This window comes from Castor canadensis, chromosome 6 (genome assembly GCF_047511655.1).
Source record: "Castor canadensis chromosome 6, mCasCan1.hap1v2, whole genome shotgun sequence".
NCBI lineage: Eukaryota > Metazoa > Chordata > Mammalia > Rodentia > Castoridae > Castor > Castor canadensis.
In genome coordinates, this window is record NC_133391.1 from 163,591,897 (window position 1) to 163,736,075 (window position 144,179).

The 144,179-nt window shown below is 39.5% G+C and overlaps 1 protein-coding gene across 1 annotated transcript; it reads left to right on the forward strand.

Moving 5' to 3' along the window:
- The first annotated feature begins 3,713 nt into the window (after window positions 1-3,713).
- Window positions 3,714-105,441, forward strand: Marchf11 (membrane associated ring-CH-type finger 11). The gene is made up of 4 exons (XM_074075354.1): window positions 3,714-4,380; window positions 5,525-5,680; window positions 90,272-90,464; window positions 104,993-105,441. Exons 1-4 carry the CDS (start codon window positions 3,880-3,882, stop codon window positions 105,313-105,315), a joined length of 1,173 nt encoding a protein of 390 aa, XP_073931455.1. The 5' UTR covers window positions 3,714-3,879; the 3' UTR covers window positions 105,316-105,441.
- The last annotated feature ends 38,738 nt before the right edge of the window (window positions 105,442-144,179 follow it).

Below are 144,179 nucleotides of genomic sequence, written 5' to 3' on the forward strand. Positions count from 1 at the left end.
TTTGAACCTGGTATGTTATAGATAGAGGTGAAAAGTGGTAGTGAAATTTGATGTATACTTTGAAAGTACATTTTTGAAAGAAGTTTTTATACACTGAATATATGATATGGAAAAAAGAAAAGCCAAGGATGACTTCAAGGGTCTTGGCTTGAACAGGGTGATGAACAACTGGTTTGCAGGTAAAATGGGGACTGGGAAAGGGTTGAGTGTGATGTTTACTTTTGGACTACTTAGTCAGAAATGGCTGTGAAGGGACAGTTGGGTATCTGAGTCTGGAGTGAATGGAGAGGAGAGGACAGCAGATCTAAAGCATGTCTGAGCATGTCACAATGTTGGCAATGTCAGTACTGACTACTTTGGTTCTGGTACCTAACAAATCTGTTATGCACCAGGTACTGGTAATGACGCAGATTGAACTTCACTGCCCTTTTTTAAAAGCTACCCTTTCACACACAGCACCATCTTGTTGCTCTATAATACACTTAGTTCTTTTTCAGTTGAAGGTAACTGAGAATTCTGAGTATTGCACTCCACGGCCATGTGGACAAATCAAGTGTATCCCAAAGGTGCCAAATGAACAATTTTGGAACATCCCAGAACAATTTAAGGCAGAGCCCAGTGGTTGAAGCTTGTGTAACCCTAGCTACTCAGGAGGTAGAGATCCAGAGTATCATAGTTTGAGGGCAACCCAAACGAAAAGTTCCTGAGACCCTATCTCAACCCATGGCTGGGCCCAGTGATGCGAATGTCCCTGTCATTACCAATTACACAAGAAAGCACAAATGGGAGACTCTTCCAGGCTGGCCCAGGCATAAAGGGAGACCCAATCTCAAAATTAACTAAAAACAAAAAGGACTGGGGCATAGTTCAAGTGGCAGTGCTGCTGCCTAGTAAGCACAAGACCCTGAGTTAAAAAAAATAATTCAAAAGCAATTGAAAGAGCTCTCTAAGATAACTTTCATTGTTTGGTGGGCATATCAAGGTCATCACATCTAGTCCAGCTTCAGGGTAATACTGAAAACACTCTGACCTGTGCTCTCCTGGATTGTTTCCTATCTAACCACTCTGAGTGATTCCAAGGTCCACCCCTAGAATGTACTCACTGAGCAAGTCCCAAACTTGAATGAATAACTATGAATATATCTTAATATCACTGAAGAATTTTTTAGGACACACTCTTACTTCTCCCCCATTCTTGGATTCAACTCAAGACACTCCTGGTATCTCAAGGGTTTGTACCATCATAATGAAACATCCCATCTGGCGAAGGGTATATTTACTGTATGTTACGGGGGAGGCATAAAAATGGATTTTCTGCATTCATTGTATATCTTTATTATTCTCTTTGTTTATATAGGTTGAGGAATGTTTGATTACCTTTCAGCACTTGCTCAAATGTGACAAAACTTCATTTCTCTCCATTCACTTTTTATCTGGTGGATGCCCATTGGCTACTGGTGGCTGTCAGTGCTGCAATGCCCTTCCCTAACCCTTCTTTATCTGACATCTTTGTCTCTATCATCCTTTCACCTGCTTATCAGCAACTGAGCAAGGGTCATCCTTTCAGTGCTCCCTGTGATTCCATATTTTTACAATAGAGGGGCAAAGTTTTTAAGGTGACTGATCCCTTGGAGACTAACTGGGTTACCTGAAGACCATGGACATGTCTCTCATTTTTTAGGGAAAGGTCTGCTTTGGAGGTTCCTACGGCTGGGAGATAATGTTTTTGTTCTGTTTTTATGTGGTTACCCATCATACCAAGAAAACTTAATTTTCTCTTATTGGAGTTGCTTTTCAGAATCAATCAACTGAAGGACACACCCAGCCTTGTGGCCTTTTCCTCCTTTACCAGTTGCTTTCCTATCTGAATTATTCTACAGGGTTTGTTCAGAACACAAAGCTTTTATTCTGTCCTTCAATAATATATTTTGTCATAACTTGCAGTAACTAGCTAGTCATAAAACTGAATTACTCAGGGGACTTTGTATAAATTTAGACCCCCATTTAAGAATTTATGATCAAAGCTTATGATGATATCAGATTGTGGTAACATACAAACTTGGGTGATGTGATTTGGGCAGGTGAAGACTGAAAATGAAAATGTATCTACAATCACATTTCTTCAATGTGGTAAGTTCCTAGGGCACACAAGGATTATTATTTTAAAAATGTGCTTGCTGCTGCCACTCTGTTACCAAAAATAAGCTAGTCTGAAAGCACTAAATGTGAGAGGACATTCCTTGAAACTATTTCAGCTGAGGCCTTTTGTGACACAGCATTCTTGAATTCTTTTTTGCTACCTTTGTTCCAGTCAAACCCATATCTGTCAAAAGAGCAGGATCTTTTCTTAAAAAACGAAATAAAATATATTTCTTACTGCCAAGATGTGTAATTGAAAAATCAACTTAAGTTGGTCTTTTATCTTAACCATTTCAAAACATCTGTTAATGGAAGTCAGTGCCACCAAACAAAACATGTTTTAGAATCAAGAAGGAAGGATTGGAAAAAAAAAAATCATTGGTGTTTGAGTCAGACCATCTGGATGTCAGGAAGGTAAGGGAGATAAAAAAAGTTGTTAACAGACTTCTAACCTTGAACAAGTTAGTTTGCCTATCTGGGTCTTCAGCTGTGAAGTGCAGCCTCAAAGACATCAGTGAAAATCATGACACATTGCAGTATATAAATCCAATGACTTGTGATTTCATACGGCACTAATTTGCAATCTACTGCAAGAGCACAGATTTTTGTCCCGTTCTCTGCAAATGAGTTTATTTCAGAAAGGACCTGGGCCATAGAGGACTCTAGGAGAGGTTTTGTGGGGTGGAGTTATAGAGAAACTGGGTTCAGAGTGAGTAAAATTTTCTAGGTTCCAGGTTGCAGTTAGTTTTCCCGTGTAATGGGGGTGTCCTTACAGGCAGGACGAAAGTCACCACAAGTAAGCATCAGGACTTATTAGGAATCATTCCAGGGAAAGCCCCTCAGACCTATGAGGCAGCTAGGTATTCAGAAATAACCTAGGGTAGATACTGCAAAACAAAGGGGAGGTGGAGGTCTCTTGAGGGTCAGGGGGGTGTTCGGGGCGGGGAACAGACAGTGGGAGGACAAATGTTCCAGACTTCTGTTTGAATGGGGTCAGGGAGAGTGCCCTTGAGGGAGCGAGGGCTCTGCGCCCAGTGAGCGAAGGGCAGTGGCTGTTACAGTACTGGGTCCCGCGCGTCTTTCCCGCGCCCCCATCAGCGGCCGTGGGGAGCAAGAAACCCAGCCCCGCCCCCTCGACCCTACGCGGGTCTCCGCTTGGATAACTGCGCTCCCGTCCGGCCGGTGTCGCCGCATCCCACTTAGCCTCCCAGTAACGGCTTCTGGCCACGCGGCCTCGACCCCTCCTCCTCTCGCCCCGCGCACCGGAGCCGCAGTGCCGCGCCGTTTGGAGAGGGGTAACCCGCCCCGGAACCGACGTGAGCGCCCTGGGGCGGGGTTGGTGGAGGCGGCCGAGGGCTCCCCCAATTCCGGCCCTGCCTCGGGGCACCTCGCTCGGGGTTCGCGCCCCCACTTCCCTCCCTCGATCTGCTCCCCCACGGGCCAAGCGCCACCCCGCCCCGCCCCCACTCCGCCGCGCGGCTCCTCCCCGCCCCGGCGCGCGGCTCTCACGCGCAGCCCAGTTCGGCGCCGCCTCCTTCAGAGCCGAGCCGGCGGCTCCGCCGAGCAGCCGCCTCCGCCGCCGCCGGGCCCGCCGCGTCCCCTCCGCGTCCCGCCCTGCCAGCCCCTGGCGCTCGCGTCCCCATTCCCCAGCATCCGCCCTTCCCACTCTTTCCGCCCTTCCCCTCCGCTGTCTCTCAGGCCCGCCAGCCGAGCAGGCAGGAGGGCGGCGGCGGTGTCACCATGAGCTTTGAGGGCGGCCACGGCAGCAGCCGAAGTCGCGGGGCGGAGAGCGGGGACACCGAGCCGCCGCCGCCCCCGCCGGGAGAGCCGGCCCCGGTCCCGGCGGCCCCGCGCTACCCGCCGCCGCTGCCCGTGTCCCCCGAGCACGCCGCGGGGTTGGTGGAGCCGCCCGGGGAGGTGGCACCGCGGCGCAGGGGCGCAGACGACCTGCCGCCGCCGCCGCTGGCCCTGCCACCCGCTGGCCAGGAGGTGTCGGCGGCTGGCGACTGCGGGGAAGGTCCGCGGTGCCTCCCCGAGGCGGCGGCCCCCGAGGCGGCGGCGGGGAAGCCTGAGGCCGTCGCGGGCGGGGAGGGCGAGCGGCGGGGCGCGGGCGACCAGCCCGAGACGCGCTCCGTCTGCAGCAGTCGCAGCAGCAGCAGCGGCAGCGGCGAGCCGCGCGTCGGCCACCAGCACCAGCACCACCAGCCCATCTGCAAGATCTGTTTCCAGGGTGCCGAGCAGGTGAGGCCCGGCGGGACCCGGGGCCGCGGACCTTTCAGCACCGCGGACAGCGCGCGCCTCGCAGCGTGTCTCGGGTTCGGTCGGTCAGATCCTGCCTTCTAAGCCATGGCTTCAGGCTGTCCCCTCTCCCTTCCTGTGAAGGCGGATACAAATGTCCCGGGGGCGAAAGCGGGGCTCACTTGATCTGTATTTCCCCCTCCTCCCTACCTGATTTTACAGTTAAGACACTCCTCAGGTGCTTTAATGATATTGTGATGTCGTATTTCCTGGGAATTAATTGAAAGGATTTTGGCATATACGTACAAGCAAAACAACAACAAAAACTATAGGATGTAAGGTGAGGTGTGTATTTCCTGAAACTGATACATTAGAATACAAACTGGAGGTGAAGTCATGTCACGATAAAAGAAGAGCAGAGTATTCACTTAGTAGATTTTAGTGATTGATTCTCACTAATGTGAAAAACATAGTTCTTACAAAAGAAAGTACTTTGAAAAAAAAAGCTGTTTAGCCAATAATGTACTTTAAATGTTGTTAGAAGCACAGTTCTAAATCGTAAACACCATTAGAGGTCCATGCAAACTTACATGAGAGTAATCACGTAGAGGAAAGGACAATGTATCTCTCTTACAATTGTGTGGTGTGAGAAAACATTAGGTTTAATATTTTTAAAAGTAAGGAAATTGCATAACAATATGCAGGCTTTCAGAAATATCGTGCCTCAAGTCAATATTTATGATGCTACATTTAGAAAAAATAAAAGCGTAATGCTATTGCAAGATTGCTGTGCACTTCTTCTTTAGCAATGATTAAGAATAACTGCAGAGGAAATGCATCTGACCATCCACTTAAAAGTTATTAAAGAGATTTAATAGTACAGCTTTCCCCCAGCGGTTTTGGGAGCTATATTTTGCAGACATTTTGTATGTTGGTAGAACATTTATGTCATAACTCTAAGTATCTTTGAAATAGTTTCAAGACTTTAGTTCCATTCCCATCAGAGGTATAAAACTTTAATTTGATTTTCTGGGATAGTGTCAGCTTGTATCCTTCTGGGTATGGCCTTGAAAGAAAAGAAAGCAAGCATGTGTTTTAAGATAGAGAAACAGACGCAAATATTCATTGTAAGCTCTTTTCTTTTCAGGGTGAGCTGTTAAACCCCTGCCGATGCGATGGGTCAGTTCGGTACACACATCAGCTGTGCCTGCTGAAGTGGATCAGTGAGAGGGGCTCCTGGACTTGTGAACTCTGCTGCTATAGATATCACGTTATAGCCATTAAAATGAAACAACCTTGCCAGGTACACATTTACCATGTTTGCTTCTCCAGAAATGATTTCATTAGCATGAGGGCACTTGAGTTTAGTTATTACTTAGGATATTTACTTTTAGTGCTTAAAAATATTTGATGCAAATTGCAGTTAAACCAAGATTTAGAATTTGTAGAGATGTGCTTTAAGAAAGCCATCACATTTTATCTGAGAAACTCAAAGGACATTTTAATAATCTGTTATTCACTGACAAAATTATACTCATTTTTGCTTCTAAAACAGCAAGTTGGTAGAGTATCATCTATCCATTTAAATCTGTTTTACTAATTAGAAATGTTGCACAATTTAGTAGAATTTCATTAATGTATTTAAGCCCTGATGAGCAGCACTTATAGGAAACGTATATGTAAAGCAGAACTTGGCTACTATGGAAACTTTGGTTGAATCCGTCAGCTCTAATCTGAACACCCTTTTCTCTTAACTAGGCTTTCTTTTTCATATGAAATTTTTTTAACAGTTAAATTTTGGCCACTTTCGTTGTTTACTGTGTTCAATTACATAGTAAATGCAGATGTACTCCCTGCAGTTATTCTCAGCAATACTACTGAAATTGTGTATCTTAAACATCACATGACCACACAATACTATAGACCTATGAATACCCTCTCTCTTTCTTTCTTTCTCTCTCTCTGTCTCTCTCTTTCTCTCTGGTGGAACTGGTTCTCCCTGGTGGAACTGGTTCAAGTTCTTGAGTTAGCTCATGGAATATAAAATACATAATATTAAGAGTGACACCTTAAAGAAAAGCAGAATAATATGTTACTGATGAGATTTGGTAGTGAGACAGGGCTGAAATTAAGCAGACATAAAAGAATTCAAAACAAAAGAGATAATGGAAGGAAAAGGAAGAATGAATAGGAAAATAGAGGAGGGGAAAAAGTAATAAAACCTAAGGTTCCCTGTTTCTATCTTAACTACCAAATTTGGTTTGCATTGAGCAAAATTGTAGTGTTTGCAGAAGGAACCTGGAAACTGAATTATTACTGTATTACAATTTAAATTACTGCATCATTCATATAGTTTGAAATTAATTTGCATCTTGGATAGTTGCTATTTAAGGCATGATTAGCAAGCATGAAATGAAAATGTGAATTTTCTCAAGTTGACCCAAGGCTTATAAGTTATAAAGAGGAAGGTAACTCATGTGGTCGAGTGGTACTGACACATTTCCGCAGCTCAAGTGGTTGAACTACTTGGGTACCAACTGATGGATCTATCAGAGTTGTCTTCAAAATAGATAGAACCATGTCCAAAATCAGGATCTGGCTGATATTATTGTGTCTATAATAATTTTGCAGATAGAAGTATGTGAGAAGATGAGAAATGGGAGAGCTTTGTTACTCTGTTGAAAAGTCCAATGAGAAGGACTACGGTCAGGTTCTCAAGAGCTGAAAGAGAATGCTAAGTATTTCAAAAACTTGTAACTTATGGCCATTGTATAGTAATTCACAGGAAATTGTTGATTTTGAAGTAAATTGAAATAGGTCTTTGATAAACATTTTAAAATAGACATAAAAAGGCTGGGGCAAAATTATTATTTACTAATTTTAATTCTATAGCAGAAAAGAGTTGATTGCTATTGTCTTTTGTTTCATTAAAGTAATTTAGTAATTATTTTATCAGAAACAACTCCCCAAACTGTATATGACATGATTCTCCTGTTTCCCCCAAAAGAACCCACACCCCAGAACTAATTCAATATTGCTAAGGCGTTTAGGATTAGTTTTATTACAGCACATGTAAATACTACTGTGAGCTGTAATATGATCTGATTATTGCATTCAACTGCAAGAGCAATAGTTAGAAACAAAGTTTATATGAATGTGATGCATAGCTCAAATCATGCCACAGATAAAATAACTTTCTAGGACTCCATTTTATAGATAGGTAGATAGATAGATAGCCTGGTAGTTTTGCTTTGTTTTGTTTTTTTGGTGAAGTTTGGGGGATTGAACCCAGGGCCTTACGTATGCTAGGCAAGTGCTCTACCATTGAGCTATACCACCAGCCCAAGCTTGGTACTCTCGGTGGACAGAAATCCGATATAAAGTTCCCAAAGACTGGATTCTTACATGTAGGAGTAGTTTAGGCTCAGATAAAGTTTGGCTTTTCTGTTATTGGTGATCTACAACCTGAGCATTCATTCAGATTCTTAGTTGCAGGTGAGGTCAATCAGAAGTAACAGTCATCACTTTCACGTCTCCATGGCCGGGTAGAAATCCACTTCCTCACAGTGTAGAATCAAAGAGGAAGAGTGTGGCCCTTCCCTTCCCTTCCCTTTCCTAAGTAGAAAACCATTCTAAAACTGTGAACAGGTGGTTCCTTGGCCATTAAATAGGAGAGAGAATAAGCAGTGCTATCCAGAGTGAATGTTTGCTAAACACTGACTATGTGCCAGGCACTGTTCTAAGTCCTTTAGTTATGTGTATACTTATATTTAATCTTCATAACATATGAGGAATATTATTATCTCTATTTTACACAAAAGGAAACTGAATGAAATTCAGAAAATTTCTATGAGAGATATACCTAATAAAAGGCAAAGCCAGGATTCAGTGCACTCAGTCTGGCTCCAGGGTCCTATCTGCCACATTGGAATGTTCTTCTCAGTCCTCTCCTAGCATCTTGATGTTTCTGGGTCTATCATGACTTGGCCTGTGCAAGCTCTAGACAAATAGGAACTGGTTTCTGCTTGGGTCTCTTAAAAGGATTGAGAAAGGTTTTTGACTCTCCTTTGCTGCATAACAAACCACTTCAGTGAGGAGTGGTTTAAACATCAGCTGTCAATTATTGTGTCTTCAGTCAGAGTATGTGTATTGACTGGGGTCAGCTGAAAGTTCTTTTCCACATGTGGCATCGTCTGGAGCAGTAATCCAGAGGTTTGGCTGGATGCGCACATACAGGACGGTTCACGGTTTGGCTTGTTCTTGATGCTGGCTGAGGGCTGGGAGCTCAGTTGGAACCACACCTGGTGCCTCAGTTCTTCTCCCGTGTGCTATGCTTCCTGCACTGTGATAGCTGGACTTCAGGAGTACGTGAGTGAAAGTTACAAATCTTATAAGGCCCAACCTTGGAAGTCAGGGTTTCACATCTGCTGCATTTTCATGTTTAAATCAAGTCATACGAACCACTGAGATTCTAGGGAAGAGAAAATAGATTCTACCTCTGGAGTCTAAGTCTTTCTTTTAAAGAGAATAGGTGTCTTTAACTCACTGTAGGAAATAGCTTCTAACTTGGCTCTGATCTCCTGATCCGGTCCTCATCAGGTCCAGATGGACTAATAGGCATCACCATAACTTTGCCCCTGGGCATCTGACCCAAAGGAGGTTAGAAATGTATGGGAGGTTCGCTCCACAGTGGTATATATATTCAGAATTGGGTTTTAGCATGAGGCATCTGTCCTGTAGTACTCACTGGGAGATGGGGTCAGTGAAGGGCAAGGAGCAGATAGGAAGCAGGAATGCATGAGAGTCTGAAAGTGTGTTTTACTTGTTTTCTCACTCAGATTAGAATTCTTTGAGAATTGTGGTTAAAATCTCTCCATCTCATTGGATTTCCATGAAGCTTAGCAATATGACACAATAGAAAGCCAGCAGATGCAGCCTCTTCAATACATTTGAAGCTTAATTGTTTCACCATTAGCAATAGGAGTTAGTTAAGACATTTGAGGTAATTGAAATGCACTTACTTGCCTACCTACTTGAATAATCTAGTTAATTCATTAATACATCCAAGATGATACATTTTGAATCACATAATATGGTTTAAAATTAGTTAGATGCAAGAACATAGAAGATTAAATTTATTTTGAGATGTTGGTGACATTATAAACTGATTATTCTGTCTTCCAGTTTATGTATGCGTTCAGTACTTTTCCATAGATATGGATCTATGAAGAGATAACATTTGCTGAAGTATTTATGGGAAATCTTAACCTTGCAGTAAGAGTCAGACTGTACTGAGTGCAGATAGAAAAGCACATGTAAGTGGAAAGTTGGAATGTTATCTTGGATAAGGTAAACTCTTTGTACTTCAGTTAACTTATTTTTTTTTAAATGAGATGAAGTGGGACTTCTGCTATATATTAATTTGAGCATTAGGCACATAAATATATGTGAAGTGCTGAGAGTGGTATCTGGCACAGAGTAGGTGTCATGTATCTCTAGTTCTCTGATCATTATTGCTTGCTCAATGTGTTAAGAGGTAGGCCTGGTCTATTGTCTCCTGCTAAATCCCTCTTGTTACCTTCCCTCTGTTGTCACTGAAGTGAGGTTAATTACCCTTCTTTCTGTATAACTCTTTATGTTTTAATTAACAAATAATAATTGTATAAATTTATGGGGTACAATGAGATGTTTCAATGCACTGTAGACATTCTGGAATGGTTCAACTGGGCTAATTCACATATCCGTCATCTCACATATTCATCATTTCTTTGTGGTAAGAACATCTAAAGTCTTCTCTTTCAGCCATTTTGAAATACACATGCAATACTGTTAACTGCGGCCATCACGCTGTGCAATAGATCACTAGAACTTACTCCTCCTATCTAACTGTAACTTACACCCATTGACCAACCTCCTCCCGTCTATCTGTAACTTACACCCATTGACCAGTGTCCTCCTTTTCCCATCCATCACCCTCCATTCCAGCCTCTGGTAGTCCCCATTATACCTCCTCCTTACATGAGTTCAACTTTTTGTAGATGCCACATATAAGTGAAGTTGTATGGTATTTGTGTGTCTGTGTTGGGTTTGTTGCACTTAACATGATGTCCTCTAGGCTCATCTGAATTGTCACAATACAGAATTTTCTGACATTTTTGTTTAGGGCTGAATAGTATTCTGTTGTGTATGCGTGCGTGGGCACGTGTGTGTGTATCTCATTTGAAAAAATCTGTTGTGCAGATCTAGGTTGTTCCTATATCTTGACTATTGCAAACCCAATATCATTCTTTATCTTTAGATTTTTACTCTTGGTTTTTTGGGAAGCCCATCTCAGTTTCTGCCCAGATCAGTTGATAAGTAATTAATGACTCGCTGTTTTTAAAGCAGGTGTTCTGAGATTTAATGATTGCAGTGCTTGTGAGCACATTTACTCTCCAGATGTCCCTCACTGTGGGTCTTATTTATGTCCTTTAGTCTAATCATAATTGGAGTTATGAGATGATTTTAAATGCGGCCAAGCACAGGACAGCATGATTCAAGGTCAAGCAGCCATGTTACTTTATACTTTGAAACAGCCCCTGTTGAGTGGGCTGGACATGTTGAGTGGAGATGGCAAGAAGGCAGAGATCAGGAGGATCATGGTTCAAAGCCAGCTTGAGGAAATAATTTTCGAGACCCTATCTCGAAAAAACCTACCACAAAAAGGACTGGTGGAGTGGCTCAAGATGAAGGCCCCGAGTTCAAGCCCAAGCACCACAAAAAGAAAATTAGGAAGCTTCAGAGATTCCTGGAGAGCTTGTGGCTGAGCTCACACAGCATCTCCCAGCTCCCTCTCCACCTGCTCGGGGAGTGTCAGAGGAAAGGACTAGTGATATCCTTGTGTTTTGTCTGTCTGTGGAAGGACTGAGACTTGAATGTTAGTCATGTACCTTTGCTGGTTTTAGGCTCATGGCTATTTTTACTAGCCTGTAATATTTTTATTGGTTTTCCCTTACTTTTCCTTTAAACACTTAGAGTGTGCTCTCTGCAGCAGGCCTTCTCATAGCTTTAAGAATGACTGAAAAGTCTACTCAAGGATAGTGACATCAGATTGTTTTTCATTTTTATCCATATTACTAAAACCCTGAGATTAATCAAAATAGATTTGAACTAGAGAGAAATTTGGCACTGACTGAGTTTGTTTTGGCTGTCTTTTTAAGGTACAGCTTCTGTACCTATTTGTAAGGCATTTATGGAACTTTTTAAGCTCCCTGCATTCATTACTTTCCTAAATAGGGCATGGAAGAGGTATTTCTGCTTTCACAGCAACTGATTGTCAGTATGATGTAGCTGATGCACTGGGAGGAGATAACAAATCATCATTGAAATTGGTTGAGATTTTAAAAAATTATTAACAAAACACTAGGGCTTAAACTGCATCAGTTTTTTATGCTGTCATCTGATTATTTGGGAAATGGGATCTTGTGAACTATTTGCCCAGGCTAACCTCAATTTTCCAATCTCAACCTCCCCTCGTAAATGTGGTTTGAAATATTTTCTAGCTTTTTAAAGCATTATTTCCCTGTTGACACCTTTTCTCTTCTTTGCTTTCTTTGCTCCCCCACTCAGCTGACTCTGGAAGAAAGAACCTCCTGAGCAGAAGTGGATAGACATTGGTCAAAGCGAGTTAGAGTGGCAGGAAAATTTGGTAATGGTTTGGTGAAGGAATGTCATCATGGTTCTACAATGTCTTCACTTGATAACAGTTATCTTGTTTAAATTAGGGGCCAGCAATCTTTTTCTCTGTATGGCCCGATGAACAACATTTTAGGCTATGGAGGGCATTGTAGCTTCTGTTGTAGTCAGGAAGCAGTCATCGACACTATACAAATGGGAAGCATAGCTGTGTTCCTGTTTGGCTTTACTTATTATCAACAGTGAAATTTGAATTTCATATAATCTTAATGTGTCAAGGAACATCATTCTTTAAAGAAAAAAAAACTCCATCACTTAAAAAGATAAAAACTCATAGGCTGTACTATACCAACCAAATCTGGTCATAAGTTGGATTTGGCCGAGCAGCATTTGGCCACAGTTTAAACAAATAGAGGATTGATGTGGATTTAGGAGTTTCTTCACCTCTTGGAACATTACATGGCTGAAATGGTTCTAATTTGTGTGTTTCTTTGTAATTTTTAGTGCGTTATTTGGAAAACAATGGCACTTTAGCTCTACAACAAAATGCTATTGACTTCTTAATATTAAGCTATTGCTTCTTCCAAGCAGTTTCTTGGTTCTATCAGACTCACACCCTGAATTTCTAGGAGTAGCTTTAGTTTGGTTAGAGGTGGGAGGCAAGGCCACTGCAGAATAAGCCCTCTCAGAACAAATCCTTGGAGGAAACCAACCTTTTCTTCTCAGCGAGTCCTGGATTATATTGTGAAAATGGGTCTTAGGCCCTTCCTTCCCTATCCAAATCTCCTGGCTTCTGCAGCTCAGCAGTTGTGCTTAGAATATCACCTTTTGAATGTCTTAATGTGAGATTATTTTAGCTTGCTTAGGGCTTCTAGGCTTGCTTTCTAAAACGGTAAGTGTAGCAATGAGTGGGACAAGTTTTAGAACAAATTGCTTAGCACAGCTTAATATTGCTTTGTGGGCATTCAGTGGATAATTGTGGTCTGAATGAATGAATGAATGGATGGATGCATAAATGAGTGCTTTAGCAAGGTGGCCAGAATCACAAAAGTCCTGCTATTCCTGCAGTATTACCTCTTAAGGAAGTCAAATTTCATTTATTACTCACATATTAACCGACTATTAACTGTTAACTTTCATTTTTTAGTTGATCTGAGGATAATCTATTCAGAATTTGCCTGGTCAAATACATTCAGCTTTCAGGCCATAGCAAAAAGCTTAAAAGTAATACAGAACTCTATTTTTTAAAATGTATATATTTTTTAAAGCTTCCAGCAAGACATATCTGCTCTTTTCAAAGCATAAAATGTCATGAAAAAAGACTCAGTGAATGTGGAATTATCCATGTGTGACATACTTGCTTTCTTGAGATTCTCACCGGTTGAAGGGTTTCATGTAGAATTTGCTCAGGGAATTTGAATAATTTGTTGGAAATTTCACTGTATGATCACGGGTATAGATGAGCTGTTAAGATTGTCTTCCGGATATAACTTTTTGGTGTGAAATCTGTCACGTGGCTGAAAACAAGGTGGTTTTTTGATGAGTGATTTGTAAAGTTGTAGCATAACTTCAAAAATGATTTTTGGCTAGTGAACATACACAACACAGGGAGATGCAATAAAGAGCTTGACGTTTCCTCCTTGCTCATTTCCTGCTCTTCCTTGGCATTGGCTTTGCTATGATGTGACTGATGTTTTGCTTAAGAGATTGGAACAAAGGAAACTCAGCTTCTTTCTATTATTTGACTTTCTAAGAGTGGAATGGATGACTTGGAGGGCAAACTGAGAGTGCATTGGACCCTTCAGAGTGGTAGGGAATGGGCTGATGAGTAGATAATCACCTACAATTACAAGTAAATGGATAGCAGACACTGAGGATTCAGCCAAGAAAAAGTGCATTGTGGCTGGTACTTTCTGTACCTTGGATATTTGACAGTGTGTTTCTTGTGAGCATAACTCATACTCTAACAGCTGTTCTATGCGATTTAGCCAAAAGAAGTTTGACACAAGTTGAGGTGGACTGGAAACTGTTGTGTGGGAGGATATGACAAAAACCTAGAAGCATTTCTACATAGGCAGAGTCAAAGAGTAATGTTATTAAAGAGACATTTCTTATTCCAGCCCTCCCTTAGGTATAAGATGCTATGAAAACTTCCATCTAATAACTTGTTCTTTTTCTGTTTTTATCTCTGAGTTAGTTTGTTTTGACTGATGGCCCTTGAGCAGAGTGTAATAGTATTAGATATCCATTGTCTTATTGTACCTTTTACGTTTGCTTTTCTTGTTGGTATGCTAATTATGTGCAAGTGGCCAAGAGTTTAATTTGGGCAAAAGCTCCCCATAAGCCTCTAGATCTTATTCCAGGAACCCTCTGGGCACTCCTTTGTTATATATGGTCTTGCAGTTGTGCCAAATGTCATGTTCCTATTCAATTAGTGTCATGATACCAAGCTACAAAATAGTTCAAATGTATAGGGAGCTATTTTGAGAAATTTACATAGGCTTTCCTTGGTTTGTTCAATCTGTTAAAAAAGATTTTTAGGAAGGATAGCATTTCTCACAAATAGTAGGGTACTTTATGTACTTATGAAAGAATATTTCAGAAGCCACAGGAAATACTTTTGCCCTGCTCCCTCCCCCAACTCCTTTGCTAGGAGTTGTAACCTCTATGTTACATTTGCGGAGTATTGTTTTTACATTAATATGTATGTAAGTGGTTTCACTATTAATTTTTTTTAAAATAAAAGACATAAAGATCTTTTAGTAGAGTAGAAAAGGGCACAGAATGTGCTAGGCATACAGTGCATACTTATTTAACAGATATTTGTCTTATCCTTGGTCCATCTCTTTCTTGCTTTTCTGAGAACATCATTTTACTCTCATCTTTCATATGGGGTTGAGTAGACGGGAGGCTTCCAATGAGTCCTCTAGTCCCCTGGAGAGAAGGACACAACAAACAGAAAGGGCAGTCTTTTCTTACATGGTATTCTGTAGGATCAAGGATGCCCAAACTCAGACCTGGAGTTGAAAGAAATTTTGAATGTTCAACCACCTTTCATTCCCTCCCACATAGTCTTCCTTTGTCTTTCATGGTGGCCTGTCAGTCATACTGCCATACTTTCTGTTAAGTTCATTTGTAGATCAGAAAATTTGAGTAGTTGAAAGAAGTGCAACAATGCTTGACTAACAAGCTATTAACTCTGCTGAAATTTGTTGGGTAGCTTTGAGACAAATGGTTCTTTGGCTGTGAAGTGAAATTACTCTTCTGAGTCATTTGGCGAAACACACAGTGAATGATGGGTCTCTCTGCCTCATGTCAGTCTTCTCTTTTGACCTGTCCTATTGAGACTAAAGGTGACATCTGTTATATAGAAGGACCTTTTGAAAAGAAATATGCTACCATTTTGGACATGATTAAGCTTTACCAAAGTAAACTTAAGGAGAAAAACATGATCCATCCCTTGAAGTGTCTATAGGGAAAATTTTGCTGTCAAGTCATGATGAATACATGGAGATTATTAATGTCATAGAGCACAGTAATAGATATGTGTTTATCATTGGCCTGGAAGATACTTTTACTCATGTTTCAGGGATAATCTCAAAATATCCCACCTTTTTATTTTTCTATTATGAACTATATAATCAATGCCATGTTACTGATATTTTTCATTCACTTAAATTAATGAAATAAAAGGTCTGACCCTCCCTTGAGTAAGGACTTCCACCTACCTGCCTACATTCAAGCTGGCTCATTAGTATTTTTCTTGACTTTTTGTGCTTGAACTTAAACACTGGCTCTTTCTGGGTCTTCAGCTATTGTTTTTCTTCACACAAGTAGACTTTCAAAACTATCCTATCAGCTTTCCTGGTTCACAGACCTTCAGGCTCGAACTGAGATTATGCCATCAACATTTCTAGAGTTCTGTCTTGTTGCTAATTGCAGATTTTGGAACTTGTCAGTCTCCATTGTCATGTGAGCCAATTTCTTATAATAAATTTCTTAACACACATGCACTCAAAAAGAGAGTACGAGAGAGAGACAGAGAGAGAGAGAGAGAGAGAGAGAGAGAGAGACATATGAATATCCCATTGGTACTTTTTCACACACACACAAAGAGGAAGAGAAAGAGAGAGAGAGAGAGAGAGAGAGAGAGAGAGAGAGAGAGAGAGAGAGATGGACATATGTATATCCTTGTTGGTACTGTTTCCCTGGAGAATACTGACTAATATGCTGGATGATTAAAAGGTAGTTAAAATGAACCATGTGGTACTTGACTGGTGATGGGCTCAACAGTATAAACTCCTGTTTTGCTTCACATAGGTGCAAATGGCTACATCTAGAAATACCTGTGGACATGTGTTTATGTATAGGCTAGTTTATATAGACATATCTCCAAAGATCTATTTGATGAAAGGACCTAGTAGTAGTGACATCCCAGTAACAATAAAATCACTTAGAACTATATCTAACTGAATAAGTTTCCAACTAAAAGCAATCGGTCACATACAAGATGAAACAGAATCATTTTGGAGTAATAGAAATGATAAAAGTGCTCAAAAAGAGTATGGGGGCATGACAAAGTACCTCCCATGACTAACAGTGTAATAATTTAAGCAACAATATTTATTATACTGTAGTATTGGATTGTAACCAAACCTATAATATAAACATCCATGAGTGGATACTAATATAAGTAAATGGCTGAACCAATAAATAAATGGAAGAGAAGAGACAAATCTCCCATGCAGAATGCTTCCAAATAATTTATGTATACAATCTCCTTTCCCAAGAGGCAGAACTCACTTCTCTCTAGCCCTTGAGTATGGGCTAGATACTCATCATCACTTGGTGACTTGTTTCCAAAGAGCAGAATGGTATTAGGGTGGAAAGGGGAGGGAGGAATAACTTTACAGTGCAGAAACTTAGCAAGCATTACTTCAGTCAGGTCATCAAGGTTAACATTATCAGTGTTTGTTTGTTTTTTTTTTTTGGTGGAACTAGGGTTTGAACTTGGGGCTTCACACTTGCAAAGCAGGCGCTCTACCCTATGAGCCACACTTCTAGTCCATTATTGATGATTGATAACATTATCTCAGTGATAAGTCATGTTGATAGCAAGTGCCCTTGATAGAATTAAGAGACTATTTTACCTCTGTGGTCTTTTTCTTCTAACCCTATAACCATAGTTCAATTATGAGAAAATCATCAGAGAAAGCAGGTTGGGGGGAACTTTAAAAATACCTGCCAGCTCTTCAAAACTGAAGAAAAAGGATGGAACATCTCAGAAAGTGTCACAGATCAGAGGAGACCAAGGAGACATGATGACTAAATGTCATGTGGTATCCTGGATAGGATCCCAGGAAAGAAAAGGGCATCAAGAAGATAGTGAAGCCCTCCTAATGTATAGAGAGCTTCATCAGTAGTAATTCATCAGTTCTGGTTTATTAGTTGTGATACATATACCATAGTAATGTAAGATGTTAACAATAAGGAAATAGGTGCATTACAACTTTTATGTAAGTAAAAAGCTACTCTAAGATTAAGTTTATTAAGATAAAAAGAACATGGAGAAGGCCAACCATAGCAAGATACACAGGGTAAGAAAAGTCTTTTTGAAGAGGTGATATCTGAGATTAGACCTAAAGGTGGATGAAAATTCTTTGAAGAGAATTCTACAAAGACTGGAAGACTGAGTGAGGAGGGGTAGGAGATGTCATGGAGAAGTAGGGATGCACCTTGCCATGAAGGCCATCATAAGGAATTTGCATTTTGTTTTGAGAGCAGTGGATAGGTTTTGGATGGTGGACTGATAACATTAGATACTGTTGATTGCTTTGGGGATACTGGACTGGAGAGAGGCAGGGATACCATTTGAATGCTACTTTGATGCATAGATGTAGTGGATTGTGCTAGGATGATGGAAGCAGTGATGAAGAAAAATACTCTTTTGAAATTACTTTGAAAATAGAAGCAATAGGTTTTTAATTTCATCTTTGTATTTTTAATTTATTTGATTACAAAATGTCTGATCTGACTTGAAGCAGTTTACAGTTTTTATTTAACTTTCATTGGAGGATGCTAACCAAGGACAGGCTGATGGTGGGAGTGATTCATAATGGACTGAAAATGCTCCATATTATAGTTTTAAAATCCAGACATTTTGAAGTTCTGAGTCATATTTGGCACAGTGTTTTGGGTAAGGCATTTTGGCCTAATAGATGTTATATCCTGGAGAATGTTCTGTGTCACTTGAGAATAATATATATATGTCTGTATCATCTATATCTATCTGTAACTATCTGTCTGTAGTCTGCTTTTGTTGTGTGGGGAGTTCTGAAGTTGCCTGTTTAGTGTAGTTGATTTATAGAGCTAGGTATAGTTGGTTGATAGTGTTGTAATAAAAGGCTTCTATTTCCTTTTTGATTTTCTGTCTAATTGAAAGTGGGTTATTGAAGTTTTTAACTATTATTATTGAGTTGTTTATTTCTCCATCCAGCTCTATTCATTTTTCTTCATGTATTATGGGGCTTTGTTCTTAGGTGCATATATGTTTACAAGTGTTATATATTCCCGATAGATTGGCCATTTTGCATTATATAATTTTTTTATCTCTACAACTTAGTCCATTTGTGCTGTTATAAAAAAATTAGATTGGATAGTTTATTTAAAAAACATTTTTTCTCATAATTCTAGAAGGTAGGAATCCAAGATCAAGGTCCTGACAGGTTTGAGGTCTGGTAAGGACATCCAAGGTGCTGTCTTGTTGCTGCATCCTCAGGAGGGGATGAGAGCTATTGCTGAACAACAGAGAGCAACTCTGCTCTATTGGGTTCTTATGCAGGGGCCCTAATCCCATACTCAGAGGTCCCACTCATGATTTAATCATCTCTTGAAGTCTGCACCCCTAAATAGTATTACATCGAAGATTAAATTTCAATGCATAGATTTTTTTTTGAGGAGGGGGACATCTACCATCATTCAAACAATAGTACTCTAACAAGTTTTGTCTTAATGTCTGCTTTGTTTGATGTTAGTGTATTCACTCCAACTTCGGTTATAGTGCATGGTATATTTTTTTGTTTTCATCTTATTGCTTTCAACCTGCATGGCCTTTGAATCTAAAGTGGGTCTCTTACCGAGAGTTTGTGGTTAGATTATTACTGGGGCCTATATAAAAGTATTCCTAGAATGGAGCCTTATGAAAATCAACAACCATTGAAGAGATTGCCTTCTCATTGTGAAATCATCAGTTTAAGAGAGTCTAAGATTCTACAATCATGGTGAATATATGCTGAGATTATGTTTTTTCAGTTCTTTATAGAATTGTTATGAATACTGTTAACCTATATATTTATGCACTCATCCTCACCCATAATTTGTGAAGGAACTATATGATTTTTTTTCTTATTTTCTCATCCTCCCAACACTTGGGAACTTGTTTCCAAAGTTCTCTCTGGTGTGAGAAATTAGGGAATTATATTATGGTTTTCTAGTAAATGTAAGATTGTCATCGTCATTCATAAATAGTCAATAACTTCTTCCCTATCGCTAGAGTCTCTCAAGGGTGAAGTCATGTTGACACAATTAGTATTTGTAACTTAAACCCTGGACTTTAAAAATTGCCATATATATTATGGATGGGGTGAAATTAGATGAAGATTAGTGTAGTATAATTCAAAGGGCATGAACTTTGATGATATGCAGAACAGGGTCCAAATTTCAGCTCATTTATTTACTAAGCTATGTGACCAACAGTAATACAACAGCATATATTAACGTTGTTGAGGTGATTAAGTCAAGTATATTTTCAAAGTGCATGTCATTTGATGGTCCCAGTGATTCCAGACAGTATATACAGATCTATCATTGTTTGAATTTGCTATTTAATCATTTATTTTTTTCAGGCACCCCTGTAGCTGGACACTGAGGATCAACAAGAATAAACTGAAAAGATAAAATCCTGGCCCTTTGTTTCATATATTCCAGAAAATCTGGTAATATATAAATATAAATTCCAGATGAACTAATTAGTGAGTTAATAAGTGATAGGTGCTTAGGAATAAAACACTGGGAAAAGAAGCGAGATACATTTGATGTATTGTAAGAACATTTATAAATGCCACAATGTTCCCCCATCCAGCACAACAATAAAGGAAAAGAAAAGACATGAATATGAAATGCTGAGATGACTTATTAAAATTGTAGACAGGGTGGTTAGTGAAGGCTACCAATCCTGTAAGTTTTCATATTTTTTCTGTCAATCAATCAAATGAAAGTTTTTGGAGTGGTAGCCTTCTAGAAATAGGGTAAGGTAGTGAGTATTTACCGTAATAAGTTTTCCTGCTTAAGTATATTTCATTCTGGGTTTTAGTTTTCTATCAGTGAACTGCAGAGGTCAATATTTACAGCCTATCATTTTATAATTTGTCAACATCAATATATCGACAATACCAATGTATTATAATGAAGACTTAAGACACTGGTTTCAGGAACAAGAATATAACCAGACAGATGTTAAGGGAAAAGGAATATTGAAAGCGTGTTTTGGACTCTTAAGAAACACAGATGCTCAGTTTGTTCCTTCTGAGTCACTTAAAATACTTACTTATTCACAGTTCAATCTACAGAATTGTCAAAAGATTAGAATCTTAGACAAAAGAATCCATATGTGATAAATTAGCTCTTTGTAGGATTCTAATTTAATATTGATTTTTATAAATATAGTGATAATAAAATAAGTGAAAAGCTATGTTTGAACCTAATTTCTCCTTGAACAAATATAATTTTTCTGGAAAACACAATTTGTGGGATGGATTGTTTTCAAGAGAAACTCCATCATTCTGATGCATGTCATCCAGAAATTTGGCTGTTTGGAGAGTGAATGTCTGAGGCTGTGATGTTCAGGATGATATAATTGGGAGATACTGAAGTGGCTCGTTCGTGAATTGGCCACTATGAGAGACATGCAATGACTTAAGAGGGGAAGTGGCTTTTTATGTTTCTCCTGGACCTACACGAATTGATTTTTGGGCTTCCAAAACCCAATTGGAAACAAATGGTTTCCATTTATCAGTGCAGTGGTGTACAGAGCAGCACATATTTTTTGAATCTCTGCCATTGACGGGTTGTGAAGACAAAGGAGTTTTGAAGGGTGAGATTCCTTCCTCTCCATCAGAAAACTAATAATACGGAGATATTTTGCTTGAGCTTATGATGCTTAGACAACAAAAAAATGGAATAATCACTTCCCCAAATTTAATGATAGATTTCATCTGTAACTTAAAACCTTCAGCTCTCAAGGGCCATAGTATAAGTGGGCTATTAAGAATATTTTATTCAGAAGAAAAGTGGTGAGCATTTCATGAGAAATAGATGTTGTATTTATGAATGCAAAGGAAGGAAGACAGTCATTCTTAGGAAAAGTATTCTTTCCTGTGTTTGGGTGATTGCTTTCCTAGTGGACTAGTTTAGATCATCTCCTAAAAGTTTAAAACCTTTCAAAATAAGACAGGAGGGTTTCTAGAGCAAGAACCGTAGTGTCCTGCATCCCTTTCTCTGATTAGGTGTCAGGAGAGCTTCACTATGCAACTCCGCCCTCTAGTGTTTCATATGAAGTACGGTTATGTTCTTGGAGTTGGACTCCTGGTGCAGAGTTCCACTGAGTTAAAGATACTTCAGTACTTGTTTTCTTCTTATTTGAAAAGTAATTTGATCCAAATTCCATTTATTTAATACAGTTTTGTCATCTGTTATTGCTTACCTAATTTGTTTGAACAAAGTTGTCAGCTTTTCTGTTTTATTAGGTTTTGATTTAACCAACCCTTTTCTGTTTTCTTTATTCCACTTTGCAGTTTTTTGGGGGGTGTTATCTTTACTCTGTTCAGAGAGTTTTGAAACAGCTACTTCTTAAGTTGTTTAAGAATATGATACATGTCAACTCAACAGATTGTTAAATTCATTTAATCTTATTTTAGGGAGTGTATTCAAATTTTGATTGTCCATTTTATTTTTGGGTGCAATGTGTTTAAATAGAAGATAATTATGCCATCTATTTCTCCCTGTCAAAATATTTGTAATATATTAATGATCAAATATTTTAGTTTTGTGAACCAAGGAAAACTTCTTTAAACAGCATCACTTACTTGGATTCATGAATGTAAAACAAATACTGAGCAATCATTAGTGGAGATTCTGATACTTGAAAGAGAAACAATAATAACATTTTTGATTCTTTGGTTTGGCATTAAATTTTCAAAGGGGTGTTTTATTTTGCTTAGGGCAACGTTTATAAAAGAGAATTAGATGAGAAGTCATTTCATTATGTAAAACTTATGAACTATGTTTGAAAATGAGGTTTTTAATTACTACTGATTGTTTTACTAATGGCAAACCATCTTGCTTGAGGGAGAAATATTTTCCAAGCAGCTTAAGTTCTTAGTTAACAAGAAGCAGAGCATTAATTAAGCTGTAGCCACTGAGGCACTGAGCACCTCCTGAGGCTCCTCCATCAGCGAGAGGGTATATGGAGAATGATTCTTTCTAACTGGGTGTGAATCCTGGGGATGGCTCTGTATCCTGTAAATAACAAAGAAATCAAAGGAGGAAATAGGGGGATATAGGAATACTTTTATTTTTCTAAATGGGAAATACAGTTTTATTTTAGAGCTGCAGTGCAATTCAAGAACATTAATATTTGGTATTAGGCAAGCCTTATTTGTCTGGAAACACACGCATACACTTTTCAGATCATTGAGGCCAAAAATCTCTCTGATGCACAGGAAATGTGACCTACAACTGGAAACGAATGATGTTCTTTAGTAGCTCTAAAGAACTTGTTTTGTAACACTGTCCTGCATTATTGGCCAACCAACTCATTTATCAAGTATATAAAAGCATAGCAAAAGGTGGAAGGGAAAACTGTTTTGGCTCTGTGGCTTTGAAAGGTGTACAGGTGGAGGTTGTTCATGGAGGGACAACTTTGGAAGTGCGAAGCTTCCATTCGATAATGGCTTGTCCTTGAAGTTCATCGAACTATTTTATTTATATAATTTTTAAAAGATAAGCCATTGGGTTTTAAATATTATTGGGAATTTTTTTGATACGTTTTTATCTAATCATTTAAAATTAATTATTTTGCATGGAGAAATAAGAATATATATTTATCCTGTACGACATGTTTCAAAATTTGTATATGTTGTGGGAAAGTTAAACCATGCTGACATATGTGTTACCTCACATAGTTATCATTTGCTGTGGTGAGAACACTAAAAATTTGCTTCTTTTTTGTTCATTGTAAAAGGCTGAATATAGAATGTCATTATGTATAGGCACTGTATTTTCTTTATCCATTCATCTGTTGGTGAACAGAGGTTGATCCCACACTTGGTTATTGTGAATAATACTGCAGTGAACCATAAGAGTGCTGATAATCCCTGGACATTCTGGTTCCATGTCCTCTGGATGCATGCCCAGTTGTGGGACTGCTGGATCGTATGGTAGTTTGATTTTTCATTTTTGGAGAGCCCTCCATGCTGGTTTGCATACTAGCTGTACCAATTTACATCCCCTGCAACAGTGTGCAAGGGTTACCTTTTATTCGCATCTTCGCAAATACTTACTATCTTTCATTTTTTTGATAATAGCCATTCTAACAAGTGTGAGTTAATATCTCGCTATGATTTATTTACATTCCCCTGGTGATTAGTAATATTGAGCATTTTTTCATATTCCTGTCGTACATTTGTATGTCTTCCTTTGAGAAATGTTTATTTTGATCCTGTGCCCCCCTTTTTTTTTCTTGCGGTGTGGCAGGATTGAATTCAGGCCCTTGCATATACTAGGTAAGTGCTCTACCACTGAGCTACATCCCCAACCCTTCCTGCCCCCATTTTTAAGTCGGGTTATTTGTTTCCTTGCTATTGAATTGTGTGAGGGCCCCATTTATCATGGATTAACTCTTTATCAGATGTGCGTTTGGGGTCATATTGAAAAAAATTATTGTCCAGATAAGGTAATGGATCTTTTTCCTTATTTCTTCTTTTTAATATACTAATTTTACAGTTTCTGATCTTAAGTCTTAATATGTTTTCAGCTGATTGTTATATATGGTATTAGATCAGTGTCTAATTGCATTCTTCTGCATGTGGATGCCTAGTTTTCCCAGCACCTTTTATTAAAGAGACTATCCTTTCCTTTTTGTGTGTTCTTGGCGCTTTTGTCAAAAGTCAATAAAGGAGAATGATAGAGGGAGTAAATTCAACTGTGACATATTATCAGAACTTTTGTAAATGTCACAATGCACCCCCAGTACAACAATAATATGATACTTTGTTTTTTTAAAGTTAAAGAACTACCAGATCCTGTGTTGGGAGGATCTTTTTCTTGGGGCTTTGGCTTTTGTTTATGACTGGAAAGAGGAGCCCTTTACTATATAAAACCAAGGTTGTAGTGCCTTTTGTTTGTCTTTGTAACATAAACACATTATATATGTTAGGATTTGAAGGAGAATAGACTCTCAAATGTTTTACTGTGATTTATCCATATAGTAATCTAAAGCCAGTGTTTTAGATTCCTAAAAATTATTTCAAGAATTTTGATTAAATAATAGACTGCTTCAAAAAAAATGAATTGACCATAAGTGCGTAGAATTACTTCTGGGTTTCTGTACTGTTGAATTGGTCAGTGTACCTGTTTCTGTGTGTGCAATGTTCTTTTGATTACTGTAGCTTTGTGGTGTATTTTGAAGTTAGCTAGTGTGATGCTTCTGCCTGTGCTCTTTTTGCTTAGAGGAAAAGCTTTCAACTTTTTATTATTGAGTATGATGCCAGCTGTGGGTTTGTCATATTTACCCCCTGAGAGACGTTCTTTTTATACACAGTTTGTTGAGTTTTTATCCTAAAGGGTCATTGAATTTTGTCAAATGCTTTTTCTGCATTTATTAAGATAATGATAATTCTTTTTTTCTTCATTCTGTCAGTGCAGCCAGCGTATCTCATTTATAGATTTCTACATGCTGCGTTATCCTCCAATTCCCAGGGTAAATACTACTTGATGCTGTGGAATTATCTTTTGATGCTCTGCTGAATTTGGTTTGTTAGTTTTTCTTGAGGATTTTTCTCTCTGTCTTCATCAGGGATATTGGTCCATAATTTTTTGCTTGTAGTATCCTTATCTTGTTTTGGTATCAGGGTAATGTTGGCAGTGAGCTTGGAAGTACTTCCTCTTCTTTAATTTTTTGGAAGAGTTTGAAAAGAATTGGTTTTCTTTACATTCTTGGTTCAGTTTGGCAGGGAAGTCATTAGGTCTTGGGCTTCTCTCTGGAGGAGATGTTTGTTGTTACAGATTCGATCTTCTTACTCACTGCTTTGTTCTATTTGTAAACAATAGAAATACTTTCTATTTTTTATTTATCATACATCAATGCTAGGAATCTCTCTGTGTAGCTGTGTTTATCCCAAACCAGCAAAAATGCTTTGTCTTTTTTATTATCTCTTATGTTTTCTCTTTAACAAAATCAGAGAAGAAGAGGCCTGGAAACGGGGGAGGGAAGGTGGCCCAAACAATGTACACACATGTGAGTAAATGTAAAAACGATAAAATAAAAGGAGGAAAAAATAAATTAACAAATGACAAAGTAGAAAAAATGAAGGGATTTCATTGTGATAATTCTGTGCATGAATACAGTGCACCTTGAACAAGTTCACCCTTCCATTGTATTCCCATTCCTCCTGTCCCTCGTCTGTCTTTCAAACAGCAGTGAGTTTCTTTGTGCTGTCTTCATACGTATATATGAAACGTGCTTCCACCCTCTTCACCCCTCAGTTTTGGCAGGTTGCGTGTGTCTAGGATTTTATTTACTTCTAGGTTATCTAATTTTTGTTATGTATAGTTGCTAATAGTAGACCCTAAGGATCTTTTGTATGTTTGTGACTTCAGTTGTAATATCTCCTCTTTGATTTCTGGTTTTCTTTCTTTTTCTTAGTCTAGCTAAAGGATTGTTGACTTAGTTTATCTTTTCAAAAAACTATCTTTAGTTTTTTAAATCTTTTCTATTGTTTGTCTTATAATTAATTTCTGATCTGATATTTATTATTTCCTTTCTTCTACCACCATGGGCTCAGTTTGTTCTTTTTCTAGTTTCTTAAATATAACTTGATGTGGGCGTTTATGGCTATAAACTTCTCAGAACTGCTTTTGTTATATCCCCTAAATTTTAGTGTATGTCTGCTCCTTTTCTTTTGTCTCAAGGTGTTTTAAAATTTTTTCTATTAATTTCCTTCTTAACCCATTAGTTATTCTTGTATGTTGTTTAATTTCCACATGTTTTTGAATTTTCTGAAATTTGGCAGCACTGGATTTTGAATTGAGGGCTTTGAGCTTGCTGGGCAGGCACTCTACCACTTGACCACACCCCCAGCCCCCTTTGCTTTGGTTATTTATGAGATAGGGTCTACATTTATGCCTGGGCTGCCCTGGACTGTGATCTTCCTATTTACACTTCCCATATAGCTGGGATGACAGGCACATGCCCCACACTCAACTTTTATTGGTTGAGATGGGGTCTTGAAAATGTTTCGCCTGTGCTAGACTCCAACCATGAATCCTTCTGATCTTGCCTCCCAAGTAACTAGGACTACAGGCTTGAGCCACCACACCTGGCGAATTTCTAGCTTCCTATCATTGTAATTAGAAAAGATACTTGATATTACTTAATCTTCTTTAATTTGTTAAGACTCATTTTGTGCCCTAACATGATCTATTCTAGAGAACGAGCCATGTATACTAGAGGGAATGTGTGTTCTGCTGCTGGATAGAGATTTCTGTATATGTCTATTTAGTCTGCTTTGTCTAACGTGTAGTTTAAGTCTGATTTTTTTTTGTTGATTTCTGTCTGCAGGTTCTGTCAATTGCTGAAAGTGGGATACTGAAGTCCTCTACTATTTTTGTATTGTACTCCATCTCTCCCTTCAGATTTATTGATATTTTCTTTTATATATCTTAGTGTTCTGATATTGTGTGCATACATGTATTTATAATTGTTATAGCCTTTTGCTGAATTAGCCCTTTTCATTATATAATGACTTTCTTTGATTCCTTTTGCAATTTTTGCCTTCAAGTCTATTTTAAGCCAGGATCTAATGTGGGGGTTTGAAATGAATAAACAACTGTATAAATACAGTGCATTTGTCCCAAAGATGCACATTTAGTGTTCTTGCCTTCTCAACAACTCAAATGTATTTCTAGGCTAACAGATTTCAGAAAGTACTTAAAAAGCTAATTGTGATAGTGATTGTATTAATTGGTATGGTTTACTTATATTCAAATGTTCTGGTGATACATGTTTTAGTTTAGAAAGCTAGAAAAATACTCCTCATAAACTTTGTTCTGATAAGAAAAATGACTTATGTTACTTATTAAGTGCCTCTTTTTCTTAGTAACAAATCATAAAGTACTAAATGAAATAGTAAGCTAAAATGTATTGATTATGGTCAATAACATGTTTTCAACAGATAAACCTTTGTCAAAACATACAACATATTAATCTGTATGGCAATAATACAGTAATTTAAATGATTCATATCGTAATAAAGGATTGGCACAAAATGGTGTAATTTTCAGTAGCAGAAACTCTCATTGAGAGTGAAGAGAGAAATGCCTAATTACCAAGTTGCATGTTGCATATTAAAATGTATTCATCTAATGATTCCCTAGTAGTCCACACTGACATAAGTAACTAAGAAGATACTTATGAAGTACTTAGTATACTTATGTATACTAAGTATTAGTATATGTATACTAAGTATTTAGTATACTTATGTATACTAAGAAGTTGTAGTTTACAGTTAGAGAAGAAGTTCCTAATTTCAAATAAAGTGTGAGCTATATGTAGGTAACAGTTTTGCAAAACTTAAGTCTGTATGAGAAGTCATGCACAGATTCTTATCAGTTGTGAATCAGAATTTGCCAGGAGCTTAGAAGAGAGCTCACTTCTCATATCTTTACAGAGTGAATAATAGAATTTCTTTTAGGTGTTTGATCAAACCAAATAGTGTCAGCAAAGTAACTATACAGTGAGTAAATTATAAAATGGCTATCTTTTATAGTAAATATATCCAAAACTCAGTAAAAAGAATGTATTTCTTTATATGCTTACAGATACTCATGGATTAAAATTCCATTGATTGCTTACCAGGTGGCAGTGGAAGGTAGTGTAGATTAGACAAGTGTTTCTTTGAAGTAAATACCAATATGTTATTTCTAAGACTGAAAATATTTTAAAAATATGCTTGAGAGTGATGTGGAGTAGGAGGTCAACAATATGTTTGGACATCTCTCTCTCCACACACTCACTTTGTCATACTGCCTCTGATTGAACTTCGTGTGCTCAGAAAGGAAGCACTTTTATCATAAGCTTTGCACTACAGCATAAGTACCCCTAGAGACCCTTATTGATTGTAATATCAGCCACACTTGTTGAACTGTCACACACCAGGACCTTGCAGAGGGCTCAGTCGGAGGACTGCATTGAAATGCTCTAGAATGATTAGCTCAGAATAATGTATCTTACTTTGAGGAGCTTCACTTTAAGTCTAACACAATTGACAGGTTCAGACTCTGTGGAATTCATAAAACTATAAGTCAGTTAGGGAAATAGCCATATGATCATTTAGGGTCCTTTCCTTATTCCTAATTCATGGGGCATCACACATCACTTTGGGATTTGGAGTAAACCTACTAACTTACTAAAGTGTGTTGAATTACACAAGTAATTTAGAAAGCATAGCATTCTTAAAATGTATGTGAAATTTGGAATAATTCAGATAATGTAGAAACCAGTGCAGTAAAAGTGGATAATCCTCTTCTTTATTTCCTGGCTCCCACCTCAGCCTATCTGCCTCCTGGTGTTCATCACTGAAGGAAGAGCATTTTGGGGCCTGGGGAAAGATCATTTAAGGTTGTGCACACACACAAGTTATACTTTTCCATTTCCCCAAAATGGGAAACCTCTACCTTCTTTGTTCTTCAGCTTTTCCCCTCAACCATCTATCAGTACAGAGCTCTGCATTTTTTTTCAACCAGTGCATTGTTATTTATGGTGACTGTAACAATTCATTTAACAGTTCCTATAGAGGGTTATTAGGTAGTTTCTCATTTCTCAGAGAAATGATGTAGTGAACTCCATACACACACTGGGTGTGTTATTGCAGGGCTGAGTCAGACATGGGGACATTGGCTTTGGGGTGATGCTACTGAACTTTCCATAGATGCTTCCCAGTGGCCTGCCACCAGCACTGTTCCAAATAGGAATTTCCATCAGTGTTGTTGGACAGTACTCAATTCCCATATCCTTATGGCTATGCAAATAATAAGTAATTAATTATTGATAAATTAAATTATTGCTGTAACATAAAAGTGATACTTGGTTTTTAATTTTTATTTCTAATTATGAGTGAGGTTGAACATTCCTTTCTGTCTACCATTGGTGTGTGTGTGCGTGTGTGTGTGAATTCTGGTTTTCTCCTCTGCCAGTTTTTAATTACAGTCCATCTTATTCATTTGTAATGCACATTAACATTGTTACAAACTTTTTTCCTTTTTTTATCCCTTGGACAGTTTGATCTGCTAGGTTCTGTTACATAATTTATAATCTAATTGGGAGATTGTCATTAGCAAAACACCATCCAATTAATTTTTAAACATATGCGGATTACCTTTGTGTTACTGATTTCTGGCTTAATTGCTTTATGATTAGAAAGTATACTTAACATGAGTTCCATCTTTCCAAATTTTCTAAACTTTTTTTGACCAAACGTGTCATTTCTGTATATGTGGCATATGCGCTTGAAACAAATGTGCTTTCTCCAGGTCTTGAGTGAAGTGTTTAAAGTTCAACTGGATTGTCTTGGGTTGCTTGCTCTACCCCTTACATAAGTCTTCGAGTTCTTAAGGTAAAACAAACAGAGCTGCTGGACATGTAACCACAGAAATTCCTTGTGTCATTTCCTCAAACCTATAAGGTGGGATTTGGTTTAGATGCCAGTGATGGAAATCAAAATGCCTAAATCCAAGGAAAGGCCAGAATTTCTTTTGCTGATGAAAGTATTAGGTAAGATACTCCAGAGCTCTGAAGTACTCCATGTTGTCAGAGTCCAGGCTTCTTCTATCTTACTGTGGCTTCATACCAAGTTCATCTCATTGCACACGGTGGTTGTTTTACCTCTACAATCACATCTGTATTCCTTGTGAAGGGAAGAAAAAGAGAGGAAAGCCCATCCCTCCAGAAATATCTAGAGATGTCTATTGGACATTTCCCAGACATTGCACACAGTACTTCAGAATACATCCAGTGGAACACAGCCTAGTCTCTTGATCACATCTAGCCACAGGATAAGCTAAGAAGTGTTATGTTTATTTTGGTTGGCTTGTTAACTACTGAACTTTGGGAGTTCTCTAAGAAAGGGATGAATAGATAATGAGCAAAAATGAGCACTCTCAACTATAACCAATTCTATCAATATGTACATCCACCAATTAGTACTTAATTGAACACAGTGTCATTTGGAGTAAGAATGCTGCACTTAACTTTGGGTGTGAGCTTTGCTAAAATGCATAGAATTTCGCCTGTTCTACATCCTGAAACGTACTCTCACTTAAGAACCTCTTGGTTGCCACGCTTCTTAGCATGGTAGTCGAGGTCTTAATTGAGCCATACACACCTGAGGTTGCCAGACATATGAATGTCCACTCCCTGTGCTTCCTGTGACCTGTGAGTGTACCAAAGAGTTGCCCTTAGTCTCCCAGCACAAACGGAACCTTGCTTTAGTCCCTGGGCTAGTGACACTCCTTTGTCATCTAGGAATGTTGTTTCTCTGCTTTCTACATGGAGAAATATCACCTCTTGCTTTCCAAATCTAATCCAAAAGCCACTGTCCCCTAAGCTATTTCTGGTCACTCCCACCTGTGGGTAATCTACTTCATAGAACTTTGACAGCCCTGCATCTGATCTATGCATCTAAAATTGAATGCACATTTTTTTGTCTCTGCTACAGTGAGGGGCACTCGAGGGCAAATTCTGTGGTGCCTGGTCACATGCAGAGCCTTGGACAACACATCAATAAAAGAAATTGACATGAATGACTTGTTGCTGATAAATGTGTGCATTTAGTGCCATAATGTTTATTTGTACAACTTAAATGATCACATTACATTCATGCTGCTTAATAATGCAGGTGGTCTGAATGAGATTATTGGTGCTTAATCATAGTAATAAGAGAGATGCTTTCATTTCAAAGGTAGTATAACTAGTTGCAGGTGGCGAGAGAGCACCTGGTTCCCCTACAAGCATCTCTTAATATTTAATGGATTTATTCTTCACCAAACAGAGGAAGTGGAGGTTAGAACTGATGCCAGTTCCTGTGATTGGACTCACAAGGGACACTTTATTCATGCGCTTTGGAGAGGGGTAAGGAAGCATCTAGACTGCACTTGGGTCTCTGATTGGGGTGGGAGTCAGATGCCGTACTCTGCTCCAAAAATGCTGATAGGTGATTTTACCCTGGACTCTTAACCAGCTCTTCCTGCCTCCAGTCAGGATTTCTGTGCATCTAACTGGATGCTGATGAACTGTGGCTTAGGTTTTCTAAGATGAATTAATTAACAGGGCTTGAAATGATTTGTGACATGGATCTTGATAAGACTTACTACTCCTGTATTACAGATGTACCCAGACACAAGTTTTAATTATATTTTTGAGCCTTGGCTGAGAAACTTGGAACAAATATCATCTTTTGACAGAAACAGCAGTTCTTTGTTAGGCAGATGGGTGGGCAGGTAGAGATGTCTAGTCTATGTTATGCCCTCTGCAAGTATCCAAATTACTGCAAATTTACCTAGATGCAAAAGTGCATTTGGTAAAAGGCTTTGTGTTTGTCACGTTTTTGTTACACACTGAGAGAAATAGTTTAAAGGGATGAAATATTTATTTTAGCTCACAGTTCCACATGTTTCAGTGCAAGGTCAGCTGCAATCCTTTGCTTTGGGAAATCAGAATATCATGGTGGCAGGAGTGTGCAGCAGTGGCTGCTTACCCCATGGGTGCCAGCAAGTGTAGAGCGAAAGATAGAAAGGGGCTCAGGACTAGATGTATCTTTTGAGGACACTCCCCTCCCCCTGCAGTGACTTAACCTCCCAAAATAGTGCCACACGCTGGGACCCAGCTTTCAACACATATGTGTCTGTAGGGGCATATCTTGTATTCAAACCATAGCAACATTTATTCATAAATGAATTGCAAGTAAAATAGAAATAAAAACATAAAGCTCAACTAAAAACCTCTTCATGCATGCACAATGAACAAGATACTGGAAATACAGCTGTTAATGTTAGAATCAAAACACGAGTGTCAACTATCACCCCTGTTACTTGAAATTGTTCTGGAAGTGCTAGCTAATCAGGAAAGAGAGCAAAAAATACACATAGGTGCCTTTTCTCCACACTTGCATCAACAGATAATAGTATTTTGTCTTTGCCTCAAAATGTCAACAATAAATAAACCAAAGTCTTAGTTTTTGCATTTTTTTGGTTAATGGAGAAGTCATTAGTTTATTGGCATTATTAAGAACTTACATAGTATAAACATTTACTTGTAATAATAACTGGATATTTGAAAGGAAAAAATCTGATTGACACCACTTTTCAGTAGTTCCAGATGTGCCTGTGTACATGCACACTCTTGAATAAAGGGTATGAGACTAAAGTCTACTGTTTTTGCTTGTCCTACTAAGAAACATAAAATGAGATCAGTCTGATAGAGGTGGGATGTAGGAGGGCAGTGGTTATAGGAAAATGACTTGGGGTCCATGAACTGATACCATGCTTTTGGAGAATGGTCTAGAAATGTTTGTCTGAATATATAATGTAGGACTCTTTGTCTTGTCAATCACACCTTAGGGGGTTTAGTCTAAGGATAAAGCTATATGAGTCTGAAATGATGTGTATACGAGGATATTAAGTTCAGTCTTGTGTGTGATAGAGAAATATGGGAAAAGTCATAAATGCTTATCCATAAAGGCTGGAGAATGGTTATCTAAATCATGGCACCCTTGTGCAGGGGGTTACTGTGAAGCCTTTGAAAGTTTCCCATACCCTGTTTTTGAGGTGTAAAAATAAGGTTATGAAATGCATGTATGTTCTAATCTCACTTAATATTTAACTATAGATTTAGATATCTAACTATGTCTATGAATGTTGAGAAATAGCTGGAAAAATTGCCAAAATATTAGCATTTTCCATTAAGGTAGGTTAACTTGGAAGTATGATGTTATTGGTGTAACAGAAGATATTTGCCACCAGCTTACAGTCACAGAAGGTCAAAGAAAGGGCCAGTCAATGTAGAAAGAGAGATGGAAGAGGGTCTCACATGGCAGAAAATAAATCCTAATGAGAGTTAGGACTTGAATAGGTGGAGAGGCAAGAACAGCATTCTGGATTTGGGGGACAGGCTTTATTCTACAATGTTCATGTGAAACATGAACTTATGTTTTATTCTGTAAACTCGAGGACCTCATGCTATAGGGAAGAATGAAGCACCTAAATTGGGTTGGGGGCGTAGCTCAGTGGTAGAGCACTTGCCTAGCATGTGCGAGGACTTGGCTTCACTCCCAAGCACCACAAAATAAAATCTCTGTAAAATACAATGTAGCATGGAAAATGTCTTGAGCGTGGAGAACAGGAATGGAGGGGAAGGGGGCTGAATAGTGAAGTTTCTGGAAGAGGTGAGCATGAGATGAAATTCATAGAATGAGTGAGCCAGGAAGAGAGTAATAACACCAGGGAAAACCTTGTATACCCGTGTCAGACTTGACCATCACAGTGTCTCAAAATGCCACTTCCAGTTCACTGAGAAGATGTCAAACCCGTTTAGCAATTCCAGTGCTTTTCCACTTAAAGACAGTGCAGCTCAGGCTTGCATTGAAAGCCACCTCACCTGCCTGTTCTGCAGCACCATGTATTATGTTTCTAAGGAGATTTGACTTACGGATTTGTGAGGTGGGAAACACAGTTCTCCTCAGTCCACTCTGGACCTGGAAAGTCAGGACTCCATTTTAGGGGATTTTCTGTTGATGTAACTGAATACCGCATAGTAGCTATTTTATAAACAATAGAAGTTTATTTGGCTCATGGTTCTGGTGGCTGGAAAGTCCACATGCAGGGGCCACATCTGGTGAGAGCCTTCCTGCTGCATACCATACATGGTGGATGGGCAGACAAGCTTGGCAAGCCAGAAAATGTTGGCTCAAACTTATCATTTTATCAGAAGCCCACTCCTGTGATAACCAACCCATTCCAACAATAACAGCCTTAGTCCATTCAAGGGCAGTGCTTGCATGATCTAATCACCTCTTAAAGGTCTTAACCTTTTTTCTTGTTGTTGCTGTTGGCAGTGATAGGGGTAAAACCCAGGGTCAACTGCATGCTAGGCAGGCACTTTATCACTGAGATACAGCCCATGGTCACATCTCCTACTACTGTTGTTGCAATGGCAGTTAAGTTTCAACCTGAGGGAACATGTCATAGAACTGTCTACTATGTACTGGTGCAGACTGCAACTGGAATCAGTTTTCAAACTTCTGTCCCTGTAAATTCTAAGACTCATATAATCTACATTTGTAGTAAGGTACTCTTTCATTAAATTATTGACTAATGGAGAGAAAAGTGAGTACATCTAGAGTGCATAGGTGGTAAACCCTTCATATTTGTGCACCTGTACAACCATCATGCAGGTCAAAACACAGAGTATTTTAAGTCTTGGATTCACTTTGTGTGTGTGTGTGTGTGTGTGTGTGTGTGACAGCCCTAGGGTTTGAACTCAGGAACTCATGCTTGCAAGGTAGATGTTTTACTGCTTGAGCTACTCTGCCAGCTTGTATTTTAATCTTCAACATGCTCTTTTGGGCTTTTTCCCAGTACATAGACCTTCAACAAGCATAACTTTTATCAAAATAGATTACTTTCTCTATTTGTAGATTTTATTTAAGTGGACTCTTAAGGTGTTTGCTGTTTTGTCTTGGGCTTCTGTAGCTTCACATTGTGAGATTTATCTGTGTGATTGCACATGGCGGTAGTTTGCTCGTTTTACTGCAGTGTAGTGTTCCACCGTAATCATGGATGCTGATCCATTGGTCAGTTGTGCTGCTTTCTTCCTTTGTTTACTTCCTATTCTAATTGTTTCTTAGATGAATATCGTATTGAAAATGACAGAATGAACACTCCCTGCTACATTTTCTTAAAATCTTCTCAAGTGTGCAATATTTAAAAAGAGGCAGAAGATGAAGGAAACGTGTATTACAGAAATTTTCTTCATGACATGTTGGTGCCACGTAGCTTTGCCAGTGGCATAAACATTTCATGGAATATGCAGTTGTCTGAGTCACAAACCAGCCAGCCTCCCCTTGGGTTCTGTAGCTGTCTGAACTCATTGGGTTGTACTTGCTGGGTGCATAAACCAGCAGGACACTGGCTGGGGGAAGGAGTGGCTCCTCCTCCCCATGTCATGTCTGTGTCCTCCTTAAATGCAGTCATATCCAAGATGGCATCTACTGTGACATCAAATGAGAGTCCTTTGCATGGTCCTTTCTTTTGAGAAAATTGACCCCCAGAACTGTTCATTTTCCCGTTGGGATAAACTTGAGTAGAGCTCAGTTTTTTCTGTCTCTCTCCTCATTTTAAGCTTTTTTTAAAATCACAAAGTAGCCATGCTAGAACCTCTATTCCCCTTGATACCCAGTCTCCTACAGAGTACTGTGATGGAAGGCAGGAGGTATTTCTCAAGAACTGTGGCTGTCACAGCCTATGTATCAACTTCTGCATTAGCTGGTCTGCTTTGCAGTGTCTTACACTTGAAAGCTAAGTTGAGATTATCGATTTTCCTCCCAGTTCATTGTGCCACAAACTGAAAAACTTGGAAACAACCTACTCCAAGCAGTTTCTCCTGCTCCCCACAGTCTTTCACATCAGAACTTTGAACTAGTTTCAGGTTTTTAGTCCTTAGATCTGGACACACTTTAGATACAATATATTCTATACCTGAAGATCGTGGAGCTGGTGAAATGAGCCCTGAAGTTGTGGACTGGGTCCAGAATTTGTGTTACAATTCTTCACACAGTGAAGCCAGACAGAATTCTGCAGTTTTGCACTGAGGTCAATGGTAATACTCTTTTTGAAACCATCAGAGCTGAAAGGAATAAATAGAATGCCTTTAACAAATGAAAGGCTTTGCTTATCTGTGCTTGTTTTACTTATTTTTTATTTCAGCTAACTGATGAATGGCAGACATCAGCTTCCATGAGTTAGGATGATTTGGTAAACATAAAGAAAGCTACTGAAAGCAGTCATCAGGATACTGACTGAGCCTCTATTTTAATATAATAAAACAAAAGGTCCTTGCTGTTGGACAGTGAGATCTGTAAGATCATCACCCACTTGTGATGAGGAGGTTGACGTTATGTCAAAACCCTTTTGAGTATTTATAAAAGCAAACAGGTTTTTTGCTGTCCTTGAAAATTGTTATGGAATTTGATTTAAAATGTTCACTAGCTGAATAAAACTGGACATGACACATCACTTACAGAATTTGGTGGGATAAAGATTTTATAATCACGCATACACAATTGGAAATGCTGCTACACAAAACCATCTTTGAGGTCCAGTCCATTAAAAACAGATGAAATTTTATCTAATTATTTGCTTTGGACAAATATGGACAAAACTTACCAAGAAAGGGGAGGAAGTTTAAACTAGTTACACCAGGGCACCCGCTTGAGAGGCATGTGTCCTGTAAATGAATGTGGAGGCAGTGATTCTGTGAGCGCTAGTACAATATCTGTGCATTTATTTGGATAAAAGCATGTGCCAGAATGAGAAAAGGTGGCAGTAGTTTTTCAGAAATCCACTTCTATCAGTATAGACAGACTGGTTTCTTCAACAGCTGTATCATTTTATATAGAGTAGGTGTGTTTGGTCTCTTACTTTATAATCACTTTTTTCTTTCATAAAAACTATGTTAGTGAGCTAATACATAGACTGGAGGCTTAAGCAACAGAAATCTAATTCTCAAGATGCCTGGAGGTGGGGAAAGTCTGCTAGGGTGCCAACTGATTTGATTCCCGGTGACTGTTCTTTTCTTGCCTTCTTATTGTGTCCTCATGTGGTGTGTGTGGGGAGCAATTTTTTATAAGGCCACAGTACTATTATGTTAGAGACCCACATTTATAACCCATTTACCTTAATTATGTCCTAAAGAACCTATTTCCAAATATAGTCACTTTTGGAGGTAGGGCTTCAACATGTGAATTTTGAAGAGAAAATTTAGTCCATAGCAAGTACTTGCTTTGAACTTATAAAACTAATCACCAGACTGGCTAGAAATGGGAGACCTGACATTGGTGGTATCTGATGGCAGCAGAAGACACTTAACATCAGAGCATAATGTCTAGCTAGCCTACAGATTGCATGCAATATAGGTAATTAATTTGTTGAGTATTTTCCAATTATTAGTGATCTTTGGCCATTTAAAATAAACTCTTTAGGGTAACTTTAGATGTGTAGAAAAGTTGCAAAGATACTACAGACAGTTCCTGTACACTTGGTACCCAGTCTGTCCTATTGTTAACAATTTTGCTACATCATACTTGTCACAATTCAGAAACAAATGTAGGTGCATTATTATTGTCTTAAGCTCCACAATTCACTAGGATTTTCCCCCTAATACCATTTTTTCAGTTCCAGGGTCCTGTAAGGGTGCTACATTGCATTGATTGATCATGTTACCTTAGCCTTCTGTCATCTGTGATGGTTTTTGATGGCCTTGGTGGTTTTAAGGATTATTGATCAAGTAGCTTGTAGAATGTCTTTCTGTTTGATTTTGTCCAGTGGTTCTCTTGTGGGTCATCCCATTGTACCAGGGGTGTGTACTATCAACATGACTTTCTACTGTTGATGATGACTTTTATTCTATTTTAACCCATTTTATACTGCTATCACAGGAATATGACAAACTGGATAATGCATAAAGAACAGAAATTTATTCTCTTACAGTTCTAGACACTGGGAAATCAAAGATCAATGCTCCATCAGGTTAGAGCTCCAGTCTGTCTGCTTCTAAGATGTGTCCTTAAACTCTGCATCCTCCAGAGGTGGACAGGAGAGACACCATGTTCTTACATGCACAAGAGCTGAAGAGAGTGCAAACTCACTCCTGCATTCCCTTTTTATGCAGCACTACAAAGCAGCTCTCCAATCAAGAGGGCAGACCCCTTGTCTTCTGAGCTCCATACCTACCATTAGGCCCCACCTCCCACACATCCCAATGTGTGTTATGATGGGGATTAAGTTTCCAAAAGATGAATTTTGGGGACACAGTCAAACCACAGCAACTTGGCTGAAGTTGTGTTTTTCAGATCTGTTCACTATAAAGTTATCCCTATGCCCCTCCCCTCCCCCATTTCCATAACCATTCTTTGAAGACAATACATACAGCCCATACTCAGAGAATGGAGGGTTGTTGACTATTGAAAACTTGTTCGTGTTTCTTGTCACCTACAACATCTAAGTGAGTCCGGATGTAACCCTTATCCTAACCCAAATGGGAACATTTTGTGCAATAATTTTCCCACAACTCCTCACATACAAGCCTTTCCCATTCTGTCATCTGTTACTTTTAGTGTTGTTGGTTCTCTGTAGCATGCACATGGTATTTAAAATCCAGATTAACACTGAAAATTTATTTAGCTATCCCCGTGTTTCCACTTCATTTAGATGTTTGCCTAACAGCTGAAAAACTCTGATAATGAACTGAAAATTATTTTTTCATCACAGTGTTTGGCATCATGAAGTTATATATACACTTTGGCACCATGATTCCTCACTTGGCTATTAAATTTTGATATAATTTAACTAGATGTGGATCCATGTGACTCATCTCTGTGCAATTCTCTGTGTGCTCCATACACAGATCGCAATATGTTGCTTTGATTAAGAATCAAAATGCACAATTTAACTAAATCCTAAAACCTCCAAATCAATTGAATAGGCTGATGGAAAACAAGACGTAGGATTATGGGATGAAAAAGAGAAAATGTCAGTCAACACAGGTTCAGTGGTTTGTGCTAGAGAACAAATAATGCCATCAGAAGGCAGTGAGGGGAGGGAAGGGGGTACCTGTGGGTATAAGTGCATTGAAACAAGGCATGGAAGGGTATGCGTGGTGAGCACATCACAAAGAGATTTGATAAATTCCATCTTAAAGGGCACTGAGGGTCATCTTAATTGCTCTTTAGAAGTATTGTAAACATTCTCAGCAATTCTTACTGACTCGACTTTTGTGTCCCCCAAACTCAGTTCACAGCACTCACTTGTGAGCAATGATATTATTATTTTGGGTTTTTTTTTGTATATAAAGTGCTTTCTTATGTATTAGCTCCATAATTCCTTATAAAATCTTTGCCATCAGTTTTATCATTAGTCTTGTTTTACAGATGGGTCCATTGAGGCTTAGAGAAGTTAAACAATTTATTCTGGGTCACTTGGTCTGGGCTACAGAACCAGGAACTTCATTTGGTTTCAATTAAGTTCAAGAGACGGGGGCCTTATGGGAGGTTCTTATGTAACTGCGGGTGTGACCCCTCCCCATCCTCTCTCTGTGCTCCTGTTTGATATGTGGCCATTTTTCCATATGAGCCCCTGTTATTGTGTGCTTCCCTGACGAGGGCCAAATAAATGGGTTTGTCTGATCTTGGACTTGAATCTCCAGATTGTGAACTAGGTAAACCTTTGCTCTATAAATTTATTTGGTTTGGGTGTTGCTTTGTAATAATGCAGAGCAGGCAAGTATGTGAAGGGGTCTACAGACTGCAGCTGCTAGACTCATTTTAATCAAACTGCAGGTTGAACATACCTAACCCGAAACCCCCAAGTCTGAAATGCTCCCAAATCTGAAACTTTTTAAGTATCAAAATGATGCAACAAGTCTGATGGTTCACAATGTACACAAACGTTCATACACAATATTATAAAAATATTATATAGAACTATGTTCAGATATAAGGTGCATGTGGAATATAAATGAATTTCATGTTTAGACATGGTTCTCTCATCCACAAGACATCTCATTTTGTGTAAGAAATATCCCCAAACCTGAAACAGTTTTAGTCCCAAACATTTTGGTGTAGGAATAATTCAACTTCTGCCTCTGAAGCCCTGCCAGTATTTTGAAGAGGTTTTGCTACCACGATGTCCCATGTGAGCCTTGCTTCTGGGGAATGCCCCAAACCTCTTAAACAGGATTCTAGTTGCACCTCCCACTGTGCCACCCTGTCCTGGGCCTAAACAAAATTTTCTCTAATATCAGCCTTCCTTGCTTTGATTTTGCTGTTTTGCCTCAGGCCCAACCTAGTGTTGTTATAGGAAATGGAAGCCAAGGTCAGGTGGGAACTTGTCTCATCAGTCCCACCCTCTCTGTCTTCTTGATTCCGACATATCTATGGTGGGTGGTGGTTGCTGGCTTTCCATCTCCCTGTGCTATCTTGGGAGTCAGAAATAGAGACAGAGCAAAGGGATCAGAGAACTTCAAGTGGAATGAAAAGTCAAGGATAGGTAGTGAAGCAAGTCAGGATCAGAGAAAAGGGTTGAATGGAAAAATAGGCACTGGGCATTCTACCCCCATTAAAGGTCTGATGCTATTTGTTTTTATGTAATAAAAGATAAAGTACAAAACATATAAACAAAGCTTTGCTGTAAATGGAGCTAACACCACAGAGAGAGGTGTAACGAGAGCCATATTGCACTGACTGCACTTTTGTTGTGCGTTATTGAAATCCTGGCATGCACAACATGCAAGCAGTGTAAGTCCCTGGGGTTAAAAACAGGCTCCATTGTAGTGCTCTATGATATGCTTTGTTTTCTGGTTGCTTTACGAGCCATCTATTCTTGGCTTAAAAAGCAGGGGCTGTCCCAAGGATCCTAAAGTGGAACCATCTCTCCAGCTGTCATTCGAACCAGGAAGGAGAGCTGGGGGTGGGGGTGGGGGTGGGGGTGGCGAATAAGAACACGGGTCTGAGGTTGGCCAGAAATACGTTATCATTGTAATGCTTTCTTCCCTTAAAGTCTTCCCTTAGAAATGGCTTGCCTTTGTAAAATAAATAAGATTTAATCACTTCCTCCCAATTTTAACTACTTGTTGATAATTATTTTGGTTTTGGAAATAGGCATGCCAACTTTTCAAATGAGGTTTTTAGTCATTTTGGCCTGAGTTGTCTAAGAAGAATCTGTTGTTTTTCCTCTTAAAGATGATCAGGAGGCTGTCATCTAAACTTTTGGCAGTGACTCATGTGGAAACCATGGGTTGGCTCTGTTCTGCCTTTTAAAATCTTTGTTATGCAAAGTGATTTTCCAGAGGAAGGAAATCCCCTAAGAGTCAAGCAGTCTCCTGGCTGCTGAAGGCCTTGAGGGGTCCTTGTGCTGTGAATGTGACGTGTTTAGATACCCAAGTGCTTTTCACAGAATGGATGGTTTTGAGGCAATGAGTTATTTTATTTTATTATTCTCAAGGCCAGAATATAGTGTTCTCTTTTGTTTCTTAGCTCTTGAGTTTAAATTCACATTTTCAAGGTGAACAGAAAGTAACTTTTGTTGGTTTTTTTTCTTCAAAATATTGTAGAGGTCATGCTGTGTTCTGATGGATGTGTTTCTGTCACGTTTTTCGATGACTTTCCAAGGACACTCTACTCTTCGTGTATTTTGCCAATAGGCTATGGCTAATTCTTTGCAGTTTCCAGGGGCCAGTGCATTCTTGTGGACACTGTAGACTTCTTAGAAAAGGTACACATTATTTGCTTTTGTTTGACTCAGCGCCCTGAAACTGCTAATGTTTGTTATTAAAAGTAGGATTTGTATTGTGAAATGCCTTTTGTGTTTAGATCTAGACCTAGAAAGTAAGGTAGATGAGGACAGGATATTTCTAGCACTTAAAATAGTGTCCAACACCCAGGAGGAGCTGAATAAATACAGCTGGTCACACACCTGTGGGTTCGACTAGCCATGAATAGAAAACACTCATGAAAAACAGATTTTGTCTGTGTCAAACATGCACGCACCTTTCTTCTTGTCATTACTCCCTGAACCATATAGCAGCAATTTCTGTATCGGTTACATTATATCATTAGTGATCTAGAGATGATTTAAAGTATATATTCACGTTAGGGTATAAGCAAACACTACACCAGTTTACATGAAGGCTTGAGTATCCACGGAGTTCAGTATCCCTGGGGTTGGGGGGTGTCATGGAACCAACACCAAAAGATGACCACATGTATATTCTGAATGAGTATGGCTACCACCTGCTGTGTTATACTTCAGCCACTAGATGAAGTCTCTAATGTGCCCTGTTGAGAGGTTGGGAGGAACCATGGGGGTGGATTTATGATATTCCCTCCTCTGGTGGTTTAGAGACTAGGTAATTCCTGCAACTTTCAAAATAAATCAAGTGTCCTACAGCTTTGGCGCTTCCCCTAGGTCCCCTTCATTCCCAGGGCTCTGGCTACATCTCATCATTACTTTAGAATGATGCGATTACCAAATCTCTGAGTTGGTGCACATCTGCTTAGATGCCAGAAACATAGGAAGTAGACCATCTTGAAATCCATTCAGGTGCTTTTTAATTTTATTATTTTTTATTTGTTTGATCAGTATTCAGCAGAAAGAGGTTGTATTAGTTAGCTTTTCATTGCTGTGACCAAATACTTGACATAAACAACTGAAATGAGGAAGGATTTATTTTGATTCATCGTTTCAGAGGCTTCAGTCCGTGGGTGTTTGGCACCATAGGCTTCGGCAGAACCTCATGGTGACCGGAGCACGTGATGGTGGAGGCTGTTATTCTTCATTTGTAGGTGGACAGGAAGCAGAAAAGGCAAGGGAAGGACCAGGGACAAGATAACCCCCAAGAACCTGCCCCTAGTGACCTACTTCCTTCAGCTAGGCCCCACTCCTAAAGTTTCCGGAACTTCCCCAAATAGCACTTCCAGATGGGGACCTAGGTTTTAATACATGATCCTGTGGGGGATGTTTCATAGTCAACTGTAACAGAGACTAATCTCAACATTTACATATTTCTTAGCCTTTTGTGTTTTATGGTAGCTCTGCTATATAAATACTAATGTCTATAACTGTTAGCTCTTCTTTATGGATTGCATGCTCTACAGTTTTTCTTATTTGCTTTGAAATTATTGTGCTGGGTATTAAGGTCAAGAGTCCTGATTTCTGGTTGCTTCTTATCTAGGGTGCTTTTGCCCAAGTTTTATTTTCAACTTTTATGAGTCCCAATATGTTCGATGTTTGTTATATGTAGAATATCTTTTGTTTTGTTGGGGAGTTAGGTCTAACTGGAAGGTCTTCTTTGGTTTTGGGTTTTGAATATAATAGATAATTTATTTATACAATGTGTTTCATCTTAGTTCTGTAATTTTATTTTATTCTTTTCTGTTATTTAATTAATTTTTTATGTTTATGGAAAGGTTATATTGTGTTTTACGTTTTAGTGATAACCTTTATAACTATAGCTTCCTAGCTATACTCCACTAATTATGTTTCTTTAGAAAGCATCTCTTTACACCCCCTAAGATCCATGAAGAAATGAGTATTTTTTTGTTTATTTCTACTTTCTATCCTTTCTGTCTTCCACCTAATTTTAGTTGATTACATTATAAATATTCAGTTATTCTGTTGTTCAACTTTATATTTTAATATAGTTAGAGATTTAAATTTTATGTCTTGGCTATAGAGGATGATGAATTAATGTACTTCATCACCTTTCTGCTTTTCCTGTGTAATCCCAAATTTTGTTAGTCACCCCATTTCTACATTTGTCATAGAATATGCCATTTCTATTCTACAATTATAGTTCTCACAGTTTTAATTTTCATCTTTGTGCATTCAGTAATCTTTGATAGTCATTTTACTACAGTTTTTTTTTTTTTTATTAGTCTTTTGACTTTCTTTGACTGAGGACTCTGGAGGCCTTCTGTGGTGTCCTAACACTGCATGTAACTGGGGAGAAGCCCATAGTTAACTGATATCTTTCCCTTCAAGATAGATTTACCTTTCTTATCCCATTTGAATGCCAGAAAGATTTTTATCATTGAGGCTCACTTCACGTTTATTGTTATATGTAAAACTTACTTTAGTGCTCAGTGTATAGTCTGCTTTTTCAATTCTCTTTTTCTTTCTTTTTTTTGGTAGGGCTTCACACTTGTAAATTAGATGCTCTCAAATCACATACTGTACCGTTGAAGTCACACCTCCAGCCCATTTTCCACTGGCTATTTTGGAGATGGGATCATAAACTATTTGCCTAGGCTGGCCTCCAACTGCAATCCTCCCAATCTTAGCCTCCTAAGGAGCTAGGATTATAGGCATGAGCCACCCATGCCTGGTTTATTTCTCAAGTTTCTTGAGTTATACATTTATTTATTTTTCTATCTTTCTGTTTTCTTATTCTGAGACACCAGTTAGACATTTGTGATGTTTAAGGACTATTATTTCTCCTTGAATTTTTAAGACCATATTTATTTATCATTCTGTTTCCTTTACAGAAGAGATACTGGGGCACAGTAAGACACAGGACTGGCTAGGATTCAAATTCAGGTCTGTCTACTCTATGTGTTGTTAGGAGAGCACCTTTGTTCCTGTTAAATATCTTTCCAAGTAATCTCAAGTAGTTTCTTTCTCTGTCCATGTCTTTCTGTCTTTCTCTTTCTCTCTCTTTCCCTTCCCCATCACTTCTCCTTTCTTTTTAATCTCTCCCTCTCTTCCTTCTGTCCTGCTGTCTTTTGATATCTTTGTCCCACATTATTGCTGTGAGGAACACGTTTCAAACAATTGTGAAGCTATAATTGTTTATGTCACTTGTAGTGTGATTACTCACACTTTTTGAGTATTTTTCTCTATAGACATGGAGAACACCTGAACATTGCAAGAATAATTACCTTCACCTATACTGAGACTTTTAAATCTTTAAACATTTTTTGAACAGTATTTTCCCTTTGGGCTTTATGAGATTCGTAACATTTTCTTTGATCTTTCCTTCTCAAACTGTGGGTCCAAAAAAGGTAGATGATATTCAAAACAGATTTTATATGGACAATAGGGTGGGAGAATTTAATCTTCTGTCTTATTCTTCAATTTAGGTTTCAGTAACATACTTGATTTTTTACAAAAAAATCAGCTTTCTGATTTGTGAGCAGTGTCTGATCCAAATCCCTGGATATATTTCAGATATCCCTGTACTCATCTTCTACATTACATTGTGTAATTCTTTTGTCCTCTGTAAATGCCCTGCTAGAGGCCCATTTTGAATCCCATCTGTTTATTTCTCATCACTTTCACATATTTAAATGTCTACCTGAATTCATACGGTCTTTTGGGTTGGTAACAGACCAAAGCTATTAACTTACAGGCGGTACCATTGTGCAGTCATTGATGAGAAGATTGTAAAACTGGACCAGGAACCTAACTCTAAGGTTATTGTAAGGTAAAACTAATCATTATAAAAATTTGTTGTATTTGTTATATTAATGTACATTTAGGTAAGTTGAAAGCTGTGTGTGCTTGTGTGTGAGCAGGAGAGACAGAGACAGAGTACATCCATAATATTGTGGGCACAGAAACTGTAATTTTGTGTTCCCTTCTATATTTAAATGTATATATAAACAGTTTTACTAAATTGCACCATGCTTTACATATCTAAAATTTTAAATTTTGTATTGTGTTTTCTCGTGGTGCTCAGTGCTCGTTACAGTTTTTCAGTGGTGATAACAACAGTTAAAAGTAGTGTCTGAGAAGTACAGTTAATAGGTGGTAGAACATGAGCATTTTTGGTTTTGGTTTTGTTTGTTGAAACATATTATTATGAAATATGACACAAGCATGGCCTTTTTTAAAATTGTATTTTATTGTTTTTTACATTTGCTTATATGTACATACATTATTTGGTCTGCTCCCCCCCCCACCCCCCACCCCCCTGCTTCCTCTTGTTCTCTGATTTTGTTGTAAAAAAAAAATATAAACGATAAAAAGAAAAACATAGTGTTTTTGATAGTTTGAAGTAAAGATAGCTATACAGGGAGATGCCGTGTGTTGTTTCCATGAACATGTGTGTTACAACTCAAATTGGTTCGTCTCTATCAGACCTCTTCACTACTTCCTAATCCCCTTCCCATAGTGGCCTCGGCAGTTTAAGATTACTATATTTGCTCCTCTACACTGAACGCGTCAACTACATTCAAGTTTTAGGTTTCCTTCCCTTTCCCTATTCCTCACATGCACATTCTCCCCTTAGCGTGTGACCCATGTCCAATAATATTACTGCATTTGTTTTAGGTCTATAATCTGCATATGAGGGAGAACATGCGATTTTTGGCCTTCTGAACCTGAATAACTCTGCTTAAGTTGATGTTCTCTAGTTCCATCCACTTTCGTGTAAATGAAAAAATTTCATTCTTCTTTGTGGCTGAATAAAATTCCATTGTGTATAAATACCACATTTTCATAATCCATTCATAGGTTGTGGGGCATATTGGCTGTTTCCATAGCTTGGCTATTGTGAATAGTGCTGCAATAAACATGGGTGTGCAGGTGCCTTTGTAGTAACCAGAGTCACATTCCTTTGGGTATATCTCTAGGAATGGTATTGCTGGATCATATGGCAGATCTATGTTTAGTTTTTTAAGAAGCTTCCATATTGTTTTCCACAGTGGTTGTACAGCTTACATTCCCACCAGCAGTGTATGAGGGTTCCTTTATCTCTGCATCCTCACCAACATTTGTTGTTGGTGGTGTTCTTGATGGTAGCAATTCTAACAGGGGTGAGGTGGAATCTTAGTGTGGTTTTGATTTGCATTTCCTTTATGGCCAGGGATGGTGAGCATGTTTTCATGTGTTTTTTTACCATTTAGATTTTTTCCTTTGAAAAAGTTCCGTTTAGTTTAGTGTCCACTTCTTTATTGATTCATTGATTTTGGGGGAGTTTAGTTTCTTGAGCTCCCTGTATATTCTGGTTATCAGTCCCTTGTCTAATGTATAGCTAGCAAAGATAGTCTGCCATTCTGTGGATGGTCTCTTCAATTTAGAGACCACTTCTTTTGTTGTACAGAAGCATCTTAATTTCATTTAGTCCCATTTGTCAATCCTTTCTCGTAGTTGTGCTGCTTGAGTTCTACTGAGGAAGTCCTTGCCTGTGCCTATTGTTTCCAGTATATTCTCTGCTCTTTCCTGTGCTGACTTCAAGGATTCTTGTCTGATATTAAGGTCCTTAATACTCTTTCAGTTGATACTAGTACAGGGTGACAGGCATGAATCTACTTTCAGTTTTCTGCAGGCAGATAACCACTTTTCCTAGAGCAACATTTGTTGAAGAGGCTGTCTTTTCTCCATCATATGTTTTTGTCACCTTTGTCAAAAATTAGGTGGGTGTAGTGTGGATTCATACCTGGGTCCTCTATTCTGTTCCACTGGTCTTCATATCTATTTTTGTGCCAGTACCATGCTGTTTTTATTTCTATGGCTCTGTAATATAGTTTGAAGACAGGTATTGTGGTACCTCCAGCATTGCTCTTTTTGCTTAGTATTGCCTTGGCTATTTGGGGGTCTTTTTTGTTTGCAAATGAACTTTAGGGTAGATTTTTCAATCTCTGTGATAAATGTCACTGGGATTTTGATGGGAATTGTGTTGAACACATAGATTGCTTTTGGTAGCATAGCCATTTTTACTATGTTGATTCTGCCAATCCATGAGTATGGTAGATCTTTCTTCTATCTCTTCAGTAGTTTACAATTTTTCTTGTAGAGATCATTTGCCTTCTTTGTTAAGTTTATTCCTTGGTATTTGATATTTTTTTGAGGCTATTGTAAATGGTATTTTCCTATATTCTTTCTCAATCTGTTCATTGTTGGTGTATAGAAAGGCTACTGATTTTTGTAAGTTAATTTTGCATCCGGCTACTTTGCTGAAGCTGTTTATGGTGTCTGGGAGTTTTGGGGTTGAGCTTTTTTGGTCTTTAAGGTACAAGATCACATCATCTGCGAATAGGGATAGTTTGACTACTTCTTTGCCTGTTTGTATTCCTTTTATTTCTTCTTCTTGGTTTAATGCTCTGGCTAGGAATTCCAGGACTGTGTTGCATAAGAGAGTGTAGAGTGGGCACCCTTGACTTGTTCCTGACTTTAGGGGAAATGATTTCAGTTTTTCTCCGTTAAGTATGAAGTTGGCTATAGGTTTGTCATATATAGCCTTTATAATGTTGAAGTACATTGCTTCTTTTCCTAGTTTTCTTAGATCTTTTAGCATGAAATGGTGTTGAATATTATTGAAGACTTTTTTTCTGTGTCTTTTGAGATGAACAAGTGATTTTGTCTTTCCTTCTATTAATGTGCTGTATTACATTTATTGATTTGTGTATGTTGAACCATCCCTGCATCCCAGGGATGAAGCCGACTTGGTCATGGTGAATGATCTTTCTGATGTGTTTGTTGGATTCAGTTTGCCATTATTTTATTCAGGAGTTTTGAATCAATGTTCTCTAAGGAGATTGGCCTGTAGTTCTCCCTTTTGGATGTGTCCTTATCTGGTTTTGGGCTGAGTATAATACTGACTTCATAGAATGAGTTAGGCAGTGTTCCTTCCCTTTCTATTCCATGGAAAAGTTTAAGGAGTGTTGGTGTTAGTTCTTCCTTAAAGGTTGGGTAGAATTTAGTGGAGAATCTGTGAGGTCCTGCACTTTTCTTGTTTGAGAGATTCTTTACTTCTGCTTCAATTTCATTACATGTTATAAATCTGTTTACGTGGTTAATATCCTCTTGGTTAGTTTTGTATGGCTATAAGTATCTACAAATTTGTCCATTTCTTCAAGATTTTCCAATAAGGAATATAGCTTCTCAAAGTAGTCCATGATGATTCCCTTGGTGTTTGTTATTATCTCCCCTTTTTCGTTTCTGATTTTACTAATTTGGGTCTTTTCCCTTCTCATTTTAGTCAAATTTGCCTGAGGCTTATCAATCTTGTTTATTTTTTCAAAGAAACAGGTTTTTGTTACATTGATTCTTTGTATGTTTTTTTTATCTCTATTTCATTAATTTTGGCCCTTATTATTTCTCTCCTGCTTATTTTGAATTTTGGTTCTTGTTTTTCTAGGAGTTTGAGATGTAGCATTAGATAATTTATTTGGGATCTTTCTGTCCTTTTAATGTATGCACTCATGGCTATAAACTTTCCTCTTAGGACTGCCTTTGCTGTGTCTCTTATTTTCTGAAAGGTCGTATTTGCATTTTCATTAAATTCTAGGAGTTTTTTGATATTGTCTCTTATTTCTTCTGGACCCCACTGATCTTTGAGCAGTGTATCGTTCAACCTGTATTTATTTGTGTAATTTTTACTGCTACTTTTGTTGTTGAGTTCTAGTTTTATTGCATTGTGATCAGGTAGAATGAAGGAGGTTATTTCAATTTTCTTATATTTGTTGAGGCTTGCTTTGTGCCCTAAGATATGGTCTATTTTGGAGAAAATTCCATGGGCTGCTGACAAGAATGCATGTTATGCTGTTGCCAGGTGAAATATTCTGTAGACATCAGTTTGGTCCATTTGCTCTATGGTGTCATTTAGGTCTAGGATTTCTTCATTCATTTTCTGTCTGGATGACCTTTTTATTTGTGATAGAGGGATATTAAAGTCTCCCACTACCACTCTATTGGAGTCTATATGTGCTTTTAAATTCTTTAGTGTATGTTTGATGAAGTTGGGTGTACTAACATATGAGTTGGTAGTGCTTATTTCCTTTTGATATATTACTCCTTTTAGTAGTATGAAGTGAACTTCTTTGTCTTCTTTGACCGTTGTAAGTTTGAAGTCTACTTTGTCTGATAGAAGAATTGCTAGTCTTGCCCCTTTTCAGGGACCATTAGCTTGGTAAATCTTCTTCAAGCCTTTCACCCTCAGCCAGTGTTTATTTCTGTCAATAAGGTGGGTCTCTTGTAAACAACAGATTGTTGGATCTTCTTTTTTAATTCAGTTTGCCACATGTCTTTTGATGGGGAGTTGAGTCCATTGACAAGCATGGCCATTTGTAAGGCTCAGTGTGCACCTCAAGTTACCCATGAGAATGGTGGTGACATTTCACATTCTCACCAGGAGTGTCTGCATGGCTGCTTTCATTTGACAAACTCAGCACTCAGTCTCATGAGTTTTAAAAGTTTTGCTTTCATTTTATATAGGAAAAATGGCATTTCATTGCTTTAATGTCTGTTTCTTTCATTAATGGAGCCAAGTAGTTATTTTCATTTCTTCTGTGAATTATCTGAAGTGGTCCATTGGCCACTTGACTGCTGAATAAAGTATTCAGATTTTGTTTATTTCCTTTAAGGAAATTTCAGTTATTTACTCCTTCCTTCCCTCCTTCTTCCTTCCTTCCTTCCTTCCTTCCTTCCTTCCTTCCTTCCTTCCTTCTTCCCTTACTCCCTTCTTTCCTTCCTCTTGCCCTTTTTCCCTCCCTTTTCTTCTCCTTCTTCCTTTTCTTTTTTGGTGGATCTGAGGTTTGAATTCAGGGCTTTGTTCTTGCTAGGCAGGTGCTCTGCCTCTTGAGCCACACCCTCAGCCCCTTTTGCTTTGGTTATTTTTGAGATAAAGTCTCACTTTATGCCCATGCTGGCCTGAACTGTGATACTCTTATTTGTGCTTCCCTGTGTAGGTGGGATGACAAGCATGTGCCATGACATCAGTCCATTTGTTGAGATGGGGTCTCACGGACTTTTTGCCCAGGATGTTCTTAAGCCATAATCCTCCTCATCTCCACCTCCCAAGTAGCTATGATTCTGAGCTTGAGTTCTGGTATCCAGTTAACTTTTTCATATTTTTGAAATATGTGGCTGTTTGTGTTCTTTTGCATGTGTATTTATGTGCATGTAAGTGTATTATGATATTTTGTTACTACTTAGGTAAATTAGTTAGCTAGTGCTATATAACAAAAGACTTCAAAACTCAATGGCTTAGAAAAATAATTCTTCGTGTTTTTGTTAGCCTTTTATTGCCTGTGTGGTTTTGGCTTTGGTGGGTTATCATCAGTGGGTAGAGAAACCTCTCTGTTCTTTCACATTTGGGGGAATTGGCTGGCTGGCTGAGCTCTGGTGCCCTAGGCTCTGGGGCACTTGGGCTCTTTGTCCCTTAGTATATCAGCTTGGCTTGTCCAAATGTCAGGGTTCCAAGAGAGCTTTGGAACTTGGTACACAACTTCTTCTAACACATTCTGTTGGGAAAAGCAATGGGTCATAAAACCAGATCAGATTCAAGGGATTGTGAAAAAGACTCCACCCCTTAACTGGAGCAACCAAAAATTTGATGTATAGCAAAGACAGGAATATAAGGAATATATTCATATGAATATAAGTGTATGTGAATATAAGTGAATAATTGGGGCCATTTTTTCAGTCTTTTGCAGTAAATTGCTTTTTAAAAGCTGGATCATTTTAGATCATTTTTTTGTTTCAGGGTTTTCCTAGGGTATATCAAATCAACTTTTAAGAGCATGAAGGTTTTCTCTGACATGTCTTTGATTTTACTCATATCTTTCCATTTCAGTGAGTCAGAATCTTAGTGGGAAATAAATACTGATCTCTTCTCTTCTCAGTGACTGATGAAATACTTTCTCTCTACTGATTGTCTAGGGACTGTTGCTTGAGATGTTAAAAAAATGAAGAGATGGAAATTTTATTTATTTTGTATTTCACAGCATAATTTTTTTTCATTTTCATTTATTTCTCTTTTAATTGCTGTCTTACTGATCCATGTTAAGATTAAAGTAAGTCAAAGCAGGTATAAGAAAATGGTGTCAAGCCCAAGAATTATGTAAGTCACTGGAGTGAATGTCAGCTTGACCTCACTGTTTCTCTATTGAAACCTGGAAACAAACTTGAGAAGGTATTACTACTGCTTTACTCAGCCCTACAGTCAAGTTTTGTGAAGCCTTTTCTAGAATTGCTGAAACTCAGAAAAGTACTGCTGAGCCAGCAAGTTTCTTGAAATATAATTTACTTAATTAGGGCATAATGGGAATAGAATGACTCTAAAGTCAATATTTTATTTGAACATCTTTATATTGTTACATTAAATTTGGCATAGCTGTATAAAACAAAATATAGAATGTTTCCCATTGTAAACTGTGACTTGAAAATTGTTTAACTTATCACTTTATAAGTAAAATCAAAGGCACAAATTATATGCTAAAAGAAGCTGTCTTAGGAATGGTCAAGAAAAAAAAACAAAAGAGACAGTTCTAAGAATGAGATGACAGAAAACATTGTCAGCCCTTCCACAGCCTTAAATACTTATGAATATTTTTGGACAGTCCTACCTTTTATTGTTACTTGTAAGATACCTGTCTTCAGAAATGAAGAAGAGTATTGTGGCGAGTGTGCCACAGAGCTCTGGCTTATGGCAGCTTCTGGCTGATTGCAAGCATTGTGTGAACAGTTGATGGGCTCTGGTTGCCACATTGAGTGACTGAATGATGGTGTTGCATCATTCTGCCAGCCAGCTCGTGTAAACCCTTACCAACCAAGGATCAATGGGATTTCTTTGTTTAAAAATATTGAAAGGAACATGGTCATATACACAAAATAAAAAAGACAGATTTGCAAATAAAAAGAAATAGACACAAAGGGGTAGAATAAGTTGATATCTTAAGATTTAGATGGCCATCTAAAATTGATGTTTTGTAAATTAACTGCTACAAACAGATGGCCAAGCTTGCTCATAACTGTTTTCTAAATTTTGAACATTGAATCAATTTTCTTAAGGATTTTGAATGACACATTTGAAATGATGTTTACATACCCAAACATACATAGTTTGATATATGACCAGTGAATTGAAATTCACTCCAAGATTACTTCTTTTTTTAGGTCACATTCTGTGTTCAGGACTTTTTCCATACCACCTTCTCCCAGTAAAGATTATGTCCCCAGGCCATGCCAGTTTAGAATTACACAGTTACTAACAAAAAGAGCATTAGATTCTGTGTCTCTGGCTCTCCTTCTTATAGTGAGACCCTGAATACCTCGAAACCTGTTCCCATCCATTTCCTGGTGTCCCTGAGGTTCCCTCAGTGGGCTGGAGCATGGCCTGACAGCTCATAGCTGTTCAGTAGTTTGCACAGTTTTGCAGAAATCCAGCCACAGCTCCTGTGCGTACATTAGTTATGATTAACATTTTTTGGTATGTTGATACAAAATCACCATAAAAATAAGTAGTTTTTCTACATACTAATTACAGATTTGATGAGAAAGAAATCAGGAGAGCAATCTCATTCACGATAGCCTCAAAATATAAAATACTTAGGAATAAACCTAACCAAGGAGGTGAAAACTATAAAACAAGCAAAAATATCATTTTTAAAAGAAATCTGAGAACAGGAGGGCAGAACAGGTCCCACCTGAGGGGGCTGGTACCAACAGGAGGGGAGAGAAGGTGGGGAAAATGGTGTAGGAGGGTGAACATGGTGTGAGTACTGTGTTCACATATGTGTAAATGGTCAAATGAGACCTGTTGAAACTCTTTCAGGATTAGGGGAGGGGAGATAAAGGAGAATGGTGGAGAGGGTAAATTCAAGCATGATTGATATATTTGATATATTGTAAGAACTTTTGTAAATGCCACAATATACCCCTACCCAGCACAACAATTAAAAAAAGAGAATAACACTGAGGAAATAAACAGAGGAAGACACTAGAAAATGGAAGGATCTCCTATGTTCATGGATTGGCAGAATTAATATTGTGAAAATGGATATATTACCAAAAGTAATCTATGTATTAATGTAATCACTTTCAAAATCCAATAACATTCTTCACAGAAATAGAAAAATCCTAAAGTTCATATGGAAGCACAAAGGACTCTGAACAGCCAAACAATACTGAGCAGAAAGAGTAATGCTGGAGGTATCAAATACATACCTGACCTCAAATTATAGTATAGAGTCATAGAAACAAAAACAGCATGGTACTAGCACAAAAACAGATATGAAGACCAAGGGAATCGAATAGAAGATCCAGAAATAAGCCTACACAGCTACAGTGGTCTGACCTTCCACAAAGGTGCCAAAAACATACATTGGCACAAAGACAGCCTCTTTGACAAACAATGTTGGAAAAATTAGATATCCACTTGTAGAAGATTAAAACTAGATCTCACCCTGTACAAAAATCAATTCAAAATAGATCGAAGATCCTAATGTAAAACCTGAAACTTTGAAATTACTACAGGAAAAAAATAGGAAAACACTTGAAGTCATAGGCATAGGGAATGACTTTTTAATAGAACTCCGGTTGCTTGAGAAATAAGAGCAAGAATTGATAAATGAAAGTGCATCAAATTAAAAAGTTTCTGCTATTTTTCCATCAAAAGAAACAATCATCAGAATGAAGAGACAGCCAACAGAATGGGAAAAAATCTTGACCAGCTATTGATTGGAAAAGGGATTAATATCTACAACATATAAAGTGATCAAAAAATTAATCACTAAATGAACAAATACTCCAATAGTAAATGAGAAAGTGAACTAAACAAATAGTTTTCTTAAGAAGAAATACAAATGGCTAATAAGTACATGAAGAATATCAAACATCTTTAGTCACAAAAGAAAGGCAAATCGAAATAACACTGAGCACCATGTCACCCAGTCTGAATGGGTGTCATCAAGAAAACAGACAACAGCAAATACTGTCAAATATGTAGGAAAAGGGACACTACACAAGGTGGTGGAAATGTAAATTGGTGCAGCCACTACAGAACCATTGTGGAGGTTCCTCCAAAAATTAAAAACAGAGCTAATATATGATCCCACTTTGCCATTCCTGTAGGTCTGCATACAGTAAGGACCCTGCACACCCATATTTGTGATAGCACCATTCACGATAGCCACAGTTTGGAATCAGTGTAGGTGACTATGAACCAATGACCTCATGAAGAAAGCGTGGTATATATACACAGTGGAGTATTATTCAGCCATTAAGAAGAAGGAAATTATGTTGTTTGCAGGAAATTGGATGGAACTGAAGATCATGATGTTAAGCAGATCCAGAATTAAAAAGACAGATACTATGTTTTCTCTCATACATACATACATGACAGCTAGACTTACATTTGTTACACATATAGACACACAAACATAAATACATGGAAATGTATATTTATATTTGTATATATATGATGTGAATGTAAGAGGGGGGCTATTTAGGGATGAGAAGCAGCAGGAAGGGGGAAGGCGAAAGAAGAGAGTGATGGGGGTGAGTATGATTGAAATACATTACATGCATGTATGAAGCCCCTTTTGTACAAATAATACATGCTAAAAGGGAAGAAGAAGCCACCCCTGCACACAAGCACTGTTCTGCTAGCTCCCTTCTCCACTGCAGGTTTGAGTGCTGCAGTGTCACTCTTTAAAGCCCTGAAGTGCCATGAGTTTTGGATGGCCTTCTAATAGCCAAGCTAACTTGGCATGTTAGCTTTGCTTCACCTGGTAGTGCAGCCTTGAATTGTGGTGTTCTGCAGAAATTTCCACAAAGATAGTTTTCATTCTTTGAATTACGTGTAGCATGTATCAGCCCTGGTAGGAAATTTTTGTGTCATTCATCGGGTTTTGTTGGTGGAATGGATGGTGTGAATAGAATCAACAAGACATGGTTGGTGCCTGGGGTCTGCAATAGGGTGTGGTGGGCAGGTGGAGAGTTACTGGAGTGTCAGAGCTGTGGCTGTGGAAGAGGGGTGAGTTGGGGTGTAAGTGAGGGGAGTTTAACCACTGCCATATTCACAGGCAGGGAGGAAGATGGAGTAGATACCCTGCCTTCATTCTGCTTCCTTCCTCTGACATCCTAAAGTCTTTTCCATTGACCTCTTTCAACCACAAGCCAGACGACAGAGGAACTCATGTGATTGAGAACAGAGCACAGAAAGTCAGAGCCTGGAGGGCTCAGCTCAGAGGATTTAGCATCACCTCTTCTGTCCCCTCCCCTTCTTCCAGAGCACTAAGCATAGGTCCTAAGAGTGAGGCCGGAGTAGAAATCTACAAAGCAGACGCCTTGCTACACATAGGACTGTCAACCCCCACCATCTGTGGAACAAGGACAGATTGCAATTGTGGTCATTGGGGCCTTGTTCAAGAGGCTGCTTGCTCATACAAATGAAGGTCTGCTGCATTGATCCAGGCAGTTCATCAAACCTGCCCAGACACACTGTACGTTACTCAAGGGAGATTAGGCTGATGTGGCTTCATCCACTAGAACATGCTTGCACATGTTCCAGCCTGATGTCCTCTTATTGACATGCCCTCTGGAATTCAGAGCCTCCAGTGTCACCACAAAGAAGAACAAAGAGAGAGCTGATTTTATGGCCAGCCCTGAAGTGGCTGATGTCTGGGCAGTCACATCTCTACCTGATAGCCGAAAGAGGCAGCAATTTAGAAGGTTGTTAATAGTCTGTGCTGTGCCCAAATCCCAACTCTGAACAGGACTGGAGTGAGCTGAGACTCCTAACACATGCTAATTGAATCCTCAACCCATATCCACTAATCTTCACTATCTTGTCCCAGGAATGTGTATCACACCCTGTGAAACTTGAATATTTAATTAGTTACTCTAGATGCACTGCTTCCTCTCCATAAGTTATCATTTAAAAGAACTGTAAGAAGATGCTTTTTTTTCCTGATTGAACTAAGGTGTTGCAAGCAGGCAGACTTATGTTGTTACTAAAGATTTATGACTCTTTAAAAAATTCCCCTTTTTAGTGTTCTAATCAATTTCTATTTTGACTCTTTATAAAATTTCTTTTCCTACTAAAGGTAAATGTTAACCAAAGCAGAGCATTTGAAGGTGCCATTTTTTAAGGGTGGAACAAACAAGGAATTGTATTAATGGTGAGTGAGTTGAATTAGTGTTAGCATTAATTACAGTCTTCATTATGCATGTCTTGTTGTATAGGAAGCTTAGAAATATTTAAAATCCTGTACACAGGAACAAAGACCAGAGGAAGAATATACCATGTAATTTTTCTTGCCCTAGGAAATTTGAAACCACTATATAGGTGGTGATCTTTTCCATTATGGCATGCAGTTAGTTCTTATTTATAAAATGTCTATGTAGGGCATAAAAAAGTTGCTCTTTTCACAATAAGAGCAAATAGAGGATTTGTAGTTAAGAACCTAAGTTTAATTCCATATTATAACTGGGAAGAAGGCACAAAATAATTCATGTATTAAAAATTAATTTATTTGCCAACAGTTTCTAGTAAATGATTTGATAGCATTTGTATATGTTCTTGGCATGTGACTTCATGGAATTGATTAGCAGTATGTAAATTAGAAAGTTGTTTATGTTAATTATTAATCAGCTTTCCTTTATGTGCCATATTAGTCAGTTTTCTGTTGCTATAACAAAATAAGGCTAGGTACTTTATAGAAAGAGAGGCTTATTTAGCTCTCAGTCCTGGAGGTTCAGGAGCATGGTGTTACCTGGTGAGGGAGCCCTTGACTATATCACAGTATGACTGATGTCATTATAGAGGTAGCACATGTGAAAGGAAAGGATCACATGGTGAGACAGGAAGCCAGAGACCAAGAGCAGGCCAGCCTTACTCTTTCTGTAACTTGATCACCTGAGAACTCACTCTGAGAGACCAGCATTTATACTTCTGAGGATTAACTGAGTTACCTTGAACTATTCCCCACCTCACAGAGGTGTCTTCACCTCTCCCTTTTGCTACACTGAGGACTGTGCTTCCATACATGTACTCAAGCCACATCCAAACCATAGCTCATATCACACGGTCCCTGCCCCTTCTCCACTCACACCCCGACTTAAAACCACTCATGGTGGTTTATGTTACGCCACGGGTCCTTTAGTTCTTCATTAATAATTTCTCCATGACTGCAGTAGGTTACAACACTTCATGTGCACAATAACTGTTGGCCGAAGTGATGTCATTTAAGAAATCCAAATTAACATCTGTAGCAATTCAGGGATTCATCTACATCTTTTATGATGAACACTTGCTCTGATTACTTTCTAAAGATTTGCATGCAAGGAGCTATGGTCACAAGTCAGAACAAGAAGAGCTCCATCACACTGACTCAGTATCTACAGATTTTGGGGTAATGTCTTTAGTGTGTCTTCTCGGAGAGAATGAAAATATTGGTTATCACACAGGCCTACTGGTGTTTAAACTTAACCTGTAAGGGATGTGTGTTAAATTGCTCTGACTTATTTAGATATCTTTTTTCTCCCTCAGTGCCATAACAGTTAGATTTCCTCCTCATTGGGGTACTTGCTCTAGATTTCCAGAAATTGTTCCCTTTGATACTGTAGTGAAGCATCATGACTCTTAATTACAGCAAGGCTCACCAGCTGGGAGGTGGTCATGAAGGAACCAGCTCTAACATCGTGACACTTTTACCAACTCCATGTTCATTCCGGGGGGATTCCTCCTGATAGCCAAGCATTGCTGGGAAGTTAAGCCCAAGCTTTAAAAGCCATGTAGTGTAAGACCACTCTGGGGACTCTAGGCAGCCTGATTATGCTAGGATAAGGATAATAACAGGATGTATTGAACGCAAACCATGTGCTATCCTGTTCTGGAATAGTTACATCTATTACTCCCAATCTACACCGCAGCAGCTTTACTGAGATGTTCACTAGCACTTGGCCTTGGTGCCTGGTGCTCAGCTCAACATCAGATGGTCATGAATATGCTATCAGCTACTCACCCATGTGCTGCATTTCAGTCTAATGTAGCATATCTCAGTTGTCAGGGCCATTTGAGTTTATACTGCCCATAATATTTGGTTTAAACTCAACTTTACTATCACATAATTCATAAGAGACTAAAAAAATTTCCTGCAAAGAAACCTCTGATTGAAGTCAATTAAAATAATGCAAATCTAATCTTAAAACATAAGAACATAACAAAGCTGGTGTTTCTGGAACTAATGTAGCCATGCTTCTAGGAAAAACAATGGCAGTCTAGTCAGATCTGACAAACACCAGCCAAAAACCTAGAAAAGATTGAGATTATTAGGAATATGGATTTACAACTTCTATCGAAGTCTAAATGTGTTCAGCTTAACATGTAAACTAATGCTTCTATAAATCCCTGGATTTGAAACCTGAACCGAGACCCTCTGGGAGAACCACAAAGAACTTGCTAGAGCATTGCTTGATATTGTAAATTTCATGGAAATTCTGTGCCATCTATTGGGTACTGGGTGAATTACTAACTAGAGGCAGTTCACAGTTCGAGTGTTAGCTCTCACACACTCCTTTCAATGATGTCATACATTTGTGAAACTAGATTATTGTGCTTGTTGTCACAAAAAGCAAGTGCCTCTTAACAAGCAAGGTAGACCAGGGAAGGAAGGTGGGAGGGTCTTACTTGATTCCAACATTTGCTGTCCGGTGCTCAGCAGGCTCACTCATCCTGTTAGGAGTAATGGATGTCATTTAATAATGCCTCTCAGGTTTTTTGTAAAGGAATAAACACTAAATTGCATGGATCTATTTAATAAATGAAACGGACAGCTGTTTCTTTGGCCAGCTGAGCTTTGTGAGAAAATTTACTATGATACCCAGAACTCCATGAACCAAGAAAATTTGGGATCATCACTTTTTTGTTGTTATTTAAATTTTTTTCATTTTCTTTCTCTCTCTCTCTCCTCTCTCTCTTCTTTCTTTCTTTCTTCTTTTAGATCATCTTCCTATGTAGCTCAGGCTACCTTGAACTCAAAATTCTCCTGCTTTGGTCTTGTGAGTGCTGAGATTACAGGTATACTCCACCAATGCCCAGCTAAGGTGTCCTCAGCTTTAAACGCATGATAATTGGCAAGACACTTTAAAAACTTAATATATGACAGATCCTGTACATTGTTTATGTGGAAGATATTTTCTAACCACATTTGAATAGGGAAAACTATTCTTATTTGTGTTCTTTGAATCTTTTTGGAGGTTTCAAAATCTTTTTGTTTTTACCAACTCTACAGATTTGCATCAGGCCAAACTCAGTTTGATTATGAGATGTTAATTCCCATGAATTGGTTACTAAATTTCCAATAATTTTTTCTATCATGGATTTTAATTTGATTATACAACTGAGATGAAATGGGCTAAGGGCTCTTCACAAACACTAGACCCCCTGTACATGTCACTGATAGGAATGGAAGTGAAGTTTTTTGGGGGTAGATTTTACCCTTCCCTGTGTCTACCTTTCTAGAAAACATCCTCTTAACTATATGTCTATTATGCCATCCAAATTTCAGGTCTGTGTGTAACTTCATTGGCAGCTGTTTGTACCCTGACTCTTCTGAGTTAATGAAGAAAAGAGATCATTTTGTCTAAGTTACTGGGTCTCACTTAGTTCAGTTTGAGCTAAACTCCCTACATTTCCCCTCCCCATCCTAACAGCAACACCTTTGAACCATCATCTAGGGCTCTGTCTGAGGTCTCCTTCCTTTTCTGGAATAGAAATAACTACCTAGTGCATCTCTATCAATCCTGGTCTTCTGGTCCTATGGCTTCCTCCTTTCTCAGTTGCTCTTGCCAGTCTCCTATGAATCACTTTGTGTAGACACTTCTCTGCATTCTGAGCCCTACTTCCTAGACAGAGAGTCCTCATTTTCTTCTTCCATCTTTTTCCTTAACTTCTCACTCGTTATTTTCACTCTCCCTAGCCCATTCATCCTCCCATCATGGGCCATTTCATGCTCAGAGTTACAGTGAGCCCAACAGACCTACACTTCACTCTCATTGTCCCCATTTCCCATTCAAATATTGGCCTGTTTAAAAGATTTACATATGACAATTTTATAAACATGAAATCCTGGTACATGGCAGCTCCATTTCAGAGTAATGTACTGAACTTTTCTTAGGTATTTTCTGAATTCATTGACCCATGTGGTGACTTATAAAAAGCTGATCTCTCTACTTACAAATTTAAGGAGGCTGTGATTTATTTTCACTATGCACATGTTACAAATTGTCTCTAGCACATCCATCTTCTAAGTAAGCTCTACTGAATGGTGAGACTATAATGGTATTGGAGATGTGAAGTAAAATAAGACTTAATGGCTTCTGGCCTTGTATATTCTTGCCAACATGAGTCCACACACAGCTTAAATAATACTACGGTTCACTGCAGTACCACCACACAACTTAACCAAACCATATAATAAAACCCTAGGAGTTCAGTGACAAGGCACCTCAGGACTTATTCCAAAGCTATGTATGATATATTAGTTCACTTGAGTTGCTATAAGAAAATGCTTAAACAACAGCAATTTTTTGTTTCAGAATTCTAGATTCTAGAAATCTGAGATCAAGGTGTCAGTAAGATTGTCTCTCCTGAAAGATTTGAGGGAAGAGTTTGTTCTAATTCTCTCTCCTTGGCCTTCAGTAGCCAAGGTCTTCCTTTGTACCCATGTCCTCGTCTTCTCTTCTTACAAGGAGGCTAGTCACCTTGGATCACAGCCCATCCAAATGATCTAATTTTGCTTGAGAAAGTCCTGTCTCCAAGCACAGTCACATTTTGAGGTTCTGGGGTTAGGAATTCCAACAGATGAATATCTTGGAGGACACAATTCAAGTCATGGCATGATATGTGGAGAATAAATAGAATGAACAAGAAATGATCAGTTTGGAAGAGGAAAGGGCTTGCGCTGAAGAAGGCAGCCCCTAGCTGACTTTGAAGAGTGAGCAAGTTTTCAGTAGGGAGGGACAGGGTGAATCTTATGAGGTAATGACACCACACAGACAACCTGACAGCATCAACACTGAAAGATGTCATAGGAAATAAGTACAGAGCCAACATGGCATAAACCAGCCTTTCTGGCTTAATGAATCATGGCTTCTGCTGAGGGATTTCTTCAGGGAAGGTGCAAGGGAGTTTGTAGTTTGATTCCTGTCAAACACTCAGCAACCCTCTACCTGGATGATGTAGCCTCTGTTCTAAAATGAAGAGAACACATTTCCATCATGCCAGCCTCCCTGCATTGCTGCCAGGAGCTTTCATGTGCAGTTAGGAAGTCTTAAGAAGGTGGCCAAGGCTGAGGGAAGGCAGGGACTGGCATATGTAGCATCATGAGAAGAAGCTCAAGAGGAGAGCAGAGAAACCACAGGGCTGCACGGGGGTCCAGACTGCAGAGCAAAAACATTTTTGGGCACAGCCAGAAGAACACCACTTTATGAACTTTTAACACTTGTGCAATTCTTCTTGTCCCCAAAATGTTTGACATAAAGCAGCATGAGCACTGAGCACTGGTCTGGTCTGTCAGATTGCAGACCCAGAGAGGATCTTGAAATGTGGACTGTCAGACCGTAGGCAGCACAAGACTGCTTTCATTATGTGTGGAGAATCAAGTCAGCTCTCTCCGTGGGGGAACTCCTTTGTCCAGCTCGTGCCCTGGCCATGTGTATGTGTGTGGAGGAGGGATGCCTAGGTACCACGGCCCAGCTGTTTTCTTCTGTTGAAATTCTGGATAAGGATGTGCATAAGAGTATGAGGCCATCAAAGCCAAGTTTCTCATGCTTAAAGAAAAACCTACTGATTTTTAGCCATGTGCCTTCAGACAAATTACCTAAGTTCTCTGTTACAGAGTCAGTGTAGCACAAACAAAATAGGTAAGGGAGACATATTGGTTAGCTTTTGCAACATGGAAAATTACCACAAACTTGATGTTTTAAAACAACCACGATTTGTGTAGCCCAGTAATCTGTTAGCAAGTTGGCTGGGCTCTGCCAAGCACTTCATCTGCCAGTCTGGGTTCACTCATGTCTCTGGCAGCTTTCAGAAAGCTGAATGCTCTCAACCGAGGTGTCTTGTCTCTGGTCCACATTGATCTCATCCTCCAGTGAGTTATCCCATGCTTCTCTACTGGCATGTCACTTCTGTTGTGTTCTGTTGGTCAAAGCCAGTCCCGCATTGGAGCCTGGCTTCATGAGGGAAGAGGAGACTCGTGGGAGGGGCTGCATACTGTGGCATTCTTTTGTATTCTACTGCAGGGAGAGCAAGAAGATGTGAACTATATGCAGTAAATGCAAGGTTACATTTCATTCCTAATGTCACCTGAACATCTGAATTGGAAAGTCACCCAAGGGTTCAGAGCAGTGCTCTAGCCTGATATGATGTAATAATTGTGCATTATTTCCTGTCTGCTTTATGCAGAAAAGACCCCAGAGGAATAAATGGAAGAGAATGGCCTGGTGGGAGGCTACTGTAGACATCCAAGTGAGACTCAGAAGAGACCTGAACCTGGATGGTAGCAGTGATCACATTTCAGATCTATGTCAACATTCCTCCCAGTTTATTCACTCTGCTCACCACTGTGAGTGAAAGTTCCTAGTAGTTAAGATTGTTTTGTTTTGCACAGAGTCCCTGACACCTGGGCCCATGGCTGGTCCATGGCAGATATTCAGTATATGTTGGTTAAATATACAGTGAATGAATCAATGGTGATTTAAATTTCCAAGGTAGGAGAGCCTCACACTCTGTGTGGCTGGAGGCATGCTGCACAGATGCAGGCATTTTCTTGCTGTCCTGGGCATCTGCTGGGGATGGGAGTGCCCCTGCGTTAAGTACTGAGCAGGACATAAAACCTAGGGGAATCCAATTGTGAAGGGTTATTTAGTAGTGCATTTTAACCTACTTCAGTTTACTTCCATTGCATTCTGCATTGTTATTTTGAATCTGTGGGTTGAGTTTTTATTACTAAAATTAGAAGTAATGAAACACAGAGCCTTGGGTTTTTTGCTTTAGAGGAATAATGGTGGAATAAACTCAGCATATGACGGTCCTTAAATGGTACTGTCAGCAAGACAGTGAACATAATTGGTTTGCTGGCCGATAAGATCTCAGCATCCTCAAACATACAGTGTTCGTGAGCAGGCTTTCTTTAATATTTTATAACCTAGAAGCTTCTGATTATCATTGGTCTGGAGATTTGGAAAAATTTAAATCAGATTTTCCCCCAAATCCTGTGTAGGATGTCAGAGTTGTGCCCCTGCATGACATCTCTCCCCCTGGCACCAGAGAAGAAATCCAACTTACTTAGGACCCTGCCTTCTTCTCTGTACCTGTGCTCATCTCTGCTGAAGGCTCAAGGCTTTGTCCCTCCACTGTTTCCTCTCTTCCCCAGTCTTAAGTGTCACCTTGAGTTATTTCCAAGGGCAATTATGTAGACCTACACATTCCCAGCGTCCCTGTTCTAAAACCTAACAAACAAGTCTTCCCTCCATCAGCCACTGCTGAAATTCTCTTTCCCAGATGGACTCCTTGGAAGTACTGTCAAAACTGACCAGTTTCTACCTCTTTATGCCCCACCATTCTTCACTCCACCCTAAACCAACATGTTTCTCTATTATTTTCTTGAAATCCTCTTGCTGAAGCTGTCCTGGAAGAGGGGTTGTTAGACATGTCAGAGTGGACGCAGTGGATGGTGTCCTCCTCCTTTTTCATACTCCTGTGGTTTTTCTCCTGGGTTCTCAATGCTGAGTTTATATATATATATATTTAAATCTATCTAGCAAATGTGGTAATTCTTAATGTTCATAAATACAACTACCTACTTGACATCTTCTCTTGCATGTCCAGTGAGAATTTCAAACCAAATGTTTCTTGGCATCCTTCTCCTCTAGTCTCCCCATCTCAGTGTTTTGTACCTTTATTCACTGTGTCACCTACAACAATCCCTGGTCCAAGTCATCACCTCCTATTATTTGGATCAATTAAATGACCTTCTAAATGGATTTTCTACTTCTTCTCTGCTCAGGTTCATGTTCCATAAAGTAAAGAAGGAAATATCACTTGTTGACCTAAAATTTTTTGTGGTGGTTGACCTGCAATCTTGGGAGAAAACATCAAATCCCTTAACAGGATGCAGGCTCTTCCTGACCTGGCCATGCCTACGTCTTGAGCTCATTTCATGCTGTGGTTTTTTTCTATTTGTACACTCGATTCATGGTTCTCCATGTGCTTCAGAACTGTCCCAGTGCACTGGTAATCTAACCTCTGCCAGGCACACCTCCCCTCTGTTCTTCTCCAGATAAATTCTTACTCATCCCTTTGCTCTCAAAGTGCTGTTATGGGTTCAGTCTTAAATGTCTCTCAAAACCCCATGTCAAGGGCTTGCTTGCCAGTCTGTGGTGCTATTAGGAGACGGTGGAACTTTTAGGAGGGGGTGCATAGCAAAAGGAAGTTAGGTTATTTGGGGCATTCTCTCTCTCTCTCTCTCTCTCTCTCTCTCTCTCTCTCTCTCTCTCTCTCTCTCTCTCTCTCTCTCTCTCTCTCTCTCTCTCTCTCTCTCTCCTTCTTAGGTGCCATGATGTTATTGGGTTCCCTCCACCACATGCTTCTGCCGTGCTGCACTGCATTGCTGAAGACCCCAAAGGGTCAAGCCACAATAGAAAACCATGATTCAAAATAAATCATTCCTCCTTTAAGTTATTTATCTTAGGTTATTTGTCACAGGACAGAAAGCTAACACACACCAATGCCCTTCAATCAAAGAGGCTTCCCTGAACCCCAAACTCAGGTGAGCTCTTCCCATTTTCTCCTTCAGAGTGGCCTATGCTTTGTCATTGCACTTGTCACAATCTCAAATTAAATGCTGACTTCTTCTCCCTAGTCCAAGCACCATATGAGCAAGGACTTGCCTGTCTTTTAAAATTATTATTAGCATACATTAATGGAATGAAGGAGCTTCATTGAGGTATTTCAATATACACTGTACATTGAATGAGTTAACCTCTTTAACCTACTTCCTCCCCCTTTTCAAACAGTATTTAATGGGCTTCATTATGCTATCTTCATATGTATATGTGTATCATACTTTGTTTCTGTTCATCCCTCAGTGCCCTTTCCTTTCCTCCTCCTGCTCCTACTGATCCTCCCCCAGCCAGTCCCTCTTCTATACTCATGTTCCATCATCATCATCATCATTTTTATTATCCTCAGACCAAGATTTCTCATAGGATTGAAAATGCAATATTTAGCTTTTTGAGACTGGCTTGTCTCATTCAGACCTCCAAATCGATCCATTTTCCTGCAGACAGCAATTTTATTCTTCTTTATGGCTGAATAATACTCCATTGTGTATATAGACCACATTTTCTTTATTCATTCATCTGATTTTGGGAACCTAGGCTGATTCCAAAGGTTATTATCGTGAACAGTGCTATAATAAACATGGATGTGGAGGTATTTCTCTTGTATATTGATTTACACTCCTTCAGATAAATGCCTGAGTAATAATAAGATCATAAGTCAGGTATATTTTTAGTTTTTGATGAATGTTAATATGATTTCCACAGCAGTTGCAGCAATTTACATTCCTGCCGACAGGTATGAAGGCACCTTTTCCCTTCACCACCATCAGCATTTGCTGTTTACTTGTATTCTTGGTAATTGCTGTTCTGGCATGGATGAGATGGAATCTCTAGTTTTTATTTGCATTTCTTTTATGTGTTCATTGTCCATTTGCACTGCTTCTGATAATTGTGTGATTCATTTGGCCCTTTATTAATTGTATTATTCTTTTGTATTCACTTTTTTGAGCTCTTTATATATCCTGGATATTAATCTTTTATCTGATGAATAGCTAGTAAGGATTTTCTTCATTCTGATAATTGCTTTTTTTTATATGTAGAAGCTTTTTAGTTAGATGTAATCCCATTTGTCAATTCTCACTCTTATTTCCTGGGTAATTGGGAGTCCCATTCAGACAATAATTGCCTATGCTTTGTCTTCAAGTGTTTTCCTCTAGTTGTTTCAAAGTTTTTGGTTTTACATTAAGATCTTTGATGTAGTTTGAGTTGATTTTTAGACAGTTTTCTACCTGTGGACACCCAGTTTTCCCAGCACCATTTGTTGAAGAGGCTGCCTTCTTTCCAGTGTGTTTATGTATTTGGGTATGCTGGTTATTTATTTGCTTGTCTTTTCACCAAGGAATGACCAACAAGAACAGACTGACCACTAAGTTGTCATAGGATGAATGAGTAAATTTTATTTCCTAGTTTATTTTGGAAGATAATTATGTTTAAAGAAAGTCAGCCATCAAGTTCTTTGGGCTTTTGCCTTTCTTCAAGCCCCAGTCCCAATGTTGCTTTGTAATGTATTGCCTATGTGTGTGCTGTTTTATGCACGTATATAAAGATACTTCACGAGTGCAAATAAAGAAGCTAGTTGTTAAACCTGTCTCCCCAAATGAATCAATTTAAGGAAAGTTTGTTCCATTTTATCAGATGGCTTTAAAAGGTTAGTGAATAAATATGCTGAATGGGTAGGTAGTCAGGAATAAATAATTCAGAGCATCCCAAATGAACTGTATTATTGCACAGCTGATTCAGTCATATTTTATTTATCTCTGTATTGAAGAAAATCAATTTGAGGAATTTCCAGAGCAATCCTGGTACTCGGCTACTCCCTCCTCTGTTTGTTAAGTTGGGTGGCTCTTCTCGGGCGGAACCCCTGCAAAATTCATCCATCCTTTGCTATTAGTACTAATCCTCTGGGGAGATCCCCGCTACAGCTGCCACCACAGTGCTTATGCATCTGTTTTCCTCAGTGGGTTTCTAACTCGTGACTTAAAATAATTGTTCTGAATTTCTAATTGCCAGAGTAGCATTTGTTTTCAAGTCTAGTTCTCCCACCTTTGTCTGCCCTCCTCAGATGTCCGGCTGGATGGCTTTCACTCTTCTTGAGCTTACACTCCTGTGCTCAAAGAAATACATTGCCACCTCCCACCGTCTGGCCCTGCGTGGATGGAGGGCTGTTCCAGAGAAACGGCTTCTATTATACAGACACTCTGAATTGTCCCCAGTCCAGTTTATCAAGCATTTGTTGTAGTTTTAGGTATTTTCATGTATGTGGTTAAACCTTTGAAATCTTTCCAGGTATTCCAAAATGTGATGTCATTCATGCAGTATAGGCAAATAGCTTCTGCTTTTTAACATCCTGGTAGCCTTTGATTAATTTTCCCCAAATCACTTTAGGATCTTTTCCTCTGTCAAAGGAGACAAAGTGAAATCAATAGTACAGCAATTTTTCTAGTAGAAGTTCCTGTGTCTGCAGTCAAGACTATTTTTTCAGTCACCTGTAATGACAGGTCTCTGAGAGTCAGGGGATGGGGGTGACTGAACATGGCTGCTTGAGGCATTCAGAGTGGCTTGATGAAATTGTAAGCATGGAAAACGGGGTCCTCTCAGCTCCTTATGAGAAGAGCACGTGCATGGGGGTGGCATAGTGGGTGCCCTGTAGTTCTGGTGAGAAATAATCCCTCAGGCCCTGGACACCAGAGTGATCTGTCTGATTTCATACAGATGGATCATCTTTGTGGTTGTAGTTAGACAGACAGATGCACACAGAGACAAAGTCTTGTGTGATTAAAGGGTTTGAGAATATGAACTTTGAGAATATTATTCTTTGATCTCACAAACAAAAGAGGTTGATTTTCTCTGTTGCTTGCAGTGTATCTTCTGTGTTCATGAATAAGTACATCCATGTTTCAAGATCTAGAGTCATGCACTAAACTTTTGCCATTGTGTTCCTAAACATACTCAGCTTCACAAGGTGCACACTAACCTGTGCTTGCAAGAGTATTTACTTAAATGTGTGTATGTGTGTGTGTGTGTTGCTAGGTATTGAACCCAGGGCCTTTTGTGTCCTAGGCAAGCCCTCTACCACTGAGCTATATCTTTAGCCCTGCAATAGTGTTCAGTTCCTGCAGAGGCATGTGCAAAAAAAATCTAAACAAATGTCACTTTTACTAAAAAAGATATGTAAAAATGTAAGCAATCTCCAAGTTTCAATTTAACTGCTGTGACATCTTTATTTAAATCTTTCTATTCCTTTCCTCCTGATCAATGTATTAACAATACAAGAAGCCTACTAACATATAGGCTTTCGGAATATGCTTCAATAATAAAACCATTCTCTTTGCATGTTGCTGATTCTGTCCTCTCTCCAGTTCTCAAGACTCTCAACTTTATTGACGAGTTCATTCTTTTGTCATATGCTGATGAAGCTGTGACATCAAGTAGGTCTTGACAGTGCTTCTCAGCTGGGAAGGAAGTCAGTAGTACAAAATGCAGGCTGAGCCAAAGAGAAATACAGGATGAAGAGCTAAGTGCATATCTAATGCAAGTGCTATGAAGGAAATTGAAGAATTAAGGAACCAGAGGGCAGTCATTACAAAATAATGGTTTAAATTAGACTCACAAATTTTACCTTAATAAGTAGATTGGCTAAATATTTCATTTTAAGTTATTCATCTTGCAAAAGTGCCCTTTACAAAGTCCCACCTCAGCTTCCGTTAAAAATGTTACTGCAGAATCAAGACTCATAATCTTATTCATAACCTCACTGATGGCCAGACTTTGTTTTTCAGTGCAGATGGATGAAATAATTCCAATAGCACAAGGCACAAAGGATGTTAAATACCATAGATAAAAATGTCAAGGAGAAAGGCTGTGATGAATTTTTTTTTATTCTTCATCATTAGGTTCTTAATTCTTAAAAAACAACAATCCAAATAATAAAAGTAAATATGACCAATGGGGAAAATGATAAACCACATCATCACTAATTTTCATGTTGATAATTATGGAAGCCATTCTGTCTTGATCAGAAAAGTAAAACTCATGAGAACATTGAGCTTGTACACAGGCCAGTAGGTCCTTAGAACTTACTCGTGGCACCAGAAGGTGATTCTGGATAAAAAAGCAGAGCAAGACCAAGAGTGATGATGCTTTCTCGGAGATAAACAAGATGGAAGTGATTTCAGAGATTTCAGGCATGTTGGAAATTGACCTCCAAACATAGTCACTACAAAGATGAAACGCAATGGAATTTTAGAATTCTTCTGTATTTCCTCTTTATTTGTGTAATCTTAGGTTTCATCTTGGAAACAAGGTTTCTGTTACTTTTATTCCTGGCATGCATTAACTCTGTGATAAATGAAGATAATAGACGTCTTTTGAAAATAGAAATACTCTGTTGATTAAATAAAGTGTCAGAATTGGAGAATGGGGGGAAATAGTTTCTGAAAGACAGCATAGTGTTGAGTCTACCAAGACTCATTCTTAAATTACAGCCTTTTATATCCTCTTATTTAAATAAAATCTCATTTAAATAAAAAAGGTAGTTTCTGACCTAGGAATATTTTCTTTCTAAAATTCTGTCTTCTTTGAGTCAAGAAATAGCATTGAAATCTTTTAGTGTGCTCAGGAATACAAATTATAGTCGTAACTTTCTTTTTTCATTTTTTTGCAGTATAGGGGCTTGAACTCAGGGTTGAGCTACTCCTCCAGCCCTCTTTGTATTAGGTATTTTCGAGATGGGGTCTTGCAAACTATTTTCTCAGGCTGGCTTTAAACCACCATTCTCCTGATCTCTGCCTACTGAGTAGCTAGGATTACAAGCATGAGCCACCAGCGCCAGGCTAGTCTTAATTTTCATCGTATCACTAGGCAAGATTAACTTTACAGTAAACTGGATGTTGCGTATAGATTGCCTCTTTTTGGAATGCCAATATCCCTTACTCCCTACTGCCCAAAGGGGGGAAATCACTAGGTACATTGAATGTCACCAGTCCAATGTATAAAGAATAATACTAGGCTGCTAATAATTTTGAGGAAAAATCATAGCTGTTGGAGCCAATTTTATTTTAAAAGTATGAGGTATTGCCTCATCTTTAGTTTACTAGTGCAGTTAGCCATGTATTAGCAGTGACTTATCGTGGGTAAACATGCTTTCTGTTGGTGTCGTCCTTTACCTTGGTAGCTTTTGATAACACATCATTATCTTGCCAGAAGTTAAAGAATATGGTAATTGTTATTTCCTAGGCTAGAAATTGGAAATACACTCACACCATTTTCAGTTTGCTATTACTGACTGCAGTGTAATTTTCTTTAGCTTTTCAAATGTTGCTCATTAACTAGATGTGTGACCTTGAGTTAGTCAAATTACCTTTGTCCTCAGTTTCTACAAAATAAGAATTTGGACGAGATTGTTTCTAAGCACCAACCTTCTAAAATCGTTAAAATAAATACCCATTTTATATTGTGTCATACTGTTGTGCTGTTTCCTGATCATGCCCTTTGTAAGGTGTTGCTCCCTACAACTGTCCATCTGTGACCAGAAATGGAAGGGTGCAAAAGTAGATGAGCTGGCCAGTATTTAGTATCTCATCTGGTCTTCTCTGAGTTCAGTGACATGATACAGTGAACCATTTGTGCAAAACAATTTTATGAATACAGAAACTGAATTATGTGGGTTTAGTCTTCGTTAGCGTCTTAACCAAGAACTCTTCATTTTCAGTTTTGTCTTTTAAAGGGGGAGCTCTAAAATTGCATACATTACAATTTTTTTAAAATTAATTGAGCTATGCACTGCTGTATTACCCTTGTAATCCTACCTTCTTGGGAGGCTGAGATTGGGAGGATCACAATTTCAGGCCAGTGAGACCCCCATCTCAGTGGAAAACAGCTGGATGTGGTGGCATGCGCCTATCATTCCAGTGATGGTGTGAAGTAAAATAGAATTGCTGTCCAGGCTGGCCTGGGCAAAAAGTGAGACTCTTATCTCTAAAATAACCAGAGCAAAAAGGGCTGGCTATGTGACTCATTTGGTAGAAAGCCTGCCTAGCAAGTGTGAAGCTCTGAGTTTAAGCTCCCCAGTACCACCAGAAAAGAAAAATTAAAAAATATATAAATATAATTAGCACACAGAATTTTAGGGAACTAAAGAAAATACGCTTCTCAAATGGAACATCACTTATATATGATATTAATGGTCCTGGGGAAAACATATAGCAGGTACAAACAGTTGCTCTGTTGATAAAACATCACTGGGTTTGCGATCAGAGCTCAGACAGTGTGATTCTGCTAGGGGCTCAGAAGACCAGAATGCAGGCAGGAATGTGAACAGTAAAAGCAATGCTGATAAGGTTTCAGATGGAAATGAGGACTCTGTTGGGCATTGGTATATAGCCCGCTCCTTTTACACCATAACAAACAGTTTGCTTATGTTTTTTTTCCATACCCTGAGACTTTGTGGGATGCTGAGCTCAAAGATGAGGAAGAGATACCAAGGAAACAAAGCATCAGTCTGTGGTCTGAGTTTCACTGGCTGCTTTTATTCAGTTTTTCACTGAGAATCGGGAACAAAGAAGATCAGAATGAAAGGATATAAAAAAAAAAGAAAAGTAGCTTGACCAGAAAAGGAGCATGTGTATGGTCAGAAAGGGTGCTTTGCTAACACAAGATAAAGAAGCCAAGTTCTGTGCATGGGAAAATAGGAAAGATGCCTTAAGGGCATCTCAGAAATTGTCAAGGCAACCACCATCACATGCCTGGGATGTAAAAGCACAAATTTGTTTCAAAGGCTTTCCCCCACAGAATCTTTTCAGAGAAGAGGTCTGGTGTCCTGTGTGCTCAAAGCCTAGAATGAGCCTAGTGATTCCTTTCCTTGTGTTCATCCAGCAAGGCACTGAAGAGGCCATTGCAGCCATGGTTCAAGCATTAACAGGAGATCTTGGTTTTTCAGGCATGCAGAATACAACCATTATGGGGTCATGGTGGCTTCTACCCACATTCCAAAGGAAAGTTTGGGAAGTCAGGCAGTGTGCTGAAGGTCAGTCAGAGCCCCCTGCAAAAGCAGCTCCTGACAGAGCAATGTGTGAAAGTGTAAGGGTAAAACCAAAGCTATAGTGGAGCCCCCAGGAAGTTAGGAGTGCCAGGAACGTGGAACATTTGCTGAGAGAAGCTGCAGCCAGCATGCAAAGTCATCTTGAGAGAAAGGCCATGAAGGCTTCAACCAGCAAAGTCACAGGGTGGGGATGCTAAGCCCTTGGGATACAACATCTTGACATGGTATACCCTGGATGCCAGATATAGGACATTAGGAATTAATTTGGTTTTCCTTTGGTCAATCCCACATTACTTTTTCCCTGTTCCTCCATTTTGGAATAAAAATACTTACCCGGTTTCTGCCCCACCATTGTATCTTGGAAGTAAGTAAATTTCTTTTTGACTTTGTTTTAAGGGGGCTCATAGGTAAGTTTGCCTTGAGTCTCAGAAGAGACTTTGGACTTGACGTTTGAGTAAGGCTGGAGTAGATAAGGCTATGAACATTCTTGGGAATGGACTAAATGCATTTATACTTTGAGATGGGCACAGACCTTTGTGTGCCAAGGGCAGAATGCTGTAGCTTGGATGTTACCTGTTTTTAAAAGGCCCATGTAAAGGCTTAGGTTCTATGGTGACACTGTTGGATGTGGTGGAACCTTCAGGAGGTGGACCCCAGAGGGAGGTAAAGTACGTAGTTCCTTCCTTATAGAAGCAGTTCTCAACCTCCTTGTTTACCAGCTATGATTTGATTCAATTCTGATAGTATATGAATTAAGCAATATGGAGACAACATCAGAACCCTCAGGTTAATAGCTTATACCCACAAGACTGTTCCCCACTTCAGACACCAGTTGCCAATCACAACTCCAAGCCAAATTCTTTCTTTTGCTTCTGGCTGCTATAAATCGGAAGTTCTCAGAGTTCTCTCCTTGGGTTCAGTCATTTACTAGAATGGCTTATGGAACTCAAGGAGACACCCATATAGTTCACCCACATAGTATAATTGACATGACTTGGAAAAAAATAAAAGTAAATGAAATGGCTTAAAAACAGCCAAATAGAAGAGATGTAGAGGACAAGGTACATGGGAAAGGATGTGAAGCCACTCTCTGAATCAAACCATGAGTTTTCTGAACAATGTCCTCTTGGGTTTTTATTGATATCTCATTTTGTGGACATCATTAATTAAGTGATTAATTAAGACAGCTCCTCTTCATTCACTAGAGGTGAGAGAGTGTGACTGAGATTTCTCTTCCCCTACATGGTTGATTCTCTTGACTAGCCCCAAGGCTCACCATGAGGCAACCAGCCCCTGGTCATTTTCTTAGCATACAAGAAGACACTTGTGACTTTGGTGATTCCAATGGTTTTAAAAGCTGTGTGCCAGGAAATATATTTCTTACTATGTCACAGATGCTCACACCAGACCTGTGAGTTTAGGTATTATCATCCCAGTTTTGAGGAAGCTGAATCTTTGAAGGTCAAGCAGGATTAAACAAGATCCTGCATTGAGGCCTCACCCTTCTGAGGCTTGTGATGTTGGCCATGATCAACATGAGATAGCGAACACAGGAACAGAGACACACATGCACATATACACATGTCACGCTATCTCAGTGATTCACTCCAAGCAGAGCTCTGTTTTTGCAACTACAAAAGAAAAACACCCTGGAGCAAGGTTTTCTCGTTCACATGACCCAGCTCTGTGGAAAAACACCAGCCTTGGTGTTGTGTGCTCTTGTAATATGAGGAGAAAACACATTCCAGAGATGGAGGGGAATGGGAGGGGACACCTCAGCCAGCCTGGGCATGGGTGCTCACTCTCAGAATCTGTTGCTTTGCAGCTTTCTCCTCACCTTCCCTTTCCCCAGAAGGGGTTCCAGGGAGGGCTCCAGGGAGTGAACCTGAGTCTTCCTCTATACCCACCTGGAGCTTGTCCAGCTCTGGGAGCAGTTCTGCCCCCAGTACCTCTCTTCCTCTTCCTGGAAGAGATCAAGATACGGCCTTGCAAGATATGTACCCACCACTGCAAATCTGTGCCCACCTTCCCTCTAAAGTCTCTAAGCTCTGGAATGCTCAGATAGAAGCTTCTTCTTTTAGTGTATGGAGAGTGGTGTTTTATAACTTATTTATAATAATAAATTATAATATTGTGGTGTCTTAATAACTTCTTATTTGGGTATTGGAAGTGGCCTTATTTTGCTATTTGCAAAGCATATCCAACTCCAGTACTTCCAATCATGAAAGTTTTGTTGAATCATGTCAGTTTGTTGAAGAAAAAAAAATTATCTTTTTAACAGAGTCATAACCACCTAAAAAGCAATAATAGAGCAATCTGATTTTCATAAACAGCATCAGTTGTGATTCCCCCAAGTTTTCCTCTTGTCTCAAAACCATTCAGCTCATTTTTTTTTGCTCTGAGCATTTCTTTGGAGAGGGAAGCTCTAGGAAGTGTGCTTCCACATCTTACAATAGATAAATGCTCCACATACATTGCTTAAGAGCTAATTCAGTAATGCAATGATTGTTACTTTGGATTCTTTGCCAGGATAATAAAAAACTGCATAAGGAGTACACTTGCTCACCTCACCTGTAACCAGGCCCCAGCCACAATCAAGTGTTAGAGGCCCTCCTGCAGCCACCTCTCATGTTCTTTGGCAGGTGGTTTCTGTCACTCCCATGAGTGATGGGTCCCTGGAGTTGGCAAGAAAGAATTCTGAATGAATGGGAATGGCTTCAGTGAGGATGAGAGTGGTAAGGGTAAGTCTAGCGGCATCACAACAGAGGGACAGGACCACCAGACCAACTATGGGGGGGGGGTCACACTGATGTCATGCCAGCCAGTTAGGTGCAACAACAGGTGGCTTCCACACTTGGGCACTCTTGTCTTTTCCTCAAACTGAAGGGCCTCTAGGGGACTTTTTGTCTCCTTCCAATTATGTTTTTATGAGAACAAGCTTTGTGCGTGGAAATGTGAAACAGGTTGAAATCTGCTGTCTTTACCCACCATTTATCTCATGACAAATTCCTCTTGCTTCTCTTCATTTTGTCCACTCTCTAGGGCCTAAAGGGGGCCAGACCTAGAAGCAGTTGGTACCAGAATATTTTAGTGCCATACTTGCCTTTTGAGATAACTTTCCTAATCAAAGACAAAAATGGGTACTGTTCTCCTAATCTGGGTGATTTACAGCATATTGACACATTTTAGAATAGTCCTAGTGCTTCACATGGTCATTATAGTGACCTTGGCTGTGGCCTTGGGTGAGAGTTAGATGAGTCTATTTGTCCATCCATTCATCCATCCATTATTCTAGCTAGCCAGCCATCATCCATCTTTTCTTTCTTTTTTCATTTTCTTTCATTCTTTCTCATATTATAAAGAAATATTTAAGAAATGTACATTTTCTTCCTTCATTAATGTTTCATTGAGTTATATGTCATTAAAATTCAACATTTACAAGTCACTTTTTGCATGCAGAAGCACAAAGAACTTGAGCAGATTTTAACTGATCTATAGAACTTGTCAGCACATCAGTCACAGTCTTGACATCATCCTCTCTTCACTGTCCATTTCTCACCCTCTGTGGATGTACTGGTCGAAGTTTCCTAGGGAACAGAGCACAGTTATCTTGGAAAGGACCAGGTTCTAACCGTCTCATATCTTTTGAAGACAAGTACACTTTGAGCTCTAAAGAGAGCACATCCAGAGGTACCCACAGTCCAGACACAGCATCTTCGCTTTGCATATGATAGGTAGGAACAGGGTTTCTCAACCTTGCCACTGCTGACCGTTTGGGGGACACCATTTTTTGTTGTAAGGTCTGCCCTGTGCATCTTACAATTATGATGTTTAGCAAGCAACTGTGGCCTCTACCTGCACCATCTCCAGGAATGACAACAAAAGATGTTGTCTAATACCCTGTGCAGTGGATTGGAGTTGAGGCAAGATATCACTCTCAGTTGAGAAACTTATAACTCTTGCCTAGAGTTATAACTTGAAGTCACTTTAAGGATCCTTTCATGCAGTCAAAATCAGTCACTAGCATAAAGACAAGGCAAAATCAGATTTCAGTTGCTGACCCGGTGTATCTTAAGTTCTGACACAGGGCCCATGGCACTGTGCTAAGTCATAAGACTCTGCATTGATAAGGCGCAGTTGCTGGCTGCAGAGCTCATGGTGTGGTCAGAGAACCACCATGGAGATGGATAATCATGTCGGCAGGACTTAACTGGGAGACAGTTATTCCTATTGATGGCTCTTGTGTACACCCATCTATTAGACTGTGGACCACACCTAATACTTTCCAAATGGTTCCTGTAGGGTCCTTGCAGGTATAGCCTTGTTTTAAATGGGACATTGCAAAGGAATCCCTTGCTTATTCTCCTTCTTTAGAGTCTTGTTCACAATGCTCTTGCATGAAAGACCTCAGCTCAGATTTTTACTTTTCCTCATTTTCAAATATGCCTTCTTCCAGGAAGCCATTCGGGGTTGCTTTGGCTCAGATTGATGTCTGTCAATTCAACTCCCATTATGAAATGCACAGTCTTTTTTTGCACAGCTCGTGCTTGCATTGTTTGGTTCCATTTTCCTGTGCATTGATCTTACTGCTCAAGTAGATTGTGAGCTATTTGAAGGGAGAAACCAGAAACCAGCTAGACTGGATTATTGAAATAAACAAGTCAATATTTTCTGCTTGCTATTGACTTGAAAAGGTTGGCATGGGAGGAAAACTCAAATATCTTAGGAAAGGCAAGTGAAAAATTAAATTACATTAAAAAACAGAAACAGACTGAAGCCAGAGTGAGAAATGTTTGGCCTTCTGACAAGCACTTTTCAGTTTTAACCTAATATACTTCTTCTGATACTTTAAAACTTGAGAGTACACTTACTCCGTCTGTGCTTCTGTGGCCTGAAATCCCTGGATCATTAGCCTTATATGTCTGCCCTCACTGGCCAGTCGGTGTTCTGGGTGGGGGCTGGGGCATCTCACTACAGTATCCTGTCCTGCTCTTCTGCCTGGCCTGGCAAAAGCGTATCCTCAGTTAAAATGTGAAAAGGGGGAAGATCTCTTTAGTGAGGAAAGGCTTATTCTTATTTTTATAAAACTCTTACTGATGGGAAAACTGAAGTATAAGGAGGAGTTGTAGGAGCTAGCAGGAAGACATTTGTTTGTCATGTTAAAATATTGCTGAAAGTAAAGGATCAGATAGGAGTTGGTATCAACTACCCTTCCTCTCCTCTGCTTATCCAGGAGCAAGGAGCTGCCAAAACACACATACAAGGTTTACAGTGCTCTATGTCCAAGAAAGGGCTTTCTTTCTGCTTCAGATAAAGTGATATGAAAACCAGAGCAGGGGTTAGGAAATGGGAAATGGTTTGGAGCATAACTGGGAGCTGGGCAGGGCAGCTTTATCCAGGCGCAGGAGAAGCACAGAACTCAGGGATTTCTCTTACTCAGAGTTCTCAGTTAGAGAACTCTTTTCTTTTGCCTTTGAAATAAACACTGTAGCTAAATGCATGCCCTCTGTGTATGTGTATGTGTATGTATTTACATTTAATCTTACCTATAGCCTTATGAAAGAATTAACTACTATTCTATTTTAAAGGTGAACAAAGTAAGTTCCTTCTTGCCCAAAGTCATAATGCAAAAAGATGGACCCCTAGATTCAAATGTGACCCTAGAGTCCAAACTCATTAGCCAGCATGCAACCTTCTGGGAGAAGCCAAGCAAACTGCATTTGGGTCATTTGCCCTGTTAGTTTGTTCTCTGTCAGGTTGTACAGGGAGCTAATTTTTAAGAATTAAGTGCATTCCAAATACTTTACGATAGAAGATAACACACATCAACTACACAAATAATTGCCTAAAGGATTTCACTCATTTTGCTAATTTTTTTTAAATTTGAGCCTCTAGAAAGTAGTTTTTAATCTAGGTAAAATTTATATACCATAAAATTCACCTATTTCAATTGTACCTTTCAGTGATTTTAGTAATTTACAGTCTCCTGCAACCATCACCAATTTTAGAACAGTTCTGTCCCTCCCAAAATACCTCTAGAGCTTTGAATGGCTTTTCACTACAGAATTCCTAAGGCGTGTATGGGGAGACAAAGGTGGAGGAGAGGTGGTTAGAGGAAAGGCGAAAAAGAAAGAGAAGTGGTGCTCCAGGGAATTGTGGAGCAGAAAGGGGCCTTGCCTTGCACGTTGAACTGATACCTTCATTTTAAAGATAAGGAAGAGAAGGGCTCAAAGGAGGTGAGCAACTCAACTGGGTTCAGAAAAGCAGGTGATGCATTGCTTTCTGAATTTTAGCTTAGTTCTGTGGTGCAAAGAAGACACTATCTTGATGCTTAGTGGTTATAAACAACCATTTTTATTTTGCTAGTGATTTTTGTAGTTCCACTGGGCCATGTGTCTGTGATTAATATGGCATCTCCTTCAGGGTCTGGGGCCAGAGGATCCACTTTTCCATCACATGTCTAGTGCTCAGTGCTCCCAGGTCCCTCACCACATGGCATCTCCTGTCCAGGGCCTTTCTCAGTGGCTTGAGCCTAGTGGCTGCAGGGAAATCACAGTTCTTATGTGATGTGGTTCCAAGAAGGGATCTGAAGTTGCCTGGACAGTGACAGTGTCAGTTCTGCCATGCCTTTTGGTCAGAGTGTCTCTTTGTTGGAGCAGGTAGGGAAATGGATGCTACTTCAAGATGACAAGGGCTGCCTAGCAGAGGAGTACATGGTTGGGGTGCACTGTTGTGTCCATCTTTGGAAAATACAAGAAGTGAGAATAGGACTAAGCAAGTGAACCTCTCTGAGACTTCCTGTCACATTCAGACCTGGTTCTTTCTTGTGTTAATGTAACAATCATTGATCATTTATTTCCCTGATCAATCCTAGACACCCCCAACTTTTGCCCACCTGTTTTTTACTTTCTAGTCATGATAAAAAATAAAACCCTATTTCCTCATCATAACCCTTGTATCTCCTTTGCATGTGCTTCTTCCTCCATTCTTCCCAAATCTTCAGCTCCTTCTTCACCAAGCTGACTCTTCTTACTCATCCTGCCAACTTTGGCTCAAGTGCTACCTTGTTCTGGAAACATCCCCTGAAGACCACAGTGGAGGCTGTGTGCCCATTCACTAAGCGTCATGTTCACTTTTCTCTGTGAGTATCTGCAGAGCTATATTGTGATTTTTAGACTTTTGTGGTTTTGTTCTTCTTGGGCAGTGTTCTCATGAGAACAGAAATTTTTTTCTGAGGCTAGTGACTTCTGTAGGTTTTGTCATGTGCCAGGCATCTGATAAATACACATTGAATGAATATATTTATATAAACCAGATACTTAAAAGCAGTGGAATTCCATGTGCACTTTTATAGTGGTGGTGTGACTTCCCTAAGAACTGAGGCAGAGTCCAGTTCTACATAGAAGACACTGCACATTCAACACTTAGCTTAATGAACTGTGTCCTTCCTCCTGCTGATTCAGCTACTTCATTGTCTTATAGCCATTGATTCAGCATTCAGAACTCCAATTAAGGAAGGAGAGGAAATCTTAGAGGTATTAATACACAGTTATTCTAAGATAACTGTCTTAGTTCCTTTTCTGTTGCTATAACAAAGTACCCAAGGCTGAGTACTTTAAAAGAACAGAGGTTTATTTAGCTCATGCTTGTAGAGACTAAAAATTCAAGATCAGGTGGTCCTACTTGTTCAGGCTTTGGTAAATGCCTCATGGTGAGTGACATCAAAACGGCAGGGTTGTGTGAAAGAAGGATCAAAAGGCAAAAGAGGACCCCAGAGAGATTCAGAGGTCAGGCTTGCACTTCTTATAGCTCTCAGGAGAACTGGTTCTACAAGACAAACATTAGTTCTTTCTGAGAGCTCCTCTAGTGACCTAATCACTGCCACTGGACCCCGCCTCTTAAAGGATGTACGCTTCTCTATATTGTCACACTGAAGAGCAAGATTCTAGCATGTGACACTTCGGAGAACCCTCAAGCCTTTTCCAAACCATGGCAATAATTAAATCAAACGTCCTTATAGAGAATAACACTGAGGTCCTTGTGAAGTGAAGCACTTGGTAGCAGAGTCAACTCATAGCTCTCTGCTTGTCCGAGCATTTCATGCTGCCTCCCCATAGCCAACAGAAAAACACGTTGTAGAAGATTCTGCATAAACTCCACAGACAGGTGATCCGCCTCTGCCATGGTTCCTTCTTTCCCAGGGTGCTGTTCTGACCACTGAGAGAATATGCACTGCGAGACCTGCATGAACTGAGTGGTAAGGTAGTTGCTTCTGATGAAAATTCTGCTTGGAAATAGCCCATTGAGAATTTTAATTAGCACCATTAGCAAAGGTAGCTTTCAAGTCCTTGTAGAGAGAACAAGCAAATCCAGCTTTGTTCACCTACTATTACTTTGATAGCAGTCCCCCGGGGGCTCTGTCTTTAAACCCAATTAATACAGAATATTGGGAATAATGAAATGAAAATACACTTACACAGGACTCGCTTCTAAATCACATGGAACAAAAGCAAGTTAAGACTAACCACATTAGACAGTTGACAGTTGGGAAAATTTCCCCGATTTAAAAAAAATGAATAGCACCTGCTTTTGTTACAAAAAAACCAATTAAAACAGGGAGGGACTACAGCATAAGATCTTGAGAATAAAGAGATAAGCGTATTTTTATTGTAATACTTGAACTGTTATATCTGGACCAATAAACTTTTGACATGTATGAAAATCTCTAATGATTGAAATGATTAAACAAGAGACAACACTGAACGATAAGCTATGGATGACTTTGTAGGAACTAGGAAAAAAATGAAGGAGAAAATATGCTTCTTTTTGAGTGAGATCCACAATCTGTGGTAGTCATCATGTGGCCTTCATGAGACCATGTGGTTGCTAAATTGCTGCTCGTTAGTCTGGTCAGGTAGTTCTCAGTTAGATATAATCCTACAACTAATCGTCCTCATTTCTTAAAAGAAAGTTTTCCCACCTGCTACTACTTTGTCTGCCTTCTGTTTCTCAATCTGGAGCCAGGCAGATAGGAGGGTCACAGGATTCTACAGCGTCTAATAGAATCCCTCTCCTGTTTCCAAAGACTTAGCCTCTGGTTAAAGGGCGGCTTTTGTTAGAGAGGTTTTCTGGGTGGACCTTCACTTGTGCAGTGAGCAGCCCGGTCACTGCCCATTCATAGATTCCTCTCCCTCCACACTCAAGTCCCTTATCATGATTCCCATTCAGCAACCACACCCTTGCTTTATACTCATTTCTCCTTCTCCTGGAATTGAATTTTCTAGGCTTATCAGATCACTTTGGTCCTGGCTTGATATTCTCTGTTGCCTTTGCTGCTTCTTGTGGCCTTAGGTCAGATTCACCTTTGTTCCTGTTGCATCCTGGAATTTGTTCTCCTGGTCCTTGTGCTGAAGGGCAGCCCTACCTATTGCTTTTCTACTTTGTAATTCTAGTATACAGATTAGTCCTAGACATATCTCAGGAATCTCAACATAACCCTCATGCCAAAGTGCTAGATTTCTTTTTCCGAGCTGTAAACCACACTAAGGACATATTGCTATGGTCCTGGGACATGACCAGTCAAACATCCTGGATTTGGGAGAAACATTTTTTTTTAACATTCTGAGTTCTCCCCAATAATATGGAACCCTAACATCATCTCCTGGCATACTTGGGAAGCTGCCCATTCCCCTGTCTGCTTTTCTGTGGTCACATGATCTAGGTCCAGGTGTTTTAGTTAAATAAAGGTGAGGATTATGGACAAGACACTGTCCCTTGATGATTGTGCATTCCCAGTTGCTAAAGGAAGTGAGAGGGAAGATTGCTTCCCACAAGAAAGTGGGTCCAGGAATTTTCTCCTGTCTTGAGTCTTACAGAAATTGCAACCAATGATTTGGAGGTTTGTTTTTAACTTTTAAACTCTGTGAATTTATAGATATCTTGGCATTGCATCATTGAGGATCATTTTAAATGAGTGGTCTCTTTCTATGAACACAATGTGAACAATACAAGAAAACTTTTTCTGATACTATTTTAGTTTAGAAGTTAACATTGGCGAGATTGATTATGTGAACAACAGCGAGTCTTCTGACCCATAATTTTCACTTTTTTGAGTCTTGTTTAATTTCTTTTAGGAATAATCTGTAGACTATATTTTTAAAAATTTAGTTCTAAACTTAGCTATAATCCCAGTATTCAGGAAAACAAGGCAATAGGTTTATAAGTACAGACCAACCTGGCTACATAGTGAGATCCTGTCTCAAAAAGAGAAAGAGAAAAGAAGAAAAATCAGTTCTAAGTCTAAGTAATTTATAATTTTAGTGTAATTTTTAAACCAATGTTTTGCTGCTGGTATTTAAATATAATTGATTTGTTTTTACTGACCTTCAAGGCTTTGCTAAATTACTGTACTAATCTATTATGCTTTCTTGTAGATTCACTAGGTTTTCTACACAGATGATCATGCCATCTACATCTAGAAACAATTTTATATTTCTTTCTTTATATCTTGATCCTTTTTTCTCTTGCCTTATTACACTGGCTAGGACATCCAGTTCTCTGTTGGATTCAGCTACTAAAGATGGATATCTTAGTTCTTTTATGAGGAAAGAAACCTTTTTTTTTTTTTCCCTCCACAATTGTGATCCTAGCTATAAGGGCTTTGTATGTGCTCCTTTTCTTTCTCTTCATACTTTCCACCATGGATGAAGGGGTACCACATGATTTTACTTGATGTGCTGAGTGGATCTTTTGGTTTTTTCCTCTCTTTTTCATTAGCATGGATTAATAGTATAAGGTGCTTTCTTCGGTTTCATTTTTCTTGTTCAGTTTGTTAATATGGTAATTACATTGGTTGCTGCTTGAATGTCTTATCAATATTGCATTCCTGAAATTAACCTCTCTCATGCTGCATTATTGCTTGGGGTTTTTACTTGTTTGATTTTGGTGGTCATGGGGTTTGAACTCAAGGCCTCATGCTTGTCCTTGTCAGGAAGATACTCTGCTTCTTGAGCCATGTTCCAGTCATATATATCTGGAAGAGATTTTTGTTTGTTTCCATCCATGATCATTCTGGTGTGGGATTTGTCTTTTTTTGTGAACTTTTTTGGTCAGATTTTGGTACCAAGGTTGTGCTGGTCTCATTAAACAAGTTGAAAAATGTTCTGTCCTCCTTTGTTTTCTGACAGAGAATGTGTAATATTGGTACTATTTTTTGTTTAAATGGTCAGTAACATTTGGTGAAACCATACGGCCCTGGGGAGGGCTTTGCTGACAAACACAGGTTATTTTTATAGAGCTATTCATGCGTTCCTTGTCTTGTTGAATCAGTTTTGGCAAGGTACATTTTTCGTAGAACTTTTCTATCATTTATGCTACTGGATTAATTGTTCAAAGTTACTTCTACTATTTTCCTACTGCTCTTTTCATCTTTAGAACCATTCATTCAATCCATTGCTTTAACTTTTCCAAAGAAGTGGTTCTGTTTTCTAATGATTTTCCCAAGGTTGTTTCAATCTCTTCATTCTCAGGCGAAGCAAATCCCTTTAGTTTGAATTTTATCCCAGCTCTGATAAGTTGGTAAAGATGCTTTTCTATCAGAGAAGATCCAGAGCAAACCATGAAATCACTTTCATTATGCAGCCTGTAAACACAACTCTACAGAGAATGGGCATATAATTATTAGTATATTGTATCTTCATGACAACTGACTCCATATTGAGCTGCTTTTTGCCCACAGTTCCAAGCCCAACTTCAGGGATGCAATTTAAACTTCACTGAAAGGTGATTGAAAATAGCTTGTAGTTAAATTCATTTTTCTGAAGAGGACACTCCTTAGTAGGAGCAGGTGTTCTCTCCTGTGACACTGGTGAGTAATCCTACCTGTCATCCTGCTCAGCATAAATCATTGTAGTACAGATCTATTAACTTATGATTCATATCTGTCTGCTCTGTAAAAACAAGGATGAAACAGTACTTTGGACTGATGATTTAAAGCACACCAAACAGAGCTGCCGTTTCTGAGTTCAGCCTGGTTTCCTCTGAGCATGTGTTATTTCCTGGGAGAAAATTGGGCTCTAAATGAAGAAGGTGCTTTAACTCTTTGAGACAATGGAATGGCAGGCACATCTTCTAGACAGCTTCCTAGAGACCTCACCGTGTGCACATCTTTCTCAAGTGCTTCTCTTACTGGCTAGAAATGATTTTTACAGGGGGAGATATTGGGTCTTGCTTTTTCCTGGTCTCTTGTCATTTTTGTCAGACAATTCCTAGTTTTTTCTTGCATCCTTTCTGAAGGAAGTAACAATTCTGTTTGCTAGTCAGATTATTTTAGGTAAGAGAAACCAGTATTTGTTGTGGTTTTACAGAAATCTATGGTAATTTGGGTGGTGATTGCTTACTCAATTTCCCAAGAAAACTGCCCCATAGCACAAACCCTCATACACAATCATACCAATTCAGGTTACATATATTGTCTATATCATTTTAGTACTGATTTAACACTTCTGAACAGTTGTGTATAAAGAAAATACTAAATAATTTCTAATGTGAATTTACTTATTTTTTTTCAAACTTTTGTTCAAATTAAAGAGTTACAACTTTGTGTGACTGTGTTCCTTGTGTCAGCATTCATTTATTCATTTACTGCAACTTCCTGACTCAGGAAATACTTGGAGATGCCATTTAGAAAGCTGCAGGTCAGATTTAATTGGCACTTGGCTAGGCTGTTTTTAACATAAGTTGACTTTTTCCTTTCCCACAACCACTTCCTAGGTAGGTTTCCATTTTTCTTTTGCTTTCAGATGCAGACTGTTTTAGCAGGCAGAGGAGTGGGTGCAGAGAAAGGAGGCAGAGAAAGGCACTTGAGAAAGGGATTGGACTTTGGAAACAGATCTGAGTTTAAATTCTCACTTCTAGATTCATTGGTAGTTGACCACCGCCAGCACTTAATCTTACAGCAGTGATAGAATGGATGTGGAAAGAGTGTTCACTGCTGGTCAGAGGAGTGATGGAAACTAATGTTAGAATCTCATGTTTTTCAGGCATTGTTGGGTGTGTTTAGCTGTGTGGTGAACAGGAGGGGGAGGAGGTTCATCTTCCTCCATCATGAAACCTTCAGTCTATAAAAAAAGGGAAACAACGGGGTTGTCTGCAATCAAACTGAAATATAAACAGTGGATTTAGAGGCCAGAAAAAAGAATCCTGGTAGAGGAGAGGAAGGGCATACAGGAATGGCTTTTTAGATGAGATGGTATTCGAGCCAAGAAGCAATGGATAAGAGATAGTATCAGATAAGAATAGAGCAGAGAAGAGGAAGGAACACACTCAGGGTGGCCAAAGTAATGAATTCATGGCATTTTCTAGAATAAAAAAAGCCATGAAGCTGATTCAAGGGGTAGTCTTCTCTTCTCGCTTGTCTCCCTCCCTTGGCTCCCTCCCCTTGTTTGCTTGCTTCCTTCCTCCCTCCTCTTCCCTCTCTTCCTCCTGTTCTCCCTTCACTTTCTTTTACCCCTCTGTAGTAGTAGTTACGTGCCCAGCGCTGAGGACATGCTCTGACCTAAGCACTTAGCCATCTTGCTGGAGCTTAGGGTGACAGCCCTCCTTCCATTAGGAATGCTGACCCAGGGTTACATGGAGGAGCAAGTCATGACCTGAACCTGCAAGTCTACCTAGAAAGTCTTGTCAGTAGACCGGAGAAGACAGACTTGGAGCTTAATGGGGGAGAATGTTGTGGTCCTGTAATCACAGGAATGTGTGCAATTAATTCTTATCAAAGCCCAGTAGAATTGTTGTACAGTCTATTATAAATTTTAAGAATATGAATATCAGAGTCAGACTGCCTGGGCTTATATTGCAGCTCCAGTCCCAACTAGATGTGTAACCTTGGGCAAATTGTTCAACCTCCCTCTGCTTTAGTTTACTTATTGTTAAAGCAGGGATAATTTCCTCACAGAGTTGTTGTGGGGATTCAATGAGTTAATACATATAACTTCTTAGAAAAATGCCTGGCATGTATTGGTCCTATGTAAATATAGGTTATTATTATTAAATTACTTCTACTGCACTACATGAGGGTGAACTTTCAAAAGAGGAACCCATTGATCCCACTTTTGCTAGGAAAAATAGATACAATAACTTGTTATACAGAAGTGAACAGTTTTTCAGAAATATGAGTCATATATATGAAAATATTATCAAAATAAAATAATATAAACTATTTAGAGCCAATCTTATTATTGTTACGTTGCCTTCCTACCCAGACTTGAAAAGAAAGGTAGTTGAAAAATGCACATACACTCACTCACCCATACTCCCACAGTTCTGTATATCCGTTTAGAGGAGAAAACTGTGTTTAACCACTGAAAATTGTCGCTCAAGTTTCAGAATATCTTATAAACCTAAATCCAGTTCTTGGGTAGCATGAGATAGAAGGAGAAGCCCAAGGAGGCTCATCTGCATTCAGTGTCTTCACTAGTGTCCATTAACACAGCTCCTAGAGGCTGAGTGCACAGATAATTCCTGCTGTTGGGAGCAAAGACCCTGGCTACATTTCCAACCACAGAAGTCAGAGTTATTTTTCCTAGGGAAAAAAATGGGAGTTATTCCTCCTTTTGTACATAATTGTAAAAATATGAGAGTGGTATATAATGGGCACATAAATTGGCAAGATGATATGACTGCCCAAAGGGGAATCCCTGTGTTCATAATCAGATTTAACAATTTTGGTTTCAATAATGTTTGCTTCACTAGCTCTTCATTGAGATGGTGTTAGTGTTAAGGTTAACCAGTATATGAAGAGCATTTATTTGCATATATTATTCTTTAACACATTACACATTTGCATTATTAGTGGAATAATTTGCATTATTAGCAGTGACATACAACCAAAAAAAATCAGGGATTTTCTTATAGATTATGTACAATTTATCCTTCTTTAAAAGTAAGCTTTAAAAATCCCAAAGTGCTTCTTAGGTCCATATCAAAGGATGGTGTCTATGATAATAGTAACAAGCTTCCCAGTGCACTGTTATCAAGAGTTGTGCATTTTTCCTAGCTTTCTGACATGACTTTAAGCACATGAATTCCAAACTGCCAGACATTTGAATTTTAAGCCACTTAAATTTGGTGTCACCAAAACAAGGGTGAAATGTTCACATTTCTTGCGCCTGGTAACTATCATTTCACTCATTCACCTTCCCTAGAACAGCTACACCTCATGGGTTAGAAGCTGGCCTTATAGGAGAATCAGGTTGCCTGGTGTGTTCATGGCCACTCCATTTCCTGTGTCCTGAGACATCTAAGAAACACCACAGTTCTCTGGAATCCGAGCATCCAGTAGTGTTGAGTCACTCTGTTCCTGAGCCCACCATATTGTCACTGGGCTATCATGCAGGAAGGATTGAGTGATTAATTAGCAGGTCTAATTGAAACTAAATATACTGAAGTATCCAATATTGAACTGTTCAAATTAAACTCCACTGAAGTTGCACAATGAGCCTAGGACATCACAAGGATAATTGGCAGAAGAAAAATGGATGTCAATGATGACCATTCTTAGTGCATCTGCCTCACTTACCTTTGATTATCCAAGACTTCTGTGATTCAGGCATGTGTATTTGAACATGTGGACCACCACTCGAAAATCAAATATACATACATGCACTCTCACACACACACACATACTCAGAAGACAACTTTGATGTAATGAACTTAAAATTAGTGTCATTTTCTGCTATCTGACATGATTAATAACTTGATAAAAGGTAGCATGTTGTATATAGATGTGGTGGCATCCATCTAGAATGGATGCCAGCTATGTATGTTTTTTTAAATTCATTTTTATGTTGCTTTACTTAGGGAAAATTTTAATAAAAATTAAAACTAAACAAGAATGAGGGACATTGGCATTTCACATTTAGTTGGTGACACCAAATTTAAAGTACTTTAAGACTCAAATACCTGGCAGCTTGGAATTAATATGCTTTAAATTATTTCAGGAAGTTAAGGAAAAGAGCAACTTAAAAAATATGCTTGAAATACAACATTGATTAACTTACAATGATAAAATAATATTGGTCGGTTTAATTGTTCATTCAGAATTGCAAAAACAAGAACCATTTTTCAACAAATGAATCTTCACGCTTAAATGAATAGAAGAATATTTCTCACATTAAACAACTTTTTTAAGGTTTGCTTCTGTTTTGAAAGAAAAGCAAAATTAATGCCCTTTAGAGTATGAAATATTGCAAATATATGTTGGCATTTAACCTGTAACTAAATGTAGAATTTACTAATAGCCACAAATAAATATGCAAGGTCAAATGCAGAGTTAAAATAGTACAAATAGATTATTTATTTATGGAGTATATTTGCTGTGCGAGACAGGGAGATTAGGAGAGAGAGGCAGACTGTGAGGGGGAGAGAAATTACAGGCAATAGTGGATTTGCCATTGCAGGATGCATACATTCAGACTTAAGGTAAGTAAGAATTTAAGGAAGTGTCAGATTCATCCAGTGAGGACTGATTACTCAAGCTCATTTTAGAAGACAGTGTTTAAAACCGTTTGGGAGTTCTTCTGACGAGTCCATGCTGCAGCAACAAGAGCTCTTTTTCTGCAGGTCGTTCGGAGTTTTCTGTCTCAAGCACATGAAAGTGAAAACATGACTAAATCTTCTCAGGTTCACGCTGCCCTTGAAGGATTTTTGATTGTTTATACTATAAATCTCCAACATTGATATTTAAGACTCCAAATTCCTTCTCCATTAGCAGTGTGTACTAATATAGTTCATGAGTTTCTAAGATACTCCATTTGTGTACAAATTCTAAATCTTGACGAAAATACCTCTTGAATTAGCCTAGATAATAAAAAGTTGGTGACGTCTGAGTATATGAGATGTGTCAATAACAAAGTACAATTTTATAGTTCTCTTATGATTGTTCTAGAATGTGTGACTTAAATGACTTTTTTACTGGTGTTCCTGTGTAGCTTATTTATTTGCCATTTTTACATTTTTGTACAAAAATGAAGGAATTGTCACTTGTTTTAAAGGAATTAAATGTGTTAATAACAAAATTAATACAAGATAGTGGAGTCTTCGCTATGTATTGCCACAGTGTATTTAATTCCATGCATGCTTAAAAGATAACAGTGTGATTCCAAGGTACTAAATATCCCTCGGTCACTGCATTCAGAACTATTATCTGAAGTAAACTAGAATAAACTTACAGAAGGGTGAATTACTGAAAATAATGAAGTTGAGGCAATTCATTAATCTTTATCTGCTTGTCTGTTTTTTATAGTGTGGATAAATGGAAAAAATCATTTGGGGACTGATCAGATAGCAAGGGGTCTGGCATTATGAAGAGAAACATGGGGCTGAAAATGTTTTTTTTTTTCCTTTTAAATTTTATACAGCACCTTTTTCTTATATCCCTCTGTTTTCTTTTAGTGGCAAAGCATTTCTATAACACTGGTTGAGAAAGTTCAGATGATTGCTGTAATCCTAGGATCCCTGTTCTTAATAGCAAGTGTGACTTGGCTCCTCTGGTCAGCCTTCAGCCCCTATGCAGTGTGGCAGAGGAAGGACATCCTTTTTCAAATCTGCTATGGAATGTATGGTTTTATGGATCTAGTGTGCATAGGTAAGACCATGACGTTAAACATTCACCAACTGTCAGTACTCCATTTCTTTCAGCCATTATCTTTTTACCAGTTGGATCTAATCTCATAGAATGTTATGGTGGTTTATATTATCTTCATTTTCCAGTTAATTAACTATCTGGGGTGGGGAGGGGAGCGTGTCATAATTCGGACATTTTGCTAAAAAGCATAGCATTTATTCCAAAGTAGTTTGAAAAAAATAACAGGATAACGCCCACTTAAAGAGGTACTTTTGCAACTAAAAGGAAGGAAGAGGGTTGTAGAAAGTATTTGGTGGTGAGCAATATAAGGGCAGTCATATATTTCTAAGGAATAAGAGCAAATCGGTTTCCTTTATATAGCTGGGGAAAAGGTGGACTGATGCCTGGGGCAGTGTTGTACATTTAAGGTGAGGACAGTCACCTTAAAGACCTGCTTCATGATTGTGGCTCGGATTCCCTGGGGACATGAAGAATTCCTTGGAAGCTTCAGGGCTGGAGGGACAATGTTCCCTGTTGGCTTGTGTCCCTGTTTTTCCCATAAATCCTGTGGCTTAGTAGACAAAATGTATTAAACCTTTTAGCTGTAATAGACTGCACAAGAAAAGGTTATTTCTGCATTTTACTTGATCTGTCATTTCCCTAATAGCATAAGAAAACAGAAACTGGTTCATGCATCATTTATATTGTGTGTGTGAGGTTGCCACAGGCACTGTGGTGGTGGCAAGTCAGTGGAGGTGGAATGAGGGTGGTCAAAGAGGGACACCAGAGGTGTCAGGAGACTTTCCCTGTCTGATGTGGTTTATAGCCTCATGGGTTGGAAAAGAGCTACAGGTGGTAACCATGATTTAAAACAACAGTTCTCAAAATGTGGTCCCTGGACCACTGGCAGTGCAACATCTGTACCACGTGTTTATAAATGCAGATTCTCAGGCCCTGTCCCTGAATCAGAAACTTCAGCCATCTGTGTTGCACACCCCCCAGCCAGATCAGATGCACACTTAAGCTTGAGAACCACAGTACCAAGGAATGGATGCTGAGTTTGGGGTCAAAAGACTTGGTTTCTAATCCTGACCTCTGCTAGGGCAGGTCAACTTCATCAACCCATAATCCCATTATCTCATCCATAAAGAATGGGATTAATAATACCTAAATTGTAGGTGTGAATAAAGAAAATAAGGATCATAAAATAATTATGCTATTAATTGGATGGTAGATTAAACATATTTGAATAGGTTAGAAACACTGAAATAGCTTTAGGTCACTTTAATTAATGTCTGAACTTCTAGACCCCTAATTTAACTAGCAGTTTCAATACCCTTAGCCCATTTTTTAAAAGAACTTTATAAATATTTAAAATATCATCAGCATGACTTTCCCTTTCCTCCCTTGTCACTAATACAAGACTAGTAAGAAAGAAAATGATCAAATTTCAGACCAAAAAGAAAAAAAAGAAGGGAGGCAAATGTGATGAGTAATATGTAAACTGAGCAGAAGTCGCCTGAATATTTGGCTAATTGTGTACATGAATACTTTGCATTAAAGGCGTTAATGAATATATAAGCATGTGGAAACTGTAAATATGGATTCAAACTCAATCTCTAGGATAGCTGTAAATAAAGAATAGCCACAAAATTGTTTGATACATGGAATTCCTCAGCCACCTTAAAGATAGGATTTATTCTTTCAATTTGAATGTTATAAAATGTGGTATTCCATTAATATTAGAAAGGAGATCCTTCAGAAATTAAAGGATTTTGAAAGTCTTCACCATAAATAAATGATAAATGTTTGAGGAGATTGATACCTTTAACTTGAATTTAAGCCCTACACAGTGAATACATATGGGGAAACATTACATGGTGCCCCCATTAATATGTATATTCTGTCTTTAAGTATCAGCTAAAAATAAATTTTAAAAGGAGGGTAGATTTAAAAAAAAATTAGCCATACCCTATTCAACTTGGAGAGAAAAATGTCCAGTTGACTTTCTTGACATCATTTCAACACTAAAAAGGACCATACGTTTCCTGGTTAGGAAACTATTTTTTTTTAATTTCACAGCTTACATTTACTGTGAAGTTATATCTTAGCTTTTGATTGTTCCTGTCAGCATTTTAATCAAGATTATTAGGATTCTGCTTTCAGGAGCCCAGACATATGAACTAATGATATTTTAGTAGTATGTAACATATTTGGGCTTCTCTTTTGAAATGTGAACATTTTCCCATTTTATAAAGTCAAGTTTCTTAGAAACAAAAATAGTTGCCATTTTTCTAAAGACATTTTGGGAAGGTAATTTTTTTCTCAGTTTTAACTACCAACAATACTTTTCATTGTTTTTTGGCTCATGAAATGCAAATCTCATCATTCAGTTATCTATTTTTATATTTCAAAAAATATTTAAGAATTCAGATTGAACATTTTTATTTCTCTTGGCAATCTCATTAATTAGTCTGTTTTGCTTCAGTGAAAATTTTATTTATTTTCCTCCTAAGGAATTAGGAAGCTAGTATAGTAAAGGAAACAATAGCCAACTGAATTGTGGTTAGTATTACTCCCTGCTAACATTTAAAACTAATTCAAATGTCGGTTACTTAAACATAGACAGATAGATTGTACTTTAAAAAAATGACTGGAAGACTTAAGAGTCAGAGTTGGAGAGAAAAGCAGGTATAAAGCTTTGAGTACCATTTGCTCAGTTCAGCTTAACATCCACTGGAGAGTGTTCTGTGTCATACAAGTGCTGGGCTTCAGAATGCAAATGAGTCATCACTTTCCTGCCCCTAGGGGCTCAGATTCTCATGGGATTGGGGGAAGTGTCCAGAATCCCTAACCAAAAATAAAAGTATGAAGCTGAGAGCTGGTAGAGGGGACCCCATGTTTATGTCTGATGTCCAAAACTTATCACAAGACTTCCAAAACCACACCTCGAACAAAGGCTGCCGCAGCCTCACACAGAAAACACTTCTGTAAGAACATCTGCCCATGGTCTTCTCCATGTAAGTGGTCCTCTAACATCTCTGATTTTAATCCTTGTGGCCAAAGATTGTGGTTTCAAAGTGTTTTTTGTAGTTCTCATTTTGCCTCACTCTCTTTGAATATGCACCAATTTACTATGACATATATATTCCTGTTGGAATGCCGCTGCAGATCAAGCTTAATTATTTATTGGAGAATCTTTAATGCAGCAGGATGTGCTGTCATGGAGATATGCACAGGAATTGGTAGTTGGATGATATTGGGAGACATGGACACTGGGTATTGCATGGAGCAGAAGGTTCCAGGCAGACATAGTGGGGAAGTAATAGCCAGGCAGGCTGACAGCTGAATAGATACTTGACTAGGAGAGATGGCCCTTCTCCCCACAGGAGGACGAGAGGTCTGTTCCCAGTAATAGGGTTTATAAAGTATTGGATATGTTTCTACAAGCTTCCCAAACTCAATCAAACCTACATGAGAAAGAACAGACTGAGAGCTTTGAATATTCTTAACAAAATAATTAAGAAGCTCCATACATGTTTATTCCAGAATCCAAAAATGATATAATCCAGCCTATTTATATAATGTTTAGGAAGGAATTGAATGGTTGAACAAATTTAAATATTTACAGAGTATTTACTTACTTGGGGAAATCTGTTTACTGATTTCCAGACACAATGAATTTGTTGTTGATTTCTTTTCATTACTAATTAATAATTTTTCACATTTCCCCAAATTTAGATTTTTTTTCTTGTTACAAATGTTTCAGATTCTCCTGCCAGTCTAGGCACTTTTGAAATATTGAAATATCAGGAGAACTGTCTGTAGTGATAAATATGTTCCATATCTGTGCTGTCCAAGTACCATACACCCTGTTTAATTAGGCTGTTGAGCACTGGATATGTGGCTAGTGATAATAAGAAACTAAATTTTAAATTTAATTGTGTCGAAATTACTTAAACAATTTAAGTAGTCATTGTGGCTAGTGGTCACTGTGTTGAACAGTACAGGTTGTGCTTATTGAATGACAAATGCATAACAACTCTGACCTCATCTGTATAAATACTGAAGGATAAAGTGACCATGTAAGGAAATTGAAGTATGAAAAGATAAAAGTTTTACATTTGGGAAGCTCTTTTAAATATTTCAGTAAATGATAATCAGACTGTGGCTGTTCACAAGAAAACCAATACAAAGCTTTTAATCCTCTGGATGAAGCCAGTGGCAGCAACTTAGGAAAAAATGAAAATCCCAAAGCAGACTTGTGTTGACTCCCTTCTAGGAAGATTTGCACAGTGGACAAAGGGAGTTTAGGTTAACAAACTCAGGAAGGAGCAGGGAGAAGATAGGAGTGTCTCATATATCCTCTGGTTGTGTGACTTAGAGTACCCTTATGAATGACCACAGTTTGAGGGAGTGGAGGTGGCCATGTGAGGATGGAGAGTCATTTGATTAACTTGCATCTAAAAACTGAAGGCAGCCTCTGAATCATCCCAGAGGAGATGGAGCAAGGTGAGGTGTGTTCCTTTCATGTTCTAAGAGCAACAAACTAAAACCCTGCTCTGTTTGTGGGATTTCCAAACAGAATTAGCAGTCCACATATCTCATCTAAAAATATTGTAAGTTACAGGCAAATTCATGTCTGGAAGAGTTTTGCTCTTCCCTGGGATATTATGGGAGGATATTTGATATAGTTACAATATATATAAAAGCATGATTTGCTTTGTTCTTTAAAAAATATTCTTGGCCAGGTGTGGTGGCTCCTATGCCTGTAATCCCAACTACTTGGGAGGTGAAAATAGGGAGAATAGCAGACCAAGGACAACCTGAACAAAAAGTTAGTGAGACCCTATCTCAATCATCAAGCTGGGCATGGTGGTCCGTGTCTATAATATAATCCCAGCTACACAGGGCATAGGTAAGATGATGTCTGTCCAAGGCCAGCCTCAGGCAAAAAACACAAGACCCTATCCAAATAAAAGCTAAAGTGAAAAACAGGCTGGGCCACCATTCAAACAGTACAGTTCTTACCTTGCAAGTGAGAGGCCATGAGGTTCAAACCTCAGTACTGCCAATATATAAAAAATGAGCAAAATAAAAAACAGTTCTTATTATGCACATAATACATTCATGGATACATGTAGAATTTTGTTTGTAATTGTGAAATGTCTACAAAAAGACCACTTCACACACTGCCTTTTCTGTTCTGCCACTCCCTATACTGAAATGCCCCTCTGAACATTTTAATGTCTATTCTCCAGGACCTTGTGCAGCTCACAAGTCCACAGGCGTTTTATTTCATGTGCATGAGATCACACACTATGTGCACTGAGCAAGGAGTCTTTTCCTCTCCTCCATGTGCTCTCCAGCTCTCCCTGTTAGAGCAGTCGTACCATGACTTATTTCAGTGGTTGCTAGCCACTTTTGCCACTAGGGCCAGTGTTGTAAGGGACATCTCTTTATGTGAGTATTTCTGATTTTTTTTTTTTTTTGGTGGTACTGAGACTTGAATTCAGGCCGTCAAGGTTGTTAGGCTTCCTAGGCAGGCGCTCTACACTTAAGCCACTCCACCAGCAATATGAGTGTTTCTGTGGACAAGATTCCAAGAAGTGGTAAGTCTGAGTTTGGTAATGAGAATATGTTAACTTCTGACAGGTCCTTTTCAATTCCCCTCTAAAAAGGCTTGACTATTTATCCTCCCCTCAAACAAGAATTCCTGTCTTCCCACACTTTGCCAATCTTGGATGGCATCACTTTTTCGTAGTGCAATGGGTAGAGTTGTTTCCTTAAAATCAGTTCTATAAATGGTTAACTGGGTGTGACAGTTTTATCCAAAAAAATAACGATGGCCACACTTGAGCTTCCTGATTTCTTCTGAGACCGTGGCTGTGATGTGAGGGACAGAGGGCAGGCATGCCACCTCTCCCTTCTGAAGCTGAGATGCAGCGGCAGCCAGCAAGAGCAGTGCTTGCTGCCTCTCCACAGTCTGCCCTCCCAGATCCTCCAGGGGCACCAGGGTCAGTTTCTTCTATTTCCCTGGAGGCAGCTGCACTCCCCAGTCTGTTTCATTTTAGGGTAGGAGGTGCCTCCTGAAGTTGTTTTAAGAAATTGTCTTCCCTTTGTCACAAGCTCTGTGGTTATGATGCTGATGTGTTATTTTTAATCTCCATCTTGCCTCAATTCTCAGATTAAAGCAGAAGCTTGCAGAATGGGGGAACTTTCTGCACGGTGCCTGTGCACACACATGCTGATCTACCCACGGGACCAAGATAGTGAATAAGCTTAATGTGGTCGCTTATGCTATCTTGCTTCGGTTTTGCTTTTTTAAATTTTTTTATTACTGTTGTGCTGGGTGGAGGTACATTGTGACACTTAGAAAAGTTCTTACAATACATCAAATATACATGAATTCACCCCCTCCACTATCTTGCTTTTGAAAGCTACCCAGACTGGGGAAATCTGAAAAGGAAGTGAGATATACTACAGTGAGAATCAGGTCAAGATATTTTCTCCTTAATGTATCAATTATAGTTAATACTGAAAAAAGTGCTTTTTCTGCTGGAATTTCATTTTCTCCAACATAAACCTTTTTTCTTTTATTAGAGGTATTGGAGTTTGAACTCAGGGCTTTGGGCCTCCCAAGCAAACACTGTACTACTCGAGCCACACCCCCAGCCCTTTTCTTGTTGGTAGCTATTTCAGATAGAGTCTTTGGCCTTGGACCACAGTTCTCCTGGTTCTGCCTCCCACACAGCTGGGATTACATGCATGTACCACCACACCTGGCTTGTTTTTAAGATGGGATCTTGTTAACGTTTTTACCTGGACTGGCTTCAAACTGCAATCCTCCTGTCTCTGCCTCCCTGTAGCTCAGTTTATAGGCATGAGCCCCCATTCCAGGCCTCCAACATAAACTTTTTAAAATGAGTATATATCATAGTTGTACAAGGGGATGCATTGTGACATTTACATATGTGCTTACACTATATCTTAATTAGATTCACCTCCTCCTCATTCTCCCTCACTCCCCTTCCCCACTTCTTAGAACAATTTCAGTAGGTTTCATTGTCTAATTTCATACATGAGTACAAAATACATCCACCATATTTGCCTAATTTCACCTTCTCCTTATGTCTTCCCTCCTCCCACTGATACCTACAACTGGAAAGGCCCTCCAAGCATAGACTTTAATTTTTCTATGTTTTATCAAAAAAGTAAATTCTTGTAGTTGTTAAAGTTTTTATCACCTTCTAGCAATCATTTTTCATAGTTGATCATTTGTCTGACTCCTTGGGTTCATACAATAAGAATACTAAAGTTACCAATTAGTAATATATTCATATTTCATTGTAGAACATAAGAATAATAATTACAACACATTACCACACTCTTTGATTGGTTTCATTATTTATATTTACATTTAAAATAGCCAAGATGATACTTCTTTCTTGCTTTTGGTGTTGTTTCACTTTGCTATTTTTTTTGCAGCTAGAGAAGCTAAAAGTAAAACATGATTTAATGTTTCATTGACCTGAAACTTAAAAAGTACATTTTCTAACTTCGTGTTATGAGGAAAGAGGAGGAATTTTCCCCCTCAAATTTCAAGATAATTAAACTCAGTTACTGTAAATAAGTTCTTGGCATCAGGAGCAGTCACTTACCTACTTAATGACAGGGGCATACCCTAAAGTAGCCTGTGGTTTATCTTTATTGCTTTCCATGGAAATAAACCAATTAGCATAAGCAAAGCTTAATTAAGAAAGTAAATCTTCTGTTATGGAAAAATAAAATTCTAATATATTCCAAGCAACATAAGTGACTTTTACATTGTCTCCTCCATAAAAATTTCCATGTTTTCCGGCACCTCTCAGCATCACTCAGAAGTTGACAATAGTTTTTAAAAGCATTTTAGGTGAAAATTGTATCTACCAAAAAGAATTATAAAGAAGTTAGCATTGAAGTTAAGACACGTCATAATTCAGAGCAGGAAATAAAAAACAATAAAAGCTTTCTTAAGACCCTTGGAAAACCTCAAGTTCATTGACACAAGGATCACTCACCTCAGACAAGTGTGCTTGAAGCAACTGCTGGTGAGGTGTGTGAAATGTGTGCCTTCAGTCACTGCCAATGGATAGCAGTTTTGAAAGCTGTAAGATATTTGTGGATATATAAAATTTATCCAGTAGTTCCAGGTGAATAAGGTAAAATTACCAATAGGACAATCATCACATTCGTTCTGTGCTTTAGGTCCTGTGGAGGTACTGTTCTCAACAGAGGGGTTGGAGTCTCTGAGTACAGTGAGCTCTTTCCTAGGCTTACTAGAAAGAGGCAGGACCACTGATGTGACTGGCACAGACCACCTCACGTTGAAGATCCTTTCTCTATGGAAAGTGGAGACTAAATGCCAGCCACCACCACTCTACTACACATACTTCTCAGGGTGGCCCAAGCTGGGAAGGCCTTCCCCACTCAAAACTGTCAGCAATTTACATCAAAGAACTCCACATACATATAAAGTAGATTTTTTTTCCTTCACAAAACATCCCCAGATCCAATCTTTCATCACTGCCTTCCCTCTCCTACCGGAATCAACACCGAGTTCTGGATCGAGTCACTGGGGTCATTTGGCAAACAAAGCTTTAAAGGCAGTAAGTCGGCGTTCAACCACAGAGCGATGGTGCAGTGAGCAGGCTGCTTGGTCCCAGGGTTGACCCTTGGGGTTCTAGTGGAAGGCGAGTTGTAGGAGGTGTTGCTGTATTTGTCTCATTCTTAGTTTTGTAGGAAGCACTGATGTAGATAAGTCTTCATGAATCATAGGCACATTAAAAAAGAAGCTAAACCTAAACACGGTTTGGCATAATAACCAGGAAAATTGATTAGCCCAGTGTTTCCTTTCTGAATCTTCACATCACTATAATTTCCCTCTAGACATAGGAAGTGTATCAGCCATTTCTGCTCCGGGAAATGTTTCCATTTCCTGGGGTATAATTTGATTGGGGACCCACATCCCCCGTCAGCACCACAATTTGGCTTCTTAGGAGACCTTCATCCAGCTCCTTGTGTAGGGGATAGAAACATTCTTCTGCTCTTGCCCAGAGCCCCTTGGGTCTTCCTGCCAGCTTCATCCAGGTAGAGAACTGCGCTGTATGGCTGACTGCTCTCTAATGGGGTCTGTGGTATGTGCACGACCAGAACAGATTTGCATACTCTGCCGACTCATATGGAATTATCCCTTAAATGGAGTAGAATTTCTTTACATGGATAGACCATTATTTCCTGACTTCAGAAGATGTCAGCATGTTCCAGACCCCAGGAAATGACACCACTTCTTTTAGAAAGAGGCTGATGGAACAGGTCAGCCTGAAACAAGATCTGAGTCCATCCTCCACACCAGCCCCAGCCCCGATGCTGCACACTTGGAGCACATTATGGGCAGGCTCCCGGGACAGAGGCAGAGCGGCACTGTACAATTTGAAATGGTTAAAGGAAAAACAGATCTTAATCCTTCATATCCTTTGAGAAGTAGGTCATTATCTCTTTTCCCTGGAGGCACAAATTACAGGCTTTTCTGTGCCTTAATCATACTGATGTTTACCAATTTCTGTAAAGAGTATTATCATGCTTGGTTATTAGTGATATTGCTGCTTTTTAAAACCCCAGGAAATAAAATAGAAGGAGACTTGTTTTTGCTACTTGCCCTTCTGGGTTGTACTAGAAAGGTCTCTCAAAGCTAATTAACCCCTTAGGTCTCTCAAGAGATAAACAAAAAACAAAAACAAAAACCAACCCAAGGCACCCTTCCCCTTATGTGACCTTGTAAAGTTCAAGTTCTTTTGAAGAAGCACTAACATAATGTGCAGAGCTGCAGACCATGTATGTTGCCATTGCTGACTTCCTTTTCCTCCCCAGGAAATTGTGATACATTCAGCTGTTTCTCTCCACGGGGGTGGGCAGTTTAGGCAAGGAGGCTTTGGTTAGCTATTGAGCCAACGTGCTTTTATATTTCCTGTGTGCTAATCCTGCTAATCCTGCAGTGCAGGGTGGAGACAAAAACAGAATGCAAGGGTCTCATTCTGATTTTGTACAGCCTGGGATGAAAGCATGGTTTTTACATTTTTAGATGGTTGAAAACCATCAAAAGTAAAATATTATTCTATCACTTGTGAAAACTACATCACATTTAAACATGAGTACCCATAAGTAACAGGACACAGCCATATTCTCTCATGTGTGATAACTGTGAGAAGTCTCAACATGGACCAGAAGGTTTGCACAGACTGAAACATTTACTATCTGGTCCTTTCAAGTTTGCCAAACCTTGAAATTTAACATGCTCCCTGCTTTTCCTACCTGCTGCTAGGAGATATTAAGAGAAAGAAGAAATTAAAACACAACTTGAAAAGTGCCAGGATAAAAATGTGTGTGAGAACTAGTGGGGAAGATTAATCATACTTAGGGCCAGTGAAGTATATGGAGAGGAAGAAAATCTTGAGCTAAATTTTGAGGAGCAGGAATTAGGAAGGGGCCCAGAGAAAGGCAACAGCCTCAACCTATGAATGTATGTGTGATAACAATTATGATTTGTAAGGAAATTTGGTATGGCAAGCAGAAGCAGCTGATTGAGGAAGTAGCCCGGAGGAATATGTCCTGATCATAGAGAAAGACCCTGTAGGTGGAGCTTGGGACTGAGTGCATGCTAACAGCTCAGGACCCATGAAGGATCATTTCCTGGGTCTGACGGACCACTTGATATTGAAGAAATATCTTTGATAATGATGAAGATTGGAGGAGAGAGATCCATGCTGGAGAAGGCAAGAAAAATAATACAACAACCCAAGCAAGTGATTAGGCTTGCATTAAGACTGCCGGGAAGCTGCTATAATTAAAAGAAACTGATCAAAGATGTAAGTGATCCATGCAGTAGGAGTAGGGTAAGGTTGAGGGAGAGGGGAGAAGGGGAGGTTCAACGGCTGTGACTCATAGAAGCTGATGTTAGTTACTGAAGTGGAGGGTGTCAGAAGAAAGTGAAGGTAGAGAAACATTTGAGATTCATTTTGAGTATTCTACTTTGCAGAATTTCTGGGGAATCTATGTAGATGTGGCCAGTAACCAGCTGTGTCGAAAGGGTCTGGAGCTAGAGATTGACATCTGGTAGTTGAAACCAGTGTCTATTGGGGAAATGACAAACATGTTCTTCCCATCGACTTCACATCTAATGACACAGAGGCAGCACCATAGAATGAACTGGGAGTTTCTTCTGCACTGTCTCCAAGAAACTGTTATCATTTACAGTCCTTAACACTGTAGGATCATTCTACTTTGGGGGTGGAGTGGCTCTGACCACTGATACTTAGTAACAAGCCAGCCTCTGATATTTAGATTTATGTGTCATGGGAAGTTTTTAGGATAATTCATTGTCCTTGCTAGGTTTCTCACACAAGAGTTATTGCCAGCGGTAATGATGATCCTGTGTTTGAGAACTTTAGCTGTGAGCTGTTACAACAAGTACACCATTCTCAGATTGGTCCTATGAATTGTACGTGGTTCTAGAAAATTCTGAGAGTATCAAAGGTCTGTCTAGTTTATATTCAACAACAGAAAATCAGCACATTCTTTATGGATTAAGTGCATTTCATGTGAACTATTTCTTTACATTATTTGTTTCTATTTGGACATCATTAGGATATGTATTCACAAAAACCCCAGATATAATTAGGACATTGTAGCTTCTAGAGGCTTGGATTTGTTTTGTGAACTTAGTGACCTAGTGATGACATGTATATTATTTTTCAGTATTCATCTGCCTGCCTAAGTTTTATCATACTGCATTTTTGTGCATTTTAACCTTTGTTATATAGCTCAGTCCAACAAAAATAATTAGGTACATATAGAAAGAACTTTGGAGGCAAGGTATGGTAGATCAATTCTGTAATCCTAGTTACTTGGGAGGTGGAGATCAGGAGGATCATGATTCCAGGCCAACCCACGCAAAAAGTTCATGAGATCCAACCCAAATCAATTGATAGGTGTGGTGGCACATGCCTATTCACACAGAGGAGCACAAATAGGATTGCAGTTCTGGCCTGCCCCAGAATAAAACAAGATCCTATCGCGAAAGTTGCAAACACAAAAGGAGCTGCCAGAGTAGATCAAGTGATAAGTGGTAGAGCACCTGCCTAGCAGTTGTGAAGCCTTGAAATCAATCCCCCAAGTACCACACACACACAAAAAAAGACAAAAAACCCCACCTTTGTATCTGATTTGACAATGGGGAAGAGACATTTCAAGTAATTACCTCTATAGTCAAATCTAAGTTTCCATAACTGTTAAGTATTTAAATTGTGGGTAGTTTGAGAAATAGATGCTTAATGCATTTTTTTTTTGATTCTAGCAAAGATTATTACAACAAAAGATATCATGGATTATATTCTTTTTTGGTTAATCCTTTCAAGCAACCACACTCTGGCTTTCACCAAATACCAGCAGAAATTAAAGAATCAAAAATGGGACCAATTAATGAGATGGATTCTGAGCTGCCCAAAGTTAGACAGGACTCAAAATCAGTCAATTTCTGGTACCCACTGACTCTTTACAGTGATAAGGAGTTGCACTTACAAAGTTTTCACACACACACACACACACACATACACACATCAGGAGCGGGATAGATAACTCTGGAAGGAAATTGAAGCTAGAAATCGTGAGTGCTTGCATGATCAGGAAACGTTTTTCTGGCCAAATATTAGCTGCTCACTGTGGGTTCTTTCTCAGGGCCATTTTGATTATGCAGTGTTCAGGGCTTTACCCTAGTTTCCATGATTTCATCAAGCAATGCATTTCCTGGGAAAGCAGAAGTGTAACTTACCAGACAAAGCCCTCATCCCTTCCACTGCTGCCTTTAAATATGTCTCCTGACCCTTTTTTCTCCAGGTTGGGAAAGGAGGGTGAAGTGAAGGGGAGAGAGAGAGAGAAAGACATCATATCTCTTCTTTTTATAAGGCCATTTGTCCACAAGGGTCCCACCCTTGTGTCCTTATTTAACCCTTTGTACCTCGGAAGGACTCCATCTCCAAATACCATTATACTGGGAATTAAAGGTTCAGCATATGAGAGGCATTTATTCCATAGTAATCTTTTAATAGGTCATTCTACCTAGAAGGACTGTCATACACTGGAAGTCTAGCATGAATAGGATGTCATACTCAGTATTTACATTTAAATAACTTTTGAGTCCCAATCTCACCTCTAATCATTCATGACTTACAGCAACTCTACAAAGAGACACTATTTTGGAACAATTGTACAATAAAGGAAATTGAGACCTAGAGAGAAATAACAAATTGTCAAATGTCTTTTTGGAAAATGCCTTCTGTAGTAGTGGTTATGAGAAGACATGGCTGCTGTGATCTTTAAATCCAGGGATAAGGACTCATTCAAGTCTGTTTATGGTAGTGCATATGATTTTGTTTCCTTTAATTCGTTGCTGTCATCCACTGAATCACATTCTGTGATGTATCCATTCTTCAAAGGATGAATATTGATATTGGTGGTTAGATTTTCTTGAAATACAAATAATTACTTAACACTTTCAACATGCTTCGTTCCTTACGTTCGTGAAACTTTGTCTAGAGCATGTGTCCGGGAGTAAATGCTGATGGACCCGCTCATTCTCGGGTCCATCATTAGAAAAACGGTTGAGCCAGCTGGCATGTTGCACTTACAGGTATATATATATACCACCTGCAAGAAGATTCTTCTCTGGCCTCTCCACTACTTAAATTAAGTGTATCCTCACTTCATCTGAGGGGCCCTCTCCCTCTGGGACTTCTTTTTCTGTGACAGTCACAGATCCAAAGACTTTTGGACTACATGCTGCAATACAAACACATGAAAAATACAGGTTGTGTGGTGGGTGAGGAGCGGGCAGTGAGGATGGCCCTGGGCACCAGTGTGCTATGTCTGACTGACAGTCTGACACTTTATGGTCCTGAGATTCTCATATTCCTTTGTTTATTTTCCTTTATTTTCTGCTCAAAAACATGTGGCCATCAGATGCAACTGCAGAGCAGTTGAGAACATGGGCTCTGAGGCCTGCTTGGGTTTGATTCCCAGCTCTACCACTTCTATTTGTATACTCGCTCCTGTCCAAACTTTTTTCTGACATCCTTGTGGTTCGCTTTCCTTGCTTGTAAAATAAGGGAAATGTTAGTATTTATTTTATAAGGCTACAGTTAGAATTGAATACGATATTGCACATAAAACTTTGTAAATGCTGAAGGTATATCCTGAGGCGTGATGGAGCAAGTGAATCACATCTATGAGCGTTCAGCTCTCTATGTGTTAGTGAACTCTCCCTCTTTGAACATTGATTCTTCCCATATAACATGGGGTACCTTTCCAGTAGCCATAATATTTGAGTGCTCAGAATCCTGTATTCTTTGATAGTGATGAATAACAGAGAAGGGACTATTTCCTGGATCCCTTCTATGCAAAATAACACTCCAACTCTTGATCATCACCAGTCTTTTTATTTTTCTCTTGAATTTTAGGTCTCATTGTCCATGAAGGAGCTGCAGTTTACAGAGTGTTTAAGCGTTGGCGAGCTGTTAATTTGCACTGGGATGTATTAAATTATGACAAAGCCACAGACATTGAAGAAAGTAGCCGGGGAGAGTCTTCCACAAGTAGGACTTTATGGTTACCATTGACGGCTCTGCGAAACAGAAACTCATTCCACCCAATGCAGCTAACCTCACCCAGGTTTCAGTGTGGCTATGTGCTGTTACATCTGTTCAATAGGATGCGGACCCACGACGATTTGTCAGAAGACAACAGCTCGGGGGAGGTTGTGATGAGAGTGACTTCAGTGTGACAAACATATATGAGGATGCAGTGTGAACCACCCTGCACATTTTGGAATGTAATTGCAATGAATGGTGAAACCATAGCACTTCTAAAAACACACATCTATGAACTTTTTAAAAAATATGCTTTTTATATGAACATTTGAATTGCAAATACATTTTCTGAAAAAAAAGTTCCCTTGTTCTGTTTTCTGACTTTTCACATCTTTTTATAAGTTAGTACTTGAAATCATTATCCATATAATTTAACTATGTGGTTAAAAGAATGATGAAAGATTTAATTTTAAATATATTTTTATCAAACCTTTTGCTGCAAGCGTAATTTTTCAGGCAGTGTGAATGGGGTGGTTAGAGTGCTATAGGAAGATTCCAAAGTGCCTGTTGAGGGCACAAGGAGGTGCTCCATGGTGCTCTGTGGTGGGTCCTTCTTGCCTTACGTTGGTTGGCAGACTTGAGCCCATGACTTTTCCTTGTGTCCCTAGCCTGTCACTAGGAATGCAAGTTCTGGGTCTTATGACTTGCTGTGTTAACTTCCTACACAGTGCAGGGAGCTTCCAAAAAGAGAAAAGTGAATAGTGTAAGATAGTTTTACTGTAGTTTAGGCAGGGCAAGCTAAACACTTAAAATCCTCAGATTTCACCAAAACACTGCATAATATGCATGTTATTATAATAATGTACATGTCATAATATTAGCGCGTCAAAAAAAATAAGACTGCCTCACGTTTGCATAGCTCTCTAATAGACTTATCACAATTAATTTGGTAAATTACTAGTGTTTTAAATTATATGAGCACTATCTTAATTAGATTTTCTTTTTGTAAAAGCTTATATACCTACTTAATCATTTTAAACACTAATCCTATTACTTTGTTTAATGAAGTCCTATGAAATGTGTTCACCAGCAGTGAAAGTTTTTCTCTTTCACTAGATGAACTAGGTCAGTGTTTCTTAAATGAAAAGGGGAAAAGAAAAATGAATCTATTAGTTTCCCAGAAGCAGGTTGCTGGCGAGTGGTACCTTGGGATCTTATACCTTTTCATCCTCCCAGTGGAGGTAACAGGCACAATTTTCATGGACAACGGTAAGAGAAATGATGAGGATGTGGGCATGCTCTCTTTAGAAACACGAGTTGAACATGCTGGTGGTTTGAAGTAATTACAATCAGATTTAAAAGTCATATGAAATAAAATGCTCTATTTTATTTTAAAAAACCTTGAGTAATCAATAATGGAATAGTTCATATTTACAGGTAAGCATTGTGATTCCTTATAGCAAGACCTTCTAATACTTGAAATAATGTTTGTAGTTAAAAATCTGTGTCACAAATGACAAGGATGTGACAATTTTCAGAGTTGTGGAGAATGAATCAAGGGGTCATGAAAGAAGGAAATTCAACCAGTATTTAGGGGCAGATTCAGGAAGTATCGAGCATCCTGAATAATCCAAATTTTGGATTATTGGGCTTATTTTAAGCAGGTGTTATATGTGCACAGCCCTGAGTGAGCCTCCTGGATGGCTGAATTGCTGAGGTGAGCCCTGAATAGCACATCATTTAATGAAGGGTCATTTCAGTTACAATTGACATTATAACACAGAGCATTATGTTAAATACATTGGACTAAGAGACTTCAGGCACAGTATCCCAGCACCTAGGAATACTACACTTTGAATTAGTGTATCTCTTTGTATTCATGTCAACTCACTTGAGAACAAAAAGGGACAAATGATAAGAAACCCTCTCTCTCCAGTATCTGTGTGGAATACGTGAGGTGGAAGCATTGGGAGATGAGAGCCTGGTGGAAGGGCCAACCTACAAGGAAGCCTCCCTCCTTCCAACAACCTTGATCTCTGGGTGTCCCTTTCATCTGCATCCTATATTTCCTGGCACCATCTTTATAGCCCCCACCTCCTAACACACACTCTTGTATATATACTCACAACTCAAATCAACATTGGTATTGGAATCTTGCAGGATTGCCAGTTAACAAAATGCCCCATCCATGAAATGACTGCATAGAAACTCAATCAGGGTGGGGGTGCATTTAGAGACTTGAATTCACTGCATTGAAATCGTGTTAAATAACCTATGATGACAAAATTTTTCAATTGTGAATGCCATAATTCAAATTCAAGCTGCTTTAAATGTCAGAAACATTTATAGTTGGTAAATAAGTTCGAAATTTCTTAAATTATTATTTTCAAAATGTTTCCAATATAACAATTGAGCCTGTGTGTAGGCTTGCTTTTGAATGATTACTTTGCCATATAAACATTCCCAGAAGATCTGAGTTCCAGGCCCTGTTACCAGCTTGGGATGAGCCAGGTCTGCAAGGTGACTTGGGTGGGTACCTGCTACTCCACTTCATTCATGTTAATGTACAAGTCTGCTAGTGGAAGAGAGAACAGAGGGGTGGTGACGTGTCTCTGGGGTATATGGGGCATGTCACTAAGTAGCTGGCAGAACTCGGGTGGATATATGCAGATCAGACAAAGGGAAGATGAACACTGGGGAAAAAAAGGCATGTTTCAGCAATGGAGGGGTTTCATGTCAGGGAGCACATTTTCCAAAATAAGTTGGCAGTCCTAAGGTTTCTTGCAACTTTTCATATTTTTAAGGACTTTTCTATACACAACATGGTTTTCCAGGGGAAATCAACTTTTTCTGATATTACAAATAGAAATAAAAAGGTTTGCTCTAAGACATGCAGAGAAGGAGCTTCTTACATGTACATGCACAATGGTGACTTGGGCGTTTACATTTTGGCCTTACGTTCCCATCATATTTATGGCTATATTTAGGGCAGCAGCTGAACTACAGGAGGTGCATGAACTGGGGGTGGGAAAACCAGGGAAGGAAATATCTCACAGGTAGTTCAGTTGGCTCCTCCTCACAGATACACAGGGACTTTGGGACCGAGGAGACTTGTCCAGAAGCTTCTAGAACAGGCTATACACAGAGTTTATCCATACCCAGCGGGACACTCTTCCCATGAGACTCTTGGAAATGTTGGGATTTAGTAAAAGGAAAGAACCAAAGCACTGATTAGGAGATCAGGAGAAAAAAACAAAACAAAACAGCTCTCATTATTTATGCCCTTTAGAATGTGGTTGATTTCGTTAGCTGCAGCTGCAACTATCCATGTCCATTGATTCTGGCTCAGGCAAACAAGGCTGCATCACCCCCCTTAGTCCACTGCTAAAATTATTGTTGCTCAGACACACAGTGAGACCTCCAGCCTGCTCCTGTTTGGGATAGTAACAAAGATGGGCTCCATGGGAGGAACTGGAGAGGCTGTCCCTTGTTAGGAGGTAAGAAATGAATTTGGAGTTGTGGCATCAATGTAGGGAACAAGAAATGTGGAGCAAGTCCACAGTAATGTCAAGCCCCAAAATCTTTGTGTGAGAGAACAAGGAAGACTTCCTGGGCTCACAGGATCAGAGACACACTGATTTTAAGTACTCCATGGTCTTGAGGGAATGAAATGAATGGAGGAGACCTTTAGGGACAGTGGTTTAAATGCTGTGCTACTGAAATGATAATTTAAGAAAAGAACACATGGGAAGGGCCAATGACTAATGGTCAGGGACAGTTTCCTGTAGTAGAAAGCCTCTGAACTAAGAACCTAAAAAGCAGGAGTTGACTAAAGGGTGTTAGAAATATCGTTAAGATATTGTGGTGTCACAAGAGAGAAGGCACAACTCAGAAGTCAATAGGTAAGGCAAAATTTACTCCTGCAGAGGGGTGTGCACTTGACAAAGAATCTGGGAAGCAAGTACTCCAAGTGGGAAGTCTGCTTGGGTATCATCTATAACATGATGCTGCTCCCCCCTGCCCCCGCAGATTGGGCAGATTTTGGGTTCAGTCTACAGGTTGGCTAATCTGCAAAAGACAAAATTTTGTTCTTCTTTATGGTTGAATAAAATTCCATTGTCTATAAGTACCACATTTCCTTAATCCATTTATCAGTAGTGGGGCATCTTAACTGTTTCCACAGCTTGGCTATTGTGAATGATGCTGCAATAAACATGGGTGTGCAGGTGTCTTTATTGTAACATTTCAGTCAGAGAGAACAGAGAAAAAAGGACAGAAGACACATGCACATACATGTGTAGCTTTGGTGGAGGAAAATGAGGGCTACTCTTTCTGGTGGCTCCTTTGTTCCCTTTGAAACAAGGGACAAGACTTATCAAACCAAATCTATTCAAACTAACTAGAACTTGTTTCTCCTTGAGAACATGCTTCCCTGCTACTACCACAAATCAAAATTGCATTTTTGCAGTTACTTGCTCAGACAGGACAAAAATGTTAGTGCCACCCTTAATTCTTTATCTTCTTGTAGCCATATCCAATCCAATAGTGAATTCAATCCACTTATCCTTTATATTTTTCTAAATCTAATCACTGGTCATTACCTCCCTTGCTAGTCTAAGCCATCACCATCCCTCTTAGGGACTATTCAATAGCGCCCTAATGGCAGTTGTACTGACTTGAGTTGTGCACTCCCCTCAAATTAATGGACCCTCATCATATGATCTTAGTTAGAAGCTGGGTTTTCATATGGAATTAATTAAGATGAGGGCAGACTGGAAGAGAAAAGACCCTCAATCCCATAACTGATGTCTTAGGCCATGTAGAGACACAGACACAAAGGTAAAACACCATATAATGATGGAGGTAGATCTTGGAGTGATGCACCTGCAAGCCAAGAATCATCAAGATGATTGGCAGCCACCAGAAGCTAGGAAAGGGTGAGGAAGAAGTTCTACCAGAGCCTTTAGAGAGAAGTGTGGCCCTGCTGACACCTTGATTTTGGACTTATGGCTTCTAGAACTGTGAGGGAATAAATTTCTATTATTTCTTAAGACAGCTCTAGGGGACCAACGCAGTCTTATTGCTCCCCACAGTCTTCACTCTCAATGAGCAGCAGAGTAATCACTGTAGAGTTGAATCAAGTCAGTCACTTCTCTACTCAGATTCCCTTTGATGAAGTCCTGTCTCACTGAAAATGAAGTAAACAGAATATCCTTGTGACATCCCACAAGTCCTATATGACCTGCATCTGGTTGCCTCTCTCTGGTCAGTCCCCACTACTCTTCTCAGTCTAGCTTATGCTGGTTTTTATAATGTCAAGTAAACTCCTGCTTTTGAGTTCTATCATTGGCTTTCTCCTCCACCTGTGGCAGTGATGCCCATATCTCCGTATAGCACCACTTTGCTTTCTTCTTGTCATGAGGTCTCCCCAGATCACTGTAAAATGGTACCATTCTCCCAGTCTCTGATTCATTTTCCTTGGAGAAACTTTAACCACCTGGCACAGTGTATGTCTAATTGTTCATTACTCTTTTCCTCTGCTAGACCACTGGAAGTTTAAAAAGAAATTGATGAATAACTGGAAAGAAAGGATACTGAGAAACTGACTATCTGGAACATCAAAGTAAGAGTTGACATCAAGAACTGGGAGCTTATGGAGTCATCAATGCTTGTGTGTTTATATGTGGATTCATCATGAAGACTTGCACAAAGTATGTTCAACTCTATGGAAATGGCCCTCCTCAACACTGCATACATCATTATGTAGACAGCTATCACACTTTAAAAATCACGTATTGCAGGGCACTGGTGGTTCACACCTATAATCCTAGTTACTTAGGAAGCAGAGATCAGGAGGATTACTGTTTGAAGCCAGCCCAGGCAAATAGTTTGCAAGACCCTATCTTGAAAACACCCATTACAAATAAGAGCTGGTGGAGTGGCTCAAGGTGTAGGCCCTGAGTTAAAATCCCAGCACTGTAAAAAAAAAAATCATGCATGACAGAGGGAGTAAATTTGGTCAAAGTTCGTTATAAGCATGCATGGGAATATCATGAGCCATGATACTGTACATTTAATATATGCTAATAAAAAGACAGGAACAATAAAATGAAAGATGGTTTACCAGAAAAAATAAAATGTAAATGAAATTTTAAAACCATGTAATACTTTTTTAGATGCACTCAGACTTAAAATTTTATTTTTTTTCTATTGCTTATTTTGTTCAACATTATTCTTTGTTTCTGTTGTGCTGGGTGGGTTACATTGTAGATGTGATAATTTTTAAAGCAAAATAAATCACTTTCATCTACCTGCTAAAAAATTGCAGAATATATCTGCTGGTCAGTTTAGACAACCTAATATCTTTAGCTGTTTTGCCAATTCTCTTCTCCTCCTCCTCTCTTCCTCCTTCTCTTCCTCCCCTCCTCCTCTTCCTATCCCTTCCTCTCCACCTCCTCATCCTTCTATTCCTTCTTATCCTCTTTCATTTCTTCCTTTTCTTCATCAACAATATCACCATTATCAGCACCTACAAATTACTAGTTCTCCTTTACCACAAAAGACCTCTTCCTGCTTCCATAACTTGTGAAACAATGAAGGAATATAATTTATATGAAGCCTAGAAAGCATTTTAGCTATCGTGAATAGGCTTTCTTTCCAATAGCTATGCTAGCTGAGATCCTTGGAAAAGCCCTACAAATATCTTATGGAGATTTGTGCCTAGAATAAAGTCTCCTGAAAGGAAGCCATTTAAGAACACCTTAAGATAGGTTGTCTAAGGTTGTCCTAGTTTAATTCATTGTGCGACAATTAATCTTATCACTGTACATCGGGAATTAGTCTAATGACTCTTGAATAATCAATTTCTAATTATATCAGTTTTCTGGAAGCTGCAAAAATGCCTATGCAACTAATGTCTAAAAATGCCTTCTGTAGCATATTTGTGATTCACAGTCAAATAAAAGTAATTAGAAATCTTCCCAGTTTGGGAAAGAGTGAAAGTTTGGAAAGAGCCAAGTTAAGTGGTTAAATGTTAAACTGGAAACACCTGATACAGAAGGTGCTCATCAGCGAGCTCTTCAGTGTGGAGCAATTTCTCAGACTATCTGTTATACTTGCCTACACCAAGTGTTGAAATGCTTTTATTGTAAATGTTTTTTAAAAAAAATTCATAATTTAAATGAGTCAAAAGTTTGGAATTAGCAACTGTAGTTTATCAAGGCTGTACTCCAAATGAATCTCATTAAGTCATTTCCAGTGGCTGTATTAGGTGCTTTTGCCGCAGTTAGAATAGTCACCACTTTCTGGTGCACAATGGGCCATGGAGAAGGTGCACCCTATGCCTCTGCTTCTGGTGTCACCTGTGCATCTAAGATGCTCCACCACTTGGACCCAGTGCCTAAACAAGAGACGTGTGTGTGTGTGCGCGCGTGTGTGTGTGTGTGTGTGTGATTTAGGTGAAGAACCAGAAGCTGTGGCCATTCCTGGCTCAGTTTTACTTATTAAGCCCCATTCAGCCTGGTTTATTCTATAGTGAGACTGAGTAATTCATAAGAAGGGTGCATGACACAAGCATAATGTAATATTGTGTTCTATTTCCTTTTGCTGTTGTGACAAATTACCACATATTTAGCATCAAATAACACAAGTTGATTATCAAATAGGTCTAGAGGCCGTAAGTCCAAAATATATAATGAGGGGTTAAAATTAAGGTGTCAACAGGGCAAGCTCCCTTAGGAGTCTCTAGAGAACAATGTCTTTCCTTATCTTTTGCAGCTTGCAGTGCCTCACACATTCCTTGCTTATGGTCCCTCCCTACATCTTGGTAGCATACTAATTCAACTTTTGTTTCCTGGTCACTTCTCCCTTTTATAGTTCCCATACTACTAGGAACCATGCACTTATATTTGGTCTACCCAGATATTCCAGGATAACATCTCCATCTCAAATCCTTGATTTAAGCACATCTGCCAAGTCCTTTTCTGCCACACAAGGAAACATAAGTATAGGTTTATGGGATGTGGCATGGATATCTTTGCAGGTGTGTTCTTCAAACTGTGTTTCTGTGTTATTCTAAGTCCTAAACCTTTGTTAGGTCTGCTTCCTCCAACTTGGTTCTCTGGGTATGGTTGTCTTTGAGCCATAGTTCTCTGTATAAGCCAGATATGTTTCCATTATACTTGAATATCAAATTATTTACAGTTAAATCTTAGGAACATCTAGGTGACCAAGTAGTGTAACATTGAAGATGTGGTATAGGAAAGCACTGCTCTGCTCTCAGCTCAGGGCTCAGAGCTATGACACAAGCAAAAAGGCAAAGTGCTTTGCCTCAACAGGCAAGGCCTGGAGAACAGTATACTATATGAAACAAGCCAGACCCAGAAAGAAGTACATTGCATGACTTCACTTGTTAGTGGATCTAAAAGAAGTAGTCAAATACATAGAGAGTGAAATTGGTAATTAGGGTTGGAATAGAGGGGAGGAAATGAGCAAGTAGCATGAATAAGTTGGAAAGTTCTAATGTAAATCATGAGGACCACAGGTAACAGTCGTATATTTACTCAGGAGTTTTGCTAAATGAGTAGATTATATTTGCTCTTGCCACAGGGGCAGGGTAATGGGGAACTATGTGAGGTGATGGATGTGCTCATTTGACCTTTTTACTATACATAAGTGTCTTGTAATGTTGTAGATTTGAAGTATACATGGTAAAATGAATTTTTTCTTTAAAAAGGAAGGCAGTGTTGAGAGTGCTGGCAGCAGCCCTACTCAAGTTGCAAATTGCTGACTTGCTCATGCTGTGTGGGGACTCATCACAGAACAATCTGCTTCAGTTTCTCAGCAGTACCTTCATGGCAGAATGCTCCCAGGGACCACTTTTTGAATTAAGAAGCTGCCTGGAAATCACTGGTGGTGAAATGAAGCCAGACAGGCCTGGAAGCAGAAGTGTGTTTCTCTCCAAATTTCACTTCTTTTATATTTATTTATTTGTTATTAATAGTTAATTTAGAATAATTTTAAGTATATCATTTGTAAATTATGGATGAGAATAGGCTTAAGAGGCACAACTTTAGAATTTAAATCAGCTAATTACCTCCTAAAATGTAATTTCCCATTATTATAATTAAATATAATGACCTGTTTGAAGATCCCTAGAGTACTTGATTTAGTAAGAAGAACAGCAAACATTAACAAGTCCTTGCTCTGAGGTAGACACTGTTTGGGATTGATTATTTCTATTTAGTGAAGAAAGAAATTCTGGCATGAGTGAAACATGGCTAGAAATGTAGAAGGCCACCCAGATGGTGAGTGGCAGAGTTGAGCACAGGCCAGGCAGTCAGTCTGCTATACTGAGTGACACCAGAGACACGGTGTTGAAACACTTTTGTTGTACACATTTTTTAAAATTCATAATGCATATGAGTCAGCAGCTTGAATCTGGCAATTAATTATAACTTATCAAGTCCATACTTCAAAGAATTTCATTAGCCCTGGTTGGACTTTCACAGTGGTGTTACTGAAGTTCTCTTGATTCTCAACTCAGTGATATTCCACTTGCCACTTAATTGTTTTAATGTCATCTGAAGATAAAACTTCCAATTTCAGCTCCTCCTTTCCCTACGTAGATTTAAAAATTGATCAGATCTGGTGTTAAGGCCTACACAATTCCCTATGTGGACATTCCCTACTTTCCTTATCACCAACACTTCTGTGTTGCTTTTGACTCTGCAAACACTTTGGTTGCATGGCTAACCCAATGCCCATTCCATACTACCTTATTTCTTAATTCATGAAAGCATATATATATATAACTTCACAAGTATGCTCACTTGTTTAGCTTTCCTTTGGTGAGAAGTGGCTATATGACACAATTGTGGACCATGAGGTATACGTAGAACCCAGTTAAATCACTCCTGGGAAAAGGTTTTACTTCCTAATAAAAAATAGAATCAGATCACTTGCATTCCATCCCTTTTAGTGTTTTGTGTGAGCTTACACTGAAATAGGATGTTGAAGTCATGAGGATGAATGAACTTCAGACATGTGGCTTCTGACATCACTAAACATTTAAGCCATCTCCAGCTACTGCTTACCTCTCAGCTTCTTGATACTTAAGAAAAATAAAAGTCTGTTTAAGTGGTTGGGTTTTCTGGTTTTGTTTTCATTTAGCTTTTATAGAAAAAAGAAAAAGCATTCCTACTTGCAAACAGAACATCAAACCCCTCATTTTCCTTATCATTTCGTTGGGGAATTTTCAGCCAAGACTTTATACTAGTCTTTCCTAAATCTCTTTATTTTCTTTAACTTCAGGTCAAAATTTTGCTCAGTTCTAAGGCCTAAAAACCAACCACACCTTGAATGATTCTGAGTGTTTCATGGGCATCTCAATGTAGCATGTTAAAAGCTACACTTGCCATCGTCAGCACTCAAATTCAAATTCCCTATGTTCCTTTCCTAAGACAATGGCACCAAAGTCTGTCCTGTTGCAAAAGGCAGGATGCAGGCATCATTGTCCCAAAGATTTACTTCTTTAATACCATTCAGTCCTCTTGTCACCATGCCCTGTGCCACTAACTTAACAGACCCCTCAAGACTGCTTCCTAGCTTTCTTCAATAGCCTCTGTGTACTCCCCCGCCTTCTAATACTGCTCACTTGAAATTATAGCCCATACTTTGACAGAGTGGTTTTTCAGACACTAATCTAACCATGTCATTGTCTGCCAGAACATTTTTCAAATCTTATTCTTTGCCTTAACCTGGTATCTTGGTGGTTGCTATCCCAGACTGAGACTGGGAAATTTATAAAGAAAAGAAGCTTATTTTGCTCATAGTTCTAGAGATTGGGGAGTCCAAGAATAAACATGGTAGTGGTATCTGCTTAGCACCTGGTGAGGGTTCCTTGCTGCACCATAACATGGTTAAGGGAATCACGTGGCTTGCATGGCAAGAAAGACCAAGCTGTCGGCTTAAATTTTTCTTCCTCTTTTTTTTGTTTGTTTGTTTGATTCAGGGCCTCACACTTGCTAGACAAGTGCTCTACCACTTGAGCCACAACTCCAGCCCTTTTTGCTTTTGGTCTTGTTAGGAAAAATGCCACTCACAAAGAAAGCTCACAAGAAAATCTCACGTCCAAGGGCAGGGTTTAATGACAGGCATGAGCCATCTGGCTGACCTGGGAAAGATAGTGCAGGAAGACAGCGAATCTGGGCCAGGCATGGCTTTTATAGAAGAGGGAGGGTAAAAGATTGGTGCATACACAGGGGTCCCTGATGGGGGTGGAGCTTGTCTTGGAGCATGGGAAATTTTGCTAAAGAGCGTGGCTGTTATTGGGAATGGCTCCATTTTCCAAGAGGTGAGGCCTGAGGTTAAAATGGCTGCTGATTTATAAAATGGCAGCATTATTGTTCTATCATTCCCCCACTTTTTCTTTAATAATGATGAAGATAGGGACTGAGGATCAGGAATTGGGGCAAAGCATCAGTCCTGTTAGCTGATTCTGCTGGCAGGGGGCGTTGTATGGAACAGGATCCTCAGGCTCCTGTGGTGTCCTGGATGGGGCCTTCATAGCAGTTTTTCCAGGCAGTTTTGGAGAGGTTGATATCCCTGGAGGTTCAACTGGTTAAAGTTTTGATTAGCAATAGCAGACATGCAGGCTAAAAGAAATCTTTGTACTGTTCTTATGATACAAGGGATGAAGCTTAAGAATATGAGAGCAAGAAACATAGGCATCAGGATGGGCATCAGCCAGAAGAACCACTGTGAAATGTTGTTCCCTAGAGGATTCCAAGAGTCCTCCAACTCCCTTCTCCATTTTTCTAATTGATCCTGGAGTTGCCTAGTTTTATTTTTTACTACCCCCGAATGGTTAACATACAAGCAGCACTCTCCTTGTAAAAATAGGCAGAGACCACCCTTCTCTGTCATGAGCAGGTCAAGGCCTCGTTGGTTTTGGAGTGTAACTGAGGCTAGTGTAAGTTGTCTTTGTAAGGTTAGGATAGACTCAGCAGCCAACAATTGATTAGAGAGTTTTGTGTAGTAGTGGACAGAGGTTCCTATTCCCACAGCCCCCGTTCCCATGGCAGCTGTTATTCCCAGGGTAACTAACAAGGGAATAGCCTGAATTGCCCTTTTAGATTGAAGGCATGTGGTGAGGGAAATGGGGAGGTCCTGATCTTCTGTCTGTAATAATATCCATGTCAGGAACCAAAAATACCAGAGTGCAGATACCCTTCCAGGTTTGGGGTTAACAGGGGTATACACTCTGACCACATAGAAAGAGAGTCCCAGGAATGGAGGGGCAGCAGATACTGTTTCCGGTGTTGTTGACTGCCCTAGTGGTGTGACATTTTTTGGCCACTCAACTATCCCTGAGGAACTCTGCAGGCAAAGAGGGACTGGCTGGGAGAGGGGAACTAGGAAAAGAGTAGAGGCGGTGGGCCTTTTGGTGAAGGAACAGTTTAAGGTAAAAGGTGTGGAAATGTTTATGGGGTTGGTGATGACCTGAGAAGGGCCAGTCCACTGACACATCCAACAACCATGGGCTAGAGTAGGATTGGTGTGGTTGAGTAGTTGATGAGTGGTGTTTATGACCTGGAGGAGAAGGGTTTCAGAAAGGGACAGTGTGTGTAAAGGAATTTTAAGAGGCTTTCTGGTGGGAAAGAATAAGTCGTTTAGTCTTTAAGGTACCTGGGTGTGGAGGACCTTCCAGAGGGCCTCATCCTGGACTCTACCTCCATCAGATATACCAAGCTGTGAGAGGTAAGTCCAGCATACCTGTTGCCCCCTCCTCCCATGGCAGCAGTAACTAGCATGGTTGCCTTTGCTGATACCCACCCAATATTTCTGATTAAGATGTTGACATAAAGTGGCAGTGCTATAGCACGCCTTTTGCATGATGGTATATGCTGTAAATGACCAGCATGGGCAGGGGGTGGGGGCCGCTTGCAAAGGTCCAAGTCATAAGAAAGAAGGAGTAAGGCACACAGGGCAAGTTATCCAAAACAGACAGCTGCGTGATGGGGCCATCTCCAGTCAGGGGGATAAGTTGCCCACAGGCCAATACTTAGGAGAGAAGGGATGAGGACAAGAATTACCCACAGAAAGGGATGGAGTGAAAGCATAGGTGGCACAGTTTACAATAAGGCAAAGAGAATGTTGGAAAATGAATAGATTTCTTCAGGAGTGAAGTCTGAGAGAGTACCTTGGAGGTGAAGCAAGGATAAAGAAGGTATGAGAAAGGAGGGAGGCTGATTGTGTTGGGAGGTGGGAGAGTAAAATCTCAGAGAAGAGTGTATATAGGAAAGAGTAAAAGCATGGGCAGGCACTGACAGGAAAGAATGGGAGGGAGGGAGTATAAAGAGTGAGTAGGCGAGATGCCAGGTCCCTAGGCATAGGCTCCTGCCTATGTCCTGGGAGTTTCCGTGGGTGTGTCTCCATCTTCTAGAATCTTGGGGAGGCAGGAGATCTTTATTTTTGTTGATCTTATAAGAAGAGATTTGTAGGTCTTTTGTGGGGCTGCCAGTTTTAGATTTTGAACATGTACCCAGGAGGGAAATCCTGCTAACTTAGCAGCCGTGGGGGTGGTGAGGATGACCTCAAATGGGCCTCTCCACTTTTCTTGTAGGTGGCTGGGTGTGGCTGTACTTTTTAGATAAACTAGATCTCCCATTTGGAGGGAGGGAGTTCTTTTGGTGTTGTCAGAGGGCTATGGTAACTGATCATGAGCATGAGACCAAAGAAGAGAGTGAAGAAAAGTGAGGAGAGGATTGAGGAGAGTGGGGGAAATGTTAGGAGGTTCTGGTTGAACTGTGATAGGGAGGAGCAGACGGCCATAGAGGAGCTTGAAGGGGCTGAGCATGAGTGGTCTTTTTGGAAGGATCTGGAGGCGGAGAAGGACTAGGGGTAGGAGCTTTGTCCAATCTAGGTGGAGCTCAAGGGAGAGTTTGGTAAGAGTATTTTTTAGTGTGCTGTTGGCACGTTCAACTTTACCTGAAGATTTGGAGTGATAGGGAATGTGAAATCTCCAGTGAATATTTAAGTCTTGTGCCAATTTTTGGGAAATAGAGGAAACAAACTCAGGCCCATTGTCTGACTGGATGGAGCCCAGGAGACCAAACCATGGGATGGTGTCTGTGACCAAAATCATTGTTAATGTGGAAGCCTTTTTATTGGTCATAAGGAAGGCCTCCACCCATCCCGTGAAGGTATCTACCAATACCAGGAGGTACTTAGTCCTCTTTACTGGAGACATATGTGTGAAGTCCACCTGCCAATCCATGGCAGAGAGGCATCCCCTGGCTTGGTGGGCAAGAAAGGGAGGGGGTCTGATATTGGAGTTGGGGTTTGTACGCTGGCAAATTGAGCAGGATTGGGTAATCTGTTTAAGGAATTGTATGTCTCCTGGAGCTAGGGAAAGGGATTGGCGGAGAAAGGTGTAAAGAGCATGAAGATTAGGATGAAAAAGCATATGTAAATAGGAGAGAAGAGTTTTAACTTCAGAAGGGGGAAAGAGAGTTCAGTGAGGAGAGGGAGGAAGCTGGGGTAAGGGGTACATGGTCAATTGGGGTACAGTTTGGAGGGCTGCTCACTTGGCCTCTATCTGCTCAGTTATTTCCTCTGGTAATTATGGAAGAGTCAGGTTTGTGGGCTTTGCAATGAGTAATGCCTACCCGGGAAGAAAGGCATGAAGCCTCTAAGACCTGGGCTATTAAGGTAGCATTGATAATGGGAGTTCCTCTTATAGTTAGGAATCCCCTTTCCTTCCAGATAGCAGAGTGGGACAATAAAGTGTGAAATGCATATTTAGAGTCAGTGTAAGTGTTGACAGTTTTGTCTTTTGCCAGGGTTAGAGCTCTGGCCAGAGCAGTCAATTCTGCCCTTTGAGAAGTAATACCCAAAGGGAGAGGGCATGCCTCAGTGATGGAGGAATCAGACACGATAGCATATCCGGCTCTTTGCTGTCCATTGTGAACAAAGGAGCTGCCATCAATGAACCAAGTGCAGTCAGCCTGAGAAAAGGTGCCCTCCTGAATGTGGTCTGGGCAGGGGAGGAGCTCCTCAAGGATATTGGGGCAGGAGTGAACAAGATTGTTGAAGAGAGAGAAAGAAGAGTGGCTGGGTTAAGTGGAGGACATGAGATGAAAGTTAGGGTGGGATCCTTGACCAAGGCCACCTGGAGGGATAGGATACGGGAGAGGGGGCATAGAGTAAAGTCCCTTATATGTGAGGAGTTCCAAGAGGCTATGGGGAGAGTAAACAGGACCCAAAGGTAAGCTTTTTGCTTTCCTGGATCAAGAGAGAGGTGGCTGCCAGGGCTCTAAGGCATGGGGCCCATCCCCTGGTTGTGGGGTCTAACTGTTTGGAAAGGTATGCTACTGGAGCAAAGGAAGGCCCTGTGTTGTGTCCTAGAACTCCTAGGGCAAACCCTTGCCTCTCAGAAATGTAAAGGAAAAAGGGGCTAGTGAGGTCTGGCAGGCAAAGCGCTGGGGCTTGTAACAGGGCTTATAAGAGGGTTTTGAAATGACCTGACACAGGCTGAGAGGGGTCTAGGGGCTCTTGGATGGGACCCCTGGATGCCTCATATAGAGGCTTGGCCATTAGACTGAAGTTGGGCACCCAGGCTCTGAGATAGCCAACCAGGCCGAGGAAGGAGAGAATTTCAGGCTTGGTGGTAGAGGCAGGGAGAGAGCTAATAAGGCCTTATGGTCTAGGGTGATAACCTTATTGGTAGGAGAGATAGAAAGGCCCAGGTAAGTCACCTGGGTGAGAGACAGTTGAGCTTTGTTAGGGGACACATGGTATCCCTTTTTTCCCAGAAAATTAAGTAGGAGTGCAGTGTGTTGTTGGCTATCCTCGAGTGAGGGGCTGCAGAGCAGGAGGTCATCTACATACTGGAGGAGTTTACTCAGAGAGAGATGGAGGGTGAGTATATCCCTAGCCAGAGCTTGGCCAAAGAGGTGGAGACTGTCCCGGAACCCCTGAGGCAAAACAGTCCAGGTCAATTGTTGGGAAGTATGAGAATCTGGATCAGTCCAGGTGAAGGCAAAGAGATTTTGGGACCATGGTGGACAGGGATAGTGAAGAAAGCATCTTTTAGGTCCAGAACTGTGAAATGGGTGGTGGTACCAGGGATGAGAGACAAGAGAGGGTAGGGGTAGGGGTTGGGCACCATCGGGTGTATAGGATCACTGCCATGTTGACTAAGTGGAGGTCTTGTACCGACCAGTAAGACCCATTGGGCTTTTTTTGCAGGCAGAATAGGAGTGTTATAGGGGGAGTGGGTTGGGTGAAGCAGGCCCATAACAAGAAGCTGAGATGATAGGCTTTAATCCCTGTAAGTGGATTAGAGAAATGTGATATTGAGGTTGGTTTGGGAAAACAGAGGGATCCTTGAGAGTAATAACAATGGGCTCATGATGTGTAGTGACTGCAGGGTTTGGAGGTCCCACACAATGTGGTCCACCAGTGTAGTGGGTAACGGCAAGGGGTTGGGAGGGGCTTGTGGAAGCAGGGCACCCATAACAGCAAGGAGGGGCTGTGAGGATGGAGACAAAGGGTTAATGGGTAGCAGCTTAGGAGGGAGTGGATGTAAGGTGAGAGTGGCCTGGAATTTTGACACAATGTCCCTTCCCAAGAGTAGGGTGGGGCAATTAGGGAGGACTAGGAAGGAGTGTGTAAAAAGTGTATCTGCCAGTATGCAGGTTAAAGGAAAAGTCATTAAGGGCTGGGGAGGAGTTCCCTCCACCCTGACTATGGAGGTTAAAGAAGGCTTGGTAGGTCCCCAGAACTCTGGCAAGGCAGAAAAAGTGGCACTGGTATCTATGAGGAGAGAGAGAAGACTACCTTCAATGAGAGCAGTTACCCTGGGCTCCTGTGAAGTTATGGTCATAGGGCCTGGGAGTCCTGGACTCTGTCATGAGCTGTAGTCACCAGTCCTAAAAGATCAGTTAGGGAAGAGGGACAGTGAGGGGGGCTTAGACCCTCTGCCTTGAGGGGTGGAGGGGCAGTCCGTCACCCAGTGGCCCTCCTGTTTGCATTTAGGACAGGGCCCCAGTGGGCGGTGTAGTTTAGGACATGCATGGACCCAGTGCCCCTCAAGGCCACACCAAAAACATGGGCCGGGAGGTGTTCAGGCTTTTTCCTGGCCTCGGGAGTTAGAGGTGAGAGGCCTTTGTCGGAGGGCTTGTGCCAACATCTGGAATTTAGTCTTATCTCTCCTCTCCTTATCAGCCCTTTGCTGTTCTTCTCGATAATTATAGACCTTGAAGGCCACATTTAAAATTTCAGCCTGTGGAGTCTGAGGGCCATTTTCCAGACTTTTAAGTTTTCTTTTTATATCTGGGGCTGCCTGGGAGATAAAGTGGGTCATAAGAATGATTGTCCCGTCCTGAGTTTCAGGTTCAACTTTTGCATGGCATCGTAGCGCCTCTGTGAGTTGGGACAAGAAACTAGCAGGATTTTCCTCTTTTTCTTGTTGAATTTCTCTGAGTTTATCAAAATTAACAACCTTTTGGGCCACCTTAGTCCTGCCACTAAACAAGTAACCATCTGATCCCTAAGCGTTCTACCACTGGTTTGGTAATCCCAATGAGGCTCCTCAGCAGAGATTGCTGTAGCCCCTACAGGATGGGTGGGGGTGGTGTGGTGGATCACATCTGCATGTGCCCTAGCCACATCCCAGACCCTGCACCTTTCCTCCGGAAGGAGGGTGGAGGAAAGAATGAGATAGATGTCATGCCAAGTAAGGTCATAGGATTGAACCAAGTATTGGAACTCTTTAACATAAGAATCTGGGTTAGTGGTGAAGGAGCCAAGGTGCTTTTCTATCTGAGAGAGGTCAGCGAGGGAAAAGGGGACATGAACCCTCACAATGCCTTCTGCTCCAGCCACTTCCTGGAGAGGGTAGATGGAAACTGGCTGACTGGGGGGGGTCTATGAGAGTGAGTGTGTGAGAGCAAGTGTGTGGGGGGCTCATGGGATCTGTGGTTCTGGGTGGGCAGAAGGATGGGTGGAAAGAGGGGTGGAAGGAGGGGCAGAAGGAGGGGCGGGGGCAAAGGCAAAAGGAGGGGCAGGAGCAAGGGTGGAAGGAGGGGCGGGGGATAAGGTGGAGGAGGCTCATTAGCAGGGTCAAAAGAAGGAAAAGTTTCAGAGTCAGAAGGGGGTTCAGAAGAGGATTTGGCTGGTTTTGAAACTGGTTTAGAGGCTAATAGAACCTGCACAGGGGAACAGGAAGTACAGAGGGAAGGTTTGGTGCAGAGATAAGAAAAGGATTAGATGTAGGGAAGTTCCTTCCATTTACCAGCAAGCTCACAGAAATTGTATAAATCCCTTAAAATATTGGGATCAAAAGTGCCATTAAGTGGCCATTTGGAGGCATTGTCTAATGGATATTGGGGCCAGGTCTGATTGCAGAGAAAAATGAGTTTTGGGGCTTAAAATCAGGTATGAGGCATAGGGGCCCAAGATTGGCCAGGAGATATCCCAATGGGGAGTATGAGGGAATTTGGGATGGTCCAACTCCCATGGTGAGGCCTGACCTGAGGAGAGATATGGTGGGCATCCCAAAAATATCAGCTCCTCAGGAGAGAGAGAGAAATGTGAAGCACCCAGAGGGAACATCTTCACCACGGTGGGGGGGGTCCACAGTCCTTAGTGGGGAACCCAGTTCCCAGGGAAGAGATGAGCTGCGACCTAGTGCTAGGATTTTGAGGAAATGAGAGAGATCACAGCTCTGCATGTGAGGAAGACTCACCGAGAGAGAGGACCTTGAGGGAAGATTGGCTGATTGTGGATGGCGGTTGAAGGCGCACTGGGGTCCAGGAATTTCCCTGTGAGCTAGTGAGGGAGTGGTGCTTTCTAGGATCTGGGATTCCAGCAAAGCAGCTCTGGTCCCAGAAGAAGGGAATGGGAGTATAGAGAGAGAGTGGGATAGGGTGGGGAGGCCAGGAGAGCAAGGTCAATGCCATGAGTGCACCCCGATCTGAGTCACGGCACCAAATATTAGGAAAAATCCCGCTCACAACGAAAGCTCACAAGCAAATCTCACATCCAAGGGCAGGGTTTAATGACAGGCATGAGCCACCTGGCTGACCTGGGAACGATGGTGCAAGAAGAGAGCGAGTCTGGAACAGGCATGGCTTTTATAGAAGAGGGAGAGTAAGAGGTTGGCACATGCACAGGGGGTGCCTGATGGGGGTGGAGCTTGGGTGGAGCCTGTCTTGGAGCACGGGAAGTTTTGCTAAAGGGCAGGGCTGTTATTGGGAATGGCTCCATTTTCCAAGAGGTGAGGTCTGAGGTTAAAATGGCCACTGATTTATAAAATGGTGGCATTATTGTTCTATCAGGTCTCACTTTCCAATCTCTGCCTCTCAAGTAGCTGAAATTATAGGCATTAGCCAGCACACCCAGCTTTTCTTCCTTTTTTTTTTTTTTAAAGCTACAGGTCTCATATCTTGACAACTTTATCTAATCCCAGTTACTTTCCAAAGTCCCCACCTTCAAATAATGTCAACATATGAATTCAGGGATTATTCTTCAACATGACTTTCAAAGGAGACACAGGGTGCCCAAGTACTCAGCACCTTCCAACCTCCCCATTATGTGCCACAACACCACCTGGACCCAAAGCTCCATCCAGAATGAAGTCTGAAAATCTGAATCAATTGGGATTGAAAATGTACACTGTAACTCAAATGTGCAAATACTAAATGGAGAACAAATTCAGATTTTACAGCTGCAAGCCTCAAATTGTCCTGGAGCTACCATTCTCAATGAGTGGCAACTGTGGTGGGCATATGAGCATTTAAATCTGCTAGTTAAGATAACTTGATCTCTTCCGGCTTCAAACACAATTTTCTGAATAAAAATGGTATCTTTTCCCTTTTTAAAGGAAAAAGGAATTTTAAACTTTCTTTTTTTTTCTTCCCATTCACTCAAAAGGCAGAACAAGAGAGGGAAGTTTGCATAACATCACAGTGGTGGGAGATGTGACACCGGTGATTGTCTAGTCTGCATGTGATCCTGTTTTCCAAGCCCCACTGACCTCTATCTGAGGTCAATATGTAGCTAGTGGCCTCCAGTCTTTGGGCATCAGCTTCAGTCCTCATTGCATCTGTCACTTCTTTGTCACTGGTCTTGCATGATGGTTGTTCTAAGGAAGTTTGGCCATCACTCCTCACTGTGTTCTCCCTGACTGGGTTGACACCACATCTGGGTCTCACCAGGTCATGCAATCAGATCCAGGCTTTGTGCTGTCTGTCTTTATGGCATTGATGGCAAATGTGCTAATTCATTTCTTTTTCATATAAACAAATATTATTAGGTTTTATTAGATACACTGTAAAATGAACACATGAAGCATGTAGTTGATGAGACAGATGTATACACCTGTGCAACAAATATCTCAATCAAAATGTAGAACATATTCATCACCCAGTACTACCTTTATTCTTATCTCTTCAGTTTCTGAACTGTAAACACCTCTGTTTTAATTTCTGTTGAAACAGACTGGTTTAAGCTGTTTTGAATTTCTTATAAATGAAATGTGGATATACTATGTATTATAGTATGTACTTTTATAACTGACAACTTTTGATCAGTGTTCTTGAAATCCATGCACATCACTGTATGTATGTTACTGGCTGTTTTATATTGCAGAGTAATATTCTATTCCATGAATACATCACAGTTTGGTTATCTCTTACCCCTTGATGGACATTTAAGCTGTTTCCCGTCTGGGGTTGTTACAGGGAAAATGGCTATCAACTTTCTTGCACAAGACTTTTTGTGAACATGTGTTTTAAAATATTCCCTTTGGGTAAACATAACCTGTGAGTAGAAATACTGGCTATTGTTTGACATATTTAAGTCTTGAGACCTTTGAGTTAAGTAAGCACTACAACTTTGCCTCTTATTTTGTCAAAATAGATTTATTTATTCTGTAATCATTATATTTCCATATATATTTGAGAATCAGATTACTGATTTTTACCAAAAAATTGTACTGAAGTTATAGATGAATTTGGCATTGCACTGAAGTTACAGATGAATTTGGGACAAATAGACATTGTAGCAATATTTAATCTTTCAATATACAAATATTTAGGATTTCATTAATTTATCCTAGCCACATTTTAGAGTTTTAAGGGTAAAGGTCCTTTTTGTCTTTTATTAAAATTGTTTCTATTATTTTAAATTTTATGTTTTAATAGAAGGTCTTTTTATTTTTCTAACATTTCATTGTTAGTAAATGGAAATACATTGATTTTTCTGTATTGAAATTAATAAATCCCAAAGCCTTGCTAAATTCATTAATTATTCTCATAGACTTTGTTGTTGTAAGGGTTATTATTGTGGCTGTTGCATTGATCCTTTGGTATGCTCTATATACATAACCTGGTCTTTCTCTCTCTCTCTCTCTCTCTCTCTCTCTCTCTCTCTCTGTCTCTCTCTCTCTCTCTTCCTCCCTCCCTCCCCTTTCCTTCCCTTTGGCCCTCATCTTCCTGTTTTAATTGTTTTTTTTCCAGGTGCTGGGGATTGAAGTCAGGACCCTGTGATTGCTAGATAATCACTCTTTCCCTTGAGTTATCCCCCTCAGTCCTTTTGCTTTTAGTTTGCCTGTGCTGGCCTCCAGCCTTGATCCTCCTGTCTCTGCCTCCCAAGTATCTGGGACCACCGGCATGTGCCTCCATGTCCAGTTTCATCTTTGTCTTATAACACTTAGTGAGTTGGTATGTGGGTTTAGGAATATTTCTGGCAGTCATTCCTGCACTAGGAAGGTGAACAATGACTTAACTGTGCTTGTAGTATTTATAATTTGTAATTTATTTTATTGTAGTCAAAGAAGATACTGTGTATGATATATACCCCCTGAAATGTAGTGAGATGATTTTATGGCCAAGTTTCTTTTAGTGTGTGTACAACTGATTGCTTCATAACAAACAATCCCAAAACTCAGTGGTTTGAAAGCAACATTATATTTCATATTTCATATGTAGTCTGAATGATTCTTCTGCTAGTTTCCTTTGATCTCTCATGAGGCTGTGCTCATCTAAAGGTTTGATGGGGCTGATGCAGCTGGGACACGGGCATGACGTCACAGAGGTCAGCCTTGCAGAGTGGCCACAGCATTCCCAAAGGATTAGGACAAGGTGAGACCTCTTGAGGGCTTGACCATAGTAGTGTAGCATTGATTCTGCCCCATTGTACTGGTCAAAGCAAATCACAGGATGAGCATAGATTATAGGGTAGGGTGAAAGTCTCAGCTTTGAATGGGAGGAGGAGTAATTAATTTGTGGCTGTGCTTAATGGAGGTTCCATGAAGTTTTCACACATTGTTGAAAGAAAGCTCTTGCAACTTTTGAGTGCCATGTTCCATAAATTTCTATTACCATAAATTGGTCCACATTGTTCAAATCTATATTCTTGTTGATTTTTAACATCTAAATGTTTTTTTCAGTTACTTCACTATGATTATTGATTTGTCTACTTTTCCATACATGTGTATAAATAGGATCATTATGTCTTGATAAATTGTCTTTTTCATTTTTCATCTTGGTGTGAACAGTTTGTCAATATTAATTTTAACATGCTTACTTTCTTGTGGTTATTGTTTACATAGTGGTTTTTTTTTTTTAATCTATGGCTGTACAGGTGGAACCCAGGGCCTGGCTCATGCTTGTCACGTGTTCTGCCAAGTTGCTGCACATCAAGCTGCATAGTATATTAAATAATTAACTAGCCTGCCAATCACTGAGCAGTTTCAGGACCTTCAGTTTCTACAAAAGCAACCAAAACCCAACATGATGAAGATTAAAGCAAAACTTAAGCTTAACAGGAGAGGAACCACCAACTAACCTCTAACTAGAGACTTTACCAACCAGAAACTGCCAACTAACCTTTAATGAGGGACATTCTGCTTTACCCTATAAAATATTTTGTCCTTCTTTCACAAATACTTTGTAGAAGTTTTGTTGTTGTTGTTGTGCTCACTTGCAGAGCCTTGAACTGTTTTCCATCTGGATCAGTGAATTGCTGAATGCTCAAATAAAGTCTTCAAGACTTTCACGATCCTAAACTTATTTTTAATAGTAGCCATACTCTAATTCCTTTACTTTTAAATTATTTTCATTTTATTTTTAAAGTTCACCTCTTTTCAACAGCAATATAATTGAGTCCTATTTTTCTTTTGCATTCTACCTCCCCTTTGCCAAGTAAGGTAATGTATTTTCTGATTCCAGGGATTAGAATTTGGACATATTTGAGGTGTCCATCTTCTGTATACCACACATCTCATCCCTGCATCTATCACCCCTCCCCCATATCTAGTATAATTGTCCTCAGGGGAAAATATAGTAATAATAATAATAATAATAATAACAACAGTAGACCAAAAACAAAACAAAAGACTTTCCACAACAGAAAAAAAATTGTACATACAACCTTGGGGTAGGATATTTTTCTTTTTGTTTTTACTCTCCTAGATAGAAGGGAAATGACAATTAATTAATAGTTCAATAAATCAACTTTCCACATTTTACTTCTCCTGAATTTATGAAACTGTCTCAAGGTCTTCCAAGATAAAAGTATCATTTAAGGATATCAACTATTATGATTTTACATCAGTGTACATGAGTTTAGAGAAACATGATATCCTGTGAAAGAAGAGAAGTTTTAAACAGTAGAAAAATGTCCAGGGAAAGAGTGCACCATCCTGGATCTGATAACCTTAAAGAAACAGAATTCTAACTGCTCATTCACTTTACACCTCAGGAGAATTGTGCCTCCATAACATCTGTGCTATTGGAAATCTTCATATACCCATGTGTGTGAAGAATTTGCATCAACTCCCTTCCAAATAAAAGTAAAATTAAATTTACTGATTGAAGTGCAGGATGTGAAAAACCATGTTCTTTCCTTACTTTTTCCATTTTCATTTAAAACACCCTAGTATATAACTTTGGTCCTTTTCTCTGCTGATGAACTAAGTTTAACTAGAATGACAGGTAAACATGTTCTGTTTGACTTTATGACTCAAGTCCTTTATGTTTAGATTAAAATAGTATTAAACCACCTAGCTCCAATTAACTAAAGCAATTGCTTCCATGGGTAGCAATTTTCTGGAATAACAGAGAATGTTCTTGAAAATATAGCACTAAAACTACGTAAGTGTGTTTGTGCCTGCAATATGCACAAACTTAAAAGATCTGTGACTTATAGGTCTGGTGAATAATAGGACACTGTTACTGGTATTGGACATAGGAGGCTATGGTTCCTCAGAGGCTGCGTTGATGATAGAGTCAAGATGGTAGTGCTTTTAAAATAAATCCCTCAAATTCATAGCTGCAACATACATGCTTTTGCAATAACAAAGCAGCCATTAGCCCCAGTCATTTTTACTGTACTTGATTGTTGCTGTCAGAGGAATATAGACTCTGGTCAGGGACATGGCAGGATTACTGGGGAGGCATTATAGCTATTTGTCATTGCCAGTGGAAATGTCATCAATGGGTAAAAGGTTGGGACAACGCTTAAAGTTTCATTCTCAAACGTCTGGTGTTTGCTCTGTGGCCCCAGTGACTGAGACAAATCTAATTGTCATCCTCCTGTTTTCTCCTCAGAGCCATTTAGAATCAGTTCTTGCTGTGCTCAGAGGGGTGCTGGAAGTCTGGCTCCTATCCCAAGTTTATGACCTCACTGAGGGATGACAGTCTTAAACCAGTGGCACCCAAGACTTAAAAAGGAAAACTCACTTTTTAAAATTTGAGTTGACATAATAATTGTGCACATTCACGGGGTACAGTGTGATAACATGTATGCAATGTGTAATGACCAATCAGCGTAATTAGCGTTTTCCTATCCTTAAATATTTATCACTTCTTTGTTTTAGGAATCTTCAAACTCCGCTCTTCTAGTTCTTCATAAAGTGTGTAATAAAATGTCAGCTATAGTTACCCTGCTGTGCTGTAGAACTTACTCATCTTATCTAACTGTTTTCTGGTACTCGTTATCCAATTTCCCTCTGTTTCTTCACCTCTTATCCTTTCAAGCTTCTAGTGATCACTATTCTACTCCCACCTGCTACGGGACCAACTGTTTTAGCTTCCACACATAAATGAGAATGTGCTGTATTTATGTTTCTGTGTCTGGCTTATTTCCCTTAATATACTGTTCTCCACTTCCACCCATGTTGCTTCAAATGGCAGCATTTCATTCTTTCTATGGCTTTGTACAGTTCCACTGGATACATGTACCACACTTTCTTTATCCATTCATTGACCAATGGACACCTTGGTTAGCTTCATATTTTGGCCATTGCAAACAATGATACAATAATTATGGGAGTGCAGGTATTTCTTTGATATACTTAATTTCATTTCCTTGCATATATATCCAGTAATGGGATTACTAGATCATACAGTAGCTTTAGTTTTGGTATTTTGAGGAAACTTCACACTTTTCAACAATGGTTATACTAATTTACAATACTATTTCTGGGAACTAGACTTTTCTTGGGTAAGTATTTATTGATCCTCAGTCATGAGCCAGACATCCTGGAAGAGAGTGGAGAGGATTTGAAGGATTTGAAGCTGGAAAATGGGGTAGTTTTGTCCTTGCGCCCAAGAAGAGGAGCCCCTCTGCCTCACTTACATAGTGCTGCTCCAGTACCCTTCAGTCTCTCTCCCAATGGCACAAGGAGAGTGGCGTGAGGAGCAAAGGTACATGTCAGAGTTCAGGTGCAAGAGCCCATTTTTTACCTCAGGCAATAAGTCTCAGAATTTTCTACCCAAATGGCTCAATTCTGCCTCTTAAATTGCCTGGCTTCTTCTCTGGGTTCACTTTCTGGCCATCTGTAGGACTTACCAGTGAAGAGCAGTTGAAGGTTTAGCAGGATGGGTGAATAAAGCTTGAACATAAGGGTTGGAGGTTACATGCATATGATCAAACCCCTTCAGGTGAGTAAATAAATGGGTAGAAAGACAAGAGCGTAACCATGGAGTCCAAGAATTCTAAACTCAAATCTGGCTTTCTAATCTCATAAAAGTATTTGTAAAGTGAAAAGGATACAATTTATTTAATAGCTTTAAACTTTATTTTAAACTCTTAACTATTAGATATCTTGTATTAATATGTACTCTTGCTTTAGACCATTTAAATATTAGCAACATATCTATAACCATGGAAATAAGATATCAAAGCAAATTATTATGTATCATCAATTCGTAAACAGTAGGGACTTTTTAAGTTTTTCCTGGGATGTACAAATGTAATTGTGTCAGAACTCTGGATTCAAAACTATGCATTATATTTTAATACTTGTATAATCTTAGGGAAGTCAGAGCAGAAGTTATGTAACACACCAACTGATTGATACTTTTTCTTCATTCCCTCTCTGAAACATTTCTAGTGATACTCAGACTGACTCATCAGTTACCTACTGCTTCATAAACCACCAAACTTAGTGTCTAAAAATAAAATAACTTTTTTTCTTTCTAAGCTGTAATTGTGAAGGGCTCAACATAATACAACAGGAAGGGTTTTCTCTATTCCACGGGTATAAGGTAGGGCAGATTGACCACAGACTAGAGAAGCTACTTCCAGTTAGCTCATACGCAGACTGGCAAGGGGGTGCTGGTGACAGCCTGAGCTCCATCAGAACTGTAGGATAGGGGCCTTTGCTTCTCTCCACTTGTCTATCTCCAGTTTATTTAGGGTTCATTGTAGCATGCAGCTGAGTTTCAAGAGACAGTGTTGCAAAAGAACAAGGCAGAAGTACATTTTTATGACTTAAGGTTGGAAGTCATATAGCATTCTTCTCACTATAATCTGTAAGGTCACCAAGGCCCCTCCAGATTAAAGTGGAAGGGACATAGATTCTGGCTCTAAATGAGGAGAGGCAAAGCTCTAGAGGAGCAAGTGAGATGATAAATTTATATATTAGGAATATAGAAACTCTGTGGTAAACCCACATATTTCTGCTCATACCAGGTGAGCTATCTAAGAGTTAGTTCTCAACCATCTTAATACCAGTTGTCATAACACAACTTTATTAAATATTATAACTGGTAATGAAATATGATTGTGAAAAGATGCTTTTTCCCCCTGTTAAAACTAGATAGACTGCTTTGAAAGGAGAGGATATGAGTGAGCCATGCAAATTAGGTATTGGGAAAATAACTATAAAGATTAGAGAACAGAAAAATAGAAATCTAGGAGGATTCTACATCAGGTTGTTTCACAGCTTGCTCCAAGTTTATTTCTCATCAAAGGAACCAAAACTAGAAAGTATGGAGCACATATAAACATGAACTTTCTGCCAGAAAAACAATGCTGAATTTCAACTTGCAAACCCTCTACTTGAAGAACAGTTCTTATCAAATTGATGTAAATCCATGTGTTTTAAAGAAAATACAATGTTTAAGATATGATATACATGAATCAGCTTTTAACTATCCCTTATTTCACCAGCATTTGCAATTAGCTGACTAATTATTGATTCCTCTTGTGTTTAGTAAGAAAACTTCCATTGTACTTGATTATTTTCTCAAAAAATAATAGCTATTATAAGTATGACATATACACATGTTATTCACATGTTTTTGAATAACTAAATCTACTTAAACATTTAGCACATAATAAACATTTTATTGTTGTAGTTGTTATGATGACTTTGTGTTACATGGAGGAGCGACAGATCTGATCACCCCAGGTGATCAGATTCAATAGCGAACATTTGGGGCACTGAGGAGGTTCAGAAAACCTCAATTCTACCATGGTTGTGAGTCACAAAGAATTGGAGCACCATTTCAGATCTTTAGCAGCTCTGCAATGTATACTCTGTCCTGTCTATCAATAGCACCAATTTGGACCATATTTTAGTTAATTTACCATTCTAATACTTGACTTTTTTACTAGCTATTTCTCCCTCTCTTGTATTCTTTCTATGATGGCCCTATTTCTCTATTTATTCTACCTACTTCTTATATCGCTCATGCATCTCCTCCAGAAAATAGCCCTTGTTGGGTTGGCTGTTCTTCATCCAAAGAAATGACTACACTAGTTAGCACTTAGCCACCTTGTAAGTCACTGGGCTGCCATAAAAATCATGTGGCTTTTAGCTAAGAAGCAGGTCTCTTCTTCAATCAGTGTAGCCAAAATATCTGTGTTGAATGAAAGAGAGGCAGACAACACATGCACTCTGCTCTGGCCATCAGAGCAGTGTCGAGTCTCTGGAACATCAGTTCAGGCTGACATTCAGCTTGATGGATGGTTAGAATTATGCCAGAAGTATCAGATTCTAGGTTTTAATCTTGGCTTCTTCACTAGAACACCTCTCTCTCTCTTTCATACATACACTAACACACACACACACACACACACACACACACACACACACACACACTACATTTCTCATTCCAACCACTCCTAAAACTAATTTGACATAAAAGTCATGCATTATTATTGAAAAATATTCTCAAGTATGTACCTGAGCAGAGATGTGTACAACTGATTCTATACATTAATCCCATGGTCCATATTCTTTCAGAGTTAATGTCTCAGATGCCTTTTGAAAACACACACACACATTAAAAATGTGAAAAATAAATCCATTTGTTCAAGTAAGACCAGAATGCATCAAGATTTGCTTTCCTAGTTACTTAATATTTTAGCATCCTTCAATCTTTAGTGAATATGTACATTCTATCTTTAGAACACATTTAGAGAAAACAATTCCAAAAATGATACAGAAAAAAATCCATCTGGAATCAATTGTTTAAAATGCTCAGCAAACTCTTCTCTTTGGAACACTCCAGTCTCCTAAATAGAGGAAAAATTAAAATAACTCTCCAATCTCAAACACGGCCAAAAAAGTACAGCAGGGGCGGGGGGGAAGATGTTTCAACATTAAGAATTCCCACAGAAGATTCCTATATGTTATGCATTATGCCTATCTGGTTTCTTCTATCCTTACACCTCCCCACAGTTGTTTCTCCCTGACATTAGCCTAGTAGTGCATTTCTTTTTTAAAGAGAATAAAAGAATAGTGAATTTACCCTAAGAAAGAGAAGCAACCACTAGGAGGTACAAATAAAATGGCCAATAATCAAGTGGACTGTCTGTGCATCAAACCAACCTCAGCTAAAAGTGTCCAGAGCATTGCTCACTAGTGTGCATTTTATCATGTCAACAAAGGGTAAAATGTCTTTCCATATACACAAGGCCAAAAGATCCATTCTTTATAGGGAGCCAAACTAACTCATTCTTCCTAACTTGGATCCTTCAGGCTCCTTCACAGTGGGTTCAGTGGAATGTGGTTTTATCAGAAATATCCCTGCAGAAATACTAGCTGCAAATTGCAGGGCATAAATAATGGATCAGAAACTATATGAATTGATTTTGCAAAGTACCAGGAAAAATATATTTCCTCCCAACTATCCATAATCCTAAACTTCACATCTCTCAGTGTCTCTTTTTATTCCTCCTCATTTGCAGCAAGTGCAAATTAGGTCCAAATCTAGTCCTATTTGTATGAGGAGCCAACCTAAATTGGATTTTCTGTGGTGATTTTAGACTGAGTGACCTACCATTACCTAGTTCCTGGCACTTTCTTATCCATGAACAAAAATGTGTCTGCTTTTGAATACCTTCTACCCATCATGTGAGAAGTTGACTATGTATATTCGACACACATGTACCCTACTCTTTTTGTTTCTCATTCTTAGATTTTTTTTTGTCGTAATGAGATTTGAACACAGGGCCTCACACTTGCTAGGCAGGAGTTCTACCATTTGAGCCACTCTGCCAGCTCATATGCTTCTCATTTTTAAGTTGCTTAAAGTTTTGACTTCTGATGGCTGATCTGTGTTTTCTTTGCTGCTATGCTCAACGCATAGGGTGGACATGAGAATTTGTTTTGTATGGCAATGTTCTCCAATGTCATATAGGGTAGTGGGACAAGCATGTTTTCAGTGTTCCATCTGTCACCTCAGAACTGTCTTTCTGAGTAAGGAATCAGCACAGTTTTCTCTACTATGATCTTTCCTTAACAGCAAAATACTTAGGAGCATCTCTCTCCGTCCTCTGCTCTCGTCTGAGTGATTTACATTGTAGTTGGACCACAAGTGCTTTTATGAAGCACTCTCTGGCATAGATGTAAGAGCCATGAACAGTAGGCAACACCAGACTCCCAAAGTGCCAAAACCCACTTCCCCACTGAGCTGTTGTTATGCAACAATGCCCAATTTTATACTCACAACGTGAAGCTGGAAATGTACCAATGTCACTTCTTACTCAGTCTAGATAGCAACAAGTGAATCCTTCCAGGACACCACGTCTTTAACAGACACTGAGAGGGAAAATTTCCCTGTGCATTGGCCAGAATTTGACCTGAAGGAGCCAATAATCCCTGCTATACAGTCACTTGGGATCAGCAGCCCAGGCAGTTTGCCCATACCCCTAAGTCCATCTGGTTCATCTTTCTAGAGGCCCACATGGTCCTCATAGACTAGAGAAAAGTATTTCTTACTGTGTCTCGTTTTCCACATGACAGTCATGATCTGCAGTGACCTCTGACCAGAAGCAGCCAAAGCCCTGCCATCTTCACTAAGGTGTCTACTGACATTGACCACTCATCCCCATTGACCACAATGTCCCTTGCCATCCTCCACAAACTGCCCAATCAGACCCTGTGAAAAGGGCTCCTGGAACTGATCTCTGCATTGGTTTCTAGAATGGTCTGTCCGGGCGAGGTCATTTACAGCCATAATTTCTTGGTATCCCTCATTTAAGACAACTAGCAATACCATTGATTTCACAGTCTAAGCTAGTGTTTCCAAATCACCTGTACCTTAGTCAGGGGATAGAGGAGATAGATACAGAACTATATTTTCATTTGTTCCAAAAATTTATTGAGTACCTATCATGTGCAAGATATGATGAAAACATGAATTATCATAATGAATGCCCCAGGAACACAGAACAATATTCATCAATGTCCAAGAGAGTATGGTAAGGCCTTGGAACAGTAAAACTCTGGGGGCTGTGGACACATAGGGGATAGAGTCTGACCATACATTTCCAGGATAATTGAGGTTCTCATAAAAGTCCACATACCCCTGAGCTGTTTCAGGTGATGTTTATGTTGAATAACAGGCATATTATTTTTTAACTCATTCTTCAGAGAAAACACACATGTAATAAGGAGGAGGCATAGCATTACAGTTAGGGGCAGGGACTGTGAGATCAGGCTGTCTGGCTCTATACCTAGACCCCACTGCTGACTGTAACTTTGGTAAAATACACCAATTCCCTGTGCCTTGTGCATCTCATCTGTGAAATGGCATGATGTCATTTACCTCACAGGGATGAAATGAACATTTCAACACACTATAAAATACTTAACTAGTGCTTGTCACAGGATAGGTCTTCTGAAAATGTTAGTTACTATCATAGTCACATGGAAGGAGGTATCAAATACTTTGTGGTTAAAGAATGTGCTCTGAACCCAGAAAGGTTCATTTATTTATTTTTATTATTTATTTTTAGTGTTCTGGCTGGGAAGAACTGAACCATCTCCATTAGTGGCCATGAATTCTGTAAGTTTTGGGTGCTGGCCCCAAGGCACTTAACATGTGGGCCCACTCAGGTCAAACTTCTTGATTTCATTCCTTACATGGTGCCCCTATATTAGTCAGCTTCCTGATGCTGTGACAAAATGCCTGAGGAAATCAACTTAATGGGAGGAAGAATCATTACGGTAGGGAGTATGTGGTAAAGTAGAACTGCTCACCTCATCTCAGGGCAACTGGGAGAGAGAGAAAGAGAGCCAAGGGCTGCAGACAAAAATATACCCTTCTACCCTGTAAGGGCATGTCCCCATTGAGCAAGTTCCTGCAACTAAGCCCCGATTCCTAAAACTACCACCACCATGAGTGGATTCACTCATTGATGAGGTCACATTTCTCATGCTCTAATCACCATCCAAAAGCCCTACCTCTGAGCACTGTTACCCTAGTGACCCAGCTCCAACATATGAGCCTTTGGGGACATTCTAGTCCCAAGCTGTAATACTCATGGACACAGGAAATGGCCAGCGAGGATGCCTTTGACTGAGACTCTTCTCTGCTTGAGGTCTATGGGAAAATTCTTTTCAGAACATCCACTCATAATATCTCTTCCATGTCCTGCCTTTTCTTCCAAGAACCCTATCCGCTGCAGCCTCTACCACTCTTCACTCAGTGAAATTTTAGCATTCCTGGAATCCGCAGCAAAAGTAATTTTAGTTACCTCCCAGTTCCTTGGTAAAAGCTGAGGTCACAGGTACTTTTGGCAGGGAAGAGGAGGTGTGGAGGTGAAGAGAGGAGGCATTTTTTGAAGTCATGACAGAGTTAGGGTGCTTGAAAATATACAATTAGAGTGAGGAAAATCTACATCCTTTGCTCTCCAATTTTTATTTGATCACATTTTTGGTATCCGAGTAGGTTTGAATTTCTTTTCCCTATCCATGGATTCCATTTTTCTATAATATCTCATTATTCAGTAACAAGAAAGAAATATAAATAACCAGGTCCTGCAGTGAAACCTCCTAGGTCCGGGCATCATTTGCAATTACTCAGGCTCTGGCTTCAGCAAGATTAAATGGTAATGTCTCATAGCATATGGGTGGGTCAAGAACAATCCTTCAGTTCTCTACTCTACAGACCTCCATTTTTCTACCCATTTCTTCTCCATCTGTCTATGGATAGATGAATGCATCTATCTAATTCTTCTCTTCCTACTGATCTAATTGATGCACTGTATCTCTTGACCAAAGAAAAGAATACGTGAGTGTTTCTAAGAGATCAGGATCTTGGGGATCCAGACAGTTGTTGGAAATATACATGTTTAGTATAAGGGGTAGAAAAGCATGAAATCCCATCCAGAAAATAAATTCCTAAGCAACTAGCTTGTCCTAAGCACTCTCTTTTGTTCCCTATGTAGATCATTCATTTATTCTCACAACAATGCAACATATCATCTCTATTTCACAAAATCAGAAAGACAGAGCTCAGAGAAAATTTCCCAGTGCCACATAGCTAAGAAGTAATAGATTAACCCTCTAACACAGAAAGAAATGGACTCAGGAGAAAATAATTGTCAAACAACTGTAACAGTAAAAACAGCAAGTGTGGGTTCATATTCTTATAATCCACGTGGCTCCCACAGATGCACACAGTGATCTAGTGTCCTTACCCCAGCAATTCAAAAACTCTTAACTCCTGTCTTTGCATCACTGTTTTCTTTTCCTCCTTCTAAGAATCCCTTCACCATTATTTCTTCCTGGACAAGCTTCCTTGTGTCCCAAAGCAAAGTACCTTCCCCATTAGTGGTTTATGTAGGCTGGGAGCCCTATCCATGCTGACTGTGGGATTTTCTCCAGGACCTGTTACTGGGACGTAAGACCCCCAGAAGTTCCTACAATACTTGCTTTCTGTTGCACTTCCACCCCCCCAAATCCTCACAAATGAATGGAGAATGATTATTTTTTATAAGACTTCAGTGAGATAGAACTTTAAAAATATTTGTCCAAAACAAAACTATACTCCCATAAGTACTTTCAACCCTGTGAACTAAAAAACCATCAGAATGCACCTTTGAAAACTATGGTCAAATTTATCAACATTCATTGTACTAATTGGAACTGAATCATTGGGCTGAAACCTTTGCCCTGAGAATGGAAACAAGGTCAAGGGGAAACTGAAGATGAATTTATGAAAAGATCATGAGGCAGACTATGTCTGAAAAGAGAATGGGGCATGCATTTGCCACTAACTAGCTTAACTAGCTATGTGACCTTGACTAACTTACCTTTCTGTCCCTCTGTCCTCCCTGTAATATAAGACTAAAGAGGTGTATCCTAGTGGCCCAAAAGTTTCTGGGTCAGTCAAATGAGATAATGACTGTGAAAGAGTTTTGAAGAAATATTTTTGTACAAGGACTATTAAATATGCTATAAACACCACTTCCATTAAGCTAAGAGCTGAGTCACAGACTAGAAATGAGGCAATCATGAAGGAGAAAAGGTCATAGAAAATCTTGACTTAATACAGAACTGAGTCATTCTCCTTGGGCCTCAATACATTGGGGCAAGTCAGTGGAGATGACACAGTCTAGGGCATGTCAGGTGAGCTGTAAGGACATGGAGGAGGGGTGCACTTTTGTCTGGAAAGTGACTCAAGAGGTAGAGGTGAATAAAAAGAAAGGAAACGATTAATAGCTGAAGGCACCACCTCAGTGAGAGTTATAGATGTATCTTTCAGTCAGTCAGTAAGTTACTCTATTAACATGCATTGAGTGCCTACTGTGAGCAAGGCACATAAGCTTGGGGGAATTCAAGCTGCATGGTGTAGTTCTCGTTCTTGGTCATAGAAATGACAAAGTCTAGTGAAAGGTAAGATGAAACGAATGTTACAAATGAGGTATGGTAACTCCTCCCCAGTTATCTTAATCTCTGCGCACATTTTAGGCAGGGTAAAAGCACCACTCCAGGAAAATTTGTAGAGTTGGCTCTTCTTATGTTTCAGAGGGTTAACTATTCCCATCTGGGAGCTGGGCATGCGGTAGAGTTAACCAGATGGCAATGTTGGAGTAGAGACTTGGTTATTTTGAAAGACCTTGGAGGAATTAGGGTGCTGGGGATGTGGCATAGAACAGCCTTCACTTTGGCCTAGTGGAAGGAATTAAGGGAAAATTTAGTTCCTGTTTCTGTTTTCAGGGCTCCTAGTCACCTGACTAATTCACATAAGCCCTGACTGTTATTCATAAAATATAAAATATAAATCATAATTTCTGCTTTTTTGGAATGCTGTGATAATTAATACGGTAATCAATATAAATTGCCAATCACAGGGTCAGTAGAAGTCATGGCTCCTCAGAACATCTTTTCCCAAATAGCAGATACTGCCTCCAGTAGTCTTCTGGAGGCTAATATGATTGGGAGAAGGAGGATCTTACTATCGGCACACACATAAAATGCCACATCGAGTTCAAACTTCCCCTCCTTCCCCTGATATTTTGAATATTTTCAGTATATAGAAGTGATCTTTTTGGGGGGAAAGAAGGAGAAAAGAAAGAGTAATGGAGGGGTGGATTTGATCAAAGTACAATATATACATGTCTGGAAGTTCTGGGTCCATGGCTCAGGTGGTAGAGCAACACCTAGCAAGCACAAGGCCGTAAGTTCAAACTCTACTATGTCCCATAAAAATTGAAAATAATACAATGAAACCCTTTGGTATAGAGAATATATACTAATAAAAATTTTAAAGAAGAAATGACCTTTCTTACAGAGATTAAATGCTATTCATTGTCTGGTAGACTGTGAGATAGGCTAGGTTAATGAACAGAGGGTCCACATCTTGCTGCCTCCACATTTATTGGAACAGGGATGAATTCCTTGGAAATGTCATTTTCAAGGGTATTATGTGACTGACCTCAGACTCTGCAGTAGGCTGCAGAAGATAAGAATGATTTCACCTGCAATATTTAGAGCTAGGGCCAATGAATCTTCATATCTTTTCAAACTCATCTATTAGTATTTAAAAGCGATGAATAGTGGCAGTTTGGAAAGCTGTACTTGTTCATGGGTGCAATAAAAAATAGGTGAGGTTGCTGCCCAAAATTCTTAATGTCCTTCCCTGGGTTGGGGGTGGGAATAATTGCTACAGGAATTAAAATTTAATTCCTTCCACAAAGTTCAATGTCACTTTTACTTTTTCCCTATAGTTTGCCAAAAATAAGTACAGAGTATTTTGTTTACGTATGTTGTATATATACATTACTGTATATATTTACCTTTATTTTGTATATTGCAAAGAAAATAAGCTTACATTTCATTGAAATATTTTTTCAAAAAAAAAAACTCAAAGAGCTTTGAGGTTTTAAGCTCAACATACAGAATTCAGATTTTCCTTACTTACCCCAGATTCAGATTTTGTTACTTACCCCAGTTTACAGTTGAGTAAATAGTGTCTACAGTAACCCTTGTCTTAGAACTTCCAACACGAACAGCTTCTCAGCAGCAGAGGTCTCTAAGTAGTTGCAAAGAAAGAACAACCTTCAGGGAAAGAAGGACACAATGCATTCGGGAGGGGAGGCTGCAGGGCTACTTTCTGGATTACAGTTTCATTTGAAAATGAAGACCAGAATGGGCTCTATTCATGCGACTAGTTTTTTTTTTTTTTTTTGGTAGTTGAGTGGAGAGTCTGGTTGTATGTAACCTTATGGAGTGCATTTAATTCTTTGGGAGCTTGGTTTCTTCATCTATAATTAGAAAAGTGGAGACTTAGAGATGGAAAATGTACAGCATGTCTTACTACTCCTCCTCAATCTTGTGCCTACATGAACACACCAGTCCTGGCACTGTTTCTTGGTAAGCTCACAATGGGTCCTGGCACATTATTCAACCCACGCTTTAGGTACCACCATCAACAGATAAAACTTAACTATTGAAGTAAAATCTATTTGCCAACCCTGGACTGGAAGAAACAAAGGCACCATCAAAAATCTTAGGATTCTTTTCCTTACTCAGGCTGCCTACATTTAATAACAATGATTTAAAACAACTGAACATTTAGAAATCACTCATAATACCCTTTGTTATATGGGACCCCCAGGGAACATGGCCCCAGACTAATGAAGTACTTAAAATGTCACACATATAGCCCATGGCAGTCAAGTGCTAACTGATGGGCTGTTAGGGTCTGACCTCAGGATATAGAGATATCATCTGGTTTCTTCCAAACATAAGCTGCACTACGTGATTTTAAAACTATGCCGCAAGCAAAGGAGAAAGAGAACATTTAGCAATAAAAAGATCCAGCTATTGGCAGCAATACACTATTGGATCTCTGTGGGATTTTTGGTGGTGCTGTGGTTGAGATGACACTGTGAAGACGTAGAGCTTTAAGCACAGTCTCGTTTGGCCTCCTGAACCTCACTGGGAAAGGACACATTAGCAGTTTGGTAGTAAAGAACTGCATATTTGCATACATTATCCAGTGAGCAGCAGTTAGGGAGAACACAGTGTATAATGATTGCACTGATTAGCTCTCTATGAATAGTCGCTGATACATAATGTCCTGGGTTGTTATGTTTTACTCTGTACTCTAAATTTCTTTTTCCAGAGAAGCCAAGGCATTTGTAAAAGAAAGAAGGCATTTTAAAAACACAATGTTGATTCGTATCTGCAAAAGGACAATAGTTCTGGGGGAGAATAAGGGCTGCTTTTGTTTTGTGTTACTTTGGGGATGATTTGAAGTCTAGGCTCCTTGCAAACTCAATCCATACATTGGTACAGATGAGGAAGGTTTGTTTTCCTCTGCAGGTAGCTACAGTTCTTCCCAGACATCCTTGCTGACTTAAGAGAGTACCACTCACTGCTCTGGTGCTTGAAAGATTTTGCTGCCCATGGGAGTCCAGGGAAGAACAGCCCAAGAGGGAAGTTGTAGCCATGTGCAATTCATCTGTAGTGTCCCTATGCACCCTTTCTTCTGCCCTGCTCTTCTCATCTCTGTAGAGAAAATATAGGCATGCACTTGGATTAGTTTGCTCAGGCTGCCATAGCAAAATACCACAGACTGAGTGACTTAAATGCAAAAGATTTATTTTCTAACGGTTCCAGAAGTCTAAAATTAAGACTGTAGGATTGGTTCCTCTGGGGGCAGAAAGGAAGAATGCATCCCACAGAGCTCTCCTTGGTTTCCAAATGGCCACCTCTGGCTGTCTCTTCTCACAACATCCTGTTTGTGTATCTCTTTCTACCAGGACAACATTCATACTGATTAGAGACCGTACTAATGACCTTATTTTGACTGAATTACCACCCCTTCCTTTTTAAAAGTTCTGTCTCTAAATATAGTCACATATGGAGGAAGGTATTGGGATGTTAAAATATGAATTTGGGAGGAACAGAATACAGTCTATAATAGCATTCATTATGATTTAGGGTTTTTTTCTAAGTTACTAATGTATATCCTTTTGCCTAATACTAAAACGACATTAGTTCACAATGAGCGAGGCAACTCTATTGGTCTATTATACAGGTAAGGAAATCGAGGTCCAGAGAGGGGAAGAATTGGTCCAAGATCCCAAATATACACGTGTGAAATCACTTTATCTGGCAAAAATGTATCTCTTAATTCTTTCAATAAGGGCACAACTAAAACATCATTATATTTATTAATATGAGAGCTATAAATTTTGTATGTGTGTGTTAAATTTCATATTGTATGAAATTATTGACATATATGTGTATATATCAGGATTTTTTTTTTCTTTCCTAGAGTTTGAACTCAGGGCCTCATGTAGGCAATTTACTGTTGAGCTGTGCTCCCAACCTCTTCTGATTTGGTTATTTTTGAGATTGAGTTTCTCATTTATGCATGGAAAGTCTGGGCTGAAATCCTCCTGTTTCTGCTTCCGTCACAGCTGGATGTCAGGTGCACACTGCCACACCCAGCTTCTTTCTATTGGTTGATATGGGATCTCGAGAACTCTCCTGATGTATGCCTCCTAAGAAAATAGGGTTTTAGGCTTGAGCCACCACACCTGGCCCAGGATTCTTTTTATATTTAACGTCCATGTTTAGTAGAAGCTCAATATTTAATAATTTGATTTTAATGTTTTTCAATGTAGAAGTCTTTGAAAGAGGTCAAAGTGCAAGCAATCACTAGACAGTTTAGTTTGTAGTGATAAAAACCCTAAATGAATATCAGAAGGCTGAACTTCTGATCATTATATATTTTTTGAAAATTTGATGAATGTGTGGAGATATTATATCTCCCTTATTATTATTTAAAATGTTGATTGGTATCATCAGTGACAATCAAAGAGCATGAAGAAATAAGCATAATTCTGTTATTCTTTTCTAGGAATTACAATAGACCTTTGTATCCATGGATATATGGTACTAAGAAAAGCACAATTAAGGAAAAGCCACGACTGCTCAGGATGCAGAGTTTAGGATGCTAATAAAATTACTCAAATTTACTTACACCGTATGTATAGTAGGTCTGAGCATCCA

Excerpts from the sequence above, each read along its gene's own strand:
- Marchf11 (XM_074075354.1), top strand. The coding sequence starts at position 3,880 with ATGAGCTTTGAGGGCGGCCACGGCAGCAGCCGAAGTCGCGGGGCGGAG. Across the intron at positions 4,381-5,524 it reads GTTTCCAGGGTGCCGAGCAG|GGTGAGCTGTTAAACCCCTG; the intron begins GTGAGGCCCGGC and ends TTTTCTTTTCAG. Across the intron at positions 5,681-90,271 it reads AAATGAAACAACCTTGCCAG|TGGCAAAGCATTTCTATAAC; the intron begins GTACACATTTAC and ends GTTTTCTTTTAG.